Here is a 144179-nt window from a genome sequence, read left to right on the forward strand (position 1 = left end):
TCATCTACATGAATAAAAAAAATAAAAGTTTAGAAGTTGAATGTGGAAGGGCACAATAGTGAGTTTGAGGACAGCCTGGTCTACATTATAAGTTCCAGGCTACCCAGGAGTAGTGAGACCCTGCGACCCTGCTTCAAAGGAAAAAGAGTTTCGATATATATGACATCCTCATTTTGTATCCTGCTTCTGAGAATGCATATTTAATTGTGTCTGCGCTCTCTCTCTCTCTCTCTCTCTCTCTCTGTGTGTGTGTGTGTGTGTGTGTGTGTGTGTGTGTCCTGTGTTTAACCTGGGAACTGACTTTCTTAACTACCAAGACAAAGGACAACTTATTTACCTTTCTGTGTACTATCTACTGACATTCTACAATGAGTAGTGTGGTCACAGGACCCTGTGTATGCATTTCTCCTTTGCTTTGGGGTAGTTTTCTTCCATAAATATACCTATGGGGCTTTACATTTTGAGACAGCTTCACTATGGAGTGTAGGCTGGTCATGGATCCAGAGCTTTCAACTCTTCTATCTGCACTTTTTAGGAGCTAGAATGACAGGTATATATTACCACACCATGGATCTATTTATTGATTTATCAGGTTGTTGTTTTTGAGACAGAGTAGCTCAAGTTGGCTTCAAAATCTTTTGTAGTTGAAGATGTCCTTAAACTCTGATCCCAGTGCTGAGATTATAGGTGAGCACCATAACACAGTTTATTGGATACTGAGTATAAACCCATGGCTTCCTGCATGTTGTCAAACAACTCTATCAAGTGAGACCTGTCCCAGATCAACTTACCAGTTTTGAAAGGGACACATATTTATAGATATATTTTGATTCTAACTATAAAAGAGACTCAGGATGTCTCCTCCTCCTTCCCCTCATGTGTTACGTTATCATATCGTTACTTAGTTGTTATACAACCAGACGTTGCACACGTAAGCCTGTGATATGTATACTCAATACACTCTATGCTGTGGCATTATGTATCCTTGGTCCTATAGTAAATAATGTGAGGACACTGACAGCCATTTTGGACATTTTAAAAATTTTATTCTAGATTGTTTGTTTGTTTTGTTTCATTTTGTTTTTGAGATGCAATCTAGCTATATAGCTTTGGCTGGTTTGGAATTCACTATGTAGACCAGGCTGGCCTCTGTTGGCCTGCCTGTAACTCCAGTTCTAGGTGATCTGGTGCCCTCTTCTGGCCTCTGAGGACACTTCATGCATGCAGGTGGTGCACACACAGACATGCAGGCAAACACTCTTACTCATAAACGTAAATTTAAAAAAAATGTCTCTGCTTTGAATCTATCTTTCAAACTAGCAAATACTTTATTTCAGAGGCAAGGTATCACTATGTAGTTGACGCTGGCCTTAAACTCTACCCTCCTCCTGCCTTAGCCTCCTGAGTGCTGGGGCTACAAGCTTGCACCACTGTGCCTGACTGTTCGTGAGGTATCTGTTCGATCTTCAAGTGTTTGCTACAAGGTTTTCTCGTTTCTTCCCCCCTTTTCTCTTATGGTATCATTTCATAACCTTCTGCTAGCTCCTTCTGGGTAATTAGTCATTCTGAATATAACTAACTAGTTCTTTCTTGAACAGTTCCTTCCAAAAGGCTCTGGGGGGAGAGGTGGAAAACACCCAGCAAAAGCTGCTTTAAGATAGAGGTTGTTTTTCCAAGAGTGACTTCTTAGCCTGCCCGGGTGGTGCATGCCTTTAATCCCAGAACTCAGGAAGCAGAGGCAGAGAGAAATGTGAGTTTAAGATCAGTGGTCTACAGAGGGAGTCTCAGGCCAGCGAGGGTATCTAGTGAGACCCTAAGAATGATGGCTTTAGTTTCTCCTCAGTTTACTGAACAGTGATTAGGAATGACAGGGTTATTCAAATTGTGCTGTTACACCCCACGTCCTCCAAACACGGTCAACCTCTTAGGACCCTTTCACAATGCTCAGCTCCCCAACGTCACAAAAGCACATTCAGGAAAACTGTTTTGTGGCTCTTTGTGCCCATTCCCACAGTCCATTAGGACATGGGTGGCTTTGTCTCTCAGGACAGGACATGCCTGTATGTCAAACATGTCTACACTCAGGAGCTTCACCTGAAGGCTGAGCTGGAGAGCCCTGCTCAGCACCTTTTACACTTTGGACTTCACAGGATCTGCCTGGAATCTGGGTAACAGTCTTCTTAGATACATGAGACACAAAGTCTGGGCACAGTGGGGTAGAAGGTGCTTTCCACGAACGAGCCTTATAAGGAAGAATTGGAGGGAGGGTGGGAAAGAGAATCCAGCTCTCTCCATTTTCCTTAATTGTTCCGACACAGTTTCAAGATGAGTAGCAAGTGACATGTTTTTACTGCCACTTTCAAGTGAGAAGTTAAGTAAGTAATTTTGGGAATTTAATGACACAATTAGAAACAATCCTAGTCTCCAAAATTGGGGCACATTCAAAGAACAAAATAAATAAGAGTATGTGCTTGTCAAGTCTGCGAAATTCTATAGGCAATGGTTTTTTTTTTTTTTTTACCAAGCTTGTGTTTATTAGGTTAAAGGCATGTAACCGTCTATGTGAGAAGCATATGATATGATGTCAGATATGTCGAATTATGTGTATGATATTGGGTTTTCTAGGTAAAACACGTATGCACACAGGATGAACAACAGAAGGGAAATGAAACCCAGGCATCTACCAGTAAAGCATACTTTCACCTTCAGCACTCAGAACTGCTTTCTTCCTTATCATGCTGTGTGTGTGTGTGTGTGTGTGTGTGTGTGTGTCTGTCTGTCTGTCTGTCTGTCTGTGTATGACTGGAGACTGAACCCAGGGCCTAGGCAAATACTCCTTCATCTCTGGCCTATTTTTACTCTGTTTACATTAAGACAGGGTCTTGATCAGTTAGTTGCCCATGCTGCCTTTAAACTTACTTGGTAATCCTCTGCCTCAGCATCCTGAGTAGCTGGTCCGGCCAGCTCTAAAAACATCTGATAAAAGTAATATGTACTGAAGCTGGGCGGGTGGCGCATGCCTTTGATCCCAGCATTCAGGAGGCAGAGATAAGTGGATCTCTGTGAGTTCAAGGTCAGTCTGAACTACATAGTAAAAGTGTGTATGTGTATTCATATATATATTCATATATGTATTCATATATATATATAAGTATGTATGTGTATTCATATATATATATACATATGAATATACACACATACACACACACATATGTACCTGTTCTATCAATACAATTAATGTATGTATGTATGTATGTATGTGTGTATGTATGTATGTATGTATGTGTGTATGTATGTGTGTATGTATGTGTGTATGTATGTATGTGTGTGTGTATGTATGTATGTATGTGTGTATGTATGTATGTGTGTATGTATGTATGTGTGTATGTATGTATGTGTGTATGTATGTATGTGTGTACGTATGTTTGTTTTCAGGGCAAATCATTTGGTATTAGATAACCAACTGCTGTGCCCTCCCCTATTTCTAGTAACAATTAATGAAAAAAAGAGGCCATCAATTTATGTAGGTATTTTGGAGGGTTTAAGGAACAGAAAGGAGAAATGACGTAATTAAAAACAAAGAGTAGTAGTGAATCTTAAGCACTGTGTTTCATCTCAAAGTCTGTTTTACCATCACAGTATAGCATGTATAACAACAAATAAATGTCTCTTTTTTGGTAACACACCTAATAAATGCTCAATAAATAAAAGCATAATGGCAACATAGCCTTCCTTTGCTGACAGCTGACATTAAATTGCACTGCCCGTCCCCCACCTGTCAGGACTAACGATGTCCCCTCAGCCATGCCAAGCTGCTTCTTCCAGCTCCAGACAGAGCTTCCCAGCAGCCAGCTGCCCCACCCCTCCTCTGCCTTCCCTTCCGGACACCACACAGGTTAACCCTGCTTCAGACTCAGGCTTATTTACTTAGCCCCAGTAATGCGCTGGGCTTTAAGGGCGGCGCAGTTCGAATGTGGAGTGTGCCCTTTTGGTTTGTTTTGATTATGATAAAGGGCAGAAGAAAAAGCACGCTACTTAAAGGCCAATTTAAAGCCAAGGTGTTTCCGAAGTAAAAAGGAAAAAAAAAAAAAAAGCGCCAAGCACACTGCAGACACTCAACAACACAGGATATGTGTATTTAAATCTCTGACATCTGAAGCTTCACGGCAACAAGGGAAACACTGACAAACTTTCCTGAACAGGAGCAAATACAGACTCAAACCCATAAACAAGGCTGGGAAAGGGGACATACAGATTTTCTCTACTGCTTAAGAAGGTCGCACATTCAAGGTGAGCCTGGGTTATGTTCAGAGTTCCAATGAGGTGACTTAGGTGACAGCATTCTGTCCTGATCTTACCCTAACTCCAATTTGTGGCTGCTCAGGCACTGTTGGGCCCGAGGCTTCCCCGAACGATCATGTCCTCTTGGGTAACAGATTTAGGATTTTCCATGACTCTGACCGCAGCCCGATGTGTAAAGCAAAACAAATAGTGTGTTCTGCCAAAATCAATGCTTCCAGGTTCCCCTGACCTACACCTGACAGCAATGTCACTGGGGTGCTTGCCTTTTAAAATGCTCTGTCCCTGAGCTTTGGGGCAAGAGCCCCAACTCCTGGTTGCCAGCTAATAAAGGACTCCAATGTGGCCTTATATGCTGGTAGTCTGTAACTTTCTTGCCCGGACTGTAACATCAGGCCATCCAGGGTTGGGCATGGAGACTGTGTTTGAAAGGAGACAAACAAATACATTATACTGAGAAACGGCATGGTGGTGTATACCTATAATCCCAGCACTCAGAGCTGAGGCTTGAGGATCAATACTTAGAGGCTAGCCAGGGCTACGAAGTGAGAGATTATCTTAAAATCAAGTAAAACTTAAACCAGTACATCATTTGGAAAACCGATATCCAATACACAAGCTGTCTTTCTTACAAAGAATTGTTTGTAGTCTTTGAATAATTAACAATTCCGAGTACTCAAAAAGCAGAGTATTTTCACAAAAAAAAAAAAAAAAAAAAAAAAAAAAAAAAAAAAAAAAACAAGTTTGGTGCCAAGAGTAATGGCCCTACACCTCTAATCTCAGCACTTGGGAGGCAAACTCTCTGAGTTTGAGGCCAGCCTGGTCTACAGAGTGAGTTCCAGGACAGCCAGGACTACACAGAGAAACCCTGTCTTAAAACAAAGAGAGAGATTGCGAGAACCGTGAGCCTCTGAGCTCAGTTGTAGCCTCCACGGGACAGGGGGAGGTGGGTGGAAGAAACCTGTTAGAGAGTATGCCAGCTTGTGGCTCCCCAGATGGAATCGGAGGCACAGACTGCCGGCTCGGGCTTCTCCTCCTTTCCCATTCTACACACTTCTGAAACAATCTCACCCACACATCTACACGCTGGTAATAGGAAAATGTCCATTTTCCAACACAGATGGAGTGCCTGCCTTCGAAGTCACCAATCCAGCTCCCTCACTCCCTATCTTTAGCAGGACTACTTCGAAAGAACCATCAGTATCAAAAGTCAGCTGGGGGTTGCGGCAGGAAAATTATGAGTTCAGAGCCAGCCTGGGGTACACAGTGAAACCTTGTCCTTGAAAGTAACTTCTGGGCCCCAGAAATCAAGAACCCGGCTGTCTCCTCAGTCCTCTGTTCCTAAGTGACCCCGACTGACAGCTCGAGGCTGGTGACTCAGAAAGGGCCTTTCATTTCTGCAAAGATGACTCAGGATGTAAACCTTGCCAGAAACTAGAAGGTTAGGGCTTTGAGCCACTCGGTCACATCACTCTGACCTCTCTAGGCTGCAGACTAAGTTCAGCCCTTGTCCAGTGACTGAGTCTCTCATACCAGCTAGTTTTTATGTCCACTTGACATCAGCTAGAGTCTATGAGAGAGAACCTTAACTAAGAAAGCGTCCCTCCCCATCAGACTGGCTTGTGGGAAAGCCTGCGGTACATATTCTTGATCAGTGTGGGAGGGCTCAACTCACTGAGCAGTGCCACCCCAGGCAAGCAAAAGTAAGGAGAGTAAGCAAGCCATGGAGAGTACACTGACTGCTTGAGTTCCTACCTCCAGGTTCCTGGTCTGACTTCCTTCAAGGATGGAATGTGACTTGGAAGTGTAAGCTGAGATAGATCCTTTTATTTTTTGTTTTGTTTTTTTTGAGACAGGGTTTCTCTGTGTAGCCCTGGCTGTCCTGGAACTCAGAACTCACTCTGTAGACCAGGCTGGCCTCAAACTCAGAAATCTGCTTGCCTCTGCCTCCCAAGTGCTGGGGTTAAAGGCGTGCACCACCACTGCCCGGCAAGAAAGATCCTTTCTGCCGCAAGTTGCCTTTCCGATCAGGGTGTTTCACTGCAGCAATAGTAACCCTAACGAAGATACTTATTCTCTGGAGCTTGGATGAGCTGCCCTGGCTGGCATCAAACTACCACACTACCACACTGACGTACCAGCAGAGTACTTCAACCTGAGCACAAAACGAAGGGCAATGGATGCTGGGTTTGGGATGCTCCGGACCACCCTGCGCCTCTCCCTTCAGCTGGTTCTAGCCTGTATCTTTGAGTTCTAGGATTCATTCTAGCCAACTGCTCACCTCGAATGGCTAGAGGCACCTCAGAATTTACAGCCAGCTGCTCAGAAGTGAGAGCCACCTGGGAATCCCTCAACTTGAGTTTGGCTTTTTGGTTTGTTTGTTTTGTAGACCAGGTCTCGCTGTGTCACCATGGCTGGCTTGGAACTCAGAGACAGGTCTGCTTCTGCCCCCAAGTGCTAGGAATAAAGGCATGTGTGACTGCGCCTGGCTGCAACCCGAGTTCGAAGCCATGGCAGCTTTGGCCAAGACTACTTCTCAATCTGGGAGGTTTGGCCTATCTGGTGGTAGCTGGTGAGAAGTCACTGTAGCCTGGAGAACTGCAAATTGTGTTGTTATAGAGAACAGCCGATGTGTCCAGCCAGCCACCAAGCTGCTCACAGAACACATCAGGTTGTCACTGATCTTTCTGCCCTCCTTTCCATAAAAAAACGTTACCATTTATTTATTTATTTATCTATTTATTTATTTATTTTTTAAAAAGGTCCTTCCAGGTCAACTTCCTAGAAAACTCTGACTCCACCCTCCTCTCTCTAACTCCTGCCAAGCTCTGAACCCCTACACGAAGGGGGTGCAAACTCAGGTTCCCCAAAGAAGGCACATCTGCATGGATGAGGAACACAGCCAAATCATCTCGCGCCATCTGTGCTCTCAGCAGCCATTTGTCCCCAGCCTCTCTACTGACCCAGGACATCCGTCTAGTGGGTGTAACCTTTGGCATGTACTCAGCTAACGCCTAGCTTCTCTCAGATTCCAAATTAATGTCACCCGACAGCATGTGACAGCCACAGCAGAGTCCCCTCACTGTGCTCCATGTCCTAGTTTGCCTTCCCCTGCTGAGATGAAGCGCCATGACTAAAAGCAACCCGGGCAGGCAACAGTTTATTTACTTTATCCATCCAGTCCCTCATGAAGGGAAGTCAGGGCAGAAACTCAAGAAGGAATTAAAGCCGAGGCCATGGAGGGGTGCTGCTTAAAGGCTCACTCAGCCTGCCCTGGAGCCAGCACTGCCCCAGTGGACTGAAACCTCCCACTTCGATCATTAACCAATTACAGTCCAGTCTGACAGAGGCATTTTCTCAAGTGAGGTTTCTTCTTCCCAGAACTTGAGTCTGCTTCAAGTTGTCAAAAACCTAACCAGCACACCCACATACTTGGTGTCCCCACTGAAGTATTGGGATGAACGCATTGATTTATGATTCTTTTGGTCTGTGACGCAGAAGTTCCTATAGCCTCTTCCACAGCAGCACGTGTCACTCAGGGCAACATGAGCCACGCTCAGGCCACGCTCAGGGTTTTACACTCCCTTACACCGTCCTTATTGTGCTCACGGAATTCTGGCCCCATGCACCACCTGCCCGACTCTGGACTTGCCAACTTTATTCCCACTTCCCTGCAATCAACTCTGTTTCTCCTTTCTGCCATGCAGTTTCCAAGTCTCACCCTTGAGGACTCAGCTTCCCGCCGGACTCACAGGAGGCCCCTAGTCACCCCTCCTCTGCTTTGACTTTTCTTCCTGCTTATGTCCCCCTCATCACAGTTAAGTCCCTCGTCTCCTGTGATGCTGGATTCCCAGGCAGGAAGATAATCGCTTACTGAGAACCTAATTGGATATTCAGGTCTCACGGAATCGCTGAACAGGATTAACTCAGCAGTGGGCTCTAGCTTTACCCTGCCCTCCTCAATCCATTCTCCACGCCACAGCCTGAGACACCGCTCCTATTCGTTTTCTCTCAGGAGCAAGGGATGCTCCACCACCAGCTGTTGCTACTCTCAGTCTACACTGTCCCCATCTGTTCTCCAGCCACGCTGTACTGCAGCTGCCACACCCAAGCCTCTCTCACTTCCTGGCCTGGGCACGTGTTCAGGATGAGTGCCACTCTCTGGAGCCTTTCGTGTATTCTTGTCAAGTATCACATAGGGGTAGGGTCCATCTTACTTGTTTATTCTGCTACCACGAGGCAAAGTACGTGCTTAGCGTGGTAGGTGTGTAGCACACATTTACCCCACTTAGTAGCTAAGAAGCTCCAGCCCTGGATACTCCATGTTCTCCACAGAATTTAGTTCAGCGTGACCCACAAAACAGGTGCTCAACACAGATTGGTTTAAAAACAGCACAATGACTACTCTGACCCAGAGAAAAGTCAAGGGTGCCCAAGCATCTTGATGGAGTATGGCTTTTTAAAGGATGTGAGCAGGGCTACTCATAAACTGTAAAGAGCTTGATTCAATAGTTTGTAATTAATTCCATGATTTCTTTCAATACATCTTCCTACCACACGGCTACTGGCGTTTAACTTTGGCTACAGAGTCCCACAGGGGTATTTTAGTGTTTGTTCAAAATAAAGGTATGTTCCTAAAGAAGCATTATTCTGGGGCTGGAGAGATGGCTCAGCAGTTAAGTGCTCTTGCTGAACCCAGAGGACCAGGGTTCAGTTCCCAGAACCACCAGCAGCAGCTCCAGAGAATATAATGCTCTTCGCTGGCCTCTCCCAGGCCACAGCTAGATGCACACCATATATAAATAATAAGATACACCTTAAGGAGAAAAGCAAGACAGGTTTGGCTCAAAACCCCTGGCAATGTGCACATTTCCTTCTGTGAAATCACAGGCCTGCTCTGAAACAATGCCAGTGAGTTTTAGAAATTCTGAGAAAGACAGAAAGAAAACAAAATGCTATTTCAAGAGTCAGCCCTGTTCCCCACTCTAAACAATGACTTCTCCACTCAAAGCCATCTGCACACACAGTAATAGTAAGGTCTGAAGCTCCCGATGGGGATGCAGGCTCTAATAGTCTCTGCTTTTCTTTTTAGCTATTGACCAACCAACAGACAGAAAACAATAAATTTAAAAAATAAACTTTCTACCTCAGCTCCTTTTTTACGCAGGTATATGCAATCAAAGTGAGAAGTAACAAAATAGGCCTCATGCCTACTCTATCATATCCCGCTGCATTTCACTGGGAAGCAGGACTCACAACCACTACACCAGCTTCAGAACCCACATTTCCATAAATACAGGCAGTAAGGAGTTTCTAACTGTAGCCTGGGATTGCAAGAACACACCACTATGCCTGGCTTTTTACATGGGTGCTAGAGATCTGAACTCAAGTCTTCACTTTGTTTTTTCACACAGGGTTTTCTTAAGTAGCCCAGGCTAGCCTCAAATTCACAACTCTTCTGCCTCTGTCTCTCTAGTGCTGGGGGAATGCAGACACCATCACAGCCAGAGAGAAACTCATTTGATTAGACAAACTATGATGCTATTTTAAAATGATGAACACTTAAGTCTTTACCCTAGAGTCAAACTCTTCCAAGATCCTAGATTCTTTTTTCTTTGAGGGGACAAGGTCTCATGTAACCCAGGCAGGCTTTTGAATGTCTGATCTTCCTATTCCACACCTCCTGAGTCTAGGGATTACAGATACACACTACCATGCCAGGATAAGAGACTAGGTTGGTTCTCATGGTTCACCTGTGTTGTCTCTGTCATTCATCTACATGGTCAGCTCAGGGAAACAAATGAGTAGATCATCTAACAGTCCAAGGTGCCCCATACCTTAATATTGGAAAACCACAAATCGTTCTCATGCAGGGTAGCCAGGTAAACAGATGTAAGAAGTCCAATGCCAAGGGCTACAGTTCCACCAACTGCAGATGACAGGATCTTCCAGAACCTTCCAGAGGCACAACCTTTTAGAAGAGTGAAACACATGAGACACAATTTTAGAAGTTAGAGACAGCTCCACTGTCAGCATCACTGCTGTTCTCACAGTGACTGGGGTTTAGTTCCCAGCACCCGGATCAGGCTGCTCACAACCACCAGGTGCAGGGGAGCTAATGCCCTCTTCTGTCCTGTGCTCATCTGTACAACCTACACACCAACACACACTGACGCGGAATTAAAAATAAATATTACAGAAATGATACAGCATCAATCACAGGACATACAAACCAGGAAAAATACAAAGGTAGGAGATTTAAGGATGATCAGAAAAGATGAATATTCTAGGAGGGAACAGACTAAGGGCACGAACTGTGAATGAGCAGAAGGAAACAAACGGCCAATAACTGTAGCCGACAGAAGGAAACCTGTTAAGATCCATTCAAATTTCCTAGCACTGACAAAAGAATGAGCTGTACTTTAAAAATTCTTGGCAGATATGAAACTTAAAATGGCATGATCTGGGGGTGTGGCTCAGTGGTGGAGCACCTGCCAGACACGACCTGCAACACAAGAGGGATATATGTAAATGAAGTTTAGGAGTGCTTTGGAAATGCGCTGGTTAGTATTGACTTCAACTTGATACAAGCTAGCTAGACTCAGCTGAGAAGGGGGGGGGGGTGGCGCTTCAATTGAAAAACTGCCTCCCTAAGATGGGCTGCAGGCAAGGCTGTAGTGGACTTTCCTAATCAGTGACTGATTGTGGGCTATGCAAAGTGTAGTCTTGAGCGCTATAAGAAAGCAGGCTGAGCAAGCCACAAGGAACAAGGCAGTAAGCAACACTCCTCCACGGCCTCTGTATCAGCTCCTGCCTCCTAGTTCCCACCCCACTTGAGTTCCTGCCCTGACTTCCTTGTTGATGAACGGCAATGTGGAAGTGTAAGTTGAATAAATCCTTTCCTCCCCAACTTGCTTCTGGCTCATGGTGTTTCATTACAGCAGTGGAAACCCTAATTCAGGAATGGATTTAAATAATCAAACATCTCGGGGAACAGAGAGACGGCTCAGGAATTAAGAGCACTTATTGCAGTTACAAGGGACACAGGTTCCATTCTCAGTACCTAACGTAGCGACAAACTCTAATTCCGGTTCCAGGGAACCTGATGCCCTTTTCTGACCTCCTGGGGTCCCTCCTTCTTCTGTCCACCAGGCACACATACGTGGTGTACTTATGAAAGACTCAGGACACGGAGTAGGAAGAGCAGCACTTTCCGGAGCAGCACATGGATCTTGCTTTGCATTATAAAGCTGCTTGAGGGTAACCATGTCCAGATGCAACCTTCAGACAGCAAGAAAAATGCCATCATCTACGCCCTGGATGAGCAAGTTGGCAGAAGCAGTTTCTCCTTCTTTTTAAAATTGTCTTTTATTTTCAAAGTTGCTATCTTCAAACTTGTTTTTGTTTTTGTTTTTTTTTTTTAATTAAAAATAAAACAAAACGGGACTGGAACGATGGCTCAAGAGTTAAGAGCACTTACTGCTTTTGCAGAGGACCCAGGTTCAGTTCCCATCACCCACATAACCAATTGTTAACCATTGGCTCATAACCAATTGTTAACTCCAGTTCCAGGGAACCCAATACTCAATTCTGAACTGAGAGGATACCTGGCATACATGTAGTACATGTGGAAGCAAAACACTCATACAAGCCGGGCGGTGGTGGCACACGGCTTTAATCCCAGCACTTGGGAGGCAGAGGCAGGCATATTTCTGAGTTCGAGGCCAGCCAGGTCTACAGAGTGAGTTCCAGGACAGCCAGGGCTACACAGAGAAACTCTGTCTCGGAAAAAATACAAAAACAAAAAACACTCATACATATAAAAATAAATAAATACATCTTCAAAAACAAGAAACAACCTAGGGGCTGGTGAGGCAGCTCAGTGAGTAGGGGTGCTTGCTGCCAAGCTTGATGACCTGAGTTTAATTTCTTTAACCCACAAGGTAGGAAGAGAGAACATTTTCCTGCTAGTTTTCCTCAGACCATCACATGCATCCCCTGTTGAGCCACCACACATACAAGGCAAATAAATACATGTAATTTTAACAAAAGACACAATCTAACATAAATTTTAACTGCACATCATCAGAAACTACTCCAAATTACCTAACATGCCTCTCATCAGCTTGGCCAAATGGCCTCCCTTTCCAACTGAGAGACCTCTTATCTTATTAAATAGCTCTCTCTGTTATCTACTAGTTCTGGCTGCTAAGAATTCATCCAGCTACAAAGGATTAATTATGTCCCATACAGAAAATGGCTGATGGGTGTAGAGTTTTTCGTTCTCGATAAAAGAAATTTGGCCATGTTTAATTACCTAGCAACTGCTCAACATTATATAAACAATTCACCAAGTTCTTTTCCTTCTCCTGCCTTCCCTTCCTACCCACTCCCTAAATAAAGCAAAGGAGGTAACGTCAAGAATTTGCCTGAATACAAAACGTTAAATCTCCTTTCCAAAGAGTACTCATTTTAATGAAATGACACTAAATGGAGATAGGGGTACCTGGAAGGCACAGCGCAAATGGGCAGGGGACACCATACAAGGTACTGTAGAAAAAAGATTTCTCCCATAGAAATCTTAGGCCAGTTGGCTAGGGCAGGCAAAGCATCCCTCTAAAGGACCTGATGACACTGTAATTTAATCAACACATAACTTACCAAGGATTCCTTCTCATCAAAGCTCTTTTACTGATTACAGCTGAAAAGCCAATATAATCAAAGTATGGTCAGAATTTCTGGGTGCTGGAACAAGTGTCCTTCACACATCTCACCAAAATTTTTTTTAAACCCTATTAGATCATGACATATGTTAATACGCAGAAGTGAAAGGAATCCAAAATACTGCTTTAGTCCCAGTCACCTACCAGATGGCAATTTCTTTTCCAACTTCACATCTTCTTTTGGTGATGGAAAATCCTCAGAAACTTCTATGAGTTTTTTCTCTTTTCTTTGCCGGATATACATCATGTTGTCAAAGGCTCATTTACATTGTTCTTCCAACCCCTCCTACAAACAACATCCAGATGAATGCCCATGGAAATGTTAGCACCCACTTTACCCAAAAAACCCTTATGCTCTTATGTACTTAAATGGCCTGACAACCTGCTGTCCCCTGCTCAGCAGACCCTCCCATAGAAATCTTAATCAGCCTTTAAAGACACAACACAATGTTTAACTCAACCACATTTATGAAGCACCTGTTCTCCAGCAGGCACTGCCAGGAGTCAGGAATACAGGTGAGCCACAGGAAGAAGCCTAGCACTTCTTCCAGGGAGCCATCTTGGATGCTCCACACCTTGTGATACTTTCCCTCCCCCACTAACTGTGGGATTTGTTGCATGACACAGTTTTATGTTATTTTCTATAGTTCCTACAGAAAGTAGTGGGTCTGATTCTCCCACAGAACTGACCACGTGGGAGGGATTCCTAGTAAACTTGTGACAACCAGATTTTGAAGAACTGAGACAGTTTCTGATACCTGAATTTTAACACCTGTGTTCTTTGGGGGAAAAAAAAATCCCTAAGTTTTATGCCTGGGTGTCAAAGACAGTGCAGGGATGTGCCAATCAGGGTGGCTGCTCTCCCTGGGGAGCAACTGTGGGTGTAGCTGCGGGAGCAGTTACCTAGTTTGGAAGCTGTGAGGGGGAGGCGGGGGTGTGGTGGTGGCGGTGAGTAAGCTGGCTTCAGTCCCCCCACCCCCACCCCCGGGAACATCTTGCCTGGTTCCTCTGACTAATGAATAGCGTTTTACCAATTATCTATTAAAGAAGAGGAGTAGTCAGACGCGACTGTTTCGGCAGCTAATCCAACCTGCAACTGAGGTACCAAAGTCTACGTTTACCTAACGGAAAAGCTCTTGCTTAATACAACAGAGGAAGCCAACACCACACAATGCTTCTGTTAAGATTCGTTCATTCAAAAATGCCCAGAGGGAACACAGATTCAAATGCAGTGTGCTCAAAAGCACAAGAACCGGAACGGGGGTGGGGGTGGAGGGCGGAGAGGGAATCTTTTCAAAGTCTTGCAGCCACAGCTGGAATTCTGTCCCCTCTTGGGAAGTTATATACCCTTCCTGCTAGCCCTTGGCAGGTAAGGGCTATACAGGGCCCACCTTACATCTACCCTGAGCCTGTTGGGGCAGAAAGTTAACAAACACGCCAGGTGCTAATTACGATTCGCCTCTGGATGGCAACAACCTCACCAACTAGGAAACAAAAAGTTGCTCCGGCCAGCGGGATGCAAAGCCCTGCCAGTCGTTAGCAAAGGGACCCTAAGGCAATTTCTGGACTACGGACCAGAACGCGCGCCACTCCCCCGCACCTGGAGCCACTCCCCTGCGCACCTGGCGAGCCCACGCGAGGGCCAGGTGCTAACCGGCCCGGGGAACCTCGAGGCACACGCTTCCGCTCAGAGACGCTCCCTCCCACGCCCCGCCCACGTGTCCCATAGACACGGCGCGTCCAGTTCCCTCGCGGCCCGACCCGCGGCCACAGACCTGCGGCCTCAGCAGTCCTCGCGGGCTCCTCGGGATTGGCAAGGAAGCACGCCGAGCACTCAGGCCTTGAGGACGCGCCCACTCCACGGGCTACACAGAGGTGGGGACCCGGAGGACCAAGCGATCGCCGGCTCTGTGCAGCGCAGTGCAAGGATGGGCCTGGGGGGCGTCTGCAGCCCCGGGAAGGGGCGCGCCGGGGAGGCAGGGCCGCTGCCGGTACATTCATTGGTCCCGGCAACTGTTCATCAACGCAAGACCCCGCCCCGGCCTCCCGCGCTGCCCCGCCCCGTCTCGTGCGGCGCACACCGGAAGGAAGAGGTACACTTCCGCTCAGAGGTTGGTTGTGGGCAGTACGTTCGGAGGCAGATCTTAAGCTTGGCATGTTCTTGTTCTCGGAGTCCCTGGTGCCCCGAGGAAAGGTTACCCAGTCTCCGGGGACCTTCCCGGGTCTACCTCCTGCCCCCAGTGTCCAGCTTCCGACGTTGTCTATTGACAAAATCCGCGGACACTTTTGGGTCTCCATAGACACGCCTCTCAATCCCCACGCCCGCAACGCCCCTAGTACTGCTCTGGGCTTTGTTGTTAATTCTCCTTCTTAACATGTACCTCCCGTGTTGAGTCCTGGATGTTATGGTCTGTATGTAGACCAATTTGGCCTCAACTCTGCTCTGCCTTCTGAGTGCCGTGACTAAAGAAAGGTGTGTGCCAGACTGAGTTTTGGTAGAGGATGGCCCTCTGAGATCAGTGCCTATGAAAAGGCGGCCTGTCATCTAATTCCAACAAAAATTGCTCTATCTACCCTGCCTTTCTTAGCTACTTGTCCCCGATCTTTTTCTCTTTTGGTTATCAACTGTTAATTCCGAGAACACACTGCTCAGAATGTTTTATTAGATAGGTCCCCCCACACCTTCTTAAAGTGACCTGTGAAACATGTAACTTCTGTGATGTGCATGTCCCTTAGAAGAACAGTATTTAGCTGCTGCTTAATGTCTATAACACGCGACAAGAGCTGTCCTAAGATCACCAGTAGTAGTGCTTCTCATAGAGATTGGTTGCGCACCGCTGAGAGTAAAGTCTGAGAGTTGAGGTCTTAGACTGTGCTCCCGTGGTCCTGCTGAGGAGGCTCCGGCAGGAGGATGACAAGTCCAACTCTTGCTCGGGCTATATGCAGAGACAGTACTGGCTTGTCACAAGCATGCAGTAAGACAGTTACAGCAAAGCAGAATAGAAAGACGAGGGGAATTATGGAGAAAGGAAAAGGAATTCCCCCATTCCATTGCAGATCCAGATGATGCCCCTCGTCAGCTGCAGGCAAGGATTCCAGCACACAACACTTGCTGTAAAGTTTGCTAATATAGAAGTGATATTCCTCTCATGGATCTTATGTTAAAATGGGCCTGAATTAAGGCCTGAATGTATCTGACCTTTGGGCCTCATTCATTTCCCCCAGATGGAAATCTCAAGAAAGACATTTACCTTTATTTACAGAAAATATATCCTACCCTAGGGCTTCAGAGATGGCTCAACAGTTAAGAGCTGCTCTTCCAAAAGACCTAGGTTTGGCTCTAGAACCCACATGGCAGCTCCAACCATCTGTAACTCCAGTTCCACGAGATCTGATGCTCTCTTCTGGCCTCGGTGGGCATCAGACTTTTATATGGTACACATATATACATTCAGGCAAAACATCGATTGATACACATACAATAAAAAAAAAAATCTATAAAGATGCCATGCCTTCTTCTGTGATCTTGACAAGTGTCTCTCAGGAATTACTCTGACAAATGAAGAATGTAAGAAGAGGGGCTGGAGAGATGGCTCAGAGATTGAGTACTTACTGCTCTTGTAGAAGACCACAGTTAGGTTCAGGCACCCATGTGAGTCAGTAGCTTCAGTTCCAGATGTTCTAACACCCTCTTCTGGCTCCCTGGGAACCCACACAGCCACACAGCCACACAGCCACACAGCCACACAGCCACACAGCCACACAAATAAAAATGGATCTTAAAATGCAATTAGAATATTTAAAGTCATAGGACCCAGGTTCCGTTCCTAGCACTTACATAGTGGCTCACAACCATCTGTAACTCCCATTTCAGGAAATCTAATGCCCTCTTCTGATTCCCAAGGGCATCAAGCATGCATGAGGTGCACATGCTTGCAGGGAAAACACTCATAAAAAAATATAAATAAGGGGTGGTTGGTGAGCTGTTTCAGTGGTGAAGAGCACTGGCTTCCCCTCTGGAGGATTCCATTGGATTCCCAGTCCCCACATTCTCAGTACCTCCTGTCCCCGGGGATCTGATGCCCTCTTCTGGCATCAGCGGACAATGCATCCATACAGTGCAGACATAAAGGCAAAACACTCATATACATAAAATAAATCTTTAAAAGTTTTAAAATAGAAGTAAGTCTTTTAAAAAGTATTAACTTGGGTAATAGCCATGGAGATGAAGAAAACTCAGCAAATCTGGGATATTTAGGTGCTCCGTGCAGCTGGAGTAGTGTGGGTGTCTGTACAGATTATGTAAGACAGAGGAAGCTATGCTGGCGCCTAGGTTTCTGACTAGAGCAGTCAGGACAGTGGGACTCATCAAAAAAGCAGGCTTGGGGTGGTTAACGACTTAAAGGAACGTTGGCCTTTGTTGTTGTTTTTTTTTTTTTTTTTTTTTTTTTTTTTTTTAAAAATAGGCAGAGCTGGTCCTGCCCAGGAAAGCTGACCGGGAACTGTCTGATCAGCCACCCTTGGCTGGCAGCTGGCTCTAGGCAAGTTGCTGCTCTCTCCACAGGCTGTTGGAGTAGCCTCAAGGCATAACCTCTGAAACCTGAGGGCTTCCAAGGCATCTGTGGTAGAGGGAGGGCAGTGTAAGGTGGGCTAGTCACGCCTCGGTGGAGACAGCAGGGGGCGGCCTTCCTCCTTTTTCACTTTCACCCGATTTGGCCTGGGGCTGGAAGCATATGCATTCAGGGCAGGTCAGCACCTCAATTAATCCTTTCACAGATCCACTCTGGGACGCACTTCATCAAGCCCCTCCATGTACTTCCATTTCTTCCCTGTCTGTCCACCCTGCAGTGAGTAGATCTCTCCACACATCTTCCTGCTGTGATGTTCTGCCTCCAAGGACTGTAGGCAGAAGCCACAGGAACCATGAGCCAAAACAAGTGGCATCTTACAGTGTCTTGCCGTTTCCTGTCAGGTATTTGGGCCATCATGGTGGAAAGTTGACTCATACGATGGATGCCCTCATTCTGTATGAGTGAATTTTGGCTGTGGGAGTGTGTGACTTGTGAGGCTAGGGCACAGGAGAGTCCAGTGTCGGCTACCCCAACGGCCTGTGGAGGGAGGCCTGGGAGCGGCCTCCAGCCAGTCAGCTGCCGGTGAGCTATCCTATTAGCGGATCAGGGAGCTCCTGGACAGCTTTGGCTGATAGCAGGTTCCATCCTGGGCAGAACCACCTCTGCTTATTACTCTTAGACATTGAAACTCTGAGATAGTAGATGCTTATTGTTGTTGTGAGGGGGTAGACATGGAAGGCTTTTATTATACAGTGATAGGTAATCAATACAATACTGATCACAAATATGGACATGGCATGATATATTCCCATTTAACTGAATGTTTAGAATATATTATATATAATTATATATAAATATATTAATATATAATTTTATGTTATATATTTACACATATTGTATATAATTAATTATATAATATATAAAATTGAATATATTATATGTAATATACTTATAATATGTAATATATTATAAAAATTTATATATTATAGTATATACTATATAATATTTATCATCTATACTAATGTTATTATATGTACTATATATGATATATTATATATAATATTATAATATTTATAGTATATGAATGTTTTGCTTGCGTGTATGTCTGTTCATTTCCTGATGGCCAGGAGATCAGGACAGGGTATTGGATCCTCTGAAACTGGAGTTACAGATGGTGGTGAGCCACCATGTGGGTGCTAGGAATCAAACCCAGTTCCTCTGCAGGAGCAGCAAGTGCCCTTAACCTCGGAGCCCCTCTCCCCCTCTCCAGCCCTGTCTTTTTATTTATTCTGTAGCCTGGGCTGGCCTGGAACTGCCTATGTAGACCAAGTTAGCTTCCAAGAGATCTGCCTGCATTTGATTTCCCATGCTTGGACTGATGGCATGTACTATTATGCCCAGTTTCTGATTTTATGCAATTTTAGGCAAATCTGTAAGAACATTCTTAGACATACAAATTCTTTAGGAAATGTGTCTAGAAATAGAATTGAAAGAACTCATGTTCTCATTTGTGATAAAAGTTGGCAAACTACATCGCAAAAGGATGAACAATTCCATTACTTTAATTTTTATTACCAGTTTGTATTACGGCTAGGATTTCTCTGTACACTTGCCAGCAGTGGACAATTTAATCTTTGCCAATCTTAGAGGGGAAATAGCATATCATTATGTTAGGGTTTTCTCAGGGGTGGGGGATGGCCTGTCTGGGCTAGGACACAAGACTTTTGCACATGCTGGGCAAATGCTTTACCATTTATTATAGCCTCACTCCTCGGCTCTTTGTTTTTGCAGCAGGGCTATGAACATGGTGCATAACCCAGGCTAACCTTACACTCATCCTGTAGCGCAGGCTGACTGTGAACTCAAGATGACTCTCCCTCATCCTTCCAAGCACTCCCCACCACAGCCCCCATATGTGTTTATTTAGGTAAGGGTGATGATATCAGAGTTTTTATTTGTTTTTACTCTGGTTGCTCTTTTTATGTGCTTCGTCCTGCTCTGGTATTTAATCTCTTGTGAAGTTATCCTCTGTGTACTGTGAGTGTATACTTACTATTTGTCATGGACATCACAGGCAGCTGCTCATCCCTGTGTTATATATTGGCTGTCTGCCGCTCTTTGGGAATTTCCCAGGTTTATGTTATCAAATCTGTCATTCCCATAGCTCACAATGTTTATAAGCTCTCTCATTTCAAGATCAGATTTCTTGATTACTTAATTCTAGTTTTTGAACTACAGTGTTTTTTTTTTTGTTTTTTGTTTTTTTTTAAGTTTTTTTTCAAGACAGGGTTTCTCCATCTAGCCCAGGCTAGCCTGGAACTTGCTCTTTAGACCAGGCTGGCCTCAAACTCAAAGATCTGCTTGCCTCTACCTCCCAGTGCTGGCCTTAACGGCATGTGCCACCACCACCAAGCTTCAGAATCTTTTAAATCTGGAATAAAAAAGTCTCAGATAATATTTTTCTAATCGTTCAATTATTTCATAGTCCTTACTTGAATGTTCTAAATTACTTAATACTACATAATAAATTCTCATGGGCTAACAGCTAGTTTGTGAACTATTATATTTAAATTAATTTTTAGGAATCATTAGTTTTGTTTTTTTGTTTGTTTGTTTTTGTTTTGTTTTGTTTTGTTTTTTCGAGACAGGGTTTCTCTGTGTAGTCCTGGCTGTCTTGGAACTTACTCTGTAGACCAGGCTGGCCTCGAACTCAGAAATCTGCCTGCCTCTGCCTCCCAAGTGCTGGGATTAAAGGCGTGCGTCACCACCGCCCGGCTCATTAGTTTTTTTTTAATATAATTTATTTTTGTTTTCTGTGCATTGATGTTTTGCCTGCATGTGTGTCAGTGTGAGGGTGTTACATTCCCTGGATCTGGAGCTACAGACAAGTGTGAGCTGGCATGTAGGTGCTGGGAATTGAACCTTAGACCTCTGGAAGAGCAGCCAGTACTCTTAACTACTTAGCCATCTCTCCAGCTCTTTTAAATGATTTTTAAAGTCTAAATTATGTTCTCGTTTATAAAGAGTTTGTGTTTGTATTCCAGCCGGAGTGCAGGCAGTGCCCATAGATGCCAGAAGAGGGTGATAGATTCTCCTGGAACTGGAGGTAAAGGCAAATTGTGAGCTGCCCCGTGGGTGCTCAAACCAAACTAAGTCCTCTACAAGAAGATCAGGTGTTCTTAACTACGGAGCCATTCTCTAGCCCCTGTTTAAATTAGTTTTTCAAAGAACCAAGGAGGCATGCCTATAATCCCAGCACTTTGGAGGCTAAGGCAGAAGGACAGGAAGAGGGCTGGAGCGAGATCTCAGTGGTTAGGAGCACACACTGCTCTGGTTCCCAGCACCCACAGCAGCTGCTCATGATACCTACTACTCTAGTGTGAGGGCACCTGCATTTGCATGCCCCTCCTTTACACATATAATTCGAAAAGAATAAGTATTTTTAGGTGAAAACAAAAATAAAGCAAACAAATAACAAGGGTTAGAGATGCAACTGAATAGTAGAGTGCTTGCTTACATGGTCAAGGCCATGGGTTTGATTCCCTGCAGCAGCACCTGAAATACCAGCAAACAGAACCATTGCACAGGTCAGCAAGCCTAAACAGACTGTCCCTTTGTAGAACGCTTTTCTCAGATCTGAGATAACAATGGACATTATACCAGTTTTAAGCATCACAAATAGTTCAGCCATTCTGTATATTGTCCTGAGAAATTTGAAACAATTCATGATAACTGTTATTACAATTGTATAGAACACATAGATGTATGTGGGAGAAATGAGGCCTTCACAATATAGCATCTGTGACAGGAGTGAATACACAGTTCAAGACAGTTTGGCCCAGGCTGTAGACACAGTTCAGAAGTTAAGTGTTTCGGGATACCTGAACCTGTTTCTAGTTAGGGTATGGCCAGCCCTTAGTACACACCTTTAATCCCAAACGTGGGGCGCCAAAAATGTTGCAGCCCGAGCTGCCTCACACTTGGGGGCCAAAATGTCTGGGACCGTTCTGTCAATGTTGGGACCCGTACTGCCAAAAGTCTTGGGGGCTAAACTGTTAGAGCCTGCACTGCCCCAAGCTGCTCCAGTCCGCAGGTTGGGGTTCAGCAAGAGAGAGAGTGAGGATGGACTCGAAGAATGGAGACCAGATAGAGTGTGATTCAATCCCATTTATTCTTCAGTCTCTCTTCTTCTCTCCAAGTCCCAAGTCTTGAGTTCCTAGTCCCTAGTTCCTAGTCCCTAGTGCCTCCAAGTTCCAAGTTACTTCTTCCAAGTGCTAAGTGCCTAATGTCTAATTCCAAGTTCTTCCTCCAAGTGCCAAGTGCCTAATACCTAATAATGATTCTTCTGAGTTTTCTAGTCCAAGTGTCTTCTTCCTCAATGCCTAATTCCTACTCCAAATTGTACTCTCTAACCTAATTCCTAGTTCCAAGTTGTACTGAACTCTTCTGTCTGCCTCTTGCCTTTTATGTTTCACTTCTAAGTCACGCCTCTAAGTCACGCCTTTAAGTCATGCCCTTAGGCCTTGTCTCTAAATCTGATCTCTAAGTCACGCCCTTAAGTCTCAGCTCTAAATCACAGCTTTAAGTCTCACACACCCAAGGGAAGATCCTGGGTATCTAAAGCAAGATGTTATCAGAGTGTGCTCAGCTGTTGTAGGCTATTGTAATCACGTCTCTTATCAGGGTATATGGCTCAAGATGGCTGAAAGGATGATAACCGCCTTCTGTCGGCTCCCCACACCAAACAATGAAGGTAAAGTTAGTTTGTAGAAGGAAGCACCCATGTTGGAGAGTGATGTCTGAATGGCAGACAAAGTGATGAATCAGAGAAAGATTTGACAGAACAGGATGTGCCCAACTCTCATGAGAAGAGAGAGGAAAGGGAAGTTACTTAAGGGAGAGACAGACAGTACAGGAGAAGAGAGTACAGTACAGGGCAGAGTGCGTGGAGAGCAGTGCAGTAGAGTTGAGAGGGAGAGTAGAGCAGCACAGAGAGGGAGAAGGAGGCAGGCTTACTGGGAAAGTTTTACAGAGACAGATTGAAGAGAGAACAAGCTAGACACAGGTGAAGACAGAATAAGCAAGAGAATGAGGAGGAGACGGGGATTAGAAAAGATTGCTAGAGTTAGAGTTAGAAGCAGTGGCAACTCAGAAGCTGAGAGAAAGCCAGATTGAATAAGTCAGCTGGCAGAGAAGTTTGAGCCAGGACAGCTGAGTTGAACCAGCCAGCCAGAGTTCAGAAAAAAGGTAGAGTGAGCTTATTCAGCAGCAAGTCTCAGAAGCTGAAAACATTCTAGGCCTACATAAGATTGCACAGAGGCTAGAAGCTTCCAGGACTAGGCCTAGGTTAGCAGATGGAGGCAGAAAGCCTTGGAAATGACCATTACTACAGAAGAATAGAAAACTACTTTTACAGCTCAGAGCAATTGATCTTGCAGAGGACCTAGGTTGGGCTCACTGTCCTTCTAGAACCCCCTGTCCCAAGTGCTGAGATTACAAGTATGCCACCATATTGGTTCCCAGTGTCTATAGCAGTGGGTTTTGTCATGGGATTATTATTTTTCTTTCCCCTTTTTCTATAGATATATAAATATGTTCAACTAAAGTCAGGACAAATGGAATCCGTAATATCTTCTGCCAGTGTTCTTTCATACCTTCCTGTGTATGGCGCTAAGCCAGGAACCACAGAGGTAAGTAGGTCTGGTTTTGGCATTCTTCTCAGGCCGGTTCAGCTCACTTAAGTCTTCTGTGATTTTTGTAGTGCTGAAAAAGAACTCAGGCCCTTATGCACAGCTGATAAGCACTCAACCACCGAGCCAGGACTCCAGCCTCTCACTGGGGGATCCTAGGCAGGTGCTCTACCACTGAGCCACACCCCAGCCCCTCACTGGGGGTTCTAGGCAGGTGCTCTACCACTGAGCCACACCCCAGCCCCTCACTGGGGGTTCTAGGCAGGGGCTCTACCACTGAGCCACAACCCAGCCCCTCACAGGGGTGAGGGGGATTCTAGGCAGGGGCTCTACCACTGAGCAATGCTCCCAGCTCTAATACATATTTCTAAAGAAGTTGTATGTGTCTGTGAGCTTTGTTAATGCTCACAGATCATTGCACCATTACATAGGAACTAACAATGTCTCCTTTCCAGCCTTTAAGCATCTGTTGATATGACCCCCTTTCTGCGAGGGTCTGCAGAATCTTTCATTTTGAAATATTGTTAATATTTTCCTCTTTCTCTGTAAACTCTGTATTGACTAGATTTGAAATGGTTTAAACTAGTGAATGACAGGAGTGGATTGGCACAGGCAGGCATGCCATTAGCCGGATGCAACTGGTCAGAGTTAAGTTCACACAGCTTTGAAGCATCAGGGTTTTTTTTTTCTTCCTTCGCACCTGCTATTCTTCATACCTTGACTTCTCTGTGCTTTTTTTTTTTTTTTTATCTCCATGGTTACCTCCTACATTTCTTTTCATTTCCAGGGCTGGAATCAGTGTTGTGTGTTTCTCTGAATGAGGGACGAGAATAGTCCAGCTTCCCAATGACAGCGGATGATGGTGCTTGATCGCATTCGCCTTTCAAGTGGGATGAGTCCCACTTGTTCCCACTTCTCATCAAATAATCAGTGCCCTTGGCTGCTCCTTCCAGCTTGTTTCTCTGGACCACTGTAGTGCCACTCCCTGCGTAACAGAGAGCTCTGTCGTGGTGACAGATGCCTAGGCATACTGTCTGGCTTCAGATTCTTTTTGAGTTTTCTTACAGGAATAAGTAGAACTTTGTACTGAAATGGATGTGCTTCTAGCACTCTCAAATCCAGGTATTTTATCATTCCAATTTACTGCTGGGCTAGGTTTTTACTCAGGCTCTTCAAGTGTTCTCCTAGACCCATCCTGAAAACGCTGGATGAAGATGAACCAGTCTAAGGGTGGCTTCCCCCTCCTCCTCTTCGCCTCCTCCTTCTCCTCCATTACACTTACTTATTGTGTGTATGTGTGGAGGTCGGAGGATAACTTGTGGGGTCAGTTTTCACCTTCCACCAAGTGGGGTCCTGGCTTGGTGGTAAAGTGAACTAACCCACTCAGCTATCTCCAGGGCAGAGGCAGGGTCTCTCAGTCGAGTCCAGAGCTCACAGGTCCAGCTAGATTGCTCTGTGGCTGCAGTCCTGCAGCCCTGTGATCACAGGCAGGCCACTGTGCCCACCTGGTATTTGTGTGGGTTATGAAGATCCTAACAACAGACTATGCTTGCTGCTGGCAGGGCAAGGCCTTAGCTATGAGTCACCACCCCAGCCCTCCTGTAGTTACCACGCTCATCTGACTGATGAAGTGTGCTCTGGCCACTTGTACATCTTTTGAGGAGAAATGTCTGTTGAAGCCCTTTGCCCATTTTTGGAAGACAGGATAAGGAAAGACTCCTTGGTGCTGGTATGTCACCATGTGTCATCAGCCGCATCTCCTTACCACAGCTTTCCCACACATCTCATAAAGCTTCAAGAGAGACTGGGAATCAAGTCTAGCTGACTACTTACACGCTCAGCTAAAAGTCAGACCCACTTTGGAGGCTGGAGAGATGGCTCAGTGCTCCTTCCTCTTTTAGAGATGCTGACTGGCTTCCCAGCTTGCACATCCTGACTCACAGCCATCTGCAACTCCAGTTCCCAAGGTTCTGATGCTCTCTTCTGGCCTCCACAGACAGTGCATACACAATGGTGCACAGAAGTACATACAGGCAGATCCTCAAACACACACACACACACACACACACACACACACACACACACACACACAAGCACTCCTACCCTGAAGGGGGGGGGGGGCAGGAAGAATTTATTTAGCCCATGATGGCTTGGGTTGGCCAGAGCATCATGGCACGAGCAGTGAGTAGAGGCTAATTTTCTTTACCTCAAAATGAACAGGAGACAGAGAGCCACTATGGGACACGAGACTGCAGAGAATCTTTGAAGTCCAAGTCTCAGTGACTGATCTTTTCTAACTATGTCCCATCTCTCAACACTTCCAGGACCTCTTAGTGTTTCTAGAACCTCTCAACAAAAGCAGCATGCTCTGAGAATCAAGTATTCACATCCTCCTTGGGAGACATTTCATAACCAGATGCTAACAGGCACCACTGTACAGATAGCAATTTGTGCAATACATTTCAGAAACCAGAAAAAAAAAAAGATTTAAAAATCTCTACCACAAAGACTTTGTAAATGGGGCTACAGAGATGGCTCATCTGTTGAGAGTGCCCATGGCTTTTGCAGAGGATCAGACTTCCATTCCCAGTACTCATGTCAGGGTGTTCACAACCACCTGTCAGTCCAGTTCCAGAGGGTTCAGTGCTCTCTCTGGTGCTGTGAGCACTGCACTCACATGTGTAGTTAGAGAATAGCTATCAGGTTGTCTGCCCCGATTCAAGTGGAAAGCAGTTTTTACTGAAGGTCAAGATAAAATGTGCTTTGTGTGGTGTACACTAGGAGTCTTGTTTCTTCAACTCTTTTTTTTTTTTTAAAGATTTATTTATTTATTTCATGTATGTGAGTACACTGTCTCCGTCTTCAGAAGAGGGCATTGGATCCCATTACAGATGGTTGTGAGGCACCATGTGATTATTGGGAATTGAACTCAGGACCTCTGGAAGAGCAGTCAGTGCTCTTAACCGCTGAGCCATCTCACCAGCCCCCTTGTTTCTTCAACTCTTAGTCACCATAGTAAGCAGCAGATTAACAAAGCTAGTGTGTGGGAATGGCTTGGAAGGAAGAGCGGAACCAAAATAACCTATAGTTATTAATACCAGTAAACAGTTCAAAGTCAATCTAAAAGTTGATTTGGTTTGAAATGGAGATTGTCTCATTGTTTTAATTTTCATGGAATAGGCCGTCTTCCTCAGTGCCAGTTCTAAAAGCATAACCACTGAGCCACGCCTCCAGCCCCTCACTGGGGGATTCTAGGCAGGTGCTCTACCACTGAGCCATACCCACAGTTCTGGATTTTTCCTTTTAAGTGGAAATAGAATTTTATGACATAGGTTTTTTTTGTTGTTTTTTGGGTTTTATTTGTTTGTTTGTTTGTTTGTTTTTTTGAAGTGCTATCTCAGGGGCATAGAAAGTTAGTAGATGCTTGCTAAATGCTTTAGAAAAGTGGCTGAACAATGCTATTTGATGCAAGTTACAGGGATTGCAGGATCCATTGTTCCAACCCTTTAGAAATTTCATACAAGGTGTGGGCACAGCTACATCTTGATTCTGCATTTCTGTTCACAGAAGAGGAATGTTACAGCTTTAGGGTTTTGACTAAATAATGTATCTTTCCCTTTGTGCCTCTCTTCAGTACACTCTGTTTGGTGTATTGGATATTTTCTTCTTTCCTTCCTTCCTTTCTTTCTTTCTTTCTTTCTTTCTTTCTTTCTTTCTTTCTTTCTTTCTTTTTCTCTCTCTCTCCCTCCCTCCCTCCCTCCCTCCCTCTCTTCTTTCTTTCTTTCTTTCTTTCTTTCTTTCTTTCTTTCTTTCTTTCTTTCTTTCTTTCTTTCTTTCTTCTTTCTTTCTTTCCACAGGGTTTCTCTGTGTAGCCCTGGCTGTCCTGAAACTCACTCGGTAGAGCAGGCTGGCCTTGAACTCAGAAATCCACCTGTCTTTGCTTCCCAAGTGCTGGAATTAAAGGCGTGGGCCACCACTGCCCAGCTGGATACTTTCTTGCTGCTGTGACAAAACACCGTGACCAAAGCAGCTTATGGAAGGAAGGGTTATTTAGACATTACAGGTCTAGAGGAATGAGAGTCCACCATGATGGAGAGGCACATCGGCGAGCCCCAGGCTTGGCAGCGGGAGCAGCAAGCTGAGGGTTCACATCTGCTAGTGCCAGCAATGAAGTAGAAAAGCCAAGCTAGAAATCATGTCAGCATTAAACTTATCTAAGTCCACGTCCATGACCTATGTCCTCCCAACAAGACCGCAGCTTCAAACACGCTGCCACTGGCTGGGGACTAAGTGCTGACACATATGAGTCTGTAGGGGACTCTCATCCACCCAGGTATATCCAGGCATATCATAGCTGGAAAGTATCATTACAGTCTGATTCAGATAGATCTTTTAGAGGCTTTCACCCTATTCTCTCTTATATTTGCTCCCAACTGAAGCCACTCTTCTTTTCAACAAGGCCTCTCCTACTTTCAGGTCTCCTTCCTGTGACCCACTGAGTTTACTTAGTTACTTACATGAGTGTGGGAATATAGGCGACTGACCAGCGGCTACACTCCTGAAGAAAACAGTATTCCCTCATCTTTGATGAAATGCTGATAGGCCCATCTTGCTCACGATAACCACAGCTTCTGCGAGCTTAGGAAGGCAACAGTGATGTTCTGTCCTGAAGACATCCTTGTGCTGCATGCACACCACCCCATCCTCTGTGGCTTTCCTCTTTTCCTGCCCCTTCTGTGACATTCCCTGAGCCTCTTGGAGATGATGGAGCTGTCCCCTTTAGGGCTTGGCATCCCACTATCCTTTAGTTTCAGCATTTTAGCCACTCGTGAACCCCTTCCCACTGAAATGAAAGGCTTTTCTGATGAAGGCTGCGAACATCCCTAATTTCAGATAAAGTTCCAAAGATTGGACTCAAGTTGGATTCATGATCCCCTCCTCAAAGAGTGATCAAGAGCTGAGACTTTTCTGTCCATTTAATCTTTTCTTTTTTGAAGATTTATTCATGTATTGTGTCTGAATGTGTGTGGCAAGTACATGCCTGTGACTGTGGAGGCCAGCAGAGGGTGTTGGGTCCCCATGTAACTAGAGTTACAGCCGGTTGTGAGCTGCCCAGTGTGGGTGCCAAGACCAGAGCAGCAAGTGCTCTTAACAGCTGAGCTATCTCTTAAGCCCCCTCCCCACAATTTAATCTTTTAAGTGTGACATCAATAGATGATGGCTAAACCCAGGGCTCATTTTTTTTTTTTTAATTAGGACTTTGCATGAGGTTCACAGAGGTAAGAGGAGGGTTGGATCCGCTGGAGTTGGAATTACAGATGCTTATGAGAAACCCTGTGGACCCCAGAACTGAACCTAGGTCCTCAGGAGAGGCAGCCAAGCCGAGCCACCTCTCCAGCCTCTAATTTGGTTTTCTTTTCCTCCCCTTGCCATTTACCACTTGATCACTAGGCCATTTGATAGAAGGTGGGATAGTATTCGCAGTCTGCAGACCACTGTTCTGCATCCACAGGTTGGTATCTGGATCTCAGGCTTCTGGCTGCTGAGCACCTGTGTCCTGCTGAAGAAAGGGCCTCTTCCCAGGTTACACTGACATCCCTGAGAGCCACACACAGACTGGGAGAAAATGTGTGCGTGTTTGTGTGTGTGTACATGTGTGTATGTGTATGTATGTGTATAAGTGTACGTGCCTATATGTGAATGTCTGAGTGTGTGCGCACGCACATGTGTGCCCACGGAGGCCAGCAACAGGGTGTCAGGTTCCTTAGAGGATCTGAAGATGCTTTTCCAACAATTGATTTCCCACACTTTTTTTTTTTTTTTTTTTTTTTTAATACAGAGTCTCACTATGGAACCAGAGCTGGTCTAGAACTCTCTATGTACACCAGGCTGGCCTCAAACTCATAGAATATGGCTTCTACACACTCCTCAACAACTACATCCCCCTGTATATGCGAAGAATGCCCTCTTGTCCAGGCTGAGGGAACTTACTCACTCTCAGTGTAGCTTTTTGTGGATTGAACATAACCTACCCTGTGCTCCAGATGCAACTCCTAGCTATTGTCTCATTCTTTCCTGGCTCCTGTCACAAACATAAGCAAACAAACAAACAAATCATTAAATTCCCAGATGGGACTTGAGTATGTACTCAACACTCAACCAAGTGGTTAAGAGCATGAACTGTCTTCGAAAACCTGAGCTTAATTCCCAGAATCCATGGAAGGTGGCTCACCCCTGCCTGTTACTCCAGCTCCAGGGGATCTGATGGGCACCTGTGTGTGTGTGTGTGTGTGTGTGTGCCTTTTGTTGGCCACCGTGGGAACCTATATACATGCACACATGTGTGAGCTCACACATACAAATATACGTAAAATATTCTCAGGCAAAACACTGGAATTTCCTGTTTGGCATTTGCAGAGTGAACACAGGATTGCCCCATGGTGGCCAAGATGTTGGTGTTTTTAACTGTACAGTGCTACAGCGCAAGGTCTTGAATGTAAGAAAGGGTGTTCTTACATGACTGAGAAGTGACAGTGCTCTTCCAATCACTGATCTCCCACACTGGTTTAAACCTTTAAAGACAGAGTCTCACTATGTAGTCTTGGCTGGATGGAACCCTGTGTAGACCAGGCTGGCCTCAAACTCACCGAGATCTGTCCACTTCTGCTTCCTGAGTGCTGGGATTAAAGGCATGTGCTGCCATATCAGGCATACTTTTGGATTAAAACAAAGGATTAATTTTATTTTTAGGTGTCTGTTTGCCGGTGTGTGGAGGTGCCTGTAGAGTAGTCATCAGATCCCCCGGAGGTAGAGTAACAGGAAAATGCTGGGCTCGTCCTCTGGAAGAGCAGCATAGACTCTTAACCTCTGAGCCGCCTTTCCAGCTGCCTGGGATTTTGAGACAGGGTCTTGCTATGTAGTTGAGACTAGCCTTGAAGTCTTGATCCCTCTGCATTGGCTTCCCAAGTAGGGTGAACCACAGGTGTGTGCTCCAACCCCTGCCTCCAGTGGCTTGCTTTGTATACCTTTTTGTAGACTGCTAGCTGCAGGGGAGCAGAAATAAACCCAGCTTAAGATTTCAATCACATCCTGCTATACTTTCTCTCACAAGCCTGAAATAAAACTTTCTAACACCTTTTGTGATTGGATACACTGAATTTAAATAGGACTGCAGCAGCTATAAACAAAAAAGAGCAAGCTGTGGATTGATGTGTCTATTTCAGTGAACCACAGCCACGTTATTTCTGAATATGGATACTAAAATTAATAAAACGACAAGCAGGAAAAGCCACAAATCCGAAGATGTGTACCACAGTGATAGGTCTTTAAATGATACCAGAAGGTGTTAATAAAAGACCTGAAAAATGAGTAACATGTGTTTTTATTTATTTAGAGACATGTTTTCACTGTAGCCCAGGCTAGCCTCCACCCACAATGTCGTGGAGGCTGGGTGTGAATTCCTGATCCTTTGCTCCACCTCTCGTGTGCTGCAATAACAGCTATGGGATAACATCGCTATGCCTAGTATGTTTTACTTTGGCAAAGGCTTTTCCAGGTCACTGTGTGCACACTTAATAGGTAAGAATTTTATGTAGTTTTTTGGTGACTTGGCTTCGAACCCAGGGTTTTCCACATACTAAACAGGTGCTCTCCCATCTCAACAGCCCTAAGGTAAGATTTTTACTATTAATTTCCCTTATTTATTTTTATTCTGTGGATGAAACCTAGGGCCTTATGCATGCTACACACATTGTCTACCACTGAGCTACACCCCATCTGTAGTACTAATTTAAGTGTTTGATTGTTACTGATGCCAATGGCGATGGCACAGATATTTATAAATACTTCATTTTAATGAAGGGGAGAGTTGAGAAAAAAAAATGCACATATCAGAACTGAAATAAAGATGCTTAGTTCTGTTCTATCAGTGGGCCACTGGCTCAAATATACTGTTTTTCTTTGGAATAGTTGGGCCTCAGCTCACAACAGGGATTCCTCACTTTCTGATCTGTGTAAATATACTATGTACTCAATATGAGGAGTCTGTACCCCTGGATGTCACTGGAGAGTTATCTGTCATATACTCAATTTTGCAAACTGGTACAGAATGGCATATGTGTTAACTGGATTCAGTAACCCAACTGGTATAAATATGGTTAAGTAAGTGGTACACAAAAAGACCATATCTGATGACTTTATTAAATGGCTGGCATTCCATTTTATTATTTTATACTAGATGTCTAAAATCAAACCTTTAAACTTGAATTAAAAAGTGATATAATGTATGTGTGTATATATATATAACATGTATATGTTGTATATAACATGTTATAAATGTATGTATGCAGATATATACATATATACATACACATATATGTGTGTGTTTAATCTTTTATAAGGTAAATAATTCAAAGTGATTACCTGTTATTTAAAAAAAAAAAACTCATTAAGCTGGCATAATCTTACCTATACTTTCCAGATCAAGAGATAAGCCTAGATACTAAATGTATTAAGGTACTGCCTGGAAAATGGGCCAACAACTCCTAACAGAGCACAGAAATTAGTCTGCTGCTCACACTTAAGATACACACTCCTCTTGACCCAGCAAGCTGTTGGGTTGCTGGAGAGATGGCTCAGTGACGATGTTCCCTGCTTCTTTAGGGCACCCACCTATGCTGTTCACAACCACCTATAAACTCCAGGTCTGGGAAATCTAATTCCTTCTTCTGGCCTTTGTGGGCAGTGTACCCATGTGTCATAGACACACTCAGAAAAAGAAATCCTTGAAAACCCAACAATTATGAAAAACCTTCAAACACCAGACTTATCTGAGGCTTTATTGAGCCAGGAATATTCTCATTTTACATTTTTCCTGGTTGATCTGAAAAAAAAATCTCCATGACATCCTCAGTCCTTTTACAGCAAAGCCAGTGCCAATGTCCTCATCAGTGAGTTTAGCTATAGGATCCTCCATGCTGTTTGCCGATATGTCTCAGACTCCAGCCAGTGGTCAGCGTGCCCGTGGCTTTACTGAGCTCACCTTGCACTGTGTTGACAAAGGTAGGCTCTGTGGCCAAGTCACTACTGAAGGGGCCACAGCGCTGGATGAGCCTGGAGGGAGGGCAGTATAGACATGGTATGATTGACAGGGGTAACTTCAGAGCAGCAGTTTAGTATTTACCTAGTCAATCATTTAAAACAAATTGTTTGACTTTACATACCTATCACTAAGTCAACAGACCTGGGTTGAAGTTGTATAGGTGGGTTTGGGAATAGTGGATGATAAAAACAACAGAGGGGGCCATGAGATAGCTCAGTGGGTGAGGGCAGGTGTTATGGCAACCCCAAGTTTGATCCCAGGAAAGCATGTAAAGATGGAAGGAGAAAACCCAATCCCAAGTTTTCTTCTGGACTGTGTAGATACACTGTGGCATGTATGTGTGTCTCACTCACACAAGACAGCCGCAGAGAAAGAAATGAAGCCTGGCTCTGAACACCCCAGGGAAACAGCTTGCTTTATATATAACATGTTTCATTCTCTGGTGGCTGTAAGATCAGATTTCAGCATTGTTTCATTGCCCAGGGCTCAGTGACTGTACCAGACAGTAAACATGTGGCCTCTGTGGGTCATACAATCTGTCACTCAAACACAGAAATACGGTTGTACTTTCAGATAATAGCTGGTAAAAACTACAAAAAAAGAGAAATGGTGACGTGGCTGAGATTCAATGGGACTATTTCTGAAAGTAAGTGGCAAGCTAGGTTTGAAATGGAGGCCACAGTCTGCCAGTCTCTCCTCTATACAAGTACTGCTTAAGGGAAACAATGTAAGCCATTATGTACTTTAGAAGTTTCTAATAATCACATTAGTGTGTGCTATGGTTTGGATATAAAGTGGTCACAAAGGCACCCGTCTTAGGTTTGGCTGTGAACTTTTGGGGACTGAGGTTAACATCAGCCAGAAAGTCAGGCATGAATTAATCGTTTGATGCCACTATCAGGAGGTGGGGCCTGGTTGGAGGGAGCAGCTCCTGCCTATGCCCTGGGTTAAGTCTCTATTTTGTCACCTGTCTGTCCCTTCTCACTGCTTCCTAGCCACCATGAGCTATGCTGTCTGGTTTACCTGTTCCTACTGTAAGATCCTGCCTCACTGCAGATGAGCTTGGCATGACACCATGAGCCAAGTCAACCTAAGAGGTTTTTTTTTAAAGGCATTCTGCTACAGCAATAAAAAGCTAACACAAGGTGCAATGACTTTTACATGTTTTATTTAACTCAATATAGCCAAAATATTTTAACACATTGTCAATATCTAGAACTACTGAGATGCTTTACATTTCTTTTTGTACTAAATCTTTGTAATGGTTCTATCTTACACTTAGAACACAAGTCCCATCTCAAGTGCTCAGAATTCATGTGGCTATGGCTGTCACATGGGACCCCTTGATTTGGATCTAGGTTCTCCCATGCTGTGATTTATACAACTAACTTGTCATGGCACAGTGTTGAGATCTGGTCCTTGAGAGAAGAGACAGGACTGTATCACCCTACAGAGAACAGTCCAAGAGGCTACAGTTATCAAGGAGAATTTTTTGTTTTGAGTCACTTCTAGCTGGGAGGGCCTGGGATCCTAGGGCACAAACTGGTATAACCAAACCACTTAGAGCACCTGTGGCCTCTGCAAGTAAGAGATTGTTTGGTGATAGACCCCAAGAGGATCACAGTATAAGCAACTTTGTAGTTACTGGCCTTCTGCAGAGTTCTGATTACAGGAAGGAGCTGGCACCCGCTCCTGGTCAGCACTGAAAGCATTTCCATGTGTGATGTGGATGCTAAAGAGCTGTTTAACAGGGAAGAAGGCCCAGAACCTGTAATAATGCTTGTGAGACATACTCATGATGATCTAGTGATAGCTCAGCAAGTTAACAGAGCCCAATAGTAAACCCCAACCAACTCTTGGGAAGCTTTCAATGATTTAAATCCACGTTTCTAAATCAATAAACCCAAAATATGAATGGACATGCACTGTTAATGAAACTTAGAAACAAGTGTTTTTAACAAAAAATTTATTACCAAAATACAATATTTAAGTCAATACGTGACAAACTCCTGTAAAGCAAAATAAATTACTCCAATTTTAGACAGTTCTTCTGAAAATTAAGAGGTGCAGAGAGCTGGCTACACTCTTCTAACAGGTGGCCTGTTCTACCACAAACAAGGCTTGCAGTTTGATGTGCAAAGGAACATAACCAAATGCCAATTATCCAGTTTTAATGAATTGTCAGAATCAACTGCTGCGTTTTTACATGGTGTTCCAGAAGTTTCTTTACTTGGGCTACAAAAGCAAAGCCATAGTGTTACACACACAATACTTATTTCTTTAAAAAAAAAAAAAATACATGTCTTTATGCCCATGAATGTCAAACTCAAGTTTCTATTAAATATATTTATAGCCTATTACTTTGAGCACCTTGCTGCACAATTAAAAAAACGGATTAAATAAGGGCTTATGAAACTGAGAAACAGAGAAGCTTGCTCATCTCTGTCCAGCTAACTACGCTGCAGAGATGTGATGTAAACATGATGCTCACGTTTGTTCTGTAATTACAAAGCCACCAATGGTAATCTCAAACAGGACGGAGAGGTCCAGGGTCGAAGCTTCAGCTGGTGTCGCTGCGTATGGTCGAGCCACAGATGAAGTGAATGAGCACATGGCTGACAGGCCAGTGAGGGCACCTGCCAGAGTCTTATGATCACAGCAAGGGACAAAATGATATTTATAAAGATCACAACTGCCACCTCTCCATCTTATGTTTACTGAATGCAATAAATGTTTTTAAAGCAGTATTCCCCATTTGCTCTTAGAAGCGCAGATAGTCAGAGCAGGAGACAAAAATCAGGGTTTCCCATGCCAAAGCTTAGAGCAGTGGTCAGTACCCTCCTCTGACCAGTGACCTCAACTGGGTAAGAATCTCCCCAGTGATGACAACCATACACACATGCTTCTGTTATTCTGAATCTTGCTTCTTGGTAGAGACTTGCTGTAAAATGCTACAGAATGTGCAGGGTACAGACTCTCTGTCCCTTGTCCAGGCCCGAGAGCTCATAGGAACAGATGACAGAGTGGAGGCTTTGAACCTTTGGGTTATTAGTTTTTCCCTGCAGGGTGGGGGAAAGTTTACACTCATGATTGCAATCGTGTTGATTTGAAGGAACTCAGAAGAATCTTTTGAAGAGCCATCCTGCTGAAATGGTAGGATGTTTTGGGTTAAAAAATTACTATATATATTTTTTTAACCAATTGTAGGAAATTAAAGCCACAGAAAGTTCACTGAAGGCTATTACTCTTTAGACTAACAGCAAAATGAAAACCAGATCTAGTGGGGACATCAGGAATGGGTGATAAAAATGGAAACATGAAATTTTTTGCACTTGACATTAAATGTGAATGTTTTAATTGTGAAAATATGAGAAAATTCATCTAAGTCCATATAGAGTAAATTCAGGGGAATTGAATTAGTATCTATAAATTCACTTTCTTATTAAAATCCATATATCAGAAATGAATTAACTTTCACACATAAATTAAGCCTACCTTGGCCAGGTGTGATGTTTATCGCCTTTAATCCTAGCACTTGGGAGGCTGAGGCAGGTGGATTTCTGAGTTTGAGGCCAGCCTCGTCTTCATAGTGAGTTCTAGGTCAGCCAGGGCTATACAGAAAGATTCTTCTCTCAGACTCCCCCCAAAAGCTACCCAAAATCAGAGAGTGGCAAAATTGTAGTCAATTTTCTCTAAATAGTATCATCAAAATTAATGGTAGAAAAACATAAAAGAAATCAGAAAGTGTTTCCACATGCCTGGCCCCATGCTATAGCTCCCAACACGATGTCAAAGTTAGTAACCTATTTTTTGAACACCTCACCTTGGAACACAAGCTGTAAAGCTTGTGAACACTCACCAACTGTCCTTCCATGAGCTGCCCAACTCTGGGTGTGTAAACACCACCTACATTAACAGCACCGCAAAGTCAGTTTTAACGGACAGTAAGTGATCAGAACTACACAAACAGCACCCTGTTTGCCTCAGCCTCAGAAGTAATGATGGCACAAACCATGGGACTAATGAGGTCACGTCTGTGTGATGCCAACTTTAGCACAAATATACTGAGTTAGTTTCTCAGTATATTTTCTTGCACACTAACAAATGAACTCTTTTAGAAATATACTAGCTACTTGCCAAATGGTGTTTCTAACAAGAAATTGCTTTTGTTGTTTGTTTTCTTGTGGCTAGATGTACATCAGAACTCAACTGCTACGCATATCTCCAGGTTTTCAAAGTTCTCACCAAAATTCCATTTAGACAATTTTTTGTTAGTGTTTTGCCTGAATTATGTCTGTGTACCACATGTGTGCTTGGTGCCTGATGAGGTCAGAGTGTATCAGATTCCCCAGAACTGTCTGTAAGCCACATATGGTCACTGGGAGTCAAACCTGGATCCTGAGAAAGAGCAGCCAATGCTCTTAACTGCTGAGCCATCCCTCCAGTCCTTTTAAAACTTATTTTGTTTTTTTTTTGAGACAGGATCTCATTTTGAAGCCTTAGCTAGCCTGGAACTTGCTATGTAGACAAGGCTAGCCTCAAACTCTGAAATCCACTTGTCTGCCTCCTGACTATGTGAAGCACACACTTAAGTCTCTTATTAAGACAGACTTAAGTTTTACCACCCTTCAGTCATCTGGGTTGTTCTGTTAACTGTAACTAACCTCATAAACTCCAAGTAGAGAAAACCCTAACAGCTGTGCTGCTTTGGAGGCACCTGACTTTCAGCTTTCATTCTCTAAGTGATCTTTTTAACCTCATGAGGCCCAGTTCTGCTAACCCAGGTTGGCCGAGAACCTGCAAGCCCCTGCTCAGAACACCTGTGGATTTTAGCCTGCACCGCCACACCCAGCCTCCCCAAAGCTTCTTGGCTCTCAAGCTACGTGTGCTTAAGTAAGCAGGTGAGCACCTAGCTCAAGGACAGGTGATGCAGTAGCAGTCCCCGACCTCCTCTTGAGGAGGCTGTCAGACAACTGCTGGCAGTGGCGGTGAAGGTGTGTGTAGCTGTGTAACTGGAGGAGTGGGCTCAGTTTGTTCATGTTGACCTCTGAGAAGTCACCCATTTCTGTGAACCTGAGATTTGGTTTGAGTTTTGTATGGAGTCACTGTGAATTTGAAACAATAATTTACTTCCCAAATGTTTATAATCCAGGAGTGATTTGAGTATCTCTCTCCTTTTTTAGGGAGTAAAGGACCATACCCTATATTGAGTCTGTGACAAATCCCTATCAACACAAGGAAAAGATTATGAAGCCCATTCCTCAGCCTCACTGCTCTCTGGAGACAGTGGAAGTCACCCTTCCTCTCCCTCCTGCCCATCCTGGCGACAGTGGGAACTCCCCTTTCCCATTTGCCACTTTCCTCATCAGAGCCACGGCCACTGTAGAGCTGAACCAGTGTGGCTTGGCAGAGCCTTTTCAACTCATCTGCTTGCAGATTCTGGACTATGGTAACTTTCAATAATAAACGGTGACACTAAGCAGGGGCACCAGAGGCTCACACAGGGTCACAGCTCTGTGTCCTTACTCAAGCACCGAAGTGTCAGCCACACCACCTGCTTCCTCCATGCCTAGTGAGCTCGTGATGGCACTGAGGTTGACCTGCAGTTCAGAGAGTGCCCCCCACATGCTTCTAGCTAGTTGGCATTCAGGGCTGTGCTGTGGTCCTTGTTCAGGATGATGCTGACAATCTCCCCCTCATGTTCCTTCATGTGATCCAGGAGGCTCTCCTTGCTAGTTGACTCAAAGCCGCAGATGCAGCAGCAGAAAAGCAACACGCAGTACTCGGTGCCTGGTGTGGCCAGGCTGCAGCTCCTTCCTGAGACATCAGAGCTGCTGCCCGTGGGGTTCAGTTTCTCAAGCTCGCTGGCATCGACGACTTCACCAGGCAGCTGGGAAGTGAGCTCTGAGGACGACACCAAGTTTTCTGGACTGTTTGTGGTAGGGCCAGTTCTCTCTTCACTGCTGGTTAAGAGCGGTTTCCCATGGGATTTCCCCAGAACTCTTATAAAAACAGAACACATCAGACTTTCAGTGGGTTTTGCTGTGGAGCTAGGAGATGCTCCCTACCTCGCTCTGTACCGAGCCATCAAGTGAAGGGTGGGATGACGTACCTGCCGCTTTGTGAGATTGCATCATTGATGGCCTTGTTAACTTGCTCGTAGTTGTAGTTCTGGTCACTTGCATGTTTCCACATGTGTGACTTCAAGGAAGGGGGGTGGCTGCACACATACCCACACAAGGAGCACCTGGAAGACAGGCACCAGGGAAATCACAACCATCTCACAACACTAGTGAAAATTCAGGGTGGTTTTATGCAAGAGCCACCTTTCCTGGGTAGGTGCTTCTCCGAGGCAAATGGAGACAACCACAGAAAACCCCGACTGGACACATTTACGTTCTAGCCCCTGCACCTATGGCTCAGGGAACACCGCCCAAGAGAGGGAGGGAAGACTAAGAGCCATAATATCAGGAAGTCTAGGGAAACAGTCTCCTAGACAGACAATTCCAGGCAACTACTGACTGCCAAGAAGGGGAGACTCAGCCTCTCCAGTGCTCCACTGCAGGGTGGTCAGGCCTGTGAACTTGTCTACTCAGTTCTCTCCTATACCCATGAGGGAGGCAGGGCTGGTCAGACGAGTACCGGGATGGATTAACTCGTATCCTCACTAATCCCAGCTTACCTTTAAGACAACAGTTCTTATACATGTCCTAAAGACTAAGAGTAAGGCCAAGAGCCTCTGACCTTGAGAAACACTAGTTCATTCAACAGTACTAGATATATAAAATATTCTCCTAACCTGGCAACTCTCTGGCAACCTGTGTTCAAATCCTGGGACCAGCAAATGTGGAATGACAAAGCCAACTTTACAAAATGCACACTGACACACGTTCCCATATACATATGTCTCACTCACACACTCATAATAAATTTAAAATTGAGGGTGAATCACTGTCATGGCTTATTTTTACATTTATTTATCGAGGGAGAGACAGATGGGCAGAGAGAGGAGGAAAACTGTGGGGGGTGGTGAAGCGGGGGGGGGGGAGCATGAATACGAATATGCAGGCAGGTATGTGCATGCCTTGGCACAGGGTAAAGAACAACTTCCCTTCCACCATGTGGGATCATACTCAGGCAATTAGGCTTTCCCTCCATTATGTTTGATATATGAGCTGCCCCTGCTGACGGTACTGCTGTGGGGATTGGGTTCAAAGGTTCCAATCTGGCCCCAGTTCTGGCAAACTCTGCTTCCTGGTCCACTGAAGTACTAGCAAGCCAACTCCTGTTCGTGCCTTCCTGGTCAAAAGCAGCTCCCATCACCATGGATTCTACCATGCCATCAGCCCACCAAAATGGAGAGCAGACAGACCCTCTCCCCTAGGTTGGCTCTACCACATGTTTCCTCACAGCAACTAGGAAAGTAACCAACAAGTACCATCACTGTCACAGCCCTCCCACCCCGTGACCTAACTGTGCTCACCTTCTTAGTCTGCTTTTTTTTCACCAATGTGTACCTTCCATGGTCACATGCTCTGCTAAGCCAGACTGTGAAGCACCTGACCCTATTTCAATCCGATCAAATTCCATCAAGTTTCCAGAAAAGGAACTTCTAACAGACTAACAGACCACATCCTCTCATCACGAGGGCACCAATGTCCCACTTCCATCTAGGACAACATCCACTGGGAGAATGGATAGAACAACCAGACAGCAGTGGCCTGGGCACATTCACCCTGGCTTCAGCTGTCACCAGTCTACACTGCTCCTTTAATGGAGCTGCCTGTTGCTGCTGGTGAGAGCCATGAGGACTTCAACTGTGCACATCTGACAAAGTCATCACCCAGACATGAGAAGACAAGCAAACATTCTAATAGTCAACTGCTGGCCAGTCCTGATAATCTGTCAGTAAGCCATGGCTGGCTTAAAGCCCTGGAATGACATAACCAACCACTTTCTATGCTGATCATGACACCCCATCCACAGCTGCATAAAACATTATTTCTTCCTGATGAAGAAGAATGCTGTCATCAAGAGAAAGCCAATGCAGAGACCTTGGGCTTCTCATGTCGTGGCTAAAAAATAAATTACAATTATCTTACAGGCTCTTCATTGTTAAAATAAATTAACAGTTTTCCCTACTAGCCACTTAGTTCCCATCAGCAATGATTAATTAATCTGAGGCTAATTATTTATTATTAAATGCCTGGGCTATAAGCTTTGGCTCATTCCATGACTAGCTCTTATTTAACCATTTAATCTATTGTAACCAACTTGATTGGTTGCCTCTCTTTCTGTCCCGCCCCATTTCTTCCTTTTTGTATCCTCAGTGTCTCTTGGAGCTCCTCTACCTGCTGGTTTACATCAGTCTCTTCAGTTCATCTCCCATCTTGTCTCCCTTTACTCTCCCCAAGTCTCTCTTTTATATCTTACTATTTTCCAGAATACTCTCTTCCTGTCAATGTCCCACCTCCTATTTTATGCCTCAGTTCATTGGCCACTGGCTTTTTATTGACAGGTGATGCTTAGATTCTCTCTACACTACTTCATCATTATTTCATCACTAGTAAGGCAGTTAATGCAGTTCTATAACCCCACACAAGGGCATGTGCTGGTCCAAACAAATATTTCCTTGACCTGGGCCCTCCCTTGGTTAGCTTCTCAAGTCTGAGTTAACTAAACAACTGCTGTGAGAGGGCCAGGGGAAGATAGGAGAAGCTGACTGCCTTATGATGTATTAGGGAGGCTTGAGTATGCTAGACATTTCAATAGAAATGTTGTCTCTTGAGTTTGTGTCATTACATATAATTCATTCTCTATCCATTTGTTGTTATTATTATTTAGATAGGATCTTTCAATGTTGCTCTGGTTGTGCTGGATGGAATTCACTATGTAGACCAGACTGGCTTCCAATTCAGAGATTAGCCTGCCTCTGTCTCCTGAATGCTGGGATTAAAGGAACATGCCATCATGCCTGGCTCACTTTCTTATTTTAGATTGATTTTATTGTTTTTGTGCATGGGTGCACCAGTGTATGCCTAGTATCCACAAAAGTCAGAAGAAGGTATATGATCTTCTGGTACTGGACTCGGAGACAGCTAGCTCTAAGCTACCATGTAAGTGCTGGATAGGCCTGTGTCCTCTCCAAAAGTAGCCAGTGCTCTTAACTCCTGAGCCAATTCTCCAGCTCTCACCAGGCAGTGGTGGCGCACGCCTTTAATCCCAGCACTTGGGAGGCAGACGCAGGCGGATTTCTGAGTTTGAGGCCAGCCTGGTCTACAGAGTGAGTTCCAGGACAGCCAGGCCTACACAGAGAAACCCTGTCTCGAAAAACCAAAAAAAGAAAGAAAGAAAGAAAGAAAGAAAGAAAGAAAGAAAGAAAGAAAGAAAGAGAGGGAGGGAGGGAGGGAGGGAGGGAGGGAGGGAGGAAGGACTGGAAAAATGGTGATTTAAGTTATGCAGTAAGCCTGAGATGCCTTTAAAAGCTCCTGCCATTGTGGGAACAAGTTCCTTCAGCTCTTCCTTTCAAAACCTCCACCATCCATACCACTGTTCAGATTAAATTATGTAGTAACCAGTGTTCTTTAAAATCAACCCATGCCTCTAAAATGTGAACTCTCTCCACTAAGCCAACAGCACTGATTTATGATGCAGCATCTACAGATGAAAGCGGATGTAAGTCTAACTGTGATGGCAGGGATGGAATGTGGCTTTGAAGTCATAGATGACAGCATGGCGTGCCCTCTATAGCCACAGGTGGAAGACATTTGGAAAAACCACTTCATCTGCACTAAATCTGCACATGTTCTTCCTTCAGTATCCCTTAAACAATACCCACTGAGCCAGCACTGACGCTGTTAGATATTACCATCTAGAGTTGCTTGACACACAAAGGAGCATGTACACAGGCTATGTGCAAACACTGTTACGTGACACGAGGAACATGATATGCAGACTTGGGCACCCGTGGACATATTCCTGCTGAAGTGCAGCCAACAGAGTACCAACCACAGACTGGTGAGAGAGCCTTGGGCAAACGAAACCCCAGCTTCTGCTAACCTCCAGCTTCTAACCTTTCCTGCAGAAGACCCAGACCCACCATATGGAATGTACTCTTTCCTCATTCCTGACCCAGAATCCCTGAGCACAGAGACTGCTGTCTCACACTACTGCCTCAAGGATGTAGCCCAGGCAGGAAGGCCCACTGAAGCAAGGGTTCAAGTTGTGTCTCGTGCGTGTCTTGGGCAAAGGCACATCATGTATCCCAGCCTACCACCTGCCTCTGAAAACTGACACCAGGCTGATGTGAGCACTCATTTGAAGACCTCAGCACATGGCTTGGCCAAGAGTTCTCAAACACACCACTCATCACTGCTAACACTGACCACAGTGCCTGACCCTGCCATAAGGCCACTCTGTTATTATCAATGCCAGAAATCTGAAGGCTTTTTCCTTCCCACTGTTGTTTTCAATGCTTTATTTTTACTTCTGTACCATTACTTGGATTCCAGAGAAAAATCAAAGCAACTTTCAGAATTAAATACATAATAGCCCTAGGTACAAATGAACAAATCTGTCCATACAGAACTAGAATTTCTGTACAGCAGGTATCAGGGAAGCCATTGCACAGGACAGTGTCAACAGTGCACAAAGGACTTCCATGCAGAACAAAGATGAAGTCCTGCATATGACCAAGGACAGGCAAACAGCCCACCACACTAATACACAGCAGCTCTCATATCAGAGACCAGTGCACTTTCCACCCGCACAGCACTAAGGAGGGCAGGAGCTCACATTACCACTCCTGGCAGCTACTGACACTTGAAATGGGCTTATGTGTACCTCAAACAAGCCAAGCAATGTTTAAGATGGAATTATTCATAACAAGAAAGAAGAACTGGTACCAATCCAAGATCTTATAATAGTATCTTAGTTCGGGTTTCACTGCTGTAAAGAGACACCATGACCATAGCAACTCTTATAATGGACAACGTTTAATTGGGGGCTGGCATACGGGTTGAAGTTCAGTTCATTATCATTATGGCAGGAAGCATGGCAGCATCTAGGCAGGTATGGTGCTGGAGGAGCTGACAGTTCTACCTCTTGTTCTGAAGGCAGCTAGGATGAGGGTCTTAAAGCCACTCACGTCCAAAATGACACACTTCCTCCAACAAGGCCACATCCACTCCAACAAGGCTCCGCCTCCTAAAAGTACCATTCCCTGGGCCAAGCATATACAAACTACCACGAATAGAATGAGTAAATAATCATTGTTTGGTAGCTCCAGGGGTCAAACCCAGGGTTTTGTGCACATAGGTAAGCACCCTACCTCTGAACTACACCCCCAGTTATGTATGATAGTCTTACAACAGAATGCAATATAGAAATGAAATTGATTAGCACACACAGAGTTAGGAGTAAAAAAGACACAAAATTCTATGTACCATATGGTTCTATTTCTACTGAGTCTGAAAACCACAAAACTAATTTATGATTCTACAGTCAAAACAGTGCTTGTGGAAAAGAGTCGAGGACACTTGATGAAAGAAGGACGAAGAAGGGCGTGCTGTCAAAAGCTGGACAAGATCTGTATCATTTCTAGGATGTATGCATGTTACATTCAATTAAAAAGTTGATTTAAGACATTTGGAAGACAGAAGAGGAGAGATGGGGAGAGAAGTAGAAGGGACAGAAGAGGGAGGGAGGAGAGGGAGACAGAGAGATAAGAAACTTAAGGAAAGGGGCTGAAGATAGTTCACAGTTGAAAGCACTGGTTATTCTTCCATAGGCCTGAGTTCAATTCTCAGCACCCATGTGGTACCTTTCTAATTCTAGCCCTAGGGGATCGGACTCCCTAGTCTGGCCTCCATGGGCACTGAACATATATGGTGCACGGACATAAATATAGGCAAAACATCCAGACGTATTAAAGAGAGAGAGAGAGAGAGAGAGAGAGAGAGAGAGAGAGAGAGAGAGAGAGAGAGAGAGAGAAGGAACCTGACAATCAAACTTAGTGTTTAGATCTTATAAGGTTCCTGCTATGAGCAAACTAATGTTTATGGGAAAAATCTATCCTTTTTTTTTGATACAGTAGTATACAATTTAGCATATATATTTCAGCAGTTCTTTAAAAAGGCACAGTAATACTGACACGCATTTATTTTCAATGGCAGTAAACCAGAGCCATTTTGTAAATGAGCAGAACTGAGGCATATTAGAAACTGTCAGCCTTTACTGAATATCTAGTATGTTACACGGGGACTCAGAATTTAGCTCAAACCCTGTTAAGAGGGAGGGTTTGGACTGAAGCCCTGGACTAACTGCTGCACAGGCAGAGCTCACATATGACAGGTACCTGCGGATCACACAGGCAGGCTAGGACGGGTTGGAACAGCAACAGAGAAAGGCCAAAAAACAAGCAAAGATGTTGCCACTGCAGGAAAGCCTTTACACCAGAGGCTGCTCAAACACATCAAGAGCCTTCTGTGCATTTGTACAAAGACCATCTAGAGGACATCTTGCTCTATGAAAATTTATTACATTTTTCTTAAGAGAAAACAAAGTAATAATCAGAAATATGTACAATGTGGACTCTGAGGACAAGCTCAAACACTGCAATAAAGGAACTAGATTGCTTATGAAATAAGTCAGAAAGGACTACTGTGATCCTCATTAAAACCAGACACCAAGAAAGTGTGCTTACCAGCCCAGCGAGCCACAGACTATACCAATGGAGACAAAGTCCTGCATTTGAGTACATAAACCCACGGGTCAGGACAGGACATTCACTGAGACAAAAAACTGACAGTGGCAAGGCCAGAAAGCAAGACAAAGGAGACATAAGAAGGCACTAGGACAGCTGTGACTCTCCTTTAAGTCTTTATTTTAAGCAAGCAGAGCATCCTGAAGATGCCAACGGCAGTAGCTGTGAGCCTAATCTACTCAGGAGAAAGCCTCCTCTACAGAGTCAGGCAGAAGAGACTCAGATTGCATTATCTGTTCTGTGCATATATTCTACATAAGACTTAAATCAAAACAAAACCCACCTATGTTTCATATACACCTTATATGTATAGCCGAGGGTGTTTTTGTTTGGCATTTTTTGAGTGTTTCTGTTTGTTCCATCATGCTGTGACAGCTCAGTGAGTTTTAGGTCTTGCCCAGTCCTGCAGATCAGGACCTAGAACTTGTGTCTGAGATGGATAGTGTATATCCATAAGCCCCGTGATGATAAAGATGATGCCTTTTCAGTTAGGAATAACCTAAGGACCTAGTAAAGCACCTGGCACATAGCACTTGCAGCATGTTTCTCAACGAACACACCTAATTCTGGACTCAGAGATGTTTCCTGCCCAAATCATGCATATCTGGTAGGCCTCCTATTACATTTAAAAATAAAGGCACTGAGGCTTAAAGGCAAAGCTTTCTGCTGACAGGAGAGCCAGGGCCTGTCTTTACCATGCTCTCCTAGGTGTTTCCCTGTGTGACCACATGCTCACCCCAGCTACCAGTCCTCACTTAGAATGTTCAGCACTGAAACTATCAGTAATGAATGGACATCATGTTCTGGTAAAAAAGGCTTTTCTACCTTAAAAATAGAGATATTAAGGCAAATCCAAATGTTTCCCAGAGCTTTAACACCAGCTGATGCACGTGCACACACACACAGAGGCACGCACAACAGAAAAAGAGAGCGCAAGTGTACAAGCACATTTTGGAGCCACATTAAAAATTTTTTTTAATGTGTATGGGTGTTTTGCCTTCAGGTATGTCTGTTCACCGTGTGTGCTTGCTGCTCAACAAGGGCTTTAGATCTCTTAGAACTGGAGTTACTGATAGTTCTGAGCTGTCATGTGGATGCTGGGAACTGAACTTGTGTGTCTGGAAGACCAGCTAGTGTTAACCGCTGAGCCAATTCCTCAGTCCAAGGATCAAGTCTGTGAGGTTTTCATTTTGATCTCAGTCTCTTAAGCTGGGTCATGACACCATATGCGGCTGGATTACTCAATGTAAACACTGTGGCAGCAGCAAGGGGTTTCTGAGCACACAACAATGAAATAGTCATTCGAGCCTGTAAGGAACCTGAGCCATTTCTAGCAGGCTTCAGTGCAGCCTTCGCTCTCCACACACCGCATGCACACCCTGTCCTGGTGAAGTCAGGAAGTACCGATGAATGCTGCCTGATGCATGCCAGCTGAAACCTGAGACTACATGATGTTATGAATTGCAGTGGTTTTTTTTCCTCTACCTGCAAAGCTTTCTGCTCTTGTAGACATGCAGTTTCATTACAGAAAATACAGACTTAATTTTTCTTTTTGAGACATGATTTCATGTAGCCCATGCTGGCCTCAAACTCCACATGGAGCCGGGGATGATGACCTTGACTTCTGACCCACTTGCCTCTAACTTTCAATTGCCACTGCTCTGTCCATGCCACCACTCCCGGTTTATACAACAATAAGCATTGACAATGGGACTTCCTGCTTGCAAGGTAAGCAAACAACACACTGAGCTACATTCCCAGTCCCAGCATATAGTTATCAAATCCTTGTATCTTTAGATTGTGCTGTGCTATGTGGTTTGATTTTAAAAATTGCTGCTTGAGAAACTGACTTGAGTTACATTTAAAAAAAAAAATCCTTCAATGAATTTTGGCTTGGGATATAGATAGAATTTCCCAAAGTTCCTGAAATAGCTCCAAACATACTTGTGCTATTTTGTACTAAGTATTCACGTGAAATGATGTTCTTAGCTTTGAGGATTATAGAATCAAAATATTGATCGGCTCTGAAAAATGCTGAAGATGATCCTTGTTCTTCAGTTTTAATTGCTCAATGAAGGTATAATTCCTTATGTAAATAAGTACATTTATCTCATTAACATTGCTTCTGTCTTTAATAAATGGTAAAATATACAAATACCAAATAATGTTTAGTGTAAGTTTCTTTGTGAATATCAGTAAATGTTTGATTGTATGCCTATTTATATGCCCACATATCTGGAGCTGTATAAAATGTCTCAGCTAAAAAGAGGTCACGAATAGAGAAAGTTAAAACCATGATTTGGATTAATGGAGCAATCTGTCCACACTCATGTGCATCACACCTAAAGTGGTTAAACCAGGGGGAAAGCTGCTTTGCTAACAGGCTCACATTCATGGCCTTATGGACAGTGCTGGGCATGTCTTTATGATGGGTGGACAAACTCTGAAAATGTCCACCTTGTTATTGTAAGTAGTGTTTTACCCTTGGGTGGCAAAGTTTATTAAACAGTACTCACTGCTTAGCAGCTGATTCTGTCTGGCTATGAATACACCTTATTTTCTCTAAATACACACGAGACAGACAGAATTTGCTTTTGTAACAAAACTCTATCAAATGATACTGTTCAAACCACAGAAAACAAACTTTTCATAGGTGTGTTTATGGCCTTCATGCCTTTGCTGGCATGTGCAGAATACAACCTTTACATCACGGTGACGAGCTCTGCAGCACCGGAAACTGCTGTGATAATTTATACTCAAGGGAAACGAGAGCATAAAACTGGTGGACACAGATATCTTCCAGCATTCCTAGTGTCTCAAAATGTCCGCTGAACTGAGACTCATGCTTAATGTTTCTTAACAAACTTAAATGAGATTTAGGAAACCAGTATGTGACCATTTTTTAGTTTTAAACATGTGTTTCAACCATACACTTCAAACTATTTCTAAAGTATACCTTTATCATAAAATATTCCAATATTAGCATCAGAATGCTGGAGTCAATCACACTTACCTGTATGGCTTATCTGAGTTGTGGACTCGTCTGTGGTTTCTGACACCGACGTATGTTGTACTCGTGTAATCACACACGTCACACCTATACTGTTTCTGTGTCGAAGACTTGTTCCCTTCAAGGAAAGAGGTATAGAGGCATGATTTGGTAAGACTCACATGGGAGCATTTACACCTCATCATGAGAGAGTAATTATGACACTACGATACTACAAGGCAAGATTTTAATCAAGGCTCTCTCACAGTATAATTAACACATTTTAAGCAGCTCCCTACACTTTCTTGCACTCAGACCATCTGCAAGCATGAGCTGACCACATCATCTGACCTGTAAACATGGGCAGGTTGGGCTGGTTCTATGTAACCAGGTTCCAGGTTCTACCGTAGAATGAACTTGCCCCCAGCTGTTGTGCTGACTGCTAATTTAGCAGCTAAGTTAACCAAGATACACTGTGAACTTGAAAGGTGTTATTCTAATCAGTAATGGTTACAGTGTCTTAAAGAAACATTTACTTGCCAACAAGCTAAAATAATAAAGTATTATCAAGTGTGGCTAGAGACTGGAGAGATGGCTCAGTGGTCAAAAGCACTGATTAGTTTTGCAGGGACCCAGGTTCCAAGTACCTACAATAGTCTATGACCTGAGTTCCAGGGATCCATGTCTTTTTCTTGCCTCTACGGGCACTGCACTCATGTAGTACAGATCTATACATTCATAGAGCAAAACAGTGATCTACATAAAACAAAAATAAACTGTGGTCACGAGTCATACACAGCAAGCTACATACAAAACCTCTGACGTTTTTACCATGTAGGTTTGCTTGGTTTACTGCTGAATGTCAGCCATCAATTAAACTAAGGAGGAAATGAAATCGCCAATTCTGAAGAGTTCTACAATTCAGCACAGCCACACTTAATGGGCTAATGGGTTAGGCTGGGGGAGGGACAAAGACCGAATACATAGCTTTCCTCATGTGCAGCAAACCCAAGTCCAGTGACACAGGATACAGGCCCGTTTCTAGCTCATTCTGCAAATGAGTAGTTCACATAAGCCCTAGGGCTCTATCATAAGCACTGTCCCTGGAAGACAGCCTGTGCTGTGTGTACTGGTTCCCAGAGCATCCTCACCCTGTGTTACTTTCAGACAGCAGGTAAACATGGAAGCTCAAGGATTAGGCAGAGTGGGAAGAGCTATGTGTTCGGGCAGGAAGCTATCTATGAAGCAAGCCTAGGTGGGAAGGAGTGCACACAGGATCTAAGTAACATCACAGAAGAAAAGAAAACCCACCGTGCAATTTTAACAAAGAAAAATCTTAAGTTAAATTTAAGCTTTCTAAAATTAAAATTTTCTTTGGTTAATAACTATTGCCAGGCAGGACAAAACGTTCCAATTTCCTGGTATAAATCTGTAACATTAATACACTAATCATAATTACAATCTAAGCACTGCTCTTAATTGGTAGGTTAAAAACTTGGACTTGATTAAAAATGGCATTGTTCCAAACATAGTTTTTGGAAAAAAAAAAAAAAACTGAAAAAAAAAAAACAAGGTGTGAAATATTGGATAATTTTGTGTGTGTGTGTGAGAAATATTACAGATCAATGACAACTAATAAAACTGACAGATGGAAAAGCCTAATATAGCACAGAATGAGAGACGGTGCTACTTGAAGCAAATGTTTCCAATAGAATCAATACTGGATTTAAAGTTCAACAACTTGGGCCTAATTTCTGCTTGACCACTGGTATGAGAATGAGCAAATGATGTCAGCTCTCGAGGCCTCATTTGCCTTTTCTACAGACTGGGCAGTAGAGGCCCTTCTCACATGGCTGAAGGAGCCGTGTGCTCTTTCTGCACACTTCGAGCCAGTCTCTGCAGTGCTGGCATTAAAACCCAGAGCTGCACAAATGACAGGTCTCTATGAAAGGACAATTTAAACTTCACAAAGAAACACTGTCTGGAAGTCCAAAAGTGCCATGCCAGGACGTTTGCTGACATCACACCCATTAGTCCACCTCTGATTCCACAAGGGCAGTGACACCCTTTACTGTGCTCCCGGCACCTGGCAAGAGAACCCCCTCAGAATAGGTGAGCCATGACTTTAGCTTGAACAAATTTCCATAGTACTGTCATATCAGTTCTCTGTACTGAAAGCATGCTGGTGTCCACACTATAGCAACAGCAGAGACTGCATGCAGCGACAGTCATGGACTTCCCTTCTTGTTTAATAAGCTTACAGAATAGTTAAAGAGAACTAACTGTTAACAAAACATAAATCACAACGAGATGGAATTAATCAAGTACTCATCCAGGGATGAGTATGCAGGACGAGATCAGCTAGGCCTGCTATACTACGACAGAACAGCAAATACAGCTAAGTGGGGGTTAAAACTAAGATCATGAAAGGGCTAGGGCGGAGCTCAGTTGAAGAATGCTTGCTCAGCATGCACCTACCACTAGCACTGCAAAAGAATCAAGTAAAAACAAAACTCCAAAACCAAACCAAAAAACAAGATGATCATGGCATGCAATTTAAATCTACACATCATTAACCCCAAAGGCAAGCATTTAAGTCACACAGAAAAACTGCAGAGCAGAGGAAGGTGCGAACACCATGATTCTCAAGTGTACATGTTGATGTCTTCACTGAATCTGCTAAAAAACACTGATGACTTTTAAGCCCTTGCTTTCATTGCTGCTGGAGTCAACTGCAGGTGGAGCTACTGAGTTGCACACACTTTATTCCCTCATTAGGATTTATGGGCCAATCATGTCTAATGCTTAATGTCTCCTTTAGAAGGGATATGGAAACATAATGAATTAAAATAAAAAGAGGCATTTAGGGCTATTTTGTAGAAAGGAAACAAAACTGTTTTCGCTCAGCTATCCACCTCGAAAGCAGATGCCATGTCGTAAACTCCTTTTGTTCGGGATGGTTTTACGGGGATGGCATCTGTTTGACAAGGGGATTCTGGTGCTACAGTGGTGTCAAAATCAGTTCCTTCAGAAACATTCTGGAATCAGTTATGCTTTCTGGGGTATAATTTAATGAGACATTATGGTAAAACATTTTACTCTGCAGTTGTTTCTAACTTTAATTCTTAGGAAATCTAAAAAGGAAAGTCACCCCAGTATGTTTTATTTCCCATAAACACTATGTACCACACTGGAGACATTTAAAGCATATCAATTTACGTGAACCAAAGCCAGGAAGCACAGCTTATTACACTCAATCCCTCATTCTCTGGATGTGGCATCCGCCTTTTCATGGGGCTCTAATTAAATCTTTTGATTCTAATATTCCTATTACCAGATACTCAGCCGACTAGTACCTAACTAGTACATAAAAGGTTCCTGTGTGTGTTTAAATAATGCAGATGAAGTCTGGAAGTCATACTTGGAGAAGAGTAAGATCACAGCAGGAAGCCTCAGTTAAGGTTTGAGGTGGGGGTTGCCATCTGCAAAAGCTGTGCCTCAGCAGGCAGGTCATTTGGTGCTGGAGAGGGGGCGGGCAGAGGCTTGTCGTCTGTACTAGCTCCCACCTTCCCAGCTTGCTGGTCCTTTACCTTCCAAGGATCTCTGCTGTAGCCTGGTTCTTACAAACCCCTGCAAATTTTAACTGTAAGATCTATTTGCCTGGTTGTATCAAGTCCTTACTAATTTAGTACTTCTGACCTAGAACTAGATGTAATATACTCTAGTCAATTCTTGAAATTTCCTTAGGAACAAAGGGATGATTCATTCTCACTCACAGTCTAGAAGAGGGAAGATACACACACTTTCCATGACAACGAAGGGCATTTTCACCTCATAAGCTTGTCAGTGCAGCCTGTATTTAACAAGGCACAAGTGAGGATGAAGGTGTGTGTGAACACCATCAGAGTACATTACATGCATTCACAAAAAACGTCCTAATGAAAGCCACCATCCTATGCAGTTCATAGACTAATGAAAATGCACACATACCTTCCTGAACACACTTTCCATCAGCAGCATCACGGGAAATTCTTGGCTCATTTGAAGCTACTGACAAGGTGTTGGGCAGGCAGTGCTGTTCTCTCTCATGATTCCTCAGTTGGCTCTGAAAAAATAAAAATAAAGGAAGAAAATTAACCCATAACTCCCAGCAAATATATCTGCACGGTTACCAGCCAGCCTATGTAAGGGCTGACTGCTTTTGGAACCTTAGGCCTAGAGCCCATTACCAAGGGGGTTCTAGGGAGATTTTATTTTTAACCATCATCTACTCGGCCAGTTGCAGCCAAGTACTTGATTTTTTTAAAAAATTAATATTTTAAAGTCAAATCTACTAAGAGTCACTTGGCATATGTGAAATTTAGAGAAAGATAGACACTAGGTGATCACAATCTCATAGTCTTTCATGTTCTCTGAAGGGAAGCCTGTTTCCTGAGGGAAATATGCCTCAATGGGCATGTTTCCCATACAGAGAGCAGGCCAGAGATGAAGGAGCAGACGGTTAGAGGATAACTTGATATGCCTGCAAACAGAACTTATCCAGCAAACACAGGCATGCTTGTTAACTTATGCCTCTGAGACCAGCTAGACATGTCACAGGAACTATTTCCACCCTAAATCAGGAGGACAGAGGCAGCAAAAGCAACTCTAGATACTCCTGGAACTTGCTATTGGAACCTCTCTGGATATGCTATTTGGAATTTCACGAGAGTGATCCGAGTGCCAATGAACCTCGGACAGAGCAACTTCTGCTCCTTTAAAAAAAAAAAAAAAAAATCACCATCTAGACCCCAACTGTAGGTAATCTGTGAGACCCAGTCTATGCCCCAGATGGCCAGTAAAGATTCATTTCCAATACTTGGCACGCTGAGGGAGATCTAAGGCACTAACAACCTAGGAGGACTGACTACAGGTACCCTTTACAGAGAATAAGAGACATTTTAGCTGGCTGCTGGCTCAATCCTTAAGGTAAATATCTGCCTTGAACGTCCATAGAAGTCCATTCAGATCTTGGCACACAGGAGGGAGCCTAAAACACTGCAAGTTCAAGTTCTGCTTAGGACATTCAGCAAGACTCACACAAAACCAAGGGCTGGGAATGCATTCTGCTGCAGGCAAGCACTTGCCTAGCTGCTGTGCAGTCTTGGGGTTGATCCCTGGCAAAGTCCCTCAAACTGTCCAGCAACAACAAATATGGTGTCATTTCTACTGTGCTGTCCCCCTAGAAGGTCTTACAGCCCACTTCCCCTCTGCAATGACACAAATCACTTTTTGCTGGTTGTGTAGCAGCTGTTACGACTGCAGGAATACTTTGTGTGTGTGTTGATGCATAGTTGGCCTTTTACGTCAAATATGTGCCTATCAGTCTACTCTATGTTGCCTGCCATACACACACATGAAAACATGAAAGCAACAGGTGCTGAGGCTATAAATGACATGGGCATCAGACTAAGGGAAAGTTCTGGACAGCAACCATGGAGATAGCTTTCAGACCTATCTTCAACGTTAATTTGTTGGTGGTATCTGTGGGCAAATTACCGAACTTCTCTGGAACTCATTTTCATTGATATACAAAATGAGGTGGCTGGACTATAGCTATAAAGTCCCTGCCAACCCTTGAGACCGTCGCTCACCTTGTAATGGAAAGATTCTTTGCACTGCTTACACTGGTGTATTCTGGTTTTACAGTGGTTGATCATGTGGCTTTCCAAGTCTTTGCTGTTCTCAGCTATGTGCTCACAGATAGGACACTGGTAAGGCTGCCTCTGCCGATGGACACGCAGGTGCTGCTTGATGTAGCCCCTGTTGCCACTCGAGTAGTTGCACAGGCGGCATCGGTAGGGCCGCTCGGCATCTGGGATGTATTCCACCACGTTGGACCCCAACAAACTCCCATCGCTGTTGGGCTGACACTGGGCATTGTCCTGCAACTCTTTCAGAATGTCATCATCTGACGCACTCTGGTCTGTCCTTTCTCTCAGTTTTTCTATTACGGTAAGAAGGGACATACTGATGCCTGTCTTAACTTGCCCATCTGACAATTCCTGCCTTTCCTCTGGGAGAGCTACCACAGTGGAACTGCTTTGGTTAAAATTTGTTACTCCATCTGTAGAGTTCTTAAGAGGAGACATGATTTTTTTTGAGTATGGTGCCAATGGACCACTGACCTGCCTTTGTCCAGTGTCTGGATCTAAAAGGTTTATGTCCCCATAGTGCCCAAGGCTGGCTCTTGTTAGTTCAGCAGCTCTTATTGGCATGGTGACAAGGGCTTCTGCAGCTAAGGAGTGCAGCCTGAGAGACTCAGAATTTGTCCTTCTCCGTCCTGGTGGGGCATTCTCATCAGGAGGCAGGCCCTTACTTAGCTCACTGTCTTTCTTCTCTGCACTGCTCCAGCCAATGATCAATCCCCCAATATCAACAGTACATTTATCAGCACGGCACAGATTTCCTGCTCCTCCACACCCACTCTGGGCTTCAGCAGGGCTCAGGCTCTTCCCCTCTTCCATTTCAGCATTCATGAGGAAATGTTTTGGTGGGAGGGTTTCTTCAGCACTTGGCAAACGTTCCACAATGACATTCACGTGACCTTTTTTATTTGGGCTACTGCTAATGATTTTCTGTGCTGAAGAGAGCAAACTATCAGCAAACAGATTCTCCTCGGAATCAGACATCACCTCCAGCATTTCTTCCTCATTAGAGTCTAGGGTAACTGCCTGGCTTAGGTGTACTCCCTCCTCTGTGCTCTGTTCTAAAGGAGATGAAGATGATGATGGCTCGGAGCTGCAAATCTGTACTTGGACAGATGGCCCATTGTGGATACTCAGTTCGCTGTCCCCAATAGCAATGACAACTGCATCGACCCCACCAGGTGCAGCAGACACAGAAGAAGCCAGAAGGCCAAGGGGCTCATTTTCATTCTCAAAGATTGGATAGGAGCAGTTGACTTCCCCTGCATGTTTCCAAGCATGTGTCTTTAACATCCGCTGCTGGCCACAGGTGTAGCTACAGAACAAGCACCGATACATGCCGTACTGTTCATATGCATACCACTTCCTCCGTCCCGTCTCTGCTATGGCTCCACTCTGGACAGCATGGGTCTGTGGACTGCCCATGTTCACCGGGATGTCCACCATGGTCTCACTCTTTCTTTCTGTGGCTCCTTGACCTGAGGGGCTGGACCGGGCATGGCTGCTGGCACTGTTCTCGTGCTCACTCACCACATGTGCTTCGAGCTCCTGCTGGCTCCTGGAGGTGGCATGGCACTCTGAGCACATGAGCATCACATCATGCTGCTGCCCATGCTGCTTGACATGTTCTTTCAGCACAGAAAAGGACGGTGACAGGAACTTACAAAGGCTACACTGGTAGGACATAGTCTTCCCATCATTTGAGGCAAAAGTGGAACTTGCCTGTGACATCTCAGCTTTCCTAGCCCCAGCAGCAGGGGACTCGGCTGCTTTAGCTGGAATCTCACAGTTCTCTAGCTTTTCAAGAGAGTGTGGTGTCTCACTTGGACGTGGGCGCTTTTTCCCAATCAGAAGACATTTTTGTGACTTTTCATGTCCCACTATCTTGCTTAACTTCTGGATGACGTGGACTAATGGATCTGCTTTAGCTTTTCTTTGTTGGTCAACTTCAGAGGAAGGGCTGAGGACTCCTTCAGCAGTTAACACAGCCTCCTGTTCTCCAATCTCTTGTACCAACATGGCAATGCTGCTGCTGTCTTCCATATCTGGAGACAATGCACAGCAGAAAGCATGGGTTATGGGATAAACACAGGAAAGTAATATAAGAAAACCAATGTCAACTCTGCTGTCTGACTGAAATGGTTAAATATCTTATCTTCTAAATTGGGAGGTCCCTATCAATGCACTCAACTGTCCTCAATACACTTAAACAACTCAGAATTCCATTTTGAAATACAATCTCCTAGAGACAGATGGAGACCTTGTTCCTCAGGTATGACTTTAACACCTTATCCTACATCCCCACCCTGCCTCCTTGAGATTCTAGAACTAAAGTTCCTTGAATCCCTTGTGATTCTAGAAGTAAAGAGACATGATTCTTTGTTTAAAGAAACCCTTGAGATTCTAGAATCCTTGTTTAAAGAAACTCTTGACATTCTAGAATCTTTGTTTAAAGAATCCCTTGTGATTCTAGAATCTTTGTATAAAGAATCCCTTAAGATTCTAGAACTAAACAGACAAGATTCTTTGTTTAAAGAAACAGCCATCCTCAGGGCCTGTGGAGTCACCTCAAGCTACTGGAAAGCAATAGCCTATGAAGCCAACATGATTTCATACAACTCTGGATAAACTATTTCTTATGCCAAATTTTAACTGTAGATAATGAAAAATCACACTTCTCTGCTTAAATTTTTGAAATTCTGAAAATATATTCACATCCTACTATAAAGAAAACTGAATTTTGGGAAGTACTTTGCAAATGAAAGTAAATAAGAGCAATGGTCGACTTCCTCCTTTCTTTCCTTTGGTTTATGGTCCACCAGATAAACCACAAACTATGCTGTGGCTTTCTAGAGGTTGCATCAGTGGTCAAATGTTCCTCATTCCCATATCGTTTCTCTCCTGAGCAGGGAATGGGGTTAGAGAAGAAAATGCTGCCATTCTGGTTCTGGTTCAGTGCCAGAAAGAGGTCAGGAAGGGTTTATTGTGGGCTGTAATAATACAGCAAGGCACACAAGTGTTTAAGAGCAACATCACCCTCCCTCTGTAGGCCTCTGATTCTCCTTTACACTTCCTGACAGCCCTTTCTTTCTCCTCAGACATTTCCTATGACTTAAAGTGAGATTATTTTGTTGACTTGGACTGAATTTTTAAGTTTAGGCTTTTTTCCAGCAACAAGTTTTGTTTTTCCACATTTTAGGTACATTCTGGAACCTTACTCACAACATTCAGTAAATGCCAACAAGATTTTCAGCACCACAAGCTACAGATCAAAAACTAGGCATCATTCTTAAACTCCAGTAAGTGGCTTTGCACTCTTCTCTCCACACAGCTGAATCCTGCATGAGGGCTTTAGTTCCCAACCAGGAGCACACCTAGTACATCTGGCAGCTCCTAGGGAATGCCTCACCTGCACTTGGGCTTGCTCCTTTTGGTCTCTGGTCACACTGTTGCCTTTTTGTCCTATATCCATTATGAGTTGTCTTTATCTAAGTCCATGTCAGATAAAATGCCCATGTTTTATTCTTAGCTATAATAGGAGCTTTTTTTTCTCTTAGGGGTAAGCCTATAGCAATCACCTTATGAAGGAGAATATTCCAGAACCATAATTAACATAGCCATGCCAGCTCTAAAAACCACTCTAAGAACATTTGTGTCTTTTTGTTGTCCCTCAGAAAGAACAAGTCTTTTCAGATTTAGACACTAAACTTTAAGCTGCTACAGAAGAACTGATAAAGGACAATGTGGTTCTTCAGGGGAAACAACAAACAAAAAACAAACAAATAAACAAACAAACAAACCAAAACCTTTTTTATGGCTTCTTAAAAAACATCTCACTGTCTTAAGGCTCCAGTTTTAGGGGCTGGGGAGATGGCTCCATGGATAGAGCACTTGTACATGTATGGGGGCCTGAGTTTGGATTTCCATAACTCATGTAAAAACTGCACCCGGCATGGTAGCACACACCTGTAATCCTAGCACTGGGGATGGTGTTAGGGAGCCAGGTGGATCTTGGGGATTGGCTGGTGAGCTACTTTAGGAGAAGCAGTGAGCTCCAAGCTCAGCAAGACCTCATCTTAAAAAATAAGTGGAAAGCAAGAGGGGAAGACTCATGCAAGTGGATGCACAGATCACTTCACACCAAACAAGAACCCAGGGGCTTGGCCAAGGGAAGCTGTGGCTCTTCATGGGACTGCTCATTTCCCTGTGGGGCATAACCCAAAGATTTTTGTTGCCATTCAGTTCAACTGTTAAGGATATATTAGTTACATAGTAACAGTAACAAAATTCATTCTCTCTCTCTCTCTCTCTCTCTCTCTCTCTCTCTCTCACACACACACACACACACACACACACACAGAGAGAGAGAGAGTTTTCAGTTTCTTGGCCAGATACAATCTATACTATTGTAAATACAAGGTCTCCCTTACTGTGGGTATAAGAGCCACACACAGGCTAACTGATAACCTGGAGAACATTTAAGGTTTGTTCAACAGACTCCACACCTAGTATTACAAAGGTGACTCCTGATTCCTTTCGGCTACTTAATGATCCAATAGAAGGAAGACAGAGCAGTGCAAATTGCTCCCCGTGGATAGTTCAGTGTGTTTCTTAAAAAGAAAGCGAAGTCAAGTTCATCTTAGCTCAAGAAAACGGCTAATACAAAAGAATTTGACACAACACTCACTTTCAAAGCCGCATGTGCTCAGGCATTAAGAGCTAATGGCAACTTGCAGCAGATGCTCCAATTTCCCTGGAACGTTTATGTAAGTATCTCATTTTAGAGGCTGCATACATTTGGGGATAAGTACAGTAAGGCAGCTATCAAACTGATATGACAACATAAAACGCATCAAGAAACACCTGAAAAAACCAGTTTAGGTCTGCAGGCAAAACCAACAAGCAAGCAAAAACTCATTAACAGGAAAGTCTGTTAAATAAAAGGTCACAAACAGCCATAGTAAAGTACATGGGGGGGGGGGTGTCACTAAAACCAACTCTTTAATTTCCAATATTTTTCCTTACACCATTCATGCAGCCTATGTATACTATATACATTATACATATAAATATGTAGATATTTATATATACTTTATATATGTCAAGTGAGCTAAAATTCATTTGAACTAGAGATGAAAAAGAGTCAGCATACAGTACTTGTGACTTACATTACACCGCAGATCATGATAATCTGAATAGCATCCTTGGACTTAAGAGACTGATGGAAACACAGTTCAAAGAAACGACGACGGGGGACAGAAGTAGGTGGGACTGCAGAAGAAGGAGGAGATAGAGGGAGAACTGATTCTGTTAATGAAGGTGGCATGATTACTTGTTCACTATGTTCTTCTTGCTACTGGTACAAATGCCTAAAGTTTTTCATAATAAAAACAAACAAACAAAATACACTCACCCTCAACATCACCATGTGCAAGGCACAAAGCAAGTAGGTAGGCCAGGAACTTTTATACTGACATTGTTACTTGCAGGTGGGCAAAGATAAGCACATGGAGAAGCTAGGGAAGACTAAATGTTGGCTTTCCAACATTGTGGTAACACGAAGGCTAAGTATATATGGCCAAGTCCTGAGAGAAGGTTCCTCTGTGCAGAGAGCAGGCACGAGGCTTCTTGAAAAGGCAGTATATCCACTGGTCTCTGTAGGCTTAGATTTTTCAAAACATACTCTATTTAGGGTTCTTAAACTTTTCAACCTCCCTTCTAACCCACCGACCAGAGGTAGGGGAAAAAGAAGGTTAATAGAAAAAGGGGTTGTGGACCTGTTTAGAAGTAGTTCCTTGGGGTGACTCCAATCTCCATTTTTAGGATACCAACAGTTCAGTTAAATAGCAAACATCAAATGCAAATTAGTAGAAGTGGCACAATCCAGCAGAAACAACAAGGCTCTGCTGAATAGGCACCAGTTAGCAGAAGCAGCCAGAATCAGCTGGAATACCATGAGAAGTTCTTTGGTGCATTTCTCTCTACAAAGTGAAGACCAGAGAAGACCAGCGGAGTACTCTATGGCGATGCAATGAAAGAGCATCCTCTCACTGTTTGTGGGGCTCTATTTATATTCTTTCTAACCAGCATGAGCCCTCTCAAGTGTCTGTTTTCAGTAAAACATCACATGCCCTCTCTCAAGACAACTTCCAGAAAAACATCACTTGACATAACTGATTTGTTGAAGAAAACAGAAATTTCCACCTCTGTCTCCAGCATCTAGGGGATGTGGCAGACATTACCACCTGTTCTCTCTGGGCCCCTTGTAGCCTCCTCTCTATGGGACTCTGCTTCCTGGTCCTCTGGCTGAGTACTGCAAATGGAGAGCCATGAGTATCAGAGGAACACAGAGGAGAGAACAGGACAGTCAATGTCCTGGTTTCTGCTTCTAGGTCACCCTGAACTGGTTGCTCCTGAACAGGTCAGTTCTTCCCGGACGGCTGCTCTCTATAACTCTTATTTCTGGCTTTGGCACTTCCCTTCTCCTGATGCTGCTTCTCCCACTAACTCCATCACTCCGTGGCCTTCATATAGAAGGCCAATACCCTGGTAATATTATCTTTGTAAATACAACCTCCTTGAGTTATCCTGATTTGAGAGCTAATTGCTTCCCTACTGTTAATGCAAGGCTAAGAGTGACAAGAAAGGTTGAGAAATGAGAAAGCCTGCTCTAACATGAACATCTTAACAATAGGAATAAACATGCACCCTAAGCTAGTGAACAGATAAAAATCTCTGCATTAGAATGTTCACCAGGACACAAATCTAGAAATGTTAGTCAAGTGGGAGATATCTTCTTTGCAATCACTATACACACTACTAGACCAAAAGATCCAGTCAGAACAAGTAAATTAGTTACTCTCTCAAACCAACAATGTTCTATGGTCTTTCCCACTGAGTCTCTCAGATCTGTCCCTGACAACAGTAATCCACAGGAAAAAACTTATAATTAATGCCTTTCCCAAGAAAAGTGAACAAACTCAGTTGTCTTTATTTTCTTGTAATTTGCTATTTGGTGTATTTGTGTATCTAATTAGTTCCCTTAGTTACAGCAGTATGATTACATGTAGAATTGAGCGAAATGATTCATGTGGGCTTGAAGAAAAGGCTGTAATTTTCTGGGTATATGTAAAGACAGAACAAGATGATATAAAGAACACCCTCTTTCAGACTACAGATTTCATTTTTTCCAACTAAGTAAATAATCAAAAACCCCAAACCCAAAACAATAGAAGTGACGGAAAACGAATTTCACACTCTTTCAGAAACTCAAAACTTAATATATCTCTTGAGACATTTGTTTAAGCCAAAAGAAGGTAGGGTCCCTCCGTTCTCTGAAGTGCCCTTAGCTGTATGGTCTAGGCAAGTTACTATTTGTTTTAGATTCTTCTGATGTGAAATGTGAGGGTAAAACCGGAAAACTTTTAGAGTCGAAATTACAAACCACCTATTAAAAGTAACCTAAAAGCTGTTTTTACTTTAGACCTTACTATGGTTAGTTATAATTTATTTAAAACCTTCTCAGCTCAATGTAATAATAGCTACTAAGAGAAAAACTAAAGTATAAATATAGAAGTATATGGGTTTCATAGTACAGAGTTTCTTACCTGGCACCTAGCCTGAGACAATATTTTGTCTTAGTGGCTACAACTAAAACACAGTTGTAATTAACAACAATAATGTTCAGCTTCACTGTTATTTATGAAACACTCATGCCAAGCATAGCACTGAAGACCACTTGTCCTGGAGCTGCAAACCCAGAAGTGGGCCTGTGTCCATTTCCTGTAATATTCCTGTAGTCCAATCCATTCTTTGGACATAAAGTGTCAAGTCACACATCTGAGGCTCACAGATGTGAAGCAGTGCCTGGCGTAAGAACTCAAACCATGCCTTCCCTAGTATATCAATTTCCCTTTCTATCCTCAAGGTGAACACGGTGTCAGCATGGAGCAGAGTAAACAGCACCATATGCTAGGCGGCAGCAAACAGCTCTGTTTGCCGTGCGTGGGTCCAGTCACAGTGGTGTCAGTTTATAAATAAGGCATCTCAGTGAGGTGTAAGTGACTTACCCAAGGTTACATGGCTGTTAGTGGCAGAGCCAGTGTCTTTCCAATCAATTTCTGAAACTGATAAGTCTCCTGGATCGAAATTCACAATCCAGCTGTGGCCAAGAAGGAAAGTAAACATCATCAAACAGGTCTCTTTGTCGGTGGGTGAAACACAATGCTAACTTATTTTGGTGGAGAAGAAACTTCCAATACTTAAAATGGAAAAGACATTTCAGAAGGCTGTTCATGCAATGTCATTGTGTGAGGCAAATTTACATAATTTACTTAACAAGTAGAGAATTTTGCAGAAGCTAAAACGAATCAGTCTGGAAAACAATTGTATATTTTAAGTCTTCCCCTCCTTGTAAGTAATTCAGCAAACTACTGGTTTCACTGACATAATTTTCTAACCAATATGGAATAATAAATGACATATTGCTATTCTAACTGTAACCGAAATTACAGCCTAAGGGGTGATTATGTAAATTAGTCAAACGCAGTGGGCAGAACAGTACCATGAAAAGATAAGACAACGAGGTTTGACCTATATATATATTTTCCAAAGCAGTTTCCTGCCTTGGTCCTCCATTTTTTTTTTTTTTTTTTTTTTTTTTTTTTGCTATTTTTTTCCTATAGTTGCTTTAAAGTAGGCTTACTCAGTTCCCTTAGAAAGTAATTTAGTGATTATAGTTAAGTAAAATTAGTACACCGCTAGGGCATCCTCCGGAGTTAATTTCCAACAAGTTACCATGGTAAAGAAATGAACGGCCAAACTTTCTCGTTTTAATCAATATAGCAATCCATACACAGAATCAGACCGGTACAGTAGAAAGTACAAACTCAGACAGAAAAGGTGATAAATCCGGTAACTGCCTTGGGCCATGTAGACTGATAGCAAATTCCAGTCCCCTGTCAGCAACCTTGGGTTGGGGGGTGGCTGCCTGGACCTAATTAATCACCCAGGCCTCGGACTGCAAACAAACGACTGGGATGCCCCAGGTCTGGAAAGGTGGGCACTTTCACCAATTGGCTCAGCGATCTCTGGAAAGATCAGTCATCCCGGAGGATATGCTAGTACGGGAGGCCAGGATTGCTATTTTGCTTTTGCACTGGCATTTCCTACACCGCACAGTGCTTAAAGGACAGGGGATTAAAGAAACTTAAACTCCATCCTGGCTGGCCTAAGCGCTTTCACGTTCTCCAGAAGGCAAAGCCGCCTGAGCGGGGCCTGAGGAGCAGCGGGACCCCCACCCCCAATGGCACGGCGGGCCCGGGGTCTCCACAGGCCCGGCAGAAGGACAACAGTACACACAGGGCCCTGGCGCTCGGATGCGTGGCAGTGCCGCGGGCGTCACCGGCGAGGAGGAAGCGGGCGTCACCGGCGAGGCCGCACATGGCCGGCGGCGCTCAAGCGCAGGGGCGGCCCGGGACGCGGTACCTGCGGTCGGGCGGCGGGCTGCTGCTTCTGCGAGCCTCCTTTGGCCGGCCAGGACCCCGCGGTGCCCTCGCCCTTGTCCGCCTGGCTCCCGACTCTTTTTCCCTCTCTTTCCCCCTTTTTGCCCCCTCCTCGGCCGTGGCTCCAAGATGGCGGCGCCGAGACGGATCACGTGAGCGGCGAGCGGGTCAGGTGAGCCTGGAGGCGCGCGGCAGGGGGCGGGGCATGGCTGGGGTGGAGCCACCACGGGCCACGCCCTCCGGCTGACCCCGCCTTAAGGCTCTGGGCAGATGCTATGGCATCCAGGTCCTATTGGGCAGATGCTATGGCATCCAGGTCCTATTAGAGCTAGTGTAGGTCTAGAACTCAGTTAATATTCACTATGGCCTTAATCTGCTGGGGCATTCTTCATCCCTTCATTTACCCTATCGTTCTTTTTACCCTTGTGCTTGTGAATCTGGCTGAATTTTTTTTTTTTTTTTTTAAGTTTATCGAGGATGGCTCCGTGGTTGCTTTTATAGATATCGACCCAGGTTTGGTTCCCAGCACTCATGTAGTGGCTCTCAACCATGTGTAACTCCAGTTCCAGGGACTCAGAAGCTCTGACCCTCCTCTGACCTCCACAAACTCCAGACACACACATGGTGCTTAGGTATACATGTAGGCAAACCATTCACACACACACAAAATAAATCTAAAGATTTTAAACATTTTATTATCTACTTATTTATTTATTGTATTTGTGGAAACTTGTGGTGGTCAGAGGACAACTTTCGGGAGTCTGGTCTTTCCTTCTAGGATATGGATTCGGATGTTGAACTTAGGCCTTCAGGCTTGGTTGGCAGCAAGCACCTTTACCGATTGAACCACATGCTCTGCCCAGAGGTCCTGGGGGAATGATTTAAGGCCTTTCACCTCCTAGATAAATGCTCTTCCACTGAGCTACGTCTATCTTCACCCCCTGCCCCTTTCTCTCTCTCTCTCTCTCTCTCTCTCTCTCTCTCTCTCTCTCTCTCTTAAAGTTTAAAATAAAAAAAAATTGCATTTATTTACTCGTGTGTGAGTGTGTCATAGCCTGTGTGTGATAGCCAGAGGACAATTTTTTGGAGTTGGTTCACTTTTTCTACCATGTAGGTCCCAAGGATTAAACTTAGGTTGCCAGCTTTGATAAAAAATTCTTTTACCAGCTGAACCTTCTGGAGGTCCTTGAAAGCTTTTTAGGTAGTGTAAGGTCTGACTTGGTAAGCTTGATAGTGACTCTGAGAGAGCCATCATGTCTGGCTTTTGGATCTGTTTTGGATCTGTTTTGTGACGTATCTGCTCTGCTGTAACAAGCCGTCTTGGGTCCTGTGCTAATACCATGAATACAAACGGAGAGAAGCAATCTCACCCAGCTTTCAACCCAAGAATAAGCAGGCAGTTAGGGGCTAGCAGGAATGACACAGCCAAGTACTTGGGTCTGGATTCAGTGGGTGGACATGGCCAGAGGAAGAAAGGGCGGATTCTAGCGATAGCACCAGACTGGACTTGTTAGGTGAGATATCTTTTGGATGTTTCCTGATATATTTAGAAACCACTTCAAGCAATTTGGGTTTTGAGTCGTCAAAATACATATGAAAAAATAACGATGCATACTAGTGTTTAGGTATGGCAGCCATTTTATTTGCTGTATCTTTGGATAAAAATTTCCCAGATTTTTTTTTTTGTGTGTGTGTGGGGGGAGCGGTGTTACAGAGATGACTGGTTAAGAATGGATTCTGCTCTTGTAGAAGACATATTGGTTCTCAGCACCCATGCCAGGCAGCTCATACCCACTCAGCTCATTGATGGGCTTCTTTTCTCCCCTGGTAACACAGATCTAGGCCAGACTGGACAGACTAGAGGTTAATAAAGCCAGGTTTATTAGATGCCACTCCCGAATGGATTCACTGGTCGCAATGACCAGGACCGGGCAAATCGTGCACCCTGGCTAGGGTGGGAAAGTTTTATAGAATGTAGGTGAAAGGCGATGACGATGAGTCAGCAGTTTGCTGGGTTTGTGCCCAAGTATGGTCAAGAGGTGAGCGCTTAGGCGGGGACTGGGGTGGCTGGCAGCATCAGGGGAGGAGGTTGCAACAGCCTGGGCTCTTGGAGCCCTTCCTTTGTTTGGAGTTTTTCAGTGTGGGCGGGGTTGGGGGGAGGAGGGCAGATGGGGTTTCCCAGCTTGTGCAGGGGTGAGCAGGGGGTCCAGCTCCAGGGCGATCCAGCAGCTCTGGATTCCATGAGCTGCACTCACTTTGACATACCCGCCTTGCCCCCCTCCCCAAATAAAAATAATAAAAGCAAATCTTTGAAAATAGATCACCAGCCTTTGGGTGTTGGAGAACCAGCAGAGTTAGAATTCTGTCTGGTAGCTCACAGACTCCTTCACCATTTGGGCCAAATAGTGAAGAAATGAAATTCAAGGGCTGAGGGATTCTTTTCAGTAACAAGTAAGAGGTGAAACATGTGAGCAGGAGGGGATTAGTGTTAGCATTCTGTCTAAACTCCACCCCACGGTTACCTGGCAATAGCCAGGTAGGCCGACCCACTATAAAAAGGGCTGCTTGCCCCTTCCTCACTCTCTTGGTCTCTTGCCTTTTTGCTCCTATTCTGTCCCCTCGCCCCTTCCCCATTCCCTTCCCCCCTCTCTCCATGTGCTCATGGCTGGCCTCTACTCTTCTACTTCTCTACTCTCTCTACTAACCTCTTGACTCCCTGCCCCAAGCCCTGAGTAAACTCTATTCTATACTATACCATCGTGTGGCTGGTCACCGGGGGAAGGGATACCTAGGCATGGGCCCACTAAGGTACCCCCTTCCCTAACATCTCACCACACCTCCATAGAACATATCCTCTCCTCTCTTTATCTTTTTATAAACACATCAATTAGCATGAAAGGCTAGAAGGAGAAAGACATTAGGGTCAGCCCCAGATAAGAAAGCATGAAAGGGGGAACCAGAAACAAATAGGACAATGTCCTCCCTTTCCTTTGATATATAAGAGAGCAGGCTGAGCAATGCATGGGTAGCAAGCCAGTAAGCAGCACTCCTCCCTGGCCTCTGATTTAGTTATTGCCCTTGCTTCCCTGATGATATGCTGTAACCTGTGAGCCAAATAAACCCATTTCTCTCCAAGTTGGCTTGGAGTTTAGTCAGTGTTTTATCGTAGTACCAGAAGCTGAAACTGGTACAAAGGTATGAGATGCAAAATCTGGTTGAAAAATGCAGACAACTTCAAGAAGCCTGTGACACGAAAACATCAGCAACTACATATGTGGACACGTACATATGTGTGTATATAAGTATACATGTATACATACTTATGTACATACACATTCATGCACATGTGTATATATCTAGTTCATGCATGCATGTGCTCACATGAGTGCACACACACACACTTTTGTAGTGCTGTGGCTGGAATCCAGGACTTCATGCCTCCTAGCCAAGTGCTCTGCCACTGAGTTACATCCCCAGGTTCCTTTTCCCTTTTTATTTTGAGATAGGCTCTCACAAAGTTACCCAAGCTAGCCTCGAACTCACTTCTGTAGACTGGGATTAACTTGAATCTCTTATTTTTCCTTCTCTATCTCCCATTTCCCATTTCTATCTCCTGTGCAGTGATGTTAAAGGCCTGCACCACTAGTTTTACTTAATCTGACTTTTTCTAAAATAAATAAATAAATAAATAAATAAATAAATAAATAATTGCTCTCCAGAAAGGCTGTAGTAAACATTTTGTCATTCCACTGAACTTCTGGCTTCCCCAATAAACTCCCAGCACCTTGCATCAGCCACAGAATATTTTTTTTTATCATGATTTAATTAATCAGCTGTAGCAAAATTTTATGTTCCAGAAGGGACACTTACTTATACAATTATCTAGCCCCTGTTCAGTGGGGTCTGATTCTGTTCTCAGATGAGAGATGACCCTGATAACCAAGTCCCTGTCTCCACACACCTCATCATTCTGCTTTGGGGTCCTTAATTAATTGATAAGGTTAAAGGTTTCACTTTTGTCAGTGTCCTGGCCTTGTATCCTGTAAGTGACCATGGAGTCTGATACAACTGAAACCAGCCCACTGTTTAGGTAACACAAAAAGTGAGGTAAGTTTCAAGTTGGTAACTGTAGAAACTGAGTGAGCCACCAGGGCTGGATGCTAAGGAAGTCTTGTGTCCTGGTGAGGGATATGACCCAGAGGTTGCCAAGCCCGAAGACCTAGACTACACCATGGAAGGAGACAGAGCTCATTTCTGAGGGTTGTTCTCTGACCTCTGACCACACACACACACACACACACACACACACACACACACACACACACTAAATAAATGAAAGTCTTTCAAGTAATGATACCTCTGAAGGACACTTTGTCTTTGGTAAAAATAAGATTAGATTAGCTTTCTTGTGGAGGGATTAATCATGTAAGTCTTTTGAATAGTGCAGGGAATTGAATGAGGTGAAAAAATGTGTAAAGAATGGTTTGTTGTTTTTTTCTTTTTGAGTCAGATTTTCCCTGGCCTGGTACCACAGATTTTCCTGCTTCAGCCTCCAAACTGCTGTGATTACAGACATTTGCCCACTACACTGGCTGGTAGTAACACCAGCGTTTTGCTTTGTGATCTTTAAAAAAAAAAAGTATATTGTCTCAGAAAATGAAAGATTGGGCCTGAAGAGATGTCTCTTGGTTAAGAGCACTGGCTGTTCTAGAGGACCCAGGTTCAATTCCCAGCACCCACATGGTAGCTCACAATTGCCTAGAAGTCTAGTTCTGGAGACCTGGTGCTTTCTTTGGCCTTTGAGAGCACCTGGCATACATGTGGTACTCTTACATACATGCAGGGAAAATTCAAACATTTAAGATAAAAATAAATAACTCTTTGAAAATCATTTTTAAAAAGAAAAGATTGCTGTAACCTCAGCTAATCAGGAGGCAGAGGCAGGAAGATCACAATGAGGTCGAAGTCAGATTGTCTTAAAAGTAAAGGAAGGGCTGAGGTTCTAACTGTGGCACAGAGCCCTTGCCTGCTGTGTGCAACTCCCACACTGGAAACAAAAAACAGAGGGACAGAGGGAGACGGAGAGTTAGCAGTAGGGTTAGGAGGGAAAAGGACACAGTGTGGTTGGCAATCGCCTCTGACTTTGCCCTTTCTCTTCCAGGGCACCGAGCAGGTGGGCTCTGTCTTTCTGACATTTTTTCACCTCTCCTGTAAAACTAGAAGTTCAATTTATCCTCTTTCTAAGCTTCCGATGTCTAGTCTGTGGAGGTTCAGAGTTTAATTACAGGAGGTCCTCTGGGTTCAAAATGGAACTCCATCATTAAGAGTAATGGCAAGTCTTGACTTTATTAATGAATGAAAAGTTTGCTCGATGTAAGTCAGAAGGAATGTACGCTAAAAAGACATGATATGTTATATATCTAGCTGTCAGTAATAAATTAACATTAGCTCTGGATTCTGTACACTTTGCATCCTGAATATATACCTAGAAATACTTCATAATTATAGTTCAGGTCTCAAGAACCATCGTAAATTATCCACCTGTCATTCATTCTCTGTAAGAGCCTCCAACCCCTGTTACTTCTGCAGTGCATTGCCATCTGAATCACTGGTGCTGGAGTCAGGAAGCTGGCTCAGTGGGTTAAAAGTGTCTTCTATGCAAGTGCAAGGACCTGAGTTTGAATCCTCAGAACCCCCCCTCCCCCCAAAATGGGCACCTAGTGTGAGTGTCTGCAATTCCCAGCATTCCTAGGACAGCATGGGAGACTGAAATAAGGGAAGCTCCAGAATCTCACAGGCCAAGAGACCCTGTCTCAGATGATGTGGAAGGCAGCAGCTAACTCCTAACCTTGTCCTCTGACCTCTGTTCCTGTGCCATAGCACATGTATGTCCACATGGATGTTTACATACATAAGACACATACACATGGCACATATACATGCATACACACACACACATCATAAAATCTCTAGTGGTGCAAGACATACCCTTTTGCCCTTGTCTTTTTTGGGGACGTGGGGGGGGGGGGACAAGATCTCCATGTTGCCCAAGCTGACATTGAAGTTTTGGCCCTCCTGGCTCACTTTCCTGAGCTGGGATGGAATGACAGATACACGAATGTCTGGCCAAGGCAACTCTTATAAGGATAACATTTAACTGGGGCTGGCTTACAGGTTCAGAGATTCAGTCCATTATCATCAAGGCAGGAAACATGGCAGTGCCCAGACATGCATGTCACTGGAGGAGCTGAGAGTTTTATATCTTTATCCAAAGGGGCCCAGTGTTAGTATTCTGTCTAAACTCCACCTTCACAGTTACCTGGCAATAGCCAGGTATGCTCCTCCCCACAATTACCTGGCAATAGCCACGAAGGCCTAGCCCACTATAAAAGGGGCAGCTTGCCTCCTCTTCTCTCTCTTGATCTCTTGCTTCTCCCTGTCCCCTCGCCCCTTCCCGCTTCCCTCATCCTTCTCTCCACATGGTCATGGCCGGCCTCTACTTCACTTCTCTTCTCTTCTCTTCTCTTCTCTTCTCTTCTCTTCTCTTCTCTTCTCTTCTCTTCTCTTCTCTCTTCTTCTTCTTCTTCTTCTTCTTCTTCTTCTTCTTCTTCTTCTTCTTCTTCTTCTTCTTCTTCTTCTTCCTTCTTCCTTCTTCCTCTCTCTCTCTCTCTCTCTCTCTCTCTCTCTCTCTCTCTCTCTCTCTCTCTCCCTCTCTGCTTCTACTACCCTCCTGGCTCCCCTTCCCATGCCCTGAATAAACTTTATTCTATACTATACCAGTGTGTGGCTGGTCCCTCAGGGGGAAGAGATGCCTCTGCATGGCCCACTGAGACATCCCCTTCCCCCACACCTCTCCACACACCCACAGAACATACTCTCTTTATCTCTTTATCTTTTTATAAATACATCACCCAGGATCAGACTTTCCTCAGGCAGCTAGGAGGAGGGTCTCAAAGCCCACCCCCATAGTGACATACTTCCTCCAACAAGGCCACACCTCCATCAACAAGGCTATACCTCCTAATAGTGCCATTCTCTGGGCCATGCTTATTCAAACCACCACAACTCTAGGAAAAACAATAAAAGATTTACTTATTTTATGTGTATTAGTGTTTTGCCTGCTATGTGTCTATGCACTGCATGCATGTCTGGAGCCTCCAGAGGCCAGAAGAAGGTCTCTGATCCCCCGGAATTAGAGTTACAGATGGTTGTGAACCTGCAGGTAGGTGCTGGGAACAGAACCTGGGTCCTCTGCAAGAACAGCCAATGTTCTTAACCACTGAGCCATCTCTCTCGCCCCTTCAATGATTCCCCATGTGGTTCTAAACAGGCAGAATGGGCAGCAGTCATCTATGGCCAGGAAGAAGAGGAGAAAAGAAAAGAAACCTATCGCCACAACTGATGCTTGCTCCAGCTGACATGGGTCTGGCTTAAGTTTCAGCTCTACTGTTTCAATGTCAATTAGTTTAGGAAAATTTCCCTGAGGAGCCCAGTCATAATAAATGGAGAGGCTGTGCCATTGAGGCTGAGGTGGAATTTAGTTTAGAGTTCTCTTTGCTGGAGGTTCTGTCTCAAGGGTCTGGTGTAAGGACATGAATTCAGGGGTGAGAATGGCCTAGCTGGACAATGCTGGGGGTACTATTCCTAAAATTGAAAGAGGAGAAGGAGGAGGAGAAAGAGGAGGAAGAAGATCATCATCCATGGTAGTGACATCTAGTGGCCTATCTTGGTTGCGCAGTCATGCCACCAAGCACTCCACTGGCAAGTGAGCCATTTCCCTTCTCCAGCTACAACCCAAGGTGTGACCTTGGGTCCCTGAATCAGTCTAAGAGTTGAGTTTCTGGTAGCGATTCCCCGAATGTGTGACGGTATGTGGTGGGGATCCAGGAAACTGCAGCAGCGGGCAGGGAGTGGAGGAGGAGGGGGGATGCTTTTGAGGATGACAGGAGGCTCCTTGCAGACTCCTTGCAGTCTGCATGTGCCATAGACTCCCAGCTGCAGCAAAAGGAAGCCCAGCAGGGCTGCACACTGGAGCAGGGAGCTTGCTTCAGCCAGACTGTCTCTCTGCCTCAATGCGGGCTGGTTATTGGCAATTTTTAAGCAATTTTCAGTCGTCTCTGTCAATAAAGCCACTCTCTTCTCTGCAAGGGGAATGAAAATGAGATTTTGAGGTCTCCAAAAGGACTGTCTCCTTTTGCCACTTTATCTGACTAGGAGTCAGGTAGAAGCCCAACCGAGTGGGGTGGGAGCTATTTGCTATGCCCCAAACCCTGTTGACAGGTAATAGCACCTGCTTCCCAAGAGGGTTGTAATCCGATACTGCTAAATTCTTCCCGGAGAAGGGCGCTTTCCTTAGAGCAGAGACCTTTATTGATGAGAGCACACAGGAAGAAAATGAAAAGCAGGAGATGAAGAAAGACACTGTAGGGAGTGCCTATCATACCAAGGAAGTCTAGCTGAGGGGTAATCCTGGACTTCAAAATATGTCATTTGTTATTTTGACAGCTCCTCTTGATACTATAGACTAGGAGGAGCCAGCAGCGGAGGTGGTGGTGGCAGCAGTCATCGCCAGCACAAGTTCTGATTCTTCCTTCTTTTGGTGATTGGGAAAGCCGGTGTGGTGTTGGATGCCAGTATTCCTGGCTCTTAGAGGGGGCAGAAGTGGAGGAGGATCATAAGTTTCAGGCCAATCTGGGCTACATAATGAGACCCGGCCTTAAAATAAAGAAGATATCATCAAATTGATAATCAAGCTAGGTGGTATGAGCCTGTAATCCCAGATACTCAGAAGGCTGAGGCAGGAGGATTGCAAGTTCAAGGCCAACCTGGACAACTTAGTGAGACTTTTGTCTCAAAAATTAAAAAAAAAAAAAAAAAATAGTGGGGAAGAAAGGGGGTCTGGGCTGGGATAGAGTTCAGCAGCAGAGTCCTTGTCTTGTCAAAGTCCGAGGCTCCAGGTTCCTTCTCCAGTATTGAAACCAAACTAAATCAAAGAGTCACAACCACAAAACAAACAAACAAACAAACCAGAGATAGCGAGTTCCCTTTAAGTTCTTAGCTTTTCTGTCTTCATATACTGTGATAAAGCAAGCATGGAGGATACTGGAAAAGAAAAGGAAATGCACATTAGTGCCCAGAGAAAGTTCAGGGCCCAGTTTCCATGCCTTCCCTGGCCTTCTTATAAGTGCTGACACGGTAGACGGACCCTGCTGCAATGTATATTGAGCTGAGTGTGGCATACTCAGTACCAGGCACATGGATGCCTTCAGGCTTCTCTGAGGAGGTGACCGGGCTCTTGTGACATTCACCTTGCAGACCTGCTTTTCTCCTTCAGCTCCTGTCTCAGAGTCACCTTGCAGGGATTGCCTTGTGATCAAGCTCTTGGTAGCAGGGAGCCTCAGAAATAGGTGATCATCTCAGGGGCTGGAGAGATGGCTCAGCTGTTAAGGGCACTTGCTGCTCTTCCAGAGGACTCAGGTAAGATTCTCAGCACCCACATGGTGGCTCACAACCATGTGTAACTCCAGCCCCTGTGGACTGCATGCCGCCTTCTGCCCTCCATGGACCAGGCATCCTCATGGTGTACAGACAATACATGCTTGCAAGATACCCACACACTTAAGATAAAATTAAAAGTATGGGTATGTGTGTAGACAGCAGACCAGCATGAAAGCAATTGATAAGCTGCAGATCAAGTGTCTGGATGCTGGGGAGTCCTCTGACTGGCATGGAGGGCTCAGTGCAGGGACAGTGAGCCAGCTGGAAAGGCATCTTGGAGTTGTGGCTGAACCAGGTGGAAACCATCTCATGAGAGCTTTCAGGTGAAGGCTCTGTGCCTGGGGCTCTGCCATGCTTCTTCACACATTTGTAAGTAAGCTGCTTTGTCACTAGTCACGGGTGCTCTTGCCGCTTCAGCATCTGTCTGCCCTGGTGGGAGTGGTTCCCACTCGGCTCCAGGAGCTTGCCAGTCTTGTTCGTTGATATTTCCTCTGGCTGGCCACAGGGTCTTGAATGCAGCTATAGTTGGTGATTGAATGAGAGCGTGATTTCACCTAAGCACACCCGCTAGAGGAAGAAGCTTTAGCTAGAGGAAGTTTAGCTAGAGGAGGAGCAACACAGCAATCTTTTGGAGCTAGGTGTGGTGGTGCATGTCTGTTATGCTAGCAGTCAGGGGACTGGGGCAGGAGGATTGCAGAGTTTGAGGGCAGGCTAGATTCCACATTGAGACCCTGTCTTAATGAACTAATACCTACCTCAAAGAAAGTATTCGGGAAAGTGTTAGCTTAGGAGAGAGTAAAGTTGACATGTACTTAAGCGATCAGTGTTAGTGATGGCTCAGGGTTTCTAAGAGTCTAGCCTGTGAACTGGGTTTTACCCTTAGTTTCAGAAGCTTCTAGCACATCCTAGCTGTGTGACTTTGTGTATTACTTAATGCCTTAGCTAGGGTTTCATTGCTGTGAAGAGACACCATGACATCGTGTAATTCGGGCTGGTTTACAGATTCAGAGGTTCAGTCCATTATTATCATAGTGGGAAGCATGGCAGCATCCAGGCAGACATGGTGCTGGAGAAGGAGCTAAGAGTTCTGCATCTTGATTCGAAGGCATCCAGAAGGAGTCTGTCTTCCACAGGCAGCTAGAAGGAGGCTTCCTTCTACCTGGGGTGGAGTTTGAGCACAGAAGCATCAAAGCTCATCCCTACAGTGATTCGCATGCTCCAACAAGGCCACACTTCCTAATAATGCTACTTCCCATGGGCCAAGCGTATTCAAGCCACCACACTCAATCTCTCTGTTCTTTATTTTATCATAATCATGGGGACTGTGATATTCAAAGCGTTGTTAAAAAGCAGGACTTGAGATATGGCTCAGCAATTAAAAGCACTGGCTGTTTCTCTAGAAGACTGGGATTCAATTCCTAGTTCTCATATGGTAGTCTGCTACTGTCTATAACTACAGTTCCATGGGCTCCTCCAACACCCTGTCCTGGCTTCCTTGGGTACTGTATGCACATGGTGCCCATACATATATGCAGGCAAAATACCCATACACCCTAAAAAAAAGTTTAAATCATTTAATAGATATGAGGTACTGATGTGACTGATTGATGGGCAGTGATCAATAAATAGTATATTTGCAAAAGATTCAGAGAAGGGTGACCCAAAATAAAAGCACACCATGAGCAAACCTATGAGCTTTTGGTAACCGATTGGGAGTGGAATTGAGAGATGACCAGACCCTTGGCTCCTTCAGCATGTCCCGGATGAAAAGAGTTAGTGTGTGGTGCACACCAGTGACAGACAGTCACAGAGCAGACATCAAAGGACACACAGAAGAGGAGACATGGGTGGAGTCACCCAGCCATTCTGTCCTCAGCTTAGAGTTGTGTGAGCTTTAGAGCCAAGTCACATATGACCCCCCGGGGCTTGGCCTATTTTTCCTAAGTATGGATTTTGTTGGCAACTGAATGCCCCTAACACCCTGCCATTTTAGATACATTTTGGTTAAGACGTCCAGAAGCCTTTGGACTTGGCTCTGACGTGTTGAAAGCAAATAGAATTTACATGATTTAAGTGGCTTACCCAGATCCACACCTCTCTCTCTTCAGATTTAAATGTTCAAAGGCTCGAAATTTGATATTTCAGCGGCAACAATGACATCTAGGGGCTGGTTTCTCCAGGTTTCACCCAAGATGTCTGTTTTCTGTTTGGAAAAGTGAGCACACTAACACATGCACGACACACAGAATGTTGGCTCAGAGCGCAGGAACTTGGTTGGTGGCCAGGGTGACACTCAGGGATCAATGAAAGAAACTGGCGGTGGCCTCAGCTGTCCCTAAGAACACCCACTTCTACAAGGACAACATACTACATGTTGGCTACTTTTCTCATTTCCCTTTGACCTGCAGTCAGCTACATGGAACCCTTTGTATTCTGTTTGATCCAAGTCCACTCTGACAGACAGAAGGATCCATCTTCCCTGTGTGGAAAGGGGCTGAGTCTCGGGTTCTAGATCCTTCTCTCTGTGCATGTTCATGTGGGACATGCTTTGGAAGTTCATATAGTCTCTTCTCCATTGTGTGGCACTGACCATCAGATTCGTTATCAGCCCATGGTTTGTTGCCAATAAGTCAGTCAGCTAATAGCATCTACTGAGCACTTTCTGGATAGACTGCGTGTGTGCATGTGCGTGTGTGTCTATCCTAATGTTTGGGTTAGAGTAAGGGAGGCTTGAAAGGCCATACACATAGATCCAATCCATGAAAAAAAAAAAAAACATACAGTTTATTTGAATTGTCCCAAAGACAGGCTGGAGAGATGGCTCAGTGGTTAAGAGCACTGGCTGCTCTTCCATGGATACAGGTTCAATTCCCAGCACCTACACAGCCACTCACAACTGTCTGCAACTCCAATTTTAGGGCATCTGACTCCTTCTGGCCTCCATGTGTACTGTACACATGGAGTACACAAGCAGGCAAAACACTCACACACAAAGAAAAAAATGAGTAAAATTCCAAAAAAAAAAAATAAAATAAAATAAAAAAGTATTCCAAGCATGCATATTAATAAGAAATAAAGTATTCATGAAAGCATCTGTGAGAGTGTTGGAAAATGCACAAATATTCAGATGCTGTTTAAGGTTCCTCTCAGCAGGCAAAGTTTGTGATTTTTGTGCAGATTAAAATTAGCACCCTGCTCTACTGATGCATAGTAATATTGGCATCCGCACATGAAACACGGCTACCATATTGTCTTTCTGTGTGTTAGCTGAAGAGGCAATGTAAAATACAGTCCAGCTCCTTGGCTAACTGGACAGACCCTTGGTGTGAATATGCTTTGAGATTTGTTTCCCTCCTTGTTTGCAGAGCCCTGTGGTGGTGGTGCCGAAGCCTGGCCTCACGTGTCTCTCTCGGGATGTGTTTCCTGAATGCTACCTCTTCTGATTTCTGTTTTAGATTTGTTTTATCTTTAAATTAGGTGTATATGTGTAGGTCTGTGTGGGGGTATGTGCATGTGTGAGTGCAGGTGCCTGTGGAGGCCAGAAGAGGGTGTCAGATACTCACCCGGAGCTGGGATTACAGGTGGCTGTGAGCTGCCTGATGTGGGTGCTGGGAACTGAAGGTCCCCCGGAAGAGCTGTAAGTATTCTTATGAGCTCTGTCTCCAGCCCTCTTTGTCTGATTAAGAGGACCATGGAATCCTTTTATTTTAACCCTTGCTATTGCCCTTTCCTTGAGATTTCCTTAGTCTGTTTCCCGGTTTCCTGCTACAGCAAAAAGAATGTATGGATCTGACACTCAGAAAACCGTGGCTTTAACCTATGGCATATGTGCGTTAGCCTGTTTTAAGCTTTCTATTACAGTCACAAAGACCTGAGATCAACTCAAGCAAAGCTTGGTTCATGGTCACTTGCCCCTGTTGCTTTGGGCCTGTGGCCAAACAGGACATCATGGCAGAAGCATATGTCAAGGTAGAGCTGTTTGCTTTATGGAGACTGAGAAGTGGAGAGAAACAAGAAGGGGAGCTTAGGAGTCTGGTACCTGTCTTGAGAATATGCTGTCATATCCTTCTTCCCATTGCACCCTACCCCAGCTCCTAAGTTTCCGAATAGCACCAAGGTCTTGTGACCAAGCCTTTACAATGTGGGCCTTTGGAGGACAGGATATCCAAATTAAAGCAATAGCCCTTTAATCTTTTCCTTTCTGGAGGGACCTGAGAATCTCCAAATGACATCCTTCAAGGTCCAGCCTCTGATGCTGGCCAGCCTCAGCTCCATCATGTCTGCTCCTCCTCATGGAAGTGTGTTTTTCATTTCCAGATGCTTCACTCCTCTATCCTTCAGTGTGCTTCGCTCAGTCTTTGGGTCTTAACAAAACAAGTGTTTTTCAGGGGAGCCTTCCTTGACCTTTCTGATCAGGTTCAATCCCTTACCCCACTCTTCATGTCTTAGGCTTCATAGCTATAGCTTTTGTGTGTCTTACTAGATCAGTGTCAACTCCTTTCCATACACTGCTGATTTGAGGTGTTGGTTATGGTGTTACATCACAGCAATAGTAACCCTAACTAAGACAGCAGGCCTCAGTGCTGTATACGGGAAATTCCAATTTCTTGAGTCGCTGTGTTCATCACAGGTCCTCCTGCTAGTGAACAGCAAGAAGGTGAAGAATAAGGGGGGTACTTGATACAGCCCCTTCGCTGTATCACCAGCGAGAGATGATCATGTCTGTTACTTGAGAATTCTTGTAGTCCAGTTCCTTGACAGATAGTTCAAGGAGTGGGGTTTGACTTTCCACAGCTTTGGATGGAAAAGCCACATTCAACCCCCTCTTGAAAGACTTTGAACCATTATCTACCTCACTAACTTCCCTACAAGTACAGTCTTGATGCTTTGTCTGTAAAGAAGAAATTACCAGGTGATAACCTCACTTGGTGTGTATTTGTGTGTCTTTCTGTGTATGCCACATGAGAAAAGTGCCTGAGTTGGCCAGAGGAGGGTATCAGATCCTCTGTTTCTGGAGTAACGGGTGGTAGCAATCTACCAGGCATGGGCGCAGGAAAGAAGTAGTTCATGTTCTTAACCACTGGACTACCTCTTTAACCCCCCCCAAAGGTACGCTTTTATATACATTTAAAATATTTTTATTTTATTTTATGCAAGTGAACATTTGCATGTATGTGTACATAACCTTGAACTCATGATCCTTCTGCCTCAGGACCTCCTGAGTGCTGAGATGACAGGTATGTGCCATCATACTTGGCTTTCATCAAATACTCACCTATTCATGTGTGTGTTTATGTGTGTATGAAAGTAGGCATACACACGCCACAGTATGTGTGTGTATGTAGGTCAGTTGTCAGAGAGGACAACTCTCTGGAACTGGTTCATTTCTTCCACTTTATGGGATCTGGGGATTGAACCCAAGTCATCGGGCCTTTATACTTTACCCACTGAGTCATCTCACTGGGCCTTAATAAATATTTATTGAGTGTGGACCATGTGGTAAGTGCTGTGCCTGACACTCAGAGTCCAGCAGTGGAAAGAACAAAGTGAATGGCTGCTCTCATGGACCGAGAGTCTTACCAGGGAGAGAGAAAGAGGCCAGTGAACAGACAGACCAATGCATAGTACAACTTCAGTGCTAAGAAAGGAGTAGAAGGTACAGGAAGGCTAGGTGGCATGGCCCACACCTTTAAGTACTTGAGAGGCAGAGACAGGGAGATCTCTGTGAGTTTGAGGCCAGCCTGGACTACATAGTAATTTCTAGGACGGTCAGGGGTACATAGAGAGACCCTTTAAAGTACAGGAGTGTTCAGGGGAGACTACCCTGAGGTAGACCAGAAGGATGAAATCCAGTGATGAGTTTTCTAAGCTCAGGATGAGCAGGGGGTAGAGCCTGAGCTGAGTGTGTTGGAGAAAACGGCCATTGTAAGTTAGAAGGCAAAGGTAGAAGGTGTTTTATTTATTGATGTTGGTGGGGTCCAGAGCATGGTTCTGCTTTTGCCTCCCTTGCCTTCTCGAAGGATGGACTTGTAGGGACTGCATGAAGTAAGCTCCTGCCTCCCCAGCGCCAAGCTCTTGCTGTCTTCTTCATCTTGGGCCATGTCAAGTGATGCCCCTTTCTCTCCTCCCCACCCCCATCAGCCCCAACTTCAAGACTGGGAATCTGGAGCAAACTCTGTGAGACCAGCAGAGAGCCCAGAAGCAAATGGGATTTTAAAGTTGTTAGGGCATTTTGGCATTCAGTTCCCCAAGATGAGCAAAGTGTCTTGTCTGGTAATTGCAATTAATGGCCCTGCTATTCAAGCATATCCGTCAATAAATCTCCTCTAATAACCGATTGGGCACAGTCGTTGCCATAGTTATGTCTCTAAATTGAGCCCAGGGTAGTTGGCCACGGCACTGACCTTACTGGGGTCAGGGCTGCTTCCTGACTGTGTGACTCCATATCCCAGGAATTAAAGCCACCCCTCCAAATGGCTGGCTTCCTGCCAGATGAAAGACAGTCTGAGCTCCTCAGCTTAACTGTCTGGAGATTTCCTGTAAATCTCTTAAATGTGGAATAAAAATCTTTGAAACTCTAGCACACCGATGATGGCTATAGAAGGATTGTCCACTCTACTTTGCTACTGTACTGGGAATACTGGTCAGGGGTACTTCACATCAGATTGGCAATAGCCAATGATAATTGCAGCGGATGCCATGCCAGAGACTTGGCTAACCAGGGTAGCTTCTCACCATAGTTTCCTTAGTCCCTCCCTTCTAGAGAATTCCTTCCTGTCAAGTGTCCCGTTCGGCTCTCCAATGGGTGACCATTGTACAACTCCACACGATTGCTGTGCTCAGGGCTCAGTTCTCTGAGGCTGTAGCCATGGGTTTAGAATTCTGACCCTGCTCTTTTCTGCCTCTCTTGACACACTTTATGTCTTCAGAGAGGCTCAGATTTCTAGAACTATTTTAAAAAACTGAGTTTGCATCACCTGCGCAGGTGGGAGTATTTTGAAAAGTCTCCACATGCATGTTGGGGGGTGACAGGTTGGGCGTGGAAGCAAACATGCATTTGAAGTAGTTTCTTAATTCATATGCATGTAAAAGTCTTGAAAAGAAAGGAAGAAAGAAGGGAAGTAAAGAGGAAGGAGAAAGAAAAGAAGGAAGAAGGGAGGGAATGAAGAAGGAAGAGTCAGACAATGGACATTCGTTTCCTATCTTTTGGCTTCACTTAGTCTTTTGGAAATTTTCTTTGTTGCTCTCTGTGTTTGCTCTCTTGGTCTTCCTGCATTGTTTATCTCAGAATTTATGTCCTAGAGTGAGGGCTGGCTGTCAGAGAGTGGCAGGGCAGTCAGGTGGTGTGTCCAGGGCTGATTGTGCACACTGGGGTCCAGCAGGCCTGATGTGGCCCAGTTTCTGCACCACTTTCCTTTCTGGAAGTGTCTCTGATGGGATGTTCTCGTTTCCTTTCCGTGGCTGTGATAAAGCACTCTGAACAAGAACAACGTAGGGAAGAGAAACGGTTATTTTGGCATAAGGGTTACAGTCCACCATCCAGTGAAGCTAGGGCAGGAACTCAAGTGGGAATCTGAAGACAGACCTTCTTGTTCTCCTATACAGCAGTGCCTCCCACCAAGTTACTCATTTCACTAAGAAAACACACTGGGGACCACAGAGGATGCTGTGGACCAGGCTGACCTTGAACTCATGGAGATCCACCTGCCTCTGCCTCCCAAGTGCTGGGATTAAAGGCGTGAGTCACCACCTCTTGGCTTAGCTTTCTTATGTAGCCTAGAACCACCTGGTTAGGCCATAATGTTTGCCATAGGGGGCTGGGCCAACAATATCAATTAAAATTCAAGACATGCCCCTAGAGACATGCCCAAAGGCTAGTGTGATCTGGGTGATGCTTTAAGTGAGACTCTCAGGTGGCCCTAAGCTAACTAGGACATAAGGTATGTCAGGGTTTGGCTTGCTCACTTTCTCTGGAAGGTTCAAGAAAAGTAATATATTTCCACATGGGCGAAAAACCTACAAGGTATCTCTCTAAGGCAAAGAAAACACTTTAATAGTTTGCTTCTAACTTTCAAAAATTATTTAACTATCTTACGTTATGTGTATTGTGTATTTGTCTGAGTCTATACATGTGTATCATATGCACTCAGGTGCCCATGCAGGCCAGAAGAGGGCGTCGGATCCTCTGGATCTGGATCATAGGTGATTGTTAACTGCATGATGTGGATGCTGGGAACCAAACTCAGCTCAGTTAGCAAACTGCTGGGCCATCTCTCCAGCCATTAGTTTGCTTGGTGCAGGGATAGCTAGGATTGTAGCATTTTAAACTGGTAACAAAAGAGACTCAATCTGTGTGTAGGAGAGTTGGGTAGCAGAAATATATGTGCTTGTGAAATGCTGCATATCCATGGCTTATGAAACTATTCTGGTGGGCATATGGTGGACTTTGAGTTATTACATAATACCAAACAGAATTTTGGCTTCACTGTTAATGATGTGCCATTGAGAGAAGTCAGAGAAGGATAAAGAAATGTTTTAATAAGAGAAGAAAAGGCAAAGGAAACCCAGTCAAGGCATGAAGGCAAGGAGTCAGAGACAGTCTCTCCTCTTCACCCCCTCTCCCTCTTCGTCTTCCTCAGCCCTTCTGCAGGCATCTCCAATACAGTCACCTCATTAGTTTACTGTGGCCCTGGGTCCATTTGTGAGACTGTTTGTATTAGTTACCTTTGCATCACCATGACCAAAATGCCTGACAGAAACAAGAAAAAAAAAAAAGATTTATTTTGGCTCATGGTTTTAGAGAGTTCTGCTAATGGTTCCTTGGTTCCTTGCACCTGAGAAGAAAGTCATGGTTGGGAGACCTTGTGGCAGAGAAGAGCTGACATTTGAATCAGGGATGACAGGAAGAGGAATGAAGGGAGAGGGAGGGGGAGGGAGATGATAAGAGGGAGGGGGAGAAGGAAAGGGAGAGGGAGGGGGAGGGGGAGAGAGAGGGAGAGGGGTCTGTCCTCTTCCAGTTAGGCTCCACACCCTCAAGTTTTCAGAACCTCCCAAAATAGCATTACCAGCTAAGGAACCGAAACTTTAAAACTGCGGGAGATATTTCAGAATCCATGCGCAACATTGTGGGGCTCATTGACTTCCCCCAAGATTGTAGCATTTCATTTCTCAACCTCCCGGTGCATCCTCCCGGTGCATGCTGGCCGGTGTTGATTGAAGGGAGGATAAGTTCATGGCTATGGCATCTTTGAGAAGAAGTGGAGCACAGACAACTTTGCAGACTACTTTGAGTTCCAGTAGAGGGCGGATGGCAGATGGGGCTCTTAATCTTCATGCCGCTTCTTCACACTCTTTGTACGTCCAGGGTGCACGAAGCGTGTACCTGGCAAGCATGGCCATGTACTGGCACCAGGAGCAGGAGGGCTGGCTCTGAGCCTCCTGGTAGAGAAGACGATAGAGGCTCCTTAAAGGCAGGCAGAACACAAGGAATCAGACAAGTTGATATGTGAACAGATGAGTAGAAGGAAAATGGATGGCAAATCAGAGGAGATGGGAGGACGGGAGGAGATGGGATGGATGCGGGTTCAGCTGGATCCGAGCACGGTGCTCTCAGAAGATCCCTACCCCTGGCTGGCAGCCTTTCCTTCCCTGTCCCCATGGCTCTCTCTTCCTTCCTCTCTCCCCATTTCCAAGCCTCCTTTGTCTCTTCTTCACAGTTATTGACTTTCCTGATGAATTGCAATCCAATGCAGTTTTCAAAGGCTTTATTTTTATTTACACATTTTGAGTCATTAACAAGCATATGCAGTATAAAATTCAAGACAGAAATGGACATACTAACAATGAGGTCTCCCTTATACTCACTACCAGCCCCTTTACAAAGGAACCACTGCTAATGATTTATTGTGTGTGTGTTTTTTTCAAAGAGACTCAATGTAAACACATACACACTGTTTTACATATTACTCCCTGGCCTTATTTAGCCATATGATTTGAGAAACGGTGCCATATTGATACATACAGAGCTGCCTTGCTGACTGCGAAGGCTGTGCAGAGTTCAGTCTTCCAGTTTCGCCATCCTTTACAAGCCTTGTGCTGAAGGATACAACACTCGGTTGGCAACCCCTTGCTATAGTGAGCTACCCTGTAAGATATGCTTTGGGACACATGTACCTTGTGCTGAAAAAACAAATTGCTAGAACAGGAGATTCCTGGTCAGAAGGTATATGGGTTTTAAAATTTTGGGAAAAAAATATCAATGCATTTCCTTCATTTCCACTTTGCAAAACCAGTGACTTTGGTTCCCAGCATCCTTGGCAGATACCTGGTAACCACCTGTGACTTCAGATGGGGGCGGAGAGAGGAAATGATACCTCCTGTGGCTCCCAAGGGCACCTGCACTTTTTGTCCATGCCTACACAGACAAACATAAATAAATCATAAAAATTAACAAAACAAAATAAAATAGCCTGGGTTTCCGTGAGGAATTTAGTGTGCTGTGATTTCCTCTGGTATGAGGGATTCGTCAGGAAAATCCAGATTGGGGATGTCAAATTCATGAGGTCACCAACCAAGAGAGACTGGAGATGAAGAAGGAGCCAAGAAGGATCAATAAAAGAGAAACACACTAGGGCACCACTTTTAAAGAAGCCAGTGCATCTGGATTAAGCCACGCCAAAGTGATAACAATGCAAAGATTATTGTTCAGTGTGCTGCACTGATGTTTCTTCCCTAGACTGTGGTCTAACAGCTTGTTTTTTTGTTTGTTTGTTTGTTTTTTTTTTCTTCTTCTGGGACCTGGCATCCACAGTGCACACTGGCATTACTGGGATATGTTTTCACCGGAAATTGCATATAAAACCCATGGTTTCACTGCAAATAAATGTTTAGATTTACCATGACATGACTGCGGGGCAGTATTTCCATCCCTGACGCCCTTGGTTACTTATGTGCGCGAGTGTGCTCAGGGTGAACGGAGCCATCTCGTTTGCAGTGAGGGACCTTGAGGTGGCAGCAACGCCACATTCAATTCTGCTACACTCCGAGTTCATTACAAAGTGAAAGTAAAAATTGCAATAAATCAGAATAATACTGATTGTTATAATTTTATTATCAGAGCATTAAGTCAATAAAACTTATCTAAAATGTCGTTTGGATTGTGTATGTTTTTTTACTAGTTGTCCGGCATGTCCTAAAAGCACATCCAAAACAACAAAATGAAGAAATTACTGATAAATTGTGTGCAAGCTGGAACTTGTCTCGTGCTGCAGTAAAACTAGGTTTTCTTTCTGCATTGTAAAATATTCCTTTTGAAGACGTTAACGTACCCATAATGCCTTCTGTCTGCCCGACTACATTTAGCGTCCTATTGTCTGCTTTCGAGTTTTCTTATCATCTGGCCTTTTATCATTTACGGTTGTATATAGGAGGGTTGGCTCATATATGACATCCCCTCAGAAAAGAAGGTGATTTTTTTTCTTTTAAAATGAGAAATAAAGAAATGTATTTACAAAAGGAGTCAGAGAAATTTATTGAGAGATGACTATAATAGAAACACAGAAATGTAACCCCCTCCCTTAATAGCATATTCATCACTGGGAGGGGGTTTCCAAGCTCTGGAGCAGTTTTATAAAAGGCAGGGTGTTAGGTGATACCATACTGCTTACATCAGGCACAATACATGATTACTGTGCACTTTTACCTTGTCAATTGCTGTCAGATTATTACAGTATCGCTGTTTAATTACTTAAGATACAAGACACTAAAACGTTTATCCCCATATTTTCCCATTTTTCCTCTTTAATTTTAAGAGATAGATATGCTGACATGTCATTTATGGGATGTTGGAAAGGTAAATTCAGAATGTGTTGTGGGTTTTAATTTTTTTCACTTTTAATCTTTCTGCAGTGCAGGCTGGCTTTGAACTAACCCCCTAGTGCTGAGGTTACAGACATGTACCATTATGCCAAGCTCAATAAGATGATTTTAGAAGAATTCCAACATGAGGTGCTCTGCTGTGGTGGACAAACCTTGGACTAGATTTAGGCTGAAAATCAAATGGTTGGGGTTCTGTGGACTCAGAGCCCTTTCTCCTTAACCCAACCCACTTGTTTGTATACAGTGTTGGGACTGCAGTAAGCATGCAATCTGTGTGTGTGTGTGTGTGTGTGTGTGTGTGTGAGAGAGAGAGAGAGAGAGAGAGAGAGAGAGAGAGAGAGAGAGAGATTATGTTATTACACATGTCATGTACATGCAGGATCCCTAAGAGTTTGGAAGGTCACACTACTCTAGAATGTCCCCCTGCCACCAGCCCACTGAGTCTCCCCAGCCTCTCAGATGATTCTAAATCGAGTCTGGTTGACAGCAAAGATCTACCTGGCACAACCAAGGTACAGAGAAGTTGCCTGCACTATGACTCAAACCCAGAGTCTGTTACGTTAAAAGTGATGTGTGTTTTTGATAACCACCCTTTTGACTGATGGCCTTTTCTTCCTGGGGAATTGTTATAAATAGATGTGTCATAGGTGATCCAAATTCAATTAGATGCTCATGTTGTATCTGAGTGCAATTGATACAAAGATGGAAATGGTATAGGGTTAAATGTAAATTGTTAAGAGATGCCTTTTTGGTCCCAGCAGCCAGCACTGCAAATGAGCCGGTTATTAGATAAAATACTTATTCCACTCTTGCAAAGAAGTATTGATTTAATTTGGATGACAGTGTCAATTTGAGGGAGTTGATTGACTGTGTTGGAAGGTATCTGAGTAAAAATGGTCTAACTAGACAAATTCTTTGAATTGCACTAACAACGGCATGTGTATATGAACTTCAGAGGTGACCTGTAACATGGCTGCCATCACGCACTCAGGGTACACACATGCACACAGACACACAGATAGAGATAGAGAGACAGTGAGAGATAGAGAGACAGAGAGAGATGAGAGAGAGAAAGAGAGAGACAGAGAGAGAGAGAGAGAGACAGAGAGAGAGAGATATCAGGTTCCCTAAGACGGCAGTTTCTTGTTCCCAGAACATATTTGCAGGAGTGATAGTGGAAAGACACAGGGATGTCTAAGCAGAAGCAACAAGGAAAGGGGGCTTCTAAAACATCTAACTCATAGTCTGCTCATGTAATTTTTAAAAATTATTTTTATGTGTATGGGTGTTCTGCCTAAGCGTCAGTCTGTGTTTTATATGCATGCCTGATACCCATGGAAGTCAGAAGAGGGCATCTGGATTCCCTGGAACTGAAGTTACAGATGATTGTGAGCCACCTTGTGGGTGCTGGGAACTGAACCTGGGTCTTCTGAAAGAGCAGCCAGTGTTCTTAACCACTGAGCCATCTCTCCAACCCCAACAAATTAACTTTTAAAAGTCATTTTGAATTCTCTCTCTCTCTCTCTCTCTCTCTCTCTCTCTCTCTCTCTCTCTCTCCCTCTCCCTCTCCCTCTCCCCTCCCCTCCCCCTCTCCCTCTCCCTCTCTTTCTCTGTGTATCTGTGTGTGTCTGTGTGTGTCTGTGTGTGTCTGCGTGTGTATGTGCACATGCCTGAAGAGACCCGAGGAGTCGGATCTCCCTTGAAGCTGGCATTCCAGCTGGTTGTAAGCTATCTGACATTGGTACTGAGAATCAAATTCAGATCCTCTGCAAGAGAAGCCAGTGGTCTTCATCTCTGAGCCATATCTCCAGTTTAAGGCCCAATTACCACAAGGAATTTTGAACACATGGAGATTGTGGTACTATTAGAGGTGGTGCCTAATTGCTGGGGTTAGGAAGACGGGAGCTTTGAAGGTTGTAGCCTGGCCCTAGTCTCCCCGCCCCATGTGTTACATTGTTTCTTTTAGGTGTTTTGGTCACAGTGATACAAAGTAACAAATACAAGCCAGAAGGAACTATTCTGCAAAAATTGGTAGTATTTGCTCCAGACATTAAGAAATTAGATGATAAAATTCATTTGAAAATTCCTAGTTCTCCATGCTGCAACATTTCCATTGCTGTGTGAAAGTGCCTTGAAGTTGACAGGAGACAACCCAAGATCAAGTGTTCAGCATCAAGGAGATTGATTTGCCCCAGAGGGACAGAGGGCAGGGAAGGAGAGACAAAGATAGGAGACAGAGGACAGGGAGGAGTGGAAAAGAACGAGGGTAAGGAGGAAAGGATGTTTGCCCTGGATCTGGATAGAGGAGACAGATGTGGCCCATAGGCAAAATGGCTGTTTATAAAGGAAAACGGGGAAACCTCATGTTTGGATGAGTCATTAATTTTGATTGGGGGTTTGATTGTTGGACTTTTAAACATTGATAGCTGGACCTTGGAGGTCAGTCTCAGGAGGAGGATGTGGCCAAATAAGGGAATGGACCTTGGTGGCTAGCTCTAGGAATGCAGTCTAAAGGTTTAACAAGGCAGCGGGAATGGGAGAAAAGGGTAAAAGGCACGACCTGTTGGTGACATGTTTGTGGTGCTCAGGCCTGCTAGAGCCAGTCACTCTGCAGCTGCTGTGCTCTGCCCCCGGAAGGTGCAGGGAGGATTGACTATATCGGGAGCAGACACTATTGGGATCAATCATCAATGTCGAGTCGAATCAAGTGCTCAGCTTTTCCTCGTGTGCACTTCCAGAACTTTCTTGACAGTATTCAACTGCTCGGGGTCATCTTTCTGGTTTTGGTAGTTGAAAAGGACCATGCAGCTTGTCAGAAAATCAATGGACAGTTGGGCTGCTGGAATTTTGAAATACACACACACACACACACACACACACACACACACACACACACACACACGACATGTACATTTAAGTGTATAACCCCTCAAACACATGCTCCTTTGAGTGTGGGCATGTTCGTTTTTATGACCTCTGTAAGCTAAGAAAGCCTTTCTCGTTCATTGTAAGTCAAAGGTATTTGTTGCTATCCCATCCAAGTCCTGGATAACTGTCACTTCAGCTTCCTGTGTTGACGGAGAACAGCTTTCATTGTCTTGTTTCAGCAGCCTGGGGGTTGATTAGCCTTGTGCGGTTCTCAATGGAGTGGAAGCAGAGGGAGACGAGGGATTTTAGTTCTACAGAGGTTGATCCTCTCTGTCATACCTCTGACCTTGTGGGAAGAGTTTAAAACAGCCATCCCTGCCCCTGCTCCTTGGGGTGAGGGCTTCCAGCCTTCTGTACTACACCACCTAATGCTTCCAATGTCAAAGCTAACAAGACCCTTTCTTTTCTCTAGGCTCTGCCAGTGTGTACGCCAGGCTACCTGGCTCATGAGCTTCCAGGTAATTCTGTGTCTACTTCCCACTGGCCTTAGGAGTGCTGGGATTATAGCAACACTGTGTCCCTTTTTTGCTTGCTTGCTTTTTTTTTTTTTGTGGGTTTTGGGGCTCAAATTCAGGCCATCAGGCTTGTGCAGCTGGCACCTGTCTCCACTGAGCCATCTTGCTGGCCCCAGGGGACTTTCATATTTGCCACTGAAGCAAATGAGGTTGGAATTCGTGTAAGCCCCCTTTGCTCTGCCTGTGACCAGGATACGGAGAGAGCTTAAGGCAGGGGTGCTGATTATTCTGACTCACAGTTCTGAGGGTCCCATTTTCTTAAGCATCATGTCATAGTAGTGGTGGGGACACTTGTCAGAACAGCTCATCTTACAGTGGAGAGGAAGTAGGGGAAGGACACAGGGAAGGACTAGGGGAAGATACAGCTGTAAGAACATACCCACACTGACCTACACCTTTAAACTCAGCCCCGCCTACCTTATACCACCTTTACTCTATTATAAGTGGGTTACTGGATAACCCACTGGTGTAGGTCAAAGCCCTCATGATCTAATTATCTCTGGAAATGGCATCATAGCATCACCCAGAGGCGGGCTTCCTGAGTCCCCGAGGAGTTCGTTACTCCCATGGAGCTGACAACCACAGTTATTTGTCACAGATAAGTTTGTTTCTAAATTCCTACTCACTGGAGCTCACTTGCTCCAGACTAAAATCCTGCTTCCTAACTCATAAGGTAATTCCAGATGATAGTTTAAACAAAAGAGCGTTCAAATAGAAGCACATGAATGGCTGGACAATGCATCTCCCAGAAGATGTGAGTTATTGATGGTATGCAGGGCTTGGGATATCTCCAGAGAAGACACAGGTACGGGAGGCCCCAGAGGCCTCCAAGACAACCCAGGCTCTCAGCATTGCCCTTAGCTACCCACCACATCTACATGGTAAGACTCTATTGCTGGGCTCCAAGTGTCAAGACAACAATCTGATTGGAGTCTTCTCCCCTCAACCTGGTTCCTCCCTCTCTCCATTCTTCCCTCTCCCCCTCTGTTCCTCCCTCTCTCTGTCCCTCCCTCCTTCCCTGCCTCAACTTACAGGATAGCATTTTGACATGTAAGCCCAGGTTAGCCTTGAACTTGTGATTCTCCTGCCTCAGCCTCTTGACACATTGTCAGAATTATGGGGGTGCACCACCATGCCCGCCTCTGAACTCAATCTCCTTCTCCTTACTGCTATTACCACCAACACCATTTTTCTTTTTCCCTTTTCTTTAAGAAAAGCAAAATATCATGTAGGATTCTGGCTGCCCACCCAGAAGTCTTACCCACCAGGTTAACAGGCTGAAGGGTTTGATTCAAAACAAATTGCCAAGCTGGCACTGAACAGTGTGAAATCCAACTGGTTGGAAACCATCTCATTAGACAGAGGCCATGTGCACAGCAAACCCAAAGCACTTGGAACAGGTCGGTGTGATTCCTTTGCAGGAGGCAAAGCCGTGCTATTTGCTGTAGGGCAGCCAGTTGCTTCTAGCTAATCTGTTTGCAGTTTCTCTTTCTCAACGCTCTTGCCTCTTGGAGAAATCTTATCCCTCCCCAGTTCCCTCAGTTTGCCAACTCACTTCCAGCACACACAGTGGGGTCTTCACCAAGGGACACTCTCTCCTCCCTTCGGTTAGCTTCAAGACCCACGGGGTTGAGTTTGATGTTTAGATCCCTAACCCAACAGTTAGGTTAAGACCTTGTTTAACCTTTGCAGATAAGAAATGGGGGAGGGGAGAGATTGTTTTGGCAGAAAAAGAGCCCGCCTTTGCTTGAATCTTCATGAAGTGGATGTTTACACTTATGCTAACATTTCTTTCTAACCTCTGCTTGGCATTTGTTCTGCTAAAGAAGTAGGTTAAAAAAAAAACATAGGCAAACAAAATCTAAAATAGTTCTCATGTTGTAGAGTCAAGTGTTAACCACCCGCTCATATCACATGTGAGAGAGTTAGCTCCTCGATTTTTCTAAAAACAAAAGCAGCAGAATAAACAGAAATACCTGAGAATGGTTAAAAACGGGCTGCCTTGCTTACTTAGTGTCACTCTATGGAGATGAGTATTTTGTCTGTGTGCATGTGTATGTGCCATGTGTGTGTAGTGCTTGAGGAGGCCAGAAGAGGGCATCAGATCTTCTACAACTGGAGTTTTGAGCTGTCATGTGGGTGCTAGATCCTCTGTAAGAGCAACCAGTGCTCTGAACCTTTGAGCCATCCCTCTAGGCCCTAAAAGGGGGGTTATTATTAGCCTTGACACCCACCACAAATTCCTGAATTCTTTTTTTCACCTTGTTTGAGATGCTGACTCCTCATAGGTGTGCTCCTTGTCACCCAGACATCAGGCGTGGCTGCCCCAGCCTTGCCAGCACTTCCTAATAATTCAGTCCTGTCCTTGTCCTCCTAGCCATTTGCAACTTTTTTTTTTTTTTGTCTTTCTATTTTTTGAGACAAGGTGTCACTATATAGCCTTGGATGACCAGGAGCTCTCTATGTAAACCAGGTTGGCCTTGAACTCATAGAGATCTATCTGCCTTTGCCTCTTGAATGCTGAGATTAAAGGAATGAATCACCATGCCTGGTACCTTTACAATAAACACATTATTATTTTTGTTTCATGCACATGTTTGTTCTGGATGTACATAGTGCATGTGTGCCTATTGTTTATAGAGTCCAAAAGAGGGCACTGGATCCCAGGAACTGGAATTAAGAATGACTGTGAGCCACCTGGTGTGGGTGCTTGGAACCTCCAACCGAAGTCCACTGCAAGAGTCCAAAGTGTTCTTAGTGGCTAAGATATCTCCACACTTACAATCTTTGAAGTCCTGTTATTTGGTATGTTTACAGCACAATTGTCCATCTTTCTAGATGCAAGTCCCAAAATGAACTGTTCTAAGCAGGGTAGTGAGTCAGTACCCAGGACAGATAGATGAATGTCTGTGAATGTGCTTCACCACTATCCCCTCCCCTGACAAAGCCACAACGTCCTCTGTGATGTCTTTCTCTACAGCAGTCTTGAGGCTTAGTCTCTGTCCCCTTGAAGGCAGAGGCCTCTGCAGCCCTCCCAGCCTCTCTGTAGGTGGCTTTATTTTTTAACAGCCTTGTTGCTCTGCCAGTCTACACAGAACCATTTCTGATTGTTCCCCAATATTAGAGGTAGAATGCTGTCCAATTTTAATATCTCGCTGCTTGTATGCAGAGGTAATCTGTTCCCCATGACAGCGAATCAGAGGAGAGACTCTGCAAAGGCACCCGAGGGATCCCAGCCTCCTGGATGCCACTGCAAAGTCACAAGAGGCCTCTGCTGAGAAATTACCATGCTTATTTCTGTAGGACTGTTTCTGCCAATAGCTACAGGAAACAGTTTAGGAAGGGCAAAGTGGATGGGAACATGAGCACTGGAAGAGCCCCATGCTCCAAGAGTGGCTCAGCACAACCTATGGCTTTACCTTTTCTGGGGGGATCTGAAAACTGGAAGGATGTTTCTTCATCACAGAAGATGATTCATTATTATATAAGAAGGATGTCTCATACACACATAACTGCTGAGTCCATGATGACACCTTGCCCTGTGACACTATTCCTTGGGAGATAAGAATAAATGTCTATTCCTCCCAAATAGAGAGCTGATGACAGACCAAAGTGTGGATTCCACCTAAGTCAAACTAACTCAACGACCCAATGCATTTCACTGGGGTTACTTACAAACCTGGGAGCCTGGAGCACACTGTACAGCTTGTAGGCAGCTAGGTAGGTTCCAGAGAGGTCTAGACCACAGTCTAGAACTTCTTCTAAGTGGCTCAGCTGGTCTGAGAGTTTCCCCACAGTTTTTACTGCTTATGTATGCTTGGAGAGGGAGGTGCTTCCTGTATCTGGTCAGTTTCAGGGACTTCCTGAAGCCTTTGAATTGTTTTCTTCCTGAGCTTAAGGAGCTCCCCTGAAGGATGGAATTTTTTACTCTACCCCTAGAAAATTCTCAGACTTAATGAGCTTCCCTCCAAGATAGACTGTTTTATCTGGGACAGAATGCTGCACAACACACCTGCTGTCCCAGCGGGAGACGCTCCCATGGGCTCCAGGAGACCAGACACCACCATCCCTCTGGAAGGACAAACTTCTATGGACATGAGCTTCCTTCCTCGGACTCGCAAGTCCTGAGATTTTTAGGAACTAATGACTAGAAAGAGGAGGTGGAGATTGTTCTGCCGGATAAAATCAAACAGGAATGGCTTCAAGGAACTTGGGGATGGAAAAACTAAAATAATGAAAATCAATAGTGCATCTGAAGTGATCTTACAGTTTAATCTGAACAATGCACTGTGCACAGGATAGATGAGAAAATTTATCGTACTGTGGCAGCAAGCACACTGTATGGCAATATATGGCTGCTCTACTAATTACTACCACCACTACCTCATGTTGCCTTGTGCGGAACATGAAAATACAGTTAGAGCCCTAGAGTCTTAAGGTTGGGAAGGTGTGGATTCTACAGGAAATGAACTTTCCAGAGCCCCGAGAACTCAGCCACAGGGCCATGGCTGCACATGAACCTGTCTCTTCTCCTCTGCACTCTTCTGCAATGTACCTGTTATCTCTGCCTTTATCCTCCTGGTCTGTTTGTGCTGTGTGTGTTTGGCTTACATGACAACTTAGACATTGCTCTCAGACATTTCTAAAGTCCTTTCTCATATAACCTTATAATGCTTGATGACAAAGGGGTCTGTGACATAAAGAGAAAACCATTTAAGTATGGGGAATGGCGGTACATGCCTATGACATCAGCACTTGGGAGACTGAAGGAGGGGACTCTGCGTTCAAGTTTAGCCTGAACAAAGTAGCAAGTTCAAGATCAGACTGGGCCACATATAAGGTCCAGTCTCCGGTCTCCTTCACTCCCTCAAGGGAAAAAAACAAAACCAAACACTTAGTCTTAGTTCTAAGTTCTGGCTCAGAGCCTCCAAATCTTTGGAGTTTTCTGATCGATAGGATTATCTACAACCAGTCAGTGGCATCTGACTTTGTGTTAACGAGGTGACTGAGGTTGGGCCTCTAAGGGGCTGGTTACCAGAAAGACCAAATAATTAGAGGGGTAGAATGTTCTACCTCACAAACTGACTCTGGGAAGATGAGAAGGTCTCTAGTTTAAATTCTAAAAGCTCTTACTTACAGGAGGTTTGATGATACCATTACATGTAGTCTGTCTGAAGTAGGGGTCTTGTGGGGCCTGACGCCTCTCAGTGCTCAATGTCAGAAATGCATTGAATCACTGGACACCCAGGTAATGTCTGGGGACAAATGACTTGCTGTGGAAAATCCACACGTACAAGGTCAGGAATATTGTAATAGAGAAAGACTTTCTTACTAGTCATAGCATAAAGACCGGTAGCTCCCTCTACAGATGTTTCTAGCTTCTAGTGACACTGCCTGTCACCATATCAGGAGGCAAATTTTTGTTTTCCTGTACCACATGGGCTGGATCATCCCATGGTCCTATGCACACACAGACAAAAGACAGACAGACTCCTTCAGGCAGTATGCCATTCGTCAGAGGGAGGCTTTCTCACCTCTATCGTATAACATATTCCTAGAGTGTCACGTCACCTCACGTGAAACTTAACAAAGGATTTCCTCTAAGCACAGTTTTTATGTTGCCTTTTAAAGATACTGTTTTGCTAATATCTCCCAGGCTAGAGCAGATTTCACTACGGTCCCACCTTGACTTCCTGAGTGCTGCAGTTGCAGCCGTGTGCCATCATGCCCAGACAGACGTTTTTTGTTTTTACCAAGATGAAGTCTAAAAGGAAATGACTCCTTTCTCTCGTCCACCCTTCCTTTTCTAGAGGCGCTGGGGATTGAACCCTGGGCCTTGTACTTGCTCAGGAAAGGTTGGCTATACCACTGAGCTGCCTATATCTTCTTTTCCATTTATGTAGGCTCCCAAGTTGTCTTCCCAGGGCCTTTCAGTCTCTGCTCTGGGAACCTGTCTGGCTGCCTCGCCTCGGTGAGCTCAGATTCCATCAGACCAGATCTGCAACAACACAGGCGACATCCTCAACATCTGTGTGATACTGAAGAAGCCAGAGGCTAGTATCTACCAGTTGCCAACATTGTGTAGTTTCCATGGAGCTTGGGTGCCTTTATGTTAGAGCGTCCAGGAGACACATCATTATTTCCACCCCTTTCTTTTGCTCATATACTTATTGATCTATTATCTATCTACTATCTATCTTCTATAAGCTACCTATCAATTGATCTAGCATACCTATCAATTGATCTATCAATCAGTCATCTGTCCATTATTTTGTGTGAGTGTGTATGTGTGTGACAGGATCTCAAAAAAAAAAAAAAAAAAAAAAAGCTGATCCCGAACTCACTGTGTAGCACAGGCTGATCCTGAACTCACTGTGTATCCAAGATAGCTTTGAGCTGAAGATCTTCTTGTCTCAGATTCCTTAGTGCTGGAACTAAAAAACGAGTGCCACTATGCCAAGCAAAGAAATTTTAAAATGTTCAGTCTCCCCTTTCCTCCATGTTTTTTTTTTTTTTTTTTTTTTTTTTTTTTTTTTTTTTTTTTTAATGGATTGTTCTTATGTAGCCCAGACTGGCCTTAAATTTGTGATCTTGCCTTCTGAAACCACCAAGCTCGGCGTTGGCCCTCTTCTTTTTAACATGGATGACACAGATGTTTTGGGGCCTGGTTCTTCCAGTGCTGTTCCTTGTTAAGGTTTAACCACACTCAACGGAAAAGGAGTCTGGTATAAAAATGCAATTCCTATGGGAGGGGAAGTGCTTGCTTTGGAGTCTCATACACCCAGGTGTCATCTCTTCCTGTGCTGCTTCACTGCTTCTTCGCAGGTGCTGATGCTGGGACACATATTAAGGTACTGGAGTAGATGCTCAGATCCTAGAAAACAGGCTCAGATTCTGGGGTGCATGCTTATATCCTGGAGTGTATACTCAGATCCTGGAGGACAGGCTCAGATCTGGGGTATAGTTTCTGATCTTGGGATAAATGCTCAGATCCTGGAGGCATGTTATTCACGATCCAGGTGATTTTTCAGGGTTGCAAGATTCCCAGACATTCATCAAAGCCTTGGTGACTTGATTTGACTTCAGATCTCTAGAGAGCCCGTGGGATGAATTGCCTGAAGTGGATATAACACTTGGATGGCTTTTGGCTAGAGTCCCAGGGAGACAGTGGCAGTCCTAATTGGGCTATTCCTTTGTACACTGTCATACTTCTGGCAACTTGATAAAAACCTAGGTATACCTGGGAAGAGGGAACTTGGATTGAGGAATTGCCCCCCCACCCCCATCACATTGGCCTGTGGGCATATTTGTTATTTGTGGGGGAATTTTTTGTGTGTTTGTTTTTTTAATGATTGATTGTGCTGGTGGGTTTTGGCTATATGAGCAAGTCAGTAAGCAGAGTTCCTTTGTGGTCTCTCAGTTTCTGCCTCCAGCTTCCCACCTTGAGTTCCTGCCTCCGTGTTTTTTTTTTTGTTTTTTTTTTTTTTTTTTTGACAGTGGACTGTAACTCGGAAGTCAAACACACCCCTTTCTCCCGCTCTTGGGTTCGGTCAATGTTTATCCCAGGAAGAGTGAAGCAAACTGGGACACAGGCCTTGCATCATTTAAAGGTAAAGAGTTGATGGTGAAGACGGACGTGCGATGGCTGTGTGTGTTGGCATGTGTATTTGTGGACGACGTGTAGCTGAAACGTGTGTTGACAATGTTGGAATGGAGCAGACTCCAAAGCAACAGCATTGATCTGAGTGTTTGTGCCGCTGAGGCGAGGGAGGAAGTGGCTATTGCTGGGCTTCCAGCCAGCTCTGCTGTCCCGGGTTCACACTCCCCGACAGCCTGTGAAGGCAGCGCTTATGGTAGGGATCACGCGTCTCTGTGCTGGGGCTCAGTCTGTGAGGAATCGGAGGCCTCGATGAGTTGCTGGAGTCCTCCTGGCACATCTCTGAGCTGAGGGATGCTGCCAGATCACTGCTTCCCAGACGAATGTGCGAGCGAGTAAGCGCTCAAAGTCAACCCAGAAGATCTTAAAAAAAAAAAAAAAAAAAAAAAAATGAGGCAAATCTTGAGCCTGATAAGAGGAAGATGCTTTTCGTGAATTATTATTATTTTACCTTCTGGAAGCTACCAGAAATTTCCATTTGGACTAAACCTGCTAGGGTGCTCTGCTTTTTCTAGTGCACTTTCCTGAGGTATGTGGGGTCTGTGTGTTGAGATGCTACCAGGGGCAGAAGAAGGGGTGTCAGCGCAGAGTACCCACTGGCTGGTGGGCCTCAGGAAAGCCATTCATTTATTCTGTCCCAAACCCACCAGGAGCACAATTACCATCACATTAATACCCAGAAAGACCAAGGCTAGTATTTATAGCTCAAAATAAACAGTAAAAAATCCCAGCATCTTATGATCTTTAAATGAAACCGAGGCAGATAATTTATGGTCTTAAGTGACTGTGTGAAGATGCAGAACCCAGCAGAGCCTCGGGAGGCTGTGGGGTGTTTCTCAGAAACCTTCAGCATCCACTGCAAGTTTATTAAGCATGGAAACCAGACAGCACGTCTGCCCAGCGTGGATATTTGACTATCAGCTTTTTAGTTTCCTACATTTGAGCCAATGCAATATTTTCTTACAGAGCTGCGGCACTGGGAGATTCTGACGGGATCCCACAGGGAGAGGCACAATTAAGAATCTCATGCAACAGAGCATCCCTTTGTCCTTGTGATTAGCGGAAGTGAGGACATTCACCCTGGCAAAATAGTGCTGATGTAGGTTCTCTTGAGTTTGGCTCTTTATGTTGAGAGGAACCATATTTGCAGATTAAAAAAAGAAAAAAAAAAAAAACCCAACAAAAAACCCTTGTCTCCTCACAAGCTGTGGTATTTTATTACCTCAGCATTATGAACAGTAAAACATTGACTTTAGGATAACAACGATTGTTTTAGCAGCATTCTGTTATGGTGGATACTATGAGAATATTTCATACTTATCAGTTTTTTTTTTTTTTAAAAAAAACCTCTAAGGCTATGTCTACCTAATTCTCAAACATATTCTCATTTCAGTATAAAAGTTTAAAAGAGAAAAAAAAGCAATTAATGAGCCACCTCATGGTGTATAGATAGAAATATCTAGATAATCACACTCATGTTTGATTTGGCTTGATTGATTAATTAATTAAACATTTATTGAGCCCAGGCAGTGCTAGCGGCTGCTTTGCCGAGTCTGATAGTCAGGGACCTGAAAGGTAATTTGCAAGCGTTGGTCCTTCCTGCAAAGAGCACTGGGAGAGGTGACCATGATGACTAATCGCCCTCATCAGTTGAGGTGAGAAGGGCCTCTCTCTCTCACTTACCCTGGCTTCATACTGGGTGCCCCTTAGCGTCACAGGCTAAGCACTTGGTTCTCATAGTGCTGGGGCATCAGGTCTCTCCTTGTGCCTGCATGGGGAAGACATAGAACATGGATATGTATGTATCCATGGGTATTTATGTGTGCATGCATGAAGACTGTGTAGATGGGGGGGGGGGCAGTGTGGTGGTGGTGTGGAAGTCCCGCTTCTATCATTGAAGGGCTGTTGGTGGGTATCAAATTGTAAGATGCTCGTGCCCCCTGATGCAGCCATTCTGCTTTCTGGGAATTATCTTAATGTAACCCTGTGTCCAAGATACTAATATTTCTTATTTCATTGTTCATCCATCAACTATCTAATGAGCTTCTGCTGCATTCCAGGGACTATTCAGGAGGGTCAAGAAGCAGCAATGAACAAGACAGATTGGTTCTTGCTTTCCAGTAGCTTTCGTTCTAACATGAACGGGAGGGAGATGATGGACAGGAGACTACAGAGCAGCTAGCCTCTTCTTTCAGGTGAGCTCCAAGTGTGAAGATGTAAATTTGGAAGAAGTCAGGCCCTTGGAAGGTGACCTCATTTGCTTTCTACAGCTGCAATAAATACCATGACCAAAAGCAACTTGGGAAGGATAAGGTTTCTTTCATTGTACACCTCCTGGGTCACAGTTCATTATGAATTCCTTGGAGATCCATGGAGGGATATTGCTTGTTGGCATCCTCTCCATGGCTTGCTCAGCTTGCTTTCTTATACAACCTAGGATCACCTGCCATTGTCCACAGTGGGCTGGCCCTTTCCTCAGCAATCATTCATTAATCAAGAAAGCCTCTCCAGATTTGCCCTCAGGCATCTAATGGAGGCAATCCCTCAGCTGAGGTTTCTTCTTCTCAGATGTCTTAGTTACTTGACTATGGCTGTGAAGAGACACCATGTCTAAGGCAACTTCCTGAAGAATGAGTTTATTGGGTGCTTCCAGTTTCTGAGGGTGAGCTCATGGCCCTCACAGTGGGGAGCGCAGAAGCAGGTGAGGTGCTGGGCAGCAGCTGAGAGCTACAGGCTTACCTGCAAGTAGGAGGCAGAGAGAGATGACTGAGGATGGGCACTGGGGCCATCCTCAGGAACATACCTCCTGCAGCAAGGCCACACTTCCCAACAGTTCCACCAATGAGGGGATCAAGTATTTAAATATAAGAGCCAATGGGGACCGTTCTCATTTAAACCACCATACCAGATGTGTCTAGGTTTGTGTCGCATTGACAACAAACAAACAAACAAATACAAACTTAACCAGTACAACCAGGCAACAAAATCCACCATTGTCTTGATCTTGGACTCTGAAGCCTCCAGAACTATGAGTATCAGGTGTCTATTTTTCATAAGCTGTCCAGTTTATGCTGATTTGCTATAAAATCCTGGGTGGACTTATGATACATATGCCAGGATACCTTGTTTCATCACCAAGTAACTGATTTTCTGGTCAGACCAGGATCATTGAATGGAGAATGGTGTTACTGTGCTCACATCCTTCCTTTCAGCAGACATAGCACTCCAGTGCTGACACAGACTCTCCCCACCCCCAGCATCTGCAGTCAGGTGGGATGATACCCAAGGCACTGCTCCTTGCCCCACTTGTTAGATGTCCCTGCAAAGCAGTTCTAGGCTAGTGAGCGTGACTATCCTTTGGTAGCTGGTCTGATGCAAACCTGCAGATTTCTATATCCGAGTCACGGCACCAGTAATGTGTTTATAAAAAGATAGAGATAAAGACAGTATGTTCTGTGGGTGTGTGGAGAGGTATGAGGGAAGGTGATGTCTCATCGGGCCCATGCAGAGGCATCTCTTCCCCCTGAGGGACCAGGGCGTGGGGAGGGGAGCCAGGAATGTAGTAGAGGCAGAGAGAGAGAGAGAGAGAGAGAGAGAGAGAGAGAGAGAGAGAGAGAGAAGAGAAGAAGAGAGAAGAGAGAGAGAGAGGAGAGGAGAGGAGAGGAGAGGAGAGGAGAGGAGAGGAGAGGAGAGGAGAGGAGAAGAGAAGAGAAGAGAAGAGAAGAGAAGAGAAGAGAAGAGAAGAGAAGAGAAGAGAAGAAGAGAAGCAGAGGCCAGCCATGAACATGTGGAAAGAGGGGGAATGGAAGGGGGAGAGGGGAGGGGACAGAGAGGAGCTAGAGGCAAGAGATCAAGAGATCAAGAGAAGGAGGAGGGGGTAAGCAGCCCCCTTTATAGTGGGCCAGGCCTACCTGGCTGTTGCCAGGTAACTGTGGGGAGGAACATACCTGGCTGTTGCCAGGTAACTGTGGAGGTGGAGTTTAGACAGAATACTAACACCACTGGAGAATCCTTGTGCAAGGAGATAGCTGCAGGGCAGGAAAGGCAGGGACTTGAACCACCCTGGGCTCAGCACTCAATTGCACAACCTGCTGTTTTGTGGGCTCTGTCAGGATGCCTTCTCCTGAGTTGTTTGGGATGCTATACTTGCAGCCTCTTCCTTGATCTATGGGTACCCCAATTGCTGTACCTCCCTCTCCTGCCATATGCCCAGATTCCTTGAGTGTTCCTAGGCAGTGGTGTGAACTTGGAAGGTTACATGTGTATTCATGTGGATTCAGCCAGACTAGTGAAAGGCACACAGACATGGGAATTTATGGGCACATAGGAGGGGAAATAAAACACAAAGGAGGTTCTCTGCACTTGGCCTAGGTGAGAGAGCCTTGGAATCCATAGCTAGCCTGATTGGTTAGGGTGTTTCCTGACGCTATGCTGTAAAACCTGGAGGCAGAGGTGTTTGTTTCCAGAGGAAAGAGGAAGTGAAAGACGTCACAGAGCACGAACAACCTAGGAAACATTGCCAAAGGAACAGAGTTTTTACTTGGTAATTGACCTCTGAGTAATGGACAGATAACTCCACGTCAGAGCTAATTATACATTCAAATTGTCTCTAATACCATAATGGTGTTTGCCTTAAGCATATAGGTAAAAGACAGTCATACTAAAACAACCATAGCTACAACAGATTGTCACTAGATACCCAATATCAAAAGAAGTAATTTGGCTTGGCATGGAGGCACATGCCTTTAATCCCAGTCCCCAGGAGACAGAGGCAGGTAGATCTCTATGAATTCCAGGCCAGCCTGGTCTACATGTGGGTTCCAGGATAGCCAGGGCTACACAGTGAGACCCTGTCTCAAAAATTGCAGCATCAAAAGCAGAAAATGCTGTAAGGAGGATTAAAGCATGGAGATTTTACTTAAAAGAGGTGGAAGAAGGGGCAGAGGAACAGCGAAACAATTAACCAGTGAAGTGGCAATTGTCCGATCTAGAAATAATTTCCTTAAATGAAAATGGATTAAATTCTCCAATCAGAAGATGTGGAGTGGCTGAATGGATGTTAAAAATGAAATTAAGTCACAGTGAATTTTGTGTTCTGTAAGAGACTCAAGTTAGCTTTACAGCATCAGGAAGTAAGGGGTGGAGCTGGGCATTGTGGGTAAATCCAGCCTCCCAGCACCTGGGAGTCAAGGCAAGAGGATGAAGAATTTGAGGACAGGCTGAGCTGTATACTAAGTTTTAGGACAGTTAATGGTACATACGTTGAAACCATTACAAGAGGCAAAGAAAATCGTTGGGGTGTAATAAAGGAGACAACTCATCAAGACTATAAAATAATGATAGATATATGTCACACAGGACAATGGTGTGCCTAAATATATGAAGATGTCAACAGATCCAATGGGAGAAACAGACCCAATTCCAGCTACTGGTGGAGCACCCAGATGAAAAATCAATAAAAACTCACCACACGCTAGACCAAGTGGACCTAAGAGACATAACTAGAACTTTGCATCCCGAGGCAACTGGATATATTGTTTCTGAAGCAGACATCTTCTCTATGGTGTTTGGATCATCCAAGAAGTCCTCAACAATACAAGAAGATGGAAGCTGTTTGAAACATCTTTTCACAAAGCTAGAAGAAAATCATAAATACTTGATGTCTTAGTTACTGTTCTGTTGCTGTGAAGAGACACCATGACCAAAGCAACACTTAGAAAGCATTTAATTGGGGGCTTGTTTACAGTTTTAGAGGGTTAGTTCACAATCATCATGGTGGGAAGCAAGCATGGTGCTGAGACCTTTGCATCTTGATCCACAGGTAACAGGCAGAGAAAGTGACACTGGGCCTTGTGTGAGCTTTCAAAACCTCAAAGCCCACTCCCAATGACACACCTCCTCCAGCAAGGCCATACCTCCTAATCCTTTTCAAACAGTTTCACTGGGAACCAAGCATTCAAGCACGTAAGCCTATGGGGGCCATTCTCATTCAGACTATCAACTTTGTGAATGACACAATGTGGCCTTAAATACACCCCAGGCAAAGTAGCAGAAAGCAGGCAGCAATGGGTAACTAAGACCCATTTCTCTTTGTCTTGGAGGCTCCTAAATCTAAGACAAAAGGTGTTTTGTGTTGCCTGGTGAGGTCTTCAAACTGTGCCCTCAGCTGGAGGAAGCAGGCAGCTTGTTCTGTGGTCTCTGTCAGGACAGTGATCCTGGTTACCTGCATGACTTAATCACCTGCTGAGAACCCATTTCCTAACAACAACACCTTGGGGGTTAGGATTTCCAGGGAGTTATGTCATAAGCATTCAGATCATAGCAACACACAGTATGTTTTGTTTTTTTTTTTTTTTAATTGATTTATTCTATGTATGTGAGCACACTGTCTCTCTCTTCAGACACACCCGAAGAAGGCATCAGATCCCATTACAGATGGTTGTGAGCCACCATGTGGTTGCTGGGAATTGAACTCAGGACCTCTGGAAGAGCAGTCAGTGCTCTTAACTGCTGAGCCATCTCTCCAACACACAATGATTTTAAAGAATCAAAGGAGAAATGAAACACCTGAGACAGGGCAGAGGTGATTCTGCAGTGGTAAGAAGCATACACTAACCTAGAGGACTGGAGTTCAGTTCCCAGTACCCACATTGGCCAACTTACAGCTGCCTGTAACAAAGCTCCAGAGGGATCTGGTGTCTCTGGCCTCCTTGGACATCTGTAATCGCACACACAACACACACACACACACACACACTACACACACACACTCAGCCTGACAACCTGGTTTTTGATTCCCAGGATCCAGATGATGGGAGAAGAGAATTGACCCCTGCAAGTTGTTTTGTCTTCCTTATGCACACTGTGGCGCATGTGTGCCCCTCTAACAAGCATGTACAAGCAAACAGATACATGTAATATATTTTTAAAAGATTTTAAACAACCCAACTTTATACTTTAAGGAATGAACCAAAAGACTATCAAAGGAAGTAGGAGGGATGGAGATCAGAGCAGAAACAAATGAAATCACGTCTATGAAAAAAGAGGTGACAGAGAAGATCAATGAGATAAAGATCCTGCTTCTGAAGAAATAAATCGAGTGGATTGCCGTTAGCTGGACTGAGGGTGGCGGTGAGGGCAGACCTAAAATCAGCAGTATAAAGGAGACATTAAAACAGATCTCACAGAAACATGAAGGATTATAAGAGTACTGTGCAAAAAACTGGATAACTCACAGTAAGTGTACAATCTGCACAGTGAACTGAGTTATGAAGAATAGAAAACATGAACACACAAAAATTTTCCACACACTGTCAGATGACTATCCTCCCCCTGCCTAAAGTTAAAAAAAAAAAAAAATCCCATTTACAATAAACAGCATCAAAATGAACAAAGAAAGTAAGGCCAGCTGTGATGTCTCATGACTTTAACCTCTTCACTGGGGAGGCAGAGGCAAGGGTATTCCAATATCCTTGGAAATATGGAAATATGGAAAGCCCCATTCTCAGTTATTAATTATGCCAATCCGGGGCAGGACAAGTGGTACCTGTAGAACTGAGGTAGGTTATGAGGATCTTGTGAGCCTCCCTCCCACTCTCCAATGAGCGAGGTTAGCAGCAACATCTGACTTAGAAGCTTGCTGTTTCATGATGATTTCAGCATCATGACTGTATGCCTGCATCTTCTGGAGGTCACTGTCGGTGCTCTGCTCCAGGACGGTCATGTTCTATGTAAGTATAAGGCTATGAGGCGACCCCTCACGTAGTGACATGGGCATTCTCCCGGCCCCATATGCACTGCAGTGTTCTTTACAACAGCCATGATCCAAAGTAATCAGTGAGTCTGTCCACAGTTAAAATGATAGAGAGACAACTCCCCCCTCTCTCTCCTCTCTTCTCTCTCTTTCGTCCTGCCCCTTCTTTCCCCTGTACAAATGCACACATATGCACACATATATGTACACACAAAGAGACTAGATTTGATCCAACCTTTATAAAGAAGACTATTCATCACGGTGACTCTGGAGGGCAGGGTACGAAATGAAATAAGCCACACATAGAGATGTAAGCACTGGATGATCTGATTAAAAGGAGATCCTAAAATGTTAACTGTGTAGAAACACCGAGGGTGTTATCAGGAGCTAGGGTGGGTGCAAAGACGGGGTTCTGGTCTCATGGTTCAAAGTTTCATTTGTGTAGAGTAAGTCCTGGAGACTGGTGGGCAGCATGACAACTTGGTGCCACACAGATCTGATTCTTACTAAGGGAACAGATTCCAGATGTTCCTTTTGTTTGTCTGAGACACTACATAGCCCTGGCTGACCTGGAATTCACTATGTAGACCACAGGATGGCCTTAAAATCACAGAGATTTTCTGGCTCTGCCTCCTAAGTGCTGGGATTAAAGGCATGCACCACTATGCCCAGCCTTGTATTCTACACACACACACACACACACACACACACACACACACACACACACCTACATTGCATAAAGTCATAGATATCTTAATTAACCTCATTATGGTAATCACAAGCATTCAGTATCAGGTTTCCATAGCTTCTGACCCAACCAACTATGGTTAGAGACTAAAAAAAATTGCATCTTGACTAGAAAAATGTGTGAGCATTTTTTCTTGTCATCCACTGAATACGACATCCATTGCTATTCCCTGAGGCCTTGAATTATATCGATGATTTAAATGATTCAGGAGGATTGTGTAAGTTATGTGCAAATTCTTGACTGTTGGCTTATCTATCCTTAGGAATTCTAATCCCTATAGACGGCAAAGGACGATTTCCCAGTATGGCGACTCATTACACTGTATTCCTTAAAAGCATACCATTTTTATTTGTTAGCTGTACTTTACAGATGCTGGGGGAAAAGAGGTCACAGGATTTTTGTCTGTGCCTGCCTCCAGCAGTTGCTTGGTAATTCTAAAGACCTGGTACAAGAAAATCACCATCTCCAGAAACAGTGATGGCCCTGGTTGGTCACATACAAAAGCAGGTGCTATTCAAGAAGGTGGAGATAAAGGATTTGTCCACAGGTTAGTTTAAAGACAGACTTAGTGTGTCTCTCCGCAGCTCCAGGGCCTGTGAGTTACGTCCAGAGCACCCCTCCTTCCACAGTTCCTGGTCTGGTTTAAGGAAGAAGTTTAAGAAAATGAAAATTGGTGTTTTCCTTCACCATTTTCACACCTTAAGCGAAGTATCTGTCTTTGCACTGGGCTCGTCCATCAAGAGAGGATGATAGTATCTGGAGTGATTTATTACATGAAGGTAGTAGGAAGGAAAAACACCCCCTTTCACCTCGTAGGGCTGCCTTACAATAGAGCCAGATCATGGGTTTGCAGAGGGGATGGGAGATTACCAGTGAGACAGAGATCATTCCTCACCACTGCTGGAGGGTGGGCTCTCCACTAGAGGGGCTGGCTGCTGGAGAGGGGGCTGCCCCTGCTTCTGCTGCTCCCAGAAGATGTGTGGTCTGGGGGTGGGGGGAGTGAGAGGTTGGGAGATTGAAAGAGAATGTGGATTCTACCAAGAGCAGAAGTCCAAAAGTATTTTCAGGACTGGTGTTATAAGTGGCTTACAAATATCATTCTGTGTGGTTTTTTTTTTTTTTTTTTTTTTTTTTTTTTTTTTTTTTTTTTTTTTTTTTTTTATGGGGGGGGTTGGTGTTGAGTGAGAAATGTCCCTCATAGGCTCATGTATGTGAACTTGGTCCCTGGGTGGTGGTGCTGTTGGTGGAATCTATGGAACCTTCAGGAGGCGAAGCCTTGCTGAACACCCTCCCTCCCCTGATCCCTGTATGTAGATAAAATGTGATCAGACAGCTTTCTTCCTCTGCTGCCAGACAGTTCCTGCCTCTTGGTGTGCATTCCCGGCCATGATGGACTCAATGACTCTGGAATCATAAATGCTTTTCTTTTCCAAGTTGCTCTTACCAGAGTCTTGTTGTACTTACAGAAAAGGAACCATGGGCACTCAGTGTGGCGACACACGCCTCTCCTTGCCCTTATGCTGCCTTTGCTCTTCAGCGCTTTCCTTTTCACTGGACACTTATCCCACCCACCCTGCTGGAGGGGAGCAAATTCAGACCTTTCTCTTATCTCACACCTCTCCACTAGAGCAGGCAGAGTCTAGTGCTTAGCAACCCTTATGGACCCATCCCTCAGAAGACCTGTGTTCCTAGCCAGACTCCCCGAAAGCCTTTCCTCAGTGCCAGGCTGGGGTTAGTGTGTCTTGACTCCATAGTCCTTTGGTGTTGGGTTCCATGCCCTATGTACATGATAGCACTGTATTTAATCAGCAAGCCAAGCAAATGCAAGTCGGGGAATACCACTCACAGGCCTGAATACCATCCCAGCTCCCAAATTATGGAAAATCCCTGGGAGAGGTAAGTCTCTGTATTGCAGATAATGAGAAACTAAGAAATTGAACAAGGGGCCAGAGTGATGGCTTAACAACTAGGGGTACTTGGGTGCTGGGGTTCAGACATGTGGGTTCTATTCCCAGCATGCACATGGCAGCTCTCAGCCATCCAGACTGCCCATAAGTCCAGTTCCAAGGGCTTCACTGTCTTCTTACCCTGTGGGCAACAGGCACATATGTGGTGCACATACAAGCATTCAGGCAAAACACTCACATATTAAAATAAAAATAAATAGACAAAAGAAGATGTAACTAGAGGAATGCCAGTTCTAGGCCAGCTGTGGGGACTCAGTGGTGCGCTTTTTCATATCATCCCAGTTAGCTGTATTTGTCTTTGATGGAGAAAAAAAATGCCAGATTGGTGGCCAATGCAGCTTGTCAGGCAATGCTACAGGCTGTCAGGACCCACTACAGCCAAACTCAGGATTAGACTGCATCTGTAAACTCAGGGTTAATGTGTATACTAAACAGTAGTTCTGGTTCAGAAATAACAACCGTCTTGGAAAGACATGGTCAAGTCAACAACCTTTCTCTCTCCTGCTTTTGTAGACAAACCCAGTGCCCAGTGACTTGAAGAATGTAGAATGGGATTTTGCTAGACTCTGCCTCCCAGACTTTACATGGATGGAGTCCTGTTTACGGTGCTTGTTATATATAGTTGTAAGCCCAAGAGTGAAGACCAAGTTGTTTTATTTCTAGAAAGTTTGGTATGCAGTCCATTCATCCATCCATCCATCCATCCATCTATCCATCCATCCTTCTATCCATCCTTTCTTCCACCCATCTAACCATCCATGCATCTATGTATCTTGTGTGTGTGTGTGTGTGGTGTGTCGGATGTATAGGGGTTAAACATATTTCTTCTATTGGCTTGTATCCCCAGCCCTAATAAATACTTTAAGAATTATTTTTATTGTATGTATATAAGTGTTTTGCCTGTGTGCATCATATGTATGCCCAGTGTCCTTGGAAGACAGAAGGGGGAATCAGATGTCCTCAAACTGGAATTATGGACAGTTGTGAGTTGCCACAGAGGTGCTGGGAATCAAACCTGAGTCCTCTGCAAAAACAAGTACTGTTAACCACGGAGTCATTATCTCTCCAGCCCTCATAATGAACACTTCCCGAATGACTTAGTGGTGCCGTAATGTTTTCTCCACTCAGAGTTTTTGGATGATGATGATGATGATGACGACTGTATTGAGGATAAAGGTGTCTGACCTCTATTGTATCTGGGTCCTGCTTAACTATGCCACAACAATTTAGCAGGAAAGGCCTGTGCCATCTCCTGACACAGTGTTCATCCCAAGGGCAGGCACTGTATGCCTAACCTGCAAGGAAGCATAACTATGCATTACTTATGATAGATCTGTGTCTCTTCAGCTTGTGGTGCTTCAGTTGAGTTGTCCTGGAAATGGCAGGTGCCCACCACAGCTGGAGCCTGAGCCAGCCACTTCTCCATCAGCCCGTAGGACAGAACTGACAGCGTTACCTTTGTCTGGACCCAACTTTGGAAAGATTCGATTTTCCTAATTCCCCTCCAGGTCCTGAGGGGAGTCAGTGACTGATTAGTTCCAGAATAGTCATGTGCTGGTCGTATTTATAGCACTAATTAATTAATACAGGTAAAGAGCTTGGAAGATAAACGCTCTGCCAGTACTGTGTCTTAAAATGACGATTAACACCCAGGCTGGGGACCTTCGAATGTGAACGTATGGGGGAAAATGTGCCTTCCCAGGTGGAGCCTTTTAAAAAGCAGCCACTTGATTACGGAAGACATAAATTAACTGGAGGAAGCAGAGCTCAGTCGGTGACAGACTGTCGTCAGAATCCTTCCCCGTTTGGTTTCCATTTAAATCGACACATATGGCGAGGGGTTGTTTAAGGGTTTCAAGCATACATGCATGCTCTTCAGGGAATATGGATGCCGAGAGTTAAGTGAACTTAGGGGGTGGCCCGGCTTCTCAGCAGCGGGAGAAGCAGGAGAATCAAGCAGTGCTTAGGCATGCAAGGGCAAGAGGGCTCAGGGATGCTGGGCTGGCTTCGCCACACTGTGTTCAGGTAGGGATAAAGAGAAGCCCCTCAGACGTGCAGTGTTGATGTGTGTTCAACGTTCTCTTGCTGTAAAAAAAACAAAAACAAAAACAAAAACAAAAAAACCACTCTGACCAAATAGCAACTTGGGGAAGGAGGGGTTTGTTTCAGGTTCCAGTCCATCATGGAGGCAAGCTGAAGCAAGAACTGAAACAAACCACAGAAGAATGCTGTTTACTGGCTCACTCTCTGCTTCATTCCTTTCACAGCTTGGGCTCACCTGCCTAGGGATGGAGCTGCCCACAGTGGACTGGGCCCTAATATGCCTGGGCCCATAAGCCTAGGATGGAGCTGCCCATGGTGGGCTGGGCCCTAACACACATTAATCAATACAGTCTCACAGTCATGGTCACAAGCCAATCTGATCAAGACAATTAAAATCCCCTCTTTCCAGGTGACATTAGGTTGTGTCTGGTTGACAGTAAAATCTAACTAACACAGAGTATCTGTCTGGGAAGAACTGATGGCATAAAGACCTAATCTAGGCCCTGGTGATCAGGTACTGTGTAAATTGTTTCTGCAGAGATGTGAAAAGTATATGTTTACCCAAGGTAGGGCACCAACCACACACCCAAACAATGGTTTCACCTAGGTCTAGCTTGGCAAACAGGTGAGTTTGTTGGGTTTACCTATAGGAAAATGGGCAAGGAATTACTTCTCAGATTTCTGCTGGTTAGCTTTGGTCATTTTGGCACAAAGTAGAGTCACCTGGAAAAAGGGAACTACAGTTAAGGAAATGCCTTCATCGGACTGGCCTGTGGGCATTTTCTTGATTAATAACTGACGTGGGAGGACCCAGCCCACTGTAGGTTGTGCCACTCCCAGGCAAGTAGTCCTGTGTTGTAGAAGACGGCAGACTGAGCAAGTCAGGAGAGCAGGCCAGGAAGCAGCACCTTCTCCTCCGTGGCCTGTGTTTCAACCTTTGTCTCCAGGTTGCCGCCTTGATTGACTGCCCTGACTTCTCTTGACTGTGACCTGTATCCTTTCCCCAGAAGTCAGTTTGGTCAGTATTTTATTACAGCAACAGAAATCAAACCAGGACAGGACCATTAGTGGGCTTCATCACCGGCAAAAGCAAATTTGCAGTTCTGTGTTGGGCATCTGACCCAACCTGAGAATCCAGTTGGGGTCCTCAAGAGAATATGAGGTCCTTTGCTGGGGAAAACCACATAAACAGGCCCTTATTTCAACCTCCAGAGTACTAATCTTGCTAAGGTGGAGCCTCTCAGAGGCCAAGGGAGTGTTTGCCTAGAGGTAAACCCCCGTTTTGTGGCATTTGGGATTGAGCCCATGCCCTTTCACATATTAGGCAATTGTTTTACAACTGAGTCACACCCTAGCCCTTCCCTGGGGGATTCTAGGCAGGGGCTCTACCACTGAGCCCCTCACTGGGGGATTCTAGACAAGAGCTCTACCTCTGAGCCACACCTCCATCCTCTCACTGGGGGATTCTAGGCAGGGGCTCTGCCAACAAGTTCCACCTTCACGCTTTTTTATTTTGAGAAGATTTTGCTAAATTGCCCAGGCATATCTTGAACTTGCAATAGTCAGCTTCAGTCTTGCAAGTAGCCGAGATAACAAGCCTGTGCCATCACACTGGCTGGTGCACACACTTTTGATGTTTCTTAGTAGCAAAACCCTGGGGCTGTGCCCATCTGTACCCATCAGGCTTTTTTTGCTGACAGGCAACTGAAACTAACTCCAACACATTAGGAATTTACTGGAAGGCTTCCAGGCAGCTCTGGAGAGGATGGGAAGCCTGAAGGGAAAGGCCTGGGGAAAGGAGAGGAAGCAGGGCTGATTAAGACATCTGGGTAGAATTGCAGACAATGGTAGACATCTGGCTACATCTGCAAGTCCACAGCAAGGCTGGAATTAAAGGGCTCCTTCCCTCTACAACATTCCTTGTAGCTCTAGGGTCTGGGCTTTTAAGGAGCTCCAGTGGTCTTCTAGTTTGCCAGTGGTAAAACATTTTGACTAAAAGCAACTTGGATTTATTTTCAGTATACAGGTTACAGTCCATTATAAAGGGAAGGCAGGGAAGGAACTCAAAGCAGGAACTTAGAGGCAGGAACTGAAGCTGGGACCATGGAGGAGGGCTGCTTACTGGCCTGCTCCTAGGCTCCTGCTCAGCTTTCTCATACAGCTCCCTGATCCCCACCCGCCTAGGTATGGTACCGCCCACAATGGGCTTTGCCCTAAAAAGCTCTACAGATGTGGCCATAGACCAATCCAATAGAGCCAGGTCTTCAACTGAGGTCCCTCCTTCCTGGTGTGTCAAGTTGACAACCAAGATTAGCCATCACAGGTGACCAAGCCCAGATGAATGGTTGCCTCATGGCTAGAGAAGGGCAGGACCCTCAAGAGGAAGGAGGCACATTGAAGGAAACAGACCTGAGAAGAGTGACAATGAATATTGAACAGTCACAGCAGCAGATGCCCCTTTGAACAAGGACTCCTTCCCTGCTGAGACCACACCACAGGCTAGAATGACACTGCATTGTAAAGAACTATCCTCCGAGCCTCATAGTCTATCTTCAGGAGTTCAGCTGAGTCTGCTTATCCTAGATCATCATGGCTGGGCTTGCTGACTGATGATTTTCTGGTTTGGAAGGAGGATCACGGGACTATCATCTGAGTATTCAGAACCAGTTCTATGCAATTCTTCTCTAAATGCGGGTGGCCTCAGGGTCTCTGGGAGGGGCTAGAGAATATAGATGGGGAAGGATAAAGGGAGGGATTCTCTCCCACAACTACTGGGAGGCCATCATTCTTGCTGTGTGCAGACCTTCCACTGTGCCTGACATCTGTGCTCTCACCCATAACCCTTACCCATAGCTCTGTAAGGAAGGCCAATAAACTCATTGGTTCTCCTGGTGAACTTGGTGGAATTGTACCTTGGTTTGTTGTAGGAAGAGAGGTAGACATTGTTTATGTCTTCCCCAGGGAAGAATACCACATCCTGGTATTCCATCATGACCCTATTGGAAGCTCTAGAGAGGCATGGGGTTGAGCAGTAGGTGTGGTCCTCATTTACTCTCCTCTGAGGTCCAGGGTGTGTGTTAAGGCCCAGGCTCACAGGTAAGTATCCTTTTTCCCTGACTTCCTGGGTCCTCTGTCCTCCGCCTGTGGGAGGGTCCTTGTGGGTGCTGCTTCATATTGCATTTTTCTCCCATTCTATAAATTCCCATGGGTACAACAGCAGCTGTGTCTGGGGACTTCCAGAGCCTTTCCAGGACCCCACACGAGGACGATCCAACTACATTTCAGTGCATGGCTTCATTTGTCCAGGAGGAATATGATTCTTGGCTACCTCTTCTCTTCCCAAACACTTAGTCCTTTAGACGTGCTCTTTAAAATTCTCTTCTTTTGCTTTTGGGTGCTTGTTCTTCTGTGAAATCAGTGCTTCACTGACGTCTTTTACAGTTCGGTCTCTGGTTTGTCTGAGACCTCATTATCAGCCGACTCTGGGGATTGATGGTGAAGCAATGAACAAGGCTAGCAAATCAACAGTCCATCCAGCCTGTGGAGCCTTACGGTGCTAGGTCTTCCCTCTTGGTGGAGCATGGCGTGGGGTTTTGTTTCCTCAAGCTTTCATTGCAAGCTCACTTCTTGTTTGCAAATGGCTGTGAGTGTCTTAGTCTCTAGACTCAGCACTGCACTCTTGGGGTCATCCCCTCTCTTGAAGACTTCTGGGATTTGATTCAATGCAATAGTGTGAGTTCTCCCCAAGACAAGGAGCTAGCCTCATGGAATCATGTCTGAGACGATCTGCAGTCATACTGGTGTGCATATATCACTGGGAATGGGGTATCACACAAACACAATGTCACCTGCCTTCTGCATGTCAGTCTGTCTTCAAGTCTACCTCCTTCAGTGGCTGCTCAAAATAACCCCCTTCTTTCTCCTTGTTTATTAAGGTTGTGTTTAATACATGTAACACAAAAATGACCATGTTAACTTCACATTTTTAAAGAAAAATAGGGTGTATCTGTGTGTGCATGCTCATGTATGTTCACATGCTCATGTGTGCGCCGGTGCCTATGGAGGCTAGAAGAGGGCATTGCAATTGTGAGCTGTCCTGTATGGGTGCTAAGACCTGAATTCCAGTCCTCTGCAAGAGCAGCAAGTTCTTTTAACTACTCAGCCACCCCTCCAGCCTCCATCCTAATCATCCTAATTATCCTAATCATTCTAATCATCCTAAAGCGGACTGTTTAGTGCTAGGGCATGCGAGATTCCACCATCTTCTCTAGAACACGGCCTTTTTGGAACCAAACCTCTGTACTCATTAAACAGCAACTCTGCACCCCCAGCTCCTGCAACTGTCAGGCTCCTCCTGTCTCTATAAACTTGACTACTACAACAACTTCCTAGAAGTGGAATAATACCATAGTGTTTTGTGATTGGCTACTATCACTTTATACAGCGTCCTGAGGTTCATCCGTGTAACATATATTAGAATGTGTGGGGGTTTATTTTTGGCCTGTGTAATATTCCACTGTATGGACAGACTGTAGTTTATCCACTCCTGTAGGTGCTGTTGTGAACATGTGGGATACGTGTACACACACACACACACACACACACACACACACACACACACACAGAGTGATCTTGCTTTCTATCCTTTTAGGCATATATCTAGAAGAGGCATTGCCACACCAGATAGTAATTTTATTTTCCATATTTTGAGGAATCTGTCTTCATACTGTTTTCCCACAGTGGCTTTACCATTGTGCAGCTTGCCCACAGTGCATTCTCCCTCGTGTGAGGCAGTACATCTCTGTGACTTTGATTAGTACTTCCCCAGTGAGAACTAATGAACACCTTTCCTCATGTGTGTTGCCCATTTTATTGGTCTTCCTTGAAGAAAAACTAGTTAGTCCCTTTGCTTGTTTTTCAAAGTGAGCTATTGTTTGGAGTTATTTTAATGTTCTGCATTTAAACCCTCAACAGACTTATCATTTGTTAATTCCCTTCTATTATGTATCCTCCTCCTCTTCCTCCTCTTCCTCATACCCATCCCCCTCTTCTTCATATCCATCCTCCTCTTCTTCCTCCTCCTCTTTTTCCTCCTCTTCCTTCTCTTCTTCCTCCTTTTTATTTTTTGTTTTTGTTATTTTATTTTTCGAAACAAGGTTTCTCTGTGTAACCCTGGCTGTCCTGGAACTCACTCTGTAGACCAGGCTGGCCTTGATCTGCCCGCCTCTGCCTCCAGAGTGCTGGGATTAAAGTTGTGCACCACCACTGCCTGATTTAATGATATCTTTCAATGCATTAAAAATTTACAACTAATTTTTTAAACTCTCTCTCTCTCTCTCTCTCTCTCTCTCTCTCTCTCTCTCTCTCTCTGTGTGTGTGTGTGTGTGTATAAAATGGTGTATATATGGAGGTCAGAGGGCAACTTGGAGGAGTTGGTTCCTTCTTTCTGCCATGTAGGATTTGGGGCTTGACCTCAGATCTTCAGGTTTGGTTACACATGCTTTAACTGGCTGATCTTATGCACCTGAGCTTTCAGATTTTTTCCCCAAACACTCAGCACCTGTCCAGCACACTGTGTAACGGGCCAACCACTGAAGCTTGTTGCTGTCCTTTGCTGCCTTTACTGGAAGGTCAGCATCACCATGGCTGGGATCATCCTTGGCTTCATGCTCCTAAGGGCAGCCATGGTATGCTGTAGGCACTTAATTCATATTTATTATGTATGCTGGCATACATGTATCTATGCCCCCTTCTCCTGGACCCTGTAGCCTTGTCAGGTGTGTTTGTTGCCCTTTTGATGCTATGATGGAAGGCCTGACAGATACAACTTATGATGGAAGGCATTATATTGGCTCACAGTTTCACAGAATTAAGCCCATATTTGCTTGGCCCTAGGGGCTTGGACAGGATCACGTTGATGGGAATGTGAGGAGGCAATGAACTATTCTCTTCACAGTGGACCAATAAGCAGCCAGGGATACTATACCCTCAAGGACCTCCCTCACCCCGAGACCCTAAGGCTGGCTTCTAATTTTTTTTTTCTTTTACTATCTCAAAATAGCGCCACCTGCTGGAGATCACTAAGCACTCAACAAGTGAACCTATGGGTTTTCAGATGGAAACTATACATAATACCAGGCAGGGCTGAGAGTCTGTGCTCAAGAAGTCCTTCCAGTCAGTGGCTGCTCCACAGGGCTGCTCAGGCATTCTGCTTCCATCTTTGAGTTTCGGAGGGGTGTGTAAGCTGGCTGACACTGGAACAGATCTGTCTCACTGCTGGCTTTATGACTTCATGCCGACAAAACATTATGATTTAGTGATGGATATTCTACTCTCATCTGCCCTCATAACAGAGATGCAGGAAGGCCCTCTTCCTGACTCTGCCCTTCCCAGATGCACAGTGGCAGCTTCAGGCCAGATTCTACCATCTCTGTTGCTGTGGCACCAATGATATTTCCTGCTCTGGCCATGGATAATAACTCCTTGACTAGGCAGTCCTTCATGCATTGCTCCTCTGTATTTCTTACTGTGAGAGGAAGTAGATCCACAACGACGCCCTCAATTGGAGAACGCTTGACCCAGTTTCATCGTTTACCTTTCAGTGTTGTCTGTGGTGTTACTTTCTGTTGCCACACTGGAAACTCTGCTCAAGTTGACTAAGCTAAAAAGCAGCCTTGTGCTGCCTATGGGTGAGTGGTTTCCAGTGTTCATGAGAGTGGTGGATTTAAATGAATGTGTTTGCATTTTGGCTGCTTCAACCAAATTCTCCCTCCTAGGTAATGTCTTCCTTTTGAGGTCTATGAAGATAATCCACATATTAAACGGACCTTCAAAAAAATGTCATGTGGTCTGTTCTAGGCACTATTTTAATCCTGCATCCCTGCCGGGGGGGGGGGGGACTAGTATTACAAACTTTTGATTGATATGACAAAAAAATTCCTAACAGAAACCACTTAAGGGAGATAAAGATGTATTGTGGCTTATGATTTCAGAGGGTTCAGCCCATGGTCTCTGGGCCTGTGCCCCTGGTTAGAAGCATGTGGCAGACGACAGCTAGTCAAATTATCTTGGACCATGATCGCAAAGCATGACAGAAACTGGGATGCTATACCCCCACAGCCCCACCCCAGTGACCCAACTTCCTCCAGCTAGCTTCCATGCCCTCAAGTTTCCTGATCTGTGTCCCCACTCCAATAGTTCCACCAGTTGGGGACCAAGTGCTGAGCATATGAGCCTAGAAGGGACACTCACTCTTGGCATGGTCACTGTGGGTCAGGTGGTTCTACCAATGTTGTGAATGTGGAAGATGAGGTGTAGGAAACTAACTTGCCAAGGTTAAGTAACTTATGTGAGGATACTCAGGGAATGTGCAAAAACCAATTACAGATTCTAGCTCAGACTCTAACCCAGCTCTCTGGGCCTCCAACCTAGAGCAAATCAGTTACTTTGTTGATTTATTCATTGATATTACCCTGCCACCCATGTGTAAGCACAAGTGTTTGGGGGGTCAGTGGACAACTTTCATGAGTTGGTAATCCCTGAGTTTATAGTGGCTGTCATAAACAAACCCAGGTGGTGGTGATTCCCAACTACGGCATCTCTCCTTAAAGACTTTTTTTGTTGTTGTTGTTTATTTTGAGACAAGGTTTCATTTAGCTGAGCCGGGACTTGAACTTGTTAAGTAGCCAAGGATAGCCTTGGACTCGTGATCTTTCTATTTCTATTCCAAGTGCTGGGATTGCAGACGTGTGTCCCCCATACCTGCTTTCTTTCAAGAGTTCACCAAGCAGTAGTGTTTTGTTTTGTTTTTTTTTTTTTTTTTTGTGGGCTGTTTTATTATGCATTAAAGTTGTCTTAGTCCAGTGGTTCTCAATCTGTGGGTTTCAACCCCTGCAGGAGCCACATATCAGATATCTTGGATATTAAATATTTACATTACAATTTATAAAGGTAGCAAAATTACAGTTATAAGGTAGCAACAAAGTAATTTTTTAGTTGGGGGTCACCACATGAGGAACTGTACTAAAGGGTCACAGCATTAGGAAGGTTGAGAATCACTGGCTTAAGTTGTTTTAAGATTGATTTTAGTTTTAAAAATATTTGTTAATTTTATTTTATGTATGAACACGTTGCCTGCAAGAATGTATGTGTTTTTGAGAGTGGGCTTGGTGCCTGTGGATGTCAGAAGAGGGTATCAGATTTCCTGGTACTGAGGTTCACGATGGTTGGGAATGTCACGTGGGTACCTTCAGAGGCCAAAGGAGGGTCTTGGATCTCCTGGAAATGGCATTATGGATGCTTAGGAGCAGCTGTGTAGGTGCTGGGAACTCACGCCGGCCCTAACCATTAATCCATCTCTCCAGCCCCATCTAATTTAATTTTAAACGGAGCCCTATGATTGGTGTTTGGTCACGGTCTAAAGTGTAGCTCATGGTTCTTCACCCAAACTCATGGTCTTTTTGAGATCTCCACTGGAGGTTTGGGACTTCATGAAATTTCTCTAGCATGGCCCATACCTCAGTGCTTTTTAATGAAGCCTACCTGCCGGGTTTTACAGCTCCTTAAAAAAAAAAAAAAGCCTAAGAAGAAATTATCATCCTCAGTGAGGTGACCCAATCACAAAAGAACACACATGGTATTTACACGTTGATAAGCGGATGTTAGCCCAAAAGCTTGGAATAGAGAAGACTCAACTCACAGACCACCTGAAGCGCATGAAGAAGGAAGACCAAGTGGGGATGCCTCAGTCCTACTTAGAAGGAGTAACAAAATACTAAAGGGAGCAAATATGGAAACAAAACGTGGGACAGAAACTGAAGGAGGGGCCATCAGTTTCCATTCCACCTGGGTATCCATCCCATGTACAGTCACCTAAACTAGACACTGATGTGGATGGCTGGAAGTACATGCTGACAAGAACCTGATATAGCTGTCTCCTTAGAGGTCTGTCAGAGACTGACACATTCAGAGGACAATGCTCACAGCTAACCACTGATCTGATCAAGGGTTTCCCAATGGAGAAGTCAGAGAGAAGACTGAAGGAGCAGAAAGGGATTGCGACCCCATGAGGAGAGCAACAATGCCAACCAACCAGAGCTCCCCAAGGCCTAAACCACCAGCCTGGGAGCACATATGGAGAGACCCATGACTCCAGCTGTACATGAAGGGGAGGACAGCCTTGTCGGGCATAGGTGGGAGAGGAGATTCTTGGTCCCATGAAGGACAAACACCGAGTGGGGGGGAAATGTGAGGGTGGGGAGGTGGGAATGGGGGGGAGGTGGGAGCACAGCTTCATAGAAGCATGAGGAGGGGAGATGGGATAGGAGGTTTCTGGGTGGTGGGGGAAAGTGGGGTAAGGGGATAAAATCTGAAATGTGAATATAATAACCAATTAAAAAATGGTACATAAACAAACAAAAAAAAGACTTCCTGTGTTTCAGTCAGATCTTCTAGGGAGTTCTAGAGCTCCTCTTTATGAAACTGTCTATTGTTCGTTATTCTTTTCCACCAAACACAGCCTCTTCGCCACCCAGGGACCCTATCCCCACTTGCTTAAGACAGTATAGCAACTGTACCCCCTAAGTTCCTGTGCTTATGCACATTATGAGAAAGCTGCCAGAGGAGGAAGCCAGAGAAATAATAGGGTTCATCTCATATGTCTGCTTTTCTTCTTCTTTAAAAAAATTTTTATTGGATATTTTATTTACATTTCAGATGTTATCCCCTTTCCCCATTCTCTCCCCCATCAAGAAACCCCCATCCGATCCCCCCTCCTTCTGCTTCTATGAGGATGTGCCCCCATACATCCACCTACTCCCACCTCCCTGCCCTCGAATTCCCCCACACTGGGGCATCCAGCCTTCATGGGACATAGGCCCTCCTCTCCCACCTATACCTGACAAGGCCATCCTCCCCTACATATACAGCTGGAGCACGAGTCCTTCCCTATGTGCTCCCAGGCTGGTAAAACTGCTTTTCTTCAAAGTCCAGTACTGCCTGCTGTTCAGGGTCTGTAAACAGTAGCCTCATATATTTGTCTGGCCTTACAGTTGCTTTTGGCAGGAGGGTAAGGTTCATCTCAGTTTTTCTGGCAGGGCTAGAGGCTAAAGTTCTCCAATATTTCTTAAATAATATATTATTTGAAATATGGATGTTGATATTTATTTGCCCGTGTCTATGTTTTAAAGCTTAGCAAAATTCGATTAATTAACAGATGGATAAAATGCGACTTTAACTCTTCCTCTGCCACTTGGGTGACATTTAATAAACTAGCTCTTCATTAACATGGGCAGTGCAGTTTAGTGCTTACACAAAGCTACTAAAGAACCAGCCTTGGGATGGTGGCAAGAGAGCTGGTCTTAACTTTGGCTGCGCTGCTAACCATTGGTACCAACACAGACACCAGCCTCAGTTTCCCCATCTGTAACACAAACTGAGTGGGCTGTACGTCTTCAGGTCCCTGTAATGAGGGTTACAGCAAATGCCAGCAAGGCATTTGCTCTCCCCCAACAGCTAACTTTCTTCAGAGGGTGAACACAGACATTCTGGCTGTGCCAAGTGTCCAAGTCACTGGAACAGGCAGAGAACTGAAATCTTGGAAGAGAAAAGCTGAGCATTATGGACTAGTAAATTTTGTATGAAAACTTTCGATCTTTGTAATTCCCATGGAGCAGTCTTTTCCTCTCCATTTCTCAGCTTGAAAAACTGAGGGCCAGAGAGAATGCGGGAAACCTCAGAAGGAACACAGTAGCCCAGGCCTCTCCAGCTTGCTGAACACAGTAGCCCAGGCTCCCCCTGCTTGGTGTTCTTTATGCTAACACTGCCAGGAGAAAGCTGCCCTAATGCCAGGGGAGTTGAAAGAGACCTACACTTTGTCTTTAGTATAAAATCTAACTTTATTTTTTTCAAGAACATTCAACTATGGGCCTTCCACAGGTCAGGGATCTAAGGTTACATGAAATTCCCCAAAGCAACCTTCGCAGCTAATAAGTGAAGTCAGGATTCTTTCATTAGTGAATGTTTATCTCACAAGGTGAGGGGTCTCTGTAGACATTTGTGCACATGCGTGTTCTTATTGTACCGGGTCACATCACTGCTTTTTGTTAGTGCTGTCCTCTTCCCACTTTCTAGCTAGTCTACATCTCTTAAGAGTCCATGTTTTACTTCTATGCTCCCCCATCCTATACAGGAGGAAAAAATCAAAAACACAAACCTGTGCTGCATCTCTTTGTGAGACTGGTTTATTTCACTTAACACAATGACCTTCAGTTGCATCCATTTCTGAGCAAGCAACGCGATTTCATTCATTCTACCTGAGTAACATTCCATCGTGTGTGTAGTTAACAGTTCCTTTATTCGTTGGTCCTCCATTGATGGGCATTGACATCCATGGGTCTGCAGGGACCTTTATAGTAATCTGCCTTTGGTTCTTTTGCTTGTGTACCCTGGAGTGTCCTAGCTTAATCCTATGTGAGTTCTATCTTTAATATTTTGAAGAGCCTTTGGACTGATTTCCACACTGGATGTACTCATTCATATTCCTGCCATTTAAAAAGCAACCTCTAGCCGTCTCTCATGGTCCACGTCTACTCCTTTAGTTGACTCTTAGGAGCAGAAATAAATGACCTATACAGAAGGGTGCTCTTGTTGCTGGAAATACAAATCAGAAGCCCTGGTTTTTATTTACTGAAGGTGAACATGTGACCTCAGATTACTCTTCCTGCAGAGAAACCCAACAAAAAATGTCTGCACTTGCACCAGAATGTTTACGATAAACATAAAAGAGGATGGAAAGATGGCTCAGTGGTTAAGAACACTGGCTGCTCTTCCAGAGGACCTGAGTTTGATTCCTAGCACCTACATGATGGCTGACAGCCATCTGTAACTCTAGTTACAAGGGATTCTGACGCCCTCTTCTGGCCTCCAAGGTCACTGCATGTTCCTTTTCCCAAAATGAGTCGCTGTTGTTTCAGGCTGACATAAAACTAGCCAGCACTTGGGGGAGAACACTCATATTTATAAAACAAAAATAAATGGGTTCTAAGAAAAGAAGCGATAAGTGGTTCATTGTTAAAACATTAGTGCCCTGAGCCAGCTTACGGCTGGCTACAGATGAAAAGAAGATGCTGTCCCTGCTATCACCTACCGGTCAGTGATAGCATAGCATATTACGGCTTAGCAGCCTGCAGAAGTGACGACGTTTCTCATTTACTAACCCTTAAAAATGAACAGGGCATAAAATGCAGAGAGACCCCACGTACAGCCTTTGCTGAGAAACCGATAAACGCAAGAAGCAGGTGATGTGTATGGCTGTGGCTTTGTTACTCAGTCAAGGAGGACACAGGAGGGGTCTGTGTCCTGGGCTGCACAAGCTGCTCTTGGCTCTGCTGCTGTGGGCCCCACCATGTTTGTACTAAGCCAGTGTCCCTGACTTTGTAAAAGCTCACTCACTTTAGCTACCCCAGCATCAGTGCTCAGTGCTCTCACTGCAGGGTCTTCCGTCCCCTCAGACCGTCTGTATGTACTTATTTATTTATTTTTGGTACAGATGATGGAACCCAGGGTCTCACTCTTTAGGCATGTGCTCTAATACTGAGCTACACCCCAACATTAAGTTTAATGAAAACAGAAGAAGAATTATAACTAATTAAGACATTGAGTGTTTTCTTAAGATGTTTTTGGTGTCCCTGTCTCTGTATGCCTGTCTTACAGCAATTACCTAATCTGCTTTGCCATGAAAAAATGTATAGGACGTATGAGGCACAGACACATGGTGTTGTTCATATCGTTCAGGGAATGACATTCTGGATCTTAGTGGACAGAAAATTAATCTCTGGCAGATGTGCAGTTTTGTGCTGATATCACATTCTCTTGACATGGGCAGACACGGTAGAAAAACACAGAGTGTTCAACACAAGAAGGGGCTCTGTCCTGTGTTCAAACTCATAACTGAACTCTGCTTCTTGGTCTGAGTGAAAAATTTTGGAGTCAACCCAAGACTGGATTTTATGATAATTTTTTGGAGGCAAGGTAAGGGAGAGAAGAAAGTGGGCTAGGAGGAGGGGGACTGGGGTGGGCTCCCCGTGCTCTGTAGTGGGCGTGAACTGCATCTGAGTACACGTTCCTCTCAGCTTGGCTCCGTGGAGGGGAGTTCATAAGAGCTTCTCTGCACACGAGAGCTTTGCTCGGATGCTCCAGGGAGGGATTTGTGATCGGTCACAACTAATCCACGTACCCAGTCTGGGTAGCTAAAGCAATTGATTCAGGTGCTGTACAAGGCACTATTTACAGGAGCTGTGTTTGGGACTCTGCCGGTCTGAGAGTTGTGTAGTGGTAGACAGCTATCCTAGGTGGTTGTTAGGGTGTCAGCTTCTGACACTGAGGACAGTGACAGTGAGGATGGGGACACTGAGGACAGTGACAGGATGGGGACACTGAGGACAGTGACAGGATGGTGACACTGAGGACAGTGACAGTAAGGACAGTGACAGTGAGGACAGTTGGTCTGCCTTCTCTGACTTTGGTGACTTAGTTTTTGTTCTAGCTTATTATGTTTTATTTTGTTATGCTTTGTGTTTATATTTTAGTGCCCTGTTATTTTTTAATAAGAGACAGAGAATGAGTGTGTCTGGGTGGCATAGGAAGTCAGGAGGAATTTGGAGAGGTAGAGTCAGTAGAAACTGTATCAGGATTTATTATAGAAGAAAAAAAATTTAATAAATGGGGAGAAAATGAAGACACTAGATTTCAGTTCACCAAATTCTTTTACAATGGTATGAAAAGATACATACTATGACCGAAGCAACTTATAGAAGAAAGAGTTTATTTGGGGCTTACAGTTCCAGAGGGTTCGAGTCCTGACCATCATGGTGGGTGCATGGCAAGAGCCATGCAGATATGGTTAGAGTAGCTGCTGAGAACCACAAGCATGAGGTGGGTGGTAGGGCATGGACTTCTGAAGCCTCAGAGCCCATTCCCAGTGATTCACCTTCTCCATTAAGGCCACACTTCCTAATCCTCCCAACCTGTCCTACAACTGGGGACCAAGTACAGTCCTACACTGGGACCCAGTACTCAACACAGGTACCTATGGAGGTCATTCACATTCAAACGACTACAGTAAGGTACAATATCTTCTTCCTTCCCTTTCCCTCCTCTACCCTGCCTCACTAAGACAAGGTCTCAGTATGTAGCTCAGCCTTGGCCTTGAACTTGAGACCCTCCTGACTTAGCTTCCTGAGTGTTGGAATTATAGTGATGATACACCACACAAGTTATGTGTGTGTTATTTGGAGATTTTCTAATAAAAAAAAATCTAAACTGTAAGGTGGCTTAGTATGTAAAGTGTTGGATGTAAGATTCATTTACTACACTGGTACACACACTGAGCATAGTGGTGTGAGTCAACTAGTAATCCAGTGCTGGTGTGCGTATGTGACATGTGCTGGTGTGCATGTGTGTGACATGTACCAGTATGTATGTGTGTGTCATGTACTGGTGTGCATGTGTGTGTCATGTGCTGGTGTGCATGTATGTGTCATGTACCAGTATGTATGTGTCTGACATGTACCAGTATGTATGTATGTGTGTGTCATGTACTGGTGTGCATGTATGTGTCATGTGCTGGTGTGCATGTGTGTGTGTCATGTGCTGATGTGCATGTGTGTGTGTCATGTGCTGGTGTGTATATGTGTGTCATGTGCTGGTGTGCATGTGTGTGTGTCATGTGCTGATGTGCATGTGTGTGTGTCATGTGCTGATGTGCATGTGTGTGTGTCATGTGCTGGTGTGTATATGTGTGTCATGTGCTGGTGTGCATGTGTGTGTCATGTGCTGGTGTGCATGTATATGTCATGTACCAGTATGTATGTGTCTGACATGTACCAGTATGTATGTATGTGTGTGTCATGTACTGGTGTGCATGTATGTGTCATGTGCTGGTGTGCATGTGTGTGTCACGTGCTGGTGTGCATGTGTGTGACATGAAGACAAACAGTTCCCTGGAGCTCACTGGTTGACCATGCTAGCCAATCAGCAAGCTCCAGGTTTAGCGAACAACCTGTCTCAAAAATAAGGGAGAGAGTGAGAGAGGAAGACACTTAACTTTGACCTCTGATCTCCACAGGCAGACACACACATTCACACTCATAGGCACACATATACACACATTCATACACATACACACACTCACGCACAGACACACACTCTCTCATACATACACACATACATACACACAAGCACACATATACACACACTCAACATATACACACATGCATAGACACACACCCTCACACACATACACACACATATACACATACATACACATAAACACACATATACACACACTCACACACAGATACCCTTATACACACATACACACATACATTCACATAAACACACACACAAACACACATATACACACATCCAACATATACACACATGCACAGACACACACCCTCACACACATACACACACATACGCACATACATATACATAAACACACATATACACACACTCATACACAGACACATACCCTTATACACACATACACACATACATACAAATAAACACACACATACATACACATAAATATATACATATACACACTCAGATACATACACATATGCACTCATACACACATACACACACTGCTCAGACAAGCACATATATACACACATATGATGCATACAACATATAGATATACAGATATACAAACACAGAGATAGATAGATAGATAGATAGATAGATAGATAGATAGATAGACTGACTGATGGACAGATGGATGGACAGACAGATTTTCTTTGAAACAGACAGACAAGGAAACATCTATTTAATTTTGGAGCAATCACCAGTTTCCTTCAAAAATGAGTTACAGTTATGACTTGTAGGAAGGCAGGAGTCTGTGTGTCATAATTGGAGGTTACTGCAATGTTCCAGGGTTGATGTGATGAGCATAATTGATAGAACTGTTGGAAGGTCTGACTTGGTCGGTGGAAGCAGCTGGAAGGAGAGGACGACAGATGGATAGGGTGTCTCCTCTGAGCCAGTGGATAGGGACTGTTTGTTTGCTGGACTTGCATCAGGAGCTCTGATGGGATCCTATCTCTGTCTCTCTAGGGACACTTTCTACTTTGTGTACCACCCTTGCCACATTCCCTGTGGATAAAGCCTATTTCCTCCCTCAGACCAAGTGGTGGAACTCAGAAAAATGTCAGTATGAGGCTGGGAGGGCTGGAGACAGGACCACAAGCCGCATCTGTGTGGAAATTGGGCTTTCTTCATTCTTGACCCCAGTATGCATACAGTAGGTGCTCATTGCAGTATGCATACAGTAGGTGCTCATTGCAGTATGCATACAGTAGGTGCTCATTGTGTGCTGCCACTGAAACTTATCCTCATCTGGTTTGGTGATGTGAAATTCTCTCTGCTCCATCCCCCTTCTTATCTCTCAATTCTGCTTGCATCTCAGGTTCCCTCTGGGTCCTTGGCGGACTCAGACTTTGGAGGGACAAACTGGGGTCTAATTCTAACCCTGGATTTGCCAGTGCCTGACAGATGTGGAGGGCACCTGAATCACGGCACGCCTTGGTTTCCCCCTCACTCAGAATGGGTATCATACTTCCTCTTGCTCTTGCAAATAGATGTGGGGAAGGCTCCATGCAAACCCATTGCTGTAATTAGCATCATCCTATGACTTTTCTTAGTGCCTTCAATGATCACAGACTTCTAAAGACACGCTGCTCTAGGAAGAGGGAATGCAATGAGAGCAGCATCTACCTGCAACCTTGGGTTATACAAAAAAAAAAAAAATCCTATTCTCTCTGCTCTTTTCAAAGAGGACTTGATATGATCGGGTCATTGCATGTAAAATGCTTTAAGAATCTGGTCAGCACTTCATCATTTTAAAATTCAAACATTTCTGAGTCCTTTCTTCCCTCACCCCGTTCATATTTATCTTCTTGGTCTTGCCTTCATCGGGCACCACATTTGTATTGATAAATTGTAGGTAGCTGGAGATGTATTGATGGGATGGAGACAGCTCAAAATGGAGACCGCTGCGGCTTTGCATATCATTACACCTAGCTAGCTTTTGCCTCCCGAAAGCTGTCGATTTGTGCGTTATTGCTATTCAGGCTGATAAATGACAGTAATTGTTCTTAAGTTGAAGATCTGGTTTAATATGCTGTCTGGCCTGGGAATTTCCCGAGCGCCAGGGTTAAACTAGTTCGCCACTAGAGCTAGCAAAATGGCCTATTTTTTTCATCACAGACTATAGAGTTAATTGAATTACTTGTTCTTCATGCAATTTGTAGCCTCGCTTCTAAAGAGACCGTGAACTGCAGTGGGAGGGAGAAGCATTCTATGGGGGCTCAGGGGTAATCATGGGCTCTGCTTCAAGGACATGCCCCCACCATGTCCTGAGCACAGGGTAGCTTCCACTGTATAAGCTCAGTTTGCTCTTTGTTATCTGGACTTTCACATGACGAGTCGGTGTAGTGCCATTGGGGCTACATCCGAACCCGTTCGCTGCTGGTAATTTTTTGACAGCCTTTCCCTGGCTGGAGAGGGAAGCCAAGGCCCTGAATGCTAGGCAGGTACTCCAAGTCTACCCCAGTTACATACTTCTACTGCTGTAGAGAATTTTGTCTTTTCTTGTGTGTGCATGCTTGTGTGTAAATGCTATGTGTGCATGTGGAAGCCCGAGGCCAGTGCTGGCTGTCCTTTCCCATCCCTCTCTAGCTTTTGAGACAGGATCTCTCATGGATCCCAGAGCTTGTCCAAGGATCTTTCTGTTCCTGTCTTCCTCGTTCCCTAGTGTTGGCATCACAGGTTTCTGCCATGGCTCTGAGCTTTATAAAAACATTATTTTTATGTGGGTACTGGGTGCTGAACCCAGGTTGTCATGCCTGCATGACGAGGACTTTACTGAGTGACCCATCTCCTCATCCTTGGCTCTCCCAGGCTCTTTGTTGCCCTTTCTCAAACTGTCCTTCAATGTGGAATAGTTGCTTGTTTAGCTGTTGTCATCATGGTAATTCCACGGCTCAGCTCATCCTGTGGGTTCATCCTGTGGGTGAACTCTGACTAACAGTTCTACCTTGAAGGTTCTTGAAGCCAGCATTCCTAAGCAGATGTAACCATGACTGAATGAATGAGTTACAGGAACTTGAAGAGAATCATCTGCTCCATGCCAAGGAATGTCTCCCCTGATTCTGTTGTATGGACAGTGTCCATACCATACCCCTGTTATTATGGTATTCTTGGCTAATTGTTCCCCCTGGAAAGAATGAACCCCAAAGGAAAGGCAGAGCCCATAAGAGGCTTCATGTGTCTTATGTATGACACCTTTAAGACAGTTCCCTAAGACACCAGTGGGATACAAATTGCCAGATTTTTTTTCTGCCTGGAGATCAATGTCCCTGTCCTCAACAGTTCTTGCCTTCTTCATCCTCCCGGAAATGTAATATTAGTTTAAAAATTACATATTTTCAAGCCTTTGAAGAATCAGTCTTTGATATCTGTTAGCAGTTTTTCAACACTGAGACTAAAATATACAATAGGGGCAACTTAATGGAGGGGTGACTGATCTTTAACTTATAGGTTCAGGGGTCTGCGGACTGTCATGGTGGGGGAGGGATGGTAGCATTAGTACAGTAAGAATATATGGACAGCCCTCTTGTGGTAGCAGACAGGAAACAGTGAGTAAGGAGGAAGGTCTGCTCACAGTGACTCCCTTCTCCAGCCAAGCACCACTGCATTGAAAATTGTGCTATAAGTGGGGGTTGATTGTTCAAAACATGAACCTGGGGGTACATATTGAATCATACCCTAATGTTATGAGTGGATAATTGTGGGAACAGGGCTAAGATGGGGCACATATAACAGAGTCACATGACAAATCCCAGGAATCAGACTCCAGAGACCAACATCAGGGCGCAGATCTGAGTTTATTGCACACCACATAAGCGTAGATACAGTGTTTGAGGCAATCCTAAGCCCGCAAATCCATTCCTATCTTGCCACGCCATCATCGTGCCCCAATGAAAGTCCAGTGTGATGAGGTAACTCAGGAGCTGGGGGAGCATCATCACCCATTAGGACTTCTGTGAAGATGAGGGAAGAAGCCATGCCTCCTGGCCTCGGTTCCTTTTCGCTGTCACATTGGTGTTCTGGGAGCCATCTTAGATCTAATCCCACGCAGGGCAGATCAGGATTCTTTGAGGAGTTTCAGGGGCCTGTGGCAACTCCATTTCTACCCCACATTTTCCCTCACAAGGTTGACCTCCACAACCCCCCGCCCCAAAGACAATCTTCTTCTCCTTTCTCTGGCTGGAAGGGAATGTTATATACCAGATGACATCCAGTGGCCTACCTGAATCATTTATCCTGGTTAGGTTCAACTTAAGAAGAGTTTCAGGGTTGGGGGCTGGGGGCTGGGGGCTGGGGGCTGGGGATGTGGCTCAACAGTTGAGAGCATGCACTACTTTTCCAGAGGACCCAGGTTGGACTCCCAGCACCCACACTGAGTGCCTCACATGTGGACCGCCAGCCTGGAGAATCTAATGCCCTCCTCTGGCTCCTTTGAGCATGGGCACTCATGTACACATGCTCACATACATATAGAATTACATTAAAATAAGCATTACTTTAAAAAAAGTTATCTGAGTGAGTGTTTTGCGTGCATGTATGTGTGTGCACCACACAAGTGCTTGGTGCCTGCAGAGGCTAGGAGTTACTACCAGAGCCTCTGGAACTGGAGTAAAAGATGGTTATGAACCATCAATTGGGTACTGGGAATTGAACCCCGGTCCTTTGCAAGAACAACTCATATTCTTAGCTGCCAAACCATCTCTCTAAGCCCCATAGAAATTAATCTTAAAAAATATTTGAGGTGTACTTTGTGTGCCCGTTCTGTGATGTTGGTTCTCCCATTTGCTCACTGAAGCAGGGCAGAGGGATGGGACCCCATGTCAGAGGAATGGAGCAGGGAAAAGGCCCTCATATCAGGGCATCAATCACTTCTCATCACGAAAGCCCAGACACATCCTTCCTTCACTTGGATGGGTTACGAAATAATGAAAGAAGATTGCTTAAAATGTCAATCATCTGGGTCTATTGGTAGCACTGTCTAGAATGGAATCTTCACGTAATAGAACTTCTGGTCAGAAACAAATGCTTCCCAGACAGAGCTATAACTTCAGCGATTTCATACAGAGGTTTCTAACACTAATGGGGCTGGTGCAGCTCGCATGATAACACTTTACACATGAAGAGTTCATTTTTTTTTTCCAGTCAGTAAATCAAAAATGCATGTGCCTATGGCTTATCCTGCTCTCTTTCCATCCAGCACCTCAGGAATCACTGCCTCACACCTTCCCTAGACTGGATGGAGGAAAGAAATTGCTTTCTCTCAAATCTACTCCTTTCTTCCTGAAGGAGAAGAAGATGCTCTTCAAGGACTATCAGTCGCCTGAGGCATTGTGGAAAATTACCCAGGGCTCAATGGGTCAGGGCCCCTCAGCCTTTACTGCCTGTTGGGGGTCTGACCAGTCTTGGTGATGCCTCACACCTGGGCTTCATTCAGCCTGGTGAGCTTGAGGTGTGAGATATGTCCCACTGGTGGCCTGAGAAATGCTGTAGAGACCTGGCTACGACACAGAATTCAATGCAATTTCTCCCCCAGTCTGCTTCCAGGACTCCTGATTGTGTCAGGAGATGGGATTCTTGGTTCAACTATTCCTTTAGCACCTGCCTCTTTGCATTTGCTAACCTCTCTTTATTCGATAAACTGATGGCAGATGTTGGATTCAAAGCATTCTGCAGGCTACAGTATTCAGCTAGTGCTAAATAACACCACTTAAAATGGCATTTACTGTATCATTTCATTGTATTTATGACAAGTGATACTGATTTCCCTTTATGGTCATGATAAAGATTCCTTCCAAATAAATTTCTTTAAATAAAGAGACTCAGAGAAATATTGAGTAAATAAGACAGAGACATTGGTTTGTGGGAGGGATCTGAAGGTGCCGTGTGACTGGCGGTGGCCTGGGAAAGAGGCTGGGTGGCCATCCCTGCAGCTCCCATATTGTTTCAGAAGTCAGTGTGGCTCTGCATGGATCCAACGCTATTTAAAACCACACTGCTCGTACAATTATTGTGGGCCAATTAAAAATAAAACTTACACCCCCGCCAAGCCCCAAAGACACGATGAATGCTTGGAGTGATGGATATGCTAATTACCTTGATTTGATGATCACAGAAGGCAGGCATGTATCGAAACACCACACTAAACTTAGAAATACGAACAATTGCTATGTGTCAATTAAACAAATTAAAAACCACTGAAAGCAACGTGTGGTGGGGAATGCCTCTAATTCCAGCACTTGGAAGGTGGAACATGACAGGAGGGTTTTGAGTCTGAGGCCAGCGTGGGCTGTATAGTAGATCAGATCTTGAGAAACCCCAAACAAAATCCCCAAGCAAAGCAACCTGTCAAACAAGCAATCAACCAATCCCGCACTGTTTATTTTCGACTGAAAAAGAAAAAAAAAATTGTAACAAATGTTCTTTGTTCAAAATTTGGAATAGGGGCTGGAGAGGTGGTAGCACAGGGCTAAAAGGATTCACTGCTCCTTCAGAAGAGTGGAATTGCTTCCCAGTTCCAGTGCAAGACGGTCTGCAACCAACTCCAGCTCCAGAGGATGTAATGCCCTCTTCTGGCACCCAAGAGCATCACACACACACACACACACACACACACACACACACACACACACACACCTTAAAAAACATCCAAGACTTGTAATATGTAGAACACATACACAAATATAAAGGTAATGAAAGAAATAAGTAACCCTGTTCTAGGAGGGTCTCTAGAAACAGCTTTGTCTTTCAATACACAGCGATGCACAGGCATCCTCTTTAAGAACAAACTGAGGGGGTGTGGACACACTGTTACAGTCTCGTCTCTTTCCTACTTTTCACTTATTGAGCTGTGAACACTTCCCCATGTCATGATTTCTGGGGTCCCAACTTCTCATCATTTGGTTCAGATCAATCTGAAAATATTCACCAACGCTCATTGTGAGGCTTTTAGGACACACTGGTCCCCAAATCAAACACTTTGGCCCTGAGCTCAAAGTCCAGGCACTTTGGGTGAAACACAATTTATTCAGTCAATGCCTTGGAGCTGGAGACTCAGCGTGATCAGTATTGTAGGTGAATACTGCTGTAGTTGGTGTTCTTCAGCCCGAGCCTCATTGCACATTTCTGGTGCCTCTAGATCAATGGTTCTCAACCTGTGGGTTGTGACCTCCTCTGGGGCTTGAACGACCCTTTCTCAGGGGTGACAAATCAGATCTCCTGCGTATCAGATATTTATATTACAATTTACAACAATAGCAAAATTACAGTTATGAAGTAGCAACAATAATAATAATTTTACGGTTGGAGGTCACCACAACATGAGGAACTGTGCTAAAGGGTGTTAGGAAGGTTGAGAACCACTGCTCTAGAGAAACTGGCGGAAGCAGAAATAGAGGGAAAGGAGGACTTTTTAAGGCCCTCTGTCGTGTGCACTTTCTTCTTCTCGTGAGCTTGTGAGTGTGTGAGTGTGTGTGTGTGTGTGTGTGTGTAAGTGGAGGTCAGAGGTCAACATCTGGAGTCTTCTACCATAGTCCACCTTTTATTTATGTGTATGGGTGTGTGCATTTCCATACATGCCAGAGAGGGCATGCAGTCTTCTGGATCTGGAGTTGTAGGAGCTGTGAACTGCTTGATGAGGGAGAGCTGGGGACTGACCCGGGCTCCTCAGGGAGATCAAGCAATAGTCTTTATCACTGGACCCAGTCTCCATTTATCAAAAATTCATCAATCAATCAATCAATCAACCAATCAACCAATCATCTGTTAACTGTTTCTCCCTGTTCTAGAGTCTGAAACTTTCTAGCTGGTTAGTCTGGCTGGACAGCAAAGCTCCAGGGATCATCCCATGGGTTCTTTCATGTCTGGGATTACAGGTACATCATCACACATAGCCTTTTACACCGCTGCTGGGGACCTGAACTCAGGGCATTAGGCTTGTGTGGCAAACCCACTGTACCCACTGGGCCATCTCCCCTACCCTTCATGAGACTATTTAACTTGTCTATACCTTTGGCCACAGGGTGTCTTTTTATTTTTGAATCAGCCTTAACTGTGGCATATTGACTGCTCTTTACCCATTCCCTATACTAGCCCCTTGCCAGCTATGTGGTTGGCAACTGTTTCTTCTTAATACACAGAGTGTCTCTTTCACTTCTTTCTATTTTTTTTTCAGATAAATGTTTTAACTTTTACCTAACTTTGATGAGGTCCTATTTATTGGTTTCCTCCACTTGACTTTAGCTTTTTCAGAGTACATGACTTAATAATGTAAACCAGGATTCCATTAAAAATAGGCATTTCCTAGCTGGACGTGGTGGTGAATGTCTGCAGTCCCAGGAATCAGGAGGCGGCTCAGGCAAGAGCACCCTAAGTTCAATGGCATCCCGGGCTACGCAGTGAAATTCTCTCTCCAGGAAAATATCCGTTTCCCGAGGAATTGCTAAACACCAAGAGCTTGTTTAGGAGAAGAGAGACCATGCTTGTTTAAGAGAAGGGGAAAGCATGCACATCTCGCCTCCATACAGCTAGAAAGGTACTAAAAATACAATTTCAGGGGCCTGGAGAGACGCAGCAGCTAAGAGCACTTGCTGCTCTTGCAGAGGACCCAAGTTCAGTTCCAGTTACCCACATGGTGGCTCCCTAAAGAACATAATTTATGTAGAACAAAGAGAGCCAGCCAGACGCATGGAGTGAACATAAAGGCAGTCTGTGGGTTTGGGGGAGCTTGGTACCGTGGTGTAGGAAAGCCGAGCAGCATGGGGATCCTGGGTAGCTGGGCCTGGGGGCCATAGACCCTAGAGGTGAGCTGAGAGCAGTGATGGAGAACTAGGCCTGAGAGCCATGGCACCCTGCCGAGCTTCACTCTATGAAAGGTCTCATGGGTGCTGGGCATGGGCTCAGTGGGGAAGCACTTGTTGTGCATGCATGAGACCCTCAGTTTAGATCCCTGGAATGCAACGGTTGGCTGAGACACATGGCATGTGTCTCGAACTTGGTTTCTTCTGAGATAAAATACTGACCAAAACCAACTTGGGAGGAAAGAGGCCTCTTTCATTTCACAGGTTACAGTTCATCATGGAGGGAACCCAAAGCAGGAACCTGGAGGCAAGAGCTAAAGCAGGGACCGTGGGGGAATACGTTATCAGAATACTCAGACTCCTTTCTTTTATAGCATAGGCCCTCTGCCTAAGGACTGCACCACCTACCGTGGACTGAACCATTAATTAGCAATCAAGAAAATGCTCCAGAGATGTGTCCACAGACCAAATGTATTGAAGGCAATTCCTGAGTTGAGACCCCCTACTCCTAGACATCTTAGTGTCTTAGTTAGTGTTTACTGCTGCAAAAAGACACCATGACCAAGGCAACGCTTATAAGGACAGCAATTAATTGGGGCTGGCTCATAGGTTCTGAGGTTCAATCCATTATCATCAAGGTGGGAACATGGCAGCATCCAGGCAGGCATGGTGCAGGCAGAGCTGAGAGTTCTACATCTTCATCTGAAGGCTGGTAGAAGACTGGCTTCCAGGCAGCTCGGATGAAAATCTTAAAGCCCATACCCATAGTGACATACCTACTCAAACAAGGCCATACCTCCAAATAGTGCCACTCCCTGGGCTACGCATACTCAAACCACCACACTTAGGTGTGTCAAGTTGATAAAAACCAATGAGCATAGAGGTAGAGAGAGGAGAATCCCCAGAAACTCACAGCTCAGCTAGCTTGGCATAAGCTGTGCTAAACAACAAAGACACATAGTCTCAAACAAGGTGAAAGGCAAGGACCTGCACCTGAGGTTGCCCTCTGACCTCTGTGCTATGTCGCACATACACCCATGTTCACAAATAAGCACACACAAACAGGCATGTGGATACATCAAGCACACTCAGGTGCACACACAAAGTTAAAAAGGAAAGGCCCCACAGGCAGTTAACGAAAATGTACTGAATCTATGGTGTCATTATTTGGTAATCTCAGCAATCCATTCATGTGACTAAGAAGCCAGATACCTAGATCAGAGGTTGGTTCATTTACAGATCGAAGGCTTGATCACTCTTGGTTGTTCTGTTTGAGATAGGGTCGTGTTTTGTAGCCCAGGCTGGTCTCAAACTCTCTTCAGCCTGGCATTACAGTGCTAGTATTATAGGCAGGTACTACCATGCCTGTCCTACAATACTCATTACTACTAAAAATTATTCCCCTTCCCACAAGCCTCCACATAAATAAAGGTGGACTGTCAGCACCCATGTGGTGGTTCACAACCTTCTGCAATGCCAACTCCAGGGGAATCTAGTGACCTCTTCTGGTCTCGGTGAGTACTACATGCACTTGGCACATATTACCTCATACAAGCACATGCACCTGCACATGCACCTGCACACGCAAACATACACAGTTAGGAATAAAATGATAAGAAGCAAAACAGAAAATCAAAAGAAGGCTTGTTATAGAGCCCAAGGGTACAACACGTGCCCAGCATGCACGTATCCAGCAATATCAAAAACAAACCACAGGGACAGTAAATAAAAGGTCTAAATGATGATGGTACAGGGTCTCAAGGAAAAGACAACAACGGTGGCTCTATCAGATGTGCTAAAAGAGTGACAGGAATTGCCAGAGGTCTGAGGTGGAGCTGGCATGGCGATCTGGGCGAGGGGACTTCTGTCTGTTACTTTTTAAAGCTAGGAGGCTTTGTATACAGAAGGTACTTGGCAATACATGAGGGACTGAGGGATTCCCCCCATCCTGCCACCAGATCTGGGTCTTAGAAAGGTGCGTTAAAAGACAGAGGATAATGTTTTTCACATCTCCATCACATGTCCCCAGATCAGAGGCCACTCTCCTCTGCTACCTGTGGCACCCTCACACCTCAACAGCATTCTCTGACTCCCTCCACCTCCAGCTGCCCTCTCTGTGGAGAGGATGGGTGTTTGCAGCATGTAAGCCCCTCCAGAGCTGTATGCTCTGCAAGTTGGCTCTTTGAGGGGGGACTGAAGGGAATAGGCCAGTTGTAACACCAGCTGTCTGCACACAAATGGCTTCATTTCAAAATCATGCCACAGACAGGATGAAAAACACCACACTCGAACGAAAGTCAGTAGGAACAAAGAGAAATCTTCAATGCAGAGCAGAGGGACAGTGTGTTGGGGGCTTCAAGGTGGTGTCTGGGTTTTTTTTTTTTTTTTGATGATTAAACAAACAGATACCCTCATCCAAGGACAACCAGTGTCTGAGGGTATGTTAAAAGCACCTTCTCACTAGCTGGTCTGTCATGAGAAATTTGGGAAACTGTTGGCTGGAGAACACCGTAAATCTGCCCTTTTTAAAATGGAGGCGTGGGAAGACAAAAATTCAGCCGTCCTTGAGGATGCTGGGTAATTTCCTCACATCTCCAGGACTTGATCTCTCTTACCTAGGGTGTTAGGATAGTTAGCACGTAGTGCTAAGCTGAGGTACCCTGGGAAGTCAACTCCGCTATTATATATGCTTTTAAAAACAGACATAGCTTCAAAAAAATGGAGAGTGGTCCTCTTTCCCCTGTTTCAGTTTTTTTTTTTTCTAAAAAAAATAATATCTGTTATTTATTCTTTGGCGAGTTCATGCATGCATATAATGTATCTTGATCATGTTCGCCTCACCCCACCCCACCCCAGAGCACCCTCTACACCTCTCCTTCCTACTTTTCACAGTCTTTCTTTTCCTCCCCCGCCCCCCGAACTCACTGAGTCCAAATAGTGTTGACTGATCTTGCTGGTTTGATCTCAGCCTCTGTGACTCATGGGTGCAACAGCTATGTCACCTCCAGAAGACAGCGGTTCACGGCTCAGCTCCCATCCTCTGGCAAGATCTTACCTTCTTTCTGCTCCCTTTTCAGCAATGCCCCCCAGATTCCAGTCGCGGTGTTTGAAAGGCTTCAGAAGTGCCTAATGGGGGTGGGGGGCTTAATTAGAGTCATCAGGCAGATGAGGTAGGTGTAGGGACTACAGGATGCAGGATAGTGGCTCAGAAGGAATCTCCCACTGTGTGCACTACCTGACACTTTCTGCTTTTCCTGAGCAGGTCCCTGATGCTCAGCCAATGGGGTTGGAGACATTGGCAGATGTCTGCTCCAGGTCTGTGTAGGCTTGGATCCTGGAGAGACTGGAGTAAGACACTGTACTTGATCTGCCAGTTCCCTTTTTCCCTAGGTGGCCATGAGCAGTTTGGAGTAATATCTCATTATCCACACATTTTCTTGGGTGCAATAGAGCACCGAGTACAAACTGGGCACTAGTTAATTTTGGGAAATGGTGCGAGGCACACTCTTCTTTCTTTGTTCTTCTTTTTTTTAAAACTAATTTTTAAAATTTTAAGTGTGTGTGTCTGAGTGTGTATTTTGTGTCTGTGTGTGTGTCTGTATGTGTGTCTGTGTTTGTCTCTGCGTCTGTGTGTGTATGTGTGTTTGTCTCTCTGTGTGTCTGTGTGTGTATGTCTGTGTGTGTTTGTCTGTCTGTGTGTGTTTGTGTGTCTCTATGTATATGTGTGTATGTGTGTCAGTGTGTGTCTATGTGTCTGTGTGTGTCTGTGTAGACAATAACAGGGCATCAAATCCCCTGGGACTGGAATGACAGGTGGTTTATAGTCTCCATATCTGGGGCTGGAAACCAAGCTGGAATCAACTGGAAAAGCTTCAAGTGCTCCTACCCACCGAGCCATCTTCCCAACACTCTTCTCTTCTCAATCTCTTTCTTTGCTCTTGCCTTGGACTCAACATTCCCTCCTTCAGCCAGCTTGTTTTGGAGCAGCTCTGCACACCTGGTGCATTGCCCCATGAAAAGGATGCAGAGAGGCAATCATACAGTTCCTTGGGTGGGGATTGGGTCTCCAGGGTTGTGGGACTGCCTTTGGCTTGAGTAGAATGACCAGGTTGGGGCTATTTCAATATCTATGACTTGTTAGCACCCCCGAGATGTGCAAAGCCAGGGAAGGGGATAGGAGACATCGGACCCTCGTGTTCTTCAAAAGGAGATAGTAAACATGAGTTTCAGAGCCTGGGGGAACTCAGTGCATGCCCAGATGTGCTGAGATTATGCTAATGTATAACTTGAGTACTCTGATGTTTTTACCAGATGGAGTTTGACTCGGGCGTGGGGATGTTCAGATGGACACAATGCCTTTGCTTCCCACAAGAGAACTATCACGCTTACTGTGGATGAAGCAGACGTCCCATCGATTTTCTGCTCTTCAGCCAAGAATTTGGGTCCCCGAAAAGTGCTTAACCGGGAACAGAGCCCCATCTCACCCTTGACCTCCCCTGTTCTTTTATGGTATTTCTAGACCGAGGGACTCCTGGAAGAATAAGACATGCTGTATGGGAATGGAGGTAGGGAGGGCATCTTAGTTCAGAGATGGAGGGAGGGGGGTTTTAGTTTGTCCCCAAGGCAGCACTCCTGCTTTGTGACCCAGCCCCTCACTTCCAGGCAGGGAGTACTCTGTCTCTGCACCCTCCCTCCCAGCCCTCTCTGAGCTACAGGGGCTTCTGGCTTTGCTTCCTAACTTTCTGTTTTCTCTCTGCAGTAAGCTGCTTCCAGGAATTCTCACCTTCCCCAAGCCACCAGGGGAAGCCCCTCCTTGCCTCATTTGACTCCATTACAAGGCTCCTTCCTCTCAGCAACTCCAAACAGAGAAGTACGCTGAGCAGGAAAACTTATTTTTTCTCTCTCCTCCCTGGAAGCCAGCCTTGATCCAAATGTTCCTATGGTAACATTAATTCTCCCAAGTCGCACCTACTGTATAATAAGCTGTATATATAGCAGACCCACTGGGATCCAAATACCCCATATGTGCAAGCGAATGAGTTAATGCTGCCGTGAGAGTTAGCAACGTCCCGGTTCCTGATTTGCGTACTTTTAGCTACAACCTGTGTTTGTGGGGTGCTCTGGATGCTAGCTTTGGGGGGAACAGTGGAAGTGGGCATGTTGTGCTGACAGGGACTTGCTTTTGGGGCAGAGCGAAGACTGTCTCTGGAGAAGTTTTGAAGTTCCAGATGGAAACACACTAGTCTCCTCTCTCGTCCCCTCAGAGCTGTTTCTAGACTTCTGCCCTGGCTGTCTTAGCCTCCACCATAATCTATGTGACAGGAAAGCTCGACAGTAGGGGCCTCTGAGTGAGAGAAAGAACTAGGACTGCAGACAGATGGGGGCTGGCCAGGCCTGAGGTCTGACGCCTGTGGAATCCTGTGGGAAGGAAGATGTCCTCTGTCCTCACAGGCTGGTGGGAAATGGAGATGGTTGGGCCGCAGGAAAGTTTGGGCCTTTTATAGGTCACACTCAGTTATTGCTCACACTCGGTAGGGTGTGTATTGTTAGTGAGAAAGGAGTTATACAGATAACAGGGCAGGCAAAATGATGGTTTAGGGGTAGTTACAGTTACAGGCCAGGTGTGCTGGTGGAGTTTGTCATCTTGACACAGCTAGAGTCATCTGGGAAGGGGATTTCAATTGAGAAATTGCCTTCATTGGATTGTTCTGGGGACATTTTTGTGGGGGGGGCATTTTTTTTGATTATTAATGTGAGAGGTGCCACCACCCCATGGCAGGTGGGTCTGGCTTGCATAAGGAAGCAGGCTGAGCAAGCCACGGGGTGGGGGGTGGGGGACAAGCCAGTACAAAGTACACCTCCATGGTCTCTGATTCAGTTCCCTAAGTGGTGGATGGTGACTTGAGAGTAGTTAGCTGAAATAAATCCTTTCCTCCCCTAGCTGCTTTTGGTGTGTTTTTATCCCAGAGATAGAAAGCATGTTAACATACCAGTGCAGCTTTCTGTCTTAGCATGTTCTGAGCTTAGCCTCCACTGTACAGATAAGGAAATGGAGTCACTCCTTCAGTCGCTCTCTCAAACCTGCGTTCTGAGTAACACCTGCGCTGCCTTGCTCTCTCAGGTGTGGCTGGACAGACTTAAAAGGGATCCGCTGGCCTTGACATACTCTGCACCCAGGGTCTTGGGACTTGCTGTCTGGTTTTAATACAAAAATGGCAGGAGGTGATGTGTTTATGGGGACCTCGGAGCACAGCTGCGGGCTTCCCATGTGTGAGATGCAGCTGCCTGTGCATTGGTAGAAAACAAGGAAGATGTGAGCTAGGTTCCTGCTTGCCCTCCTCCTCAGGCCAGTACACCTGGCTGAGAAAAAAAAAAATAACCCCTCTAACCCCAAGCTTTGTGTGTGTGTGCACACGTGCGTGTGCACATACATGTATGCTCAAATGCATACAAGAAGCCTGTTGTCAGTAAGTGGAGATGATTGGAGATAATGGGTAAGAGGGAAACATCGGGGGTCCTGGCTCCAAAGTCTGGAAACTGGGGAGAGATAATCCAAGGAAGAGAAAATCTTATGCTTCCTGGCTCACTCTGGGTGACCTTGTTCCTCAGAGGCTGACCACAAGCTGCCCCCATGTGTGCTCCCAAGTGCATACGCCCTTTTCAGGACCACATGTGCACGGGGTTGGGGGGACCCGAGCTCAGCCTATGCTGCAGGCCAGCAGCCCCTCAAGGTTCCAAAGGTCCCCATCCATCCATTCTGTTACTGCCAGTTGTCTTGGCTGATGGCCCAGGCTTCCATCCTTCTGCTGGACCTGGGGCTAGGACTCTGAACATCAACAACCACCAGAGGGCGCTGCACTTCAGCCCACTGCCTGTTCTAGTCTGGGGAAAAGGACTTTTAAAACTCCCAAGAATTACTTAAAGAGGGCGAAGAGCCCAACTTGTTTCTAGCCATTGCTTGCTTCCTGTGGTTAATGAAAGGCCCTTTCGACTTTGCCCACAGCCCATGGACACCCCGAAGGGGCATAAAACTCGATAGATACTCACGGATATAAAATCCCCTCTAAAAAAATCTTTGGTCTAAGCCTTTTTTATGGCTCCGTATGGGAGTGTTCTTGGAAGGCTATTTTGGGAAATGAAATGGTTCGTTTGTCCCCTTGTAAAGTCGAGCTGAGCCCTGGGAGCCCCTACTCTCCTCCCACACCCCTGTCCTCATCTTCTGTAAAGAGCTGGGCATAGCAGTTTGGCAGCAGACAAGTGTCAGGTACCTAGGGATAGCTGGGCAGTGGCAGAGGTACAGCGAGGTGCTTGGGGGCTCTAAAGTCTGAGCTGGACACTGTGCCTGATGTCACACCCGCTTAGGAACCAGTCCAGTAGGTACTACCATGGTGGGGAGATGCCAGGAAGTGCCCAATCTGGTGTGGATGCTTGGCGTTTCTGAAGGTCACTGCTATACATATTGGCCCTGGGGACAGGCTCACAGGGACGGAGTGTGGTTCACCTGGGGGTCTAGTGGCCAAGCACAAGGTGGGAAATGGAGATTGCTCACAGACTGAAGTTGTCTGGCTCATTGTCAGTTCAGCCTCCTTACACCAACTGTAGAGGACGTATAGAAGACAGCTGGCAGAGATGAACACAAGAAAAGGCAAATCAGTCGCTTACTTTTATTTTCTTGCAATGCTAGGGATGGAACCCAGGACTCTGGATATGCCAGACAGGGGCTCTACCACCGAGCCACACCCCAAATCCTTCACTGGGGGATTCCAGACAGGTGCTCTACCACTGAACTACACCCTAGCCCAGAACTCAGTTCTTGAGTTTTGGGGTTCAACAATACATTCATCTGTTAGTGTTACTAAGGCCCACAGGCTGGGCAGGTTAAACAGTAGAAATGTGCTTTCTCACACCTCTGAGGCTGGGTGTCTACGATTGAAGAGTTGACAGGGTTGTTTCTTTCTGAGACATCTCTCCTCGGCCATTGATGGCTGTCTTCTCTCTGTATCTTCACGCCCTCCTCACTCTGTATGCTCACATTCTACTGTCTCCTTAAAAAGACACGAGGTCTATTGGGTTAGAGCCTACCCTAGTGACCTCATTTTAACTCAACTACTTGAAAAAAAAAAAAAGACCTTGTTTACAAATACAGTCACACTACGAGATATTAGAGGCTAGGATTTCAACATACATTTTGGAGTGTATATGATACAATTCAAAACAAAACAGAGGCAACTGCAGAAGACTTCCAAGACACCTCAAAATAAGAGAAGAGATTTGCAATCTACATCTGTCTCCCTGAAATTAGACCTCCCTTGGCAGGTGGTGTTGAGGGAGGGAGAATCCTGGGTAACTGCAGAGAGCTTAGGCGCCCTTAGGGATCTGTTACTTTCCTACCCTTTTGAGATAAGGTCTCACTATGTTGAGCAGGCTAGCCTCAGCTCGCAGAGAGCCTCGTGCTGGCATTAAAGGTATGCACCACTATATCTAGCCTCTGCTGGTTTTCTGTCTTCTGCCTTTCTTCCTCCTCGATTCCATTCCTCCTTTTCTTTCTAAGCAAATACCAGCCATGCCACTGGGTGAATATGCTGAGATCTCTATTGAGTCATTTCTAGCTTCTGGACCTTTGGTCCCATGCGGATTCCACCCTCTGAGGCATCAGCTTATGCTATGGTTTAGATCTGAGACACAGCTTACACCTCTCCAAGTTCATGCGATGAGTGTTGGCTCCCCAGCAGGTGCCACTACTTTGGAAGGCCCTGGAAACCTTAGTAGGTGGAGCCTAGCTGGAGGAACCATGTCACAGGAAGTGTGCTTTCTGTTCTCAGTTTTCCGCCTCTCTCTGTTTCCCGTCTGCTGAGGTGAGTAGCTGCCACCACATGCTCTTGTTACTATGATGTTTGTCTTACCGTGGGGCCCACAATCAATGGAGCCAAAGGCTTTTGGTTGAACCTTCTGAAACCACAAGGCCACACAAATCCTTCCTCCCTTTAAGTTGATTGTGTTAGCCATTTGATCATAGCAGTGATAAAGCTTCTAGATCTCTCCAGCCTGTGAATTTTACCCTCCAGGATACTAGCCCACCAGGTAGGAGAGTGCAAGAGGCACTCTGCAGTAACCCTTGGGAGAGTTGGATAATTCTAAGTTGTCTAATTGTTCTTTGCTTGTTTTGAGAGGACAAGCAGAACACCACGAGATGTCTGAGCATGGGGAGATCATTAGAGTTTCCAGCCAGTGAGAACCCCACATGGCACCTGATGTGCCAGGAGACCGTGGTCTCCTAACCACTAGATTGAACAGCCTAAATCTAGGGTTGAGTGAGAAGGTCCAGCCAGTTCCCAGAAATGGGGGTTCAGCCTGAGCAAGGGTAAAGCGAGGCAACTCCTCCCCTGCTCCTAATCTAACAACATTTACTGTCCCTCATGAATTGTACTGTGCATTAAAAATATTTATTTTTATTTTTTAATTATGTGTGTGTATGCATGCATGCACATGCGAGCACACATGTTTACATGTGCACATGAGCACAGTGTTTGCAAAGGCCAGAGGGGGCATCTGAACCCCTGGAGGTGGGGTTACAGGTGGCTGTGAGTCTCCTCATTTGAGTGCTGGGAACTGAACTTGGGTCCTCTTTGAGAGCAGCAAGCATGTCTTGCTAAGTAAGCCCCCATGGCCTCATTCTTGCAGGGTAGCAGTTAATCCTCCCGGTTGCTCAGCAGAGACAATAGTAATGTTCCTGGCTCTACATTTTGCTAATGCAGATGCCGAGTCCTTTTGTAGCTTTTATGTAACTATAAAACCAAGTCACCTTTGCAAATGAAGTACAAATAGAACAACGAAACCAACACAGTTTCGAGCAGCAGTGTTCACTCAGCAGCGAGGAAGGCAGGAGATATGATTTAGAACTGAGCGTGTGCCCCAGGTTCTCTCCAGACAGGTGAAACTGCTCTTCGGTGGGTGCCCTGGAGGCAAGGCTGCCTGATACTTCTGCGGCATTTTGTTTCTTGGAACCATGAGTGGTGACAAGGTACCTTCTTTCATGACCCCCTGTTATGATTTGGGTACAGAATCTCCCCCGACCCCACAAAAGGTTCATGTATCAAAGGTGTTCCCAGACGGGGGTGCCAGTCATTGAGACTGTCTGGATTCTAAGTTCTCTGACACCATGGATGGAATTGTAACCTCACAGCATTATCGGGAGGTGGTAGAAGCTGAAATTGGAGCCTAGTTGGAGGAGAGAGTTCACCGGGAGTGTGCCTGTGAAGGATGGCTCTTCTCCCCTCCCTCCCTGTTTTCTGATTGTCATGAGTTGAGAAGGTCTGTTCTGCCTTCCCCTCCGCACCATGATATTCTGCTTCACCTTTGGTCCAAGCAACAGGTCTATGTAACCACAGATAGAAAAATCCAAAAGGCATGAGCCAGAATACATTTAAAAACTACTGATTCCAGTTATCCTTCTGGGTAGATCCTACATGCACCAAAGGTTCACTTTACAGCAAGAAAGTTGGAGAAAAGCATTCCTGTGTTATATGTCCCGGGCAAGTGTCCAGTGTGCGTGCCCTCAGTCTCCACCGGAGCAACTCAGGGCTTCCGCTTCCATGGACCAAGCTCTACAGCGCCCGTGGTTTTCCCTCAGCCCCCATGCAACCACTTGTACATTGATTCTGTCCGCTCTAGTCTTGGACATTATGAGTGAGTCTGTCATTCTCTCGATGGAAAGCACAATCGACAAAGATATCAAACACCAGCCGTGCTCTTGAGAGATCTAGAAGTTTAACTATTTTTGCATAGGTGTGTGTGCGTGTGTGTGTGTGTGTGTGTGTGTCAGTGGAGGCCAGAAGAGTGTGTTGGATCCCGTGGAGCTGGAGTTCCAAGTTGTCATGAGCTTCCCAGTATGGGTGCTGGAACCAGAGCTAGGCTCCCCTGGAAGCGCATCAGCTGCTCTCAACCACCGAGTCTTCTCTCTCCAGCCTTTTTGTAAAAATGGATTTTAATGATGTGAAAATACTCTTAAGTCACCCAAAGGACAAAGTGTCTGGACAGCTTCCTTCTCCTACCTCTTTCTAGAGACTTGGTGAGTTCTGACTGTAACCTTCAAGAGTAGACCACCTCATCAACACCCTGGGCTCAGAGGCTCTGTACACGTGCACATGTACACGCAGGTATTTATCGGAGAAGTACATAGCAGGTTTGGGGCCCCGGAGAAGGTTGAAAAGGCCTGGAGAGATGGCTTAATGGTGTGCCTACTGTTTTTGCAGAGGACCAGTGTTTCTTTCTGAGCAGTCACACTGGTAGCTCACAACTGTCTGTAACTCCAGTTCCAGTGGATCTGATGCCTTCTTCTGACCTCCATGGGCAACTGCACTTATGTGCACATAGACAAATACACACATAATTAAAAATAATAAAAATTATTTTTATTGGGACATAAGGACATGCGATCATGTCATCTGTGACTTGGGGTGTGGTACTTAGAAGCTACCCTACCACAGGGACATGATATGGTCTCCCATTCTATCCCTGCCTGCCAGGACGTATATACTTCAATCACAGATGGGGAACGCTTATTTTTGTTTTGGAGCCTAGATGTTATTTGCTCTTCCATCTAGCGAGAGCTATAGCATGGGGTCTCTGGATAGCCACTGAGCCCTCTTAGGGGTATGTGCGAGCCCAGTTCAGAGCACCTTTTGGCTCTGGAGATAGCAGTTCCCAAGGTCTCTTAGGGACACCGTACCAGGGCCATGCGTTCACTGTCACTATGCGTCATTAATTAGCGCTCTTGCTGCCTGTTTGGGGGATGCAGGAAACAGAGTGATCCTTTGAATCTGGCATATGTCAGCCCAGGTAGCACACAACGGCTAAGTTCCAGTGGACATATTTATTGTGGGAGGCTGGCCAGTGGATGAGCTCTGTCCATCACTTCAGATGG

The 144179-nt window shown here is 44.9% G+C and overlaps 3 protein-coding genes and 2 long non-coding RNA genes across 11 annotated transcripts in view; 3 read left to right on the top strand and 2 right to left on the bottom strand.

The window, feature by feature from the left end:
• Positions 1 to 16768, bottom strand: part of Dpy19l3 (dpy-19 like C-mannosyltransferase 3) — a 69601-nt gene extending 52833 nt beyond the window's left edge. The window contains exons 1-3 of one of the 4 annotated variants that reach the window (XM_076932334.1): positions 16636 to 16768; positions 13167 to 13308; positions 10137 to 10270 (exon numbers count right to left, since the gene is read on the bottom strand). In XM_076932334.1, coding sequence (XP_076788449.1) covers positions 10137 to 10270; positions 13167 to 13269 — 237 coding nt within the window. In that variant the 5' untranslated portion in view covers positions 13270 to 13308; positions 16636 to 16768. The other 3 variants (XM_034523817.2, XM_076932328.1, XM_076932340.1) reach the window with 3 other exon arrangements.
• LOC143439819 (uncharacterized) lies at positions 14249 to 26430 on the top strand. Its single transcript, XM_076926421.1, has 4 exons — positions 14249 to 14285; positions 14511 to 15133; positions 23176 to 23283; positions 24071 to 26430. Exons 1-4 carry the CDS (start codon positions 14249 to 14251, stop codon positions 24098 to 24100), a joined length of 798 nt encoding a protein of 265 aa, XP_076782536.1. The 3' UTR covers positions 24101 to 26430.
• Positions 26431 to 33532: 7102 nt separating this feature from the next.
• On the bottom strand, positions 33533 to 63490 carry Znf507 (zinc finger protein 507). 4 transcript variants are annotated; one of them, XM_076932355.1, is made up of 8 exons: positions 63309 to 63490; positions 61892 to 61983; positions 58991 to 59093; positions 53769 to 55867; positions 52126 to 52240; positions 48160 to 48274; positions 38496 to 38630; positions 33533 to 38385 (listed from the first exon to the last, which is right to left on the bottom strand). In XM_076932355.1, exons 4-8 carry the CDS (start codon positions 55863 to 55865, stop codon positions 38019 to 38021), a joined length of 2829 nt encoding a protein of 942 aa, XP_076788470.1. In that variant the 5' UTR covers positions 55866 to 55867; positions 58991 to 59093; positions 61892 to 61983; positions 63309 to 63490; the 3' UTR covers positions 33533 to 38018. The 4 variants fall into 4 exon arrangements, with proteins under 4 accessions (XP_076788470.1, XP_034361611.1, XP_076788472.1 ...); XM_034505720.2 differs by lacking the exon at positions 58991 to 59093 and having other exon boundaries at positions 63309 to 63489; XM_076932357.1 differs by lacking the exon at positions 58991 to 59093 and having other exon boundaries at positions 54303 to 55867; positions 63183 to 63318.
• On the top strand, positions 63365 to 94629 carry LOC117710661 (uncharacterized). Its single transcript, XR_013109805.1, has 3 exons — positions 63365 to 63497; positions 88041 to 88086; positions 94047 to 94629. It is a non-coding gene; the product is annotated as an uncharacterized LOC117710661 (long non-coding RNA).
• Positions 94630 to 94727: 98 nt separating this feature from the next.
• On the top strand, positions 94728 to 103352 carry LOC143441978 (uncharacterized). Its single transcript, XR_013109808.1, has 3 exons — positions 94728 to 95753; positions 97861 to 97995; positions 101159 to 103352. It is a non-coding gene; the product is annotated as an uncharacterized LOC143441978 (long non-coding RNA).
• The last annotated feature ends 40827 nt before the right edge of the window (positions 103353 to 144179 follow it).

Source organism: Arvicanthis niloticus, chromosome 1, assembly GCF_011762505.2.
Source record: "Arvicanthis niloticus isolate mArvNil1 chromosome 1, mArvNil1.pat.X, whole genome shotgun sequence".
NCBI classification, from domain to species: domain Eukaryota; kingdom Metazoa; phylum Chordata; class Mammalia; order Rodentia; family Muridae; genus Arvicanthis; species Arvicanthis niloticus.

Coding starts and splice junctions, on each gene's coding strand:
- Znf507 (XM_076932348.1), bottom strand. CDS start 63,265: ATGTGCGGCCTCGCCGGTGACGCCCGCTTCCTCCTCGCCGGTGACGCC. Junction 61,984..63,182: donor CATCCGAGCGCCAGGGCCCT/GTGTGTACTGTT, acceptor TCTTGGCCACAG/CTGGATTGTGAATTTCGATC. Junction 38,386..38,495: donor GCAATCTCACAAAGCGGCAG/GTACGTCATCCC, acceptor TGTTTTTATAAG/AGTTCTGGGGAAATCCCATG.
- LOC143439819 (XM_076926421.1), top strand. CDS start 14,249: ATGCAGTGTGCTCAAAAGCACAAGAACCGGAACGGGG. Junction 14,286..14,510: donor GCACAAGAACCGGAACGGGG/GTGGGGGTGGAG, acceptor CTCACCAACTAG/GAAACAAAAAGTTGCTCCGG. Junction 23,284..24,070: donor CTAAGCCAGGAACCACAGAG/GTAAGTAGGTCT, acceptor TTTCATTTCCAG/GGCTGGAATCAGTGTTGTGT.